Source organism: Conger conger, chromosome 6 (genome assembly GCF_963514075.1).
Source record: "Conger conger chromosome 6, fConCon1.1, whole genome shotgun sequence".
NCBI classification, from domain to species: domain Eukaryota; kingdom Metazoa; phylum Chordata; class Actinopteri; order Anguilliformes; family Congridae; genus Conger; species Conger conger.
In genome coordinates, this window is record NC_083765.1 from 18,070,638 (window position 1) to 18,214,816 (window position 144,179).

Below are 144,179 nucleotides of genomic sequence, written 5' to 3' on the forward strand. Positions count from 1 at the left end.
GGGGTATTATAAAAATAAAAATAAAAATACAACCCCTTTCTTATAGGTTACTCCAAATGAGGGAAACAGCCCACTCTAGTTAAACTGATTCTTGCCAAGAACAGTTTCTCACTAGTGAATCTTGCCCTATGGAACATTTTGCTTGCTGGCAAATACAGTTCTTCTATAGCACACCTAAGCACTACTGTACTGAACCTGATTTGGTTGATGACTGATGCTTGATGGCAAACCGTAAGAATAAATAATAATTTACTGTAAATATGCCACTTTTAAAGAAAATTATATTTTCACCATTGATAAATTATATCAGTTAATATATATAGAGTGAATTAAAATCTTTTTGCCGTTTATGCAGAAGAGTGTGCTGTTGAGGGAGGACTGAGATCTGAGTTCACAGTTGGGCCATTGCACAAATATTCCAGGCTGAAATATTACAAAGTGGTTTTTAATAAGCAAAAATGACTACACGTGAACACTCTAGGGAAAAATATATATTTAAAAATCAAGTAAATGTTTTGTTTTTGGTGGAAAATAATTATCTGAAAGTAGAACTCTTATAAGATTCACAGTTTGGTCTTCAAATCAATGAAAAGGGTGTTTGGAATACAAAACATTCCTTGAAAATGTACAGGGCATTTTCAGATGCAGTACCTAATATTAACTCTCAAAAGAAAAGCCACTGCAGCTCATTCAATGCCCCCTGCATTATACCACAAAAAAAAAAAAGTTTGATTCCCATTGTAACGCAAGAGATTCTGCCACTTCTAAGATGTCAGCATTGAGAAAAGACACTGCACAAGCTACATCAAAACAAAGCACGAGACCTTTAAACATATTCCAAACACTTAATACGAGATATAACTTTTAAATTACATTAAAAAAATATCTGCTGTACATATGACACAAATATTTACATTTTTCTTTTGTACGATTATGTTTTTCTATACACTGTAAATTAATTGCAAAATATGAAGGTGATTTTATTATTCAGAAAAACCTCCAATGCTTAGTGTTTTCTTTCTGTGCAGACAAACTGCTCTTTTGTTAATATTAAGACTGCAGAAAACTAATTTTAATCAATGAAAGGCAATACATAAAGGGTTTTCTATGTAAAATAACAAAATATGTCTCATACGTACTATTACCTGGTATCTAAACGTTTGATTCCCCCAGAAAATCTTACAAGGTTTTGAGCTGGAGTCGTTTCAGAAAGCTGCCCACACATAAAATGACCAAAACAGTACCAAGAGCAATCGTTTAGTCCTGTCTGGGGATGCAAAGTCTTAGCCTGTATCAAACACACTGGCCTGTAGCTTTTGATTGTGGGGCGCTTGTTCAGATTTTCTCCTTTCAGCTTAAAACAGATCTTAACTTTCAGTTCTTGTAATATCGTTACACCCCATGGCACAGAGCCTTCCACTGAAAAGGTATTGTGACAGTAATGCGCTGGACCTTTGGCCGGGCTGAATGGCTTCGATATGTAAAAGTGAAATACTGGAGGAGTGAAAATGCTAAAGCAAAGCTTGCAGGGCACTACCACAGTGTGTGGTGCTCTGCTCCCCGTGTGAATGAAGGTAAATGCAGAAACGCAGCTCATTTCCAGTGGTGCTGCAGGTGCCAGGCCTTGAGAATCACACAGCCTCCCCCCTGAGCATACAGAACACATGCACATTTTCAACAAACAAAAACACTTCAATCTGTCTGTAGTAAGGCTTATTTAAAGAACAATCTGGAGTGGAAAAGTGGGCAATACAAAGTGTCAGAGAACTAAATTATATCATTTATTCATGGGTCAAATTGGACCTAATTTAATAAAAGACTAAGGAATATCTAACTGAATGCATTTTTCACAGACTGATGAAACTCAGTTTTTCCCAATAAAATACTGCCTGTTCAGTCACTTCAAATTCTGTTCTACTCAACATTAATCTATCAGACAAATCTTGTAGGCCAGCCTCAAACTAACAGTTTTTTAGCCATCCACTTTCCCTACACCACTTCTAAATAATTTCTTCACTTCTCAAACGAAAATCATTTATTTTTTAAACGCATAATTCATTTCACCCTGTCATTTGCACTCAAACAGGAACGATTTCTTACCCAATTTTTGCACCCATAAGAAAGATGCCAACACATTTAAATTAAGTAATCTGGTGCTAAACATATTAAAACTAAGACTTTGCAGGGTTATATAAAAACTGTATCTGTGCTCTGAGGTCTTGCGTAGAAATAAAAACAGCATTTGCATAGTCTCATCAGAGCAGCAGCGTGGCAGTCTTGCCTGATTTCGCAGGGTGGAATCAGACGCCGTCAAACTTGTGTTTTAAATAGTCTTTCATGACCTTGGCGATAGGCAGCTCCTCCAGGAACTTGAGGTTTTGAAGGCCTATACACTGTCGGATCTTTATTCTGCACAAGTCCTGCAATGTCCTTGGTTGTCCTGAAAGATAAACAAAGTCAAATTTAATTACACAATTTAATTTTGTCTATGGTAATGAAAAAAAACCAAAAAAAAACCTCAACCTTTCGGTAAACTGCTCTGGGTGTTTTTGTCAAAGCTGATTAAAGTTGCTAGGCAGGTTTACTGACAACATTCACAAATTTATTTACTCAAAGGCTCTCAAGTCAATTGGGATTAAAGCCATTTCTTGACCAAGACTTCCAATCTATAAAGTGCTAAGGGTTTTTGGGATGAAATGTATCCTAGGTAAGATAACATTTTATCCTTTTCATTTTATTTAGTATTTCTAGATCATTAGGAGCTTGAGACTCCCTGAAACTATTTGATTGGTCCCGCAAAATAAAACTAAGCATTTGATTGGACATACCAAGGAAGAAAGCCAATTCATATATGCAACCATTTCCCTGGGTTGAAGTTACATGAGAACAAAAAACTAAGAATACAGGAACAGGCCACTCAATCCATCCAAGATCATCATTTATCTACAATTGAATGATCTCTCCCTCTAAGACCTAACCAACAGAACCAGTCCACTTTTAAGAACAATACATTGGCTTTTTTGTAATTTACAATTCAAGTCTTCCCATGAAAGAGAATGAGACCTGTATGTGACCAGTAGTAGTGGTACAATTACCTATGCCTTTAATTCTTCACTGGTCATGCTCTATGACCCTGGAATCAACAACTAGTAGAAGCACTACATGTAATGAGGGAAAATCCCACCTCTCAAGGCCTAAAAGCTAAAAAAATCCCCAATTTTCCCAAACGCTGTCTTGCAAGGCCACTCATGAGGCTTTGTCTGCTTTGTTTGCGCTGTCGAGGGGGAACTGAGACTGACCTAGCTGCAGACAGCGGACCTGGCGTCCCCGCTGCCAGAGGGTGACTTTGGGGAAGTGTAAATATGACTGGAAGTCTGAGTCTAACGGGAAAGCCCCCTGACCGGCTCCCAAATAACTCCAGCTGGAGAAACCACAAAACGCACAACCACAACACGCACTTTCACCTGACCGCCTCTGCTCTTTATTTCCACGGATCAAACCCGCCGCCCTCCGCACCAGGTGCGCCGCCCGGCTTCTATAAGGCGACGCCCCGTCACCCAGGCGACGGCCGGGCACGCGGGTACGCGCGCGTGTACTCCGTTTCTTAAACGCAATCGATAACCCGGCGGAAACCGGACCCCGGCAGATTACCCGCGTCTGAAAGGGCGGGTTTTCTCTGCTGCCTTTGATATGCTGATATGAAGGCGCACTGAAAGGGGAGGAATGCGGCATTGTGCGGCCTACATCAGCAGCGCTTCAGGTGATGGGGCCTGCGGCCTCTCCGTGCCCATTGTGGCGTGAGCCATGCTGATCACTGTAATCTTCTACCCATGATCTGCCTGGCAGAGTCGGCCTCACCTTTCTCCTCACCTTACCTCCCAGCACAGATACCTCAGTGACTCAGCCTTTGTCAACTCTCTCACATTTCTGGGGACACCCTGTTCTTTTTGGGATTTTTTTTCTACTTTTTCTTTTGAATGATTGGGGGGAAAAAAAGAATTATACCTTATTCCAAACCCCCGCAGCCTACCTACAGCATCTCTTGAGTACGATTTAAATATATTTAATGATCCTGCATTCAGGGATTTAGGTTAACACTCAAAGGTTTTACTAGAAGCAGGTTAATGCATTAGAGTAGGTCGGTGGTACGTTACCCTGCCTATGGCAAGATGTGGAATGGCCCAAAGTGCTATGCTAATGGCCTATCCACACCAAGACTATAACAATAACCTAACAATAATCCACACTGATGAACGTTCAGTTATCAAGTCTCTCGGCTATATCATCGGCCATTTTCAAAACACACGAAACCCCATCAATTAAACATGCGACGTCTATCTTTTCTACAAGTCCAGAAAAGGAAACTCACTGGTGACTTCCTGCAGGAAGTCCAGGCAGGGCCGGCTGGTGGCGGACATGCTGAGGGACACGGCGACGGGGGTCTGGCCCTCGTAGTTGCGGGTGTTGGTGTCGGCCCCGTAGGCGTAGAGCATCTGAGCGCAGAGAACGTCGTCCCGCAGCGCGGACAGGTGCAGGGGCGTCTGGCCGTCCTCCAGCCGGCCCAGGTTGGTGTCGGCCCCGCGCTGCAGGAACATGCGGCAGTAGGCGTGGTTGCCCTTGATGACGGCGTAGCGCAGCAGGAAGCCGTTCTGGATGTCGATGTTGGCGCAGTGGTCCAGCAGGATGCGCACGCAGCAGGAGCGTTCGCGGATGATGGCCAGCTGCAGCGGCGTGGTGCCCTTGTCGCTGAGCGGGTCCACCTCGGCCTTGAACTCCAGCAGCAGCCGCACGAAGGAGTCGCGCCCGTAGTGCGCCGCCACGTGCAGCGGCGTCCAGCCGTCGTTGCTCTTGGCGTTGATGATGTCGCTGCGGAACTCCGACTCCAGCATGAGGCGGGCGATGCGCGCGCGGCCGTGCATGGCGGCGTAGTGTAGCGCGGTGAAGCCGCCGATTAAGTCCTTCACCGTGGGGTCGGCTGGGGAGCGGACACGAGCGCAATGAGAGGGCGAACAGACGCACAACACGCACCAAAGCGCCTCGGCAGGAGGAGGCAAATGCATTAAAACAATTAGGATCAGTCAAACACCAGAGTGTGAAGCAGGGGCCATAGGTTAAGTCCTGCTATTTGAATTACCTCTCGACACTTCGTAATAATTAGGCCTTTTTGTGTCTTTTCAGGAGTGAAAGGAAGGTATTCACAGCCCAAAACCGCAACACAAAAAGGAGCTGCCATTAATTAAACTCAGTTTAAACAAAGCTTGTTTTTTTTGACCGGTTTACCCCAAAGAGTGTGAATGCCAGTAAACATCCATATAATAAAAAGAAAGCTATATGTTGTAAGGAATTTTACTTCAAAATATTTCATCCTAACCACAAAACAGATTTGAAAGAAACGATAAACAATCGATGAATAACAGAGTTAATAATAAATAACAGCTTCAAGTTGCACACATTTCACCACTTGATGTTTTATCATCAACTACAAAAATGCCCAACTTGACCTTTGAGCTATGTTGTTAGCCAGCTATGACTGAGACAGTGGTTGTTTTTGCGAAACACCAGAAAAGTGGCACTAGTAGTAGAAAGATCATTTTTGCCTGTGTTCGCTAAAATAATTTAAACAACAAAATCTGATAGATCAGATAAATTCAGAGAGAGAGAAAGCCAAACTGTCTTCATTTTACTGTTAATAGATTATGAGAACTCAGAACACTGCCTCAATAAAACTCTTACTTCAAATGTCATTTGTAATTTTAGGGTACTTTTAGGGATTTTCCCGGCTGTACAGCAGAAAATCTAACAATCAACATTCAGGAGAAAAACAGAAAGCGCTGTTTGAATTCTGCATGATTAATTTGTTTGAAACAAATTAAAACTAAAAGGACCTGAAAATATGTTATTTTCCCTTCCTATTTCTGTTCCATAACAGCAATGTTTGGCCAAAGCAGGAAAACACTGGCTGGGCTGGGGTGGGCCTCCAACGAGGTGTGGCCAATGACTGCTTCTTTCAGACAGCAGCTGAGCTCAACAGAGTCAGAGGGCCAGACTCATCAACACAATCACTGCTGTGCAACAAGACCAACCAAACCCTCCATTCCTCAAGTGCACAGCCATCGATCCAGCACCTAGCGTATTACAACTAGTTCAACAGTCTAGTTTAGTTTTTTTACGGCAAACCAATGTACATTATACTGTAACAAAGCCTTTTTGTTCACTTTTAACTGGATATAACACTGTAGGACAGTGTCATGTAATCAAGGTGGACAAATAGGAAATAACCCTGGTGGGCCAAGGACAGAGAAACCCAGGGTTTAATGGGGAGCTACACACTCATACAATCTGGATGCATAGCACCCTCTAACTTCTAGCCTTATGTAGGACACAACAATATCTTGAAAGAGAACTAGGGCTGAGTTCGGGTAAAAGTTAGGGTTGAAGAACTCAGTCCTCACCACAATATGATACGGTTTTTATTCTTGAGGCAATGGTTTGAGATTGCAAGATGCAAGTACACTGCATGATAAAGTAACAACACTGTTATTAAAACTGTACATTTATCTGATACAATTGTTAACTGAAGAAATAATACACTAAAGGTGTGAATTTTATGGAGTTTTAGAGTATTAATTTCCACTTAACAGAAGCCTAAGTTTATACATAATTGAAATCAGGTCAAATGTATTAGGCTATGTACGGCTATCTCATTTACCAGCGTCACACTCATGGGCAGCTTGTTCATTCTTTTCTAGTGGTAATATGCTGCCACCTTTTGGTATTAACTGAACCAAACATCCCACTTCTGAAACAATATTACTCCAAGCAAGAAATATTCAGCTGCAAACTGCAGAAAAATGGGTGCAAATAAGAGGCAGCTTCCCCTAATCCTTAATATACTAATAATAAGACTAGTTGATTAGACTAAGCAGGGTGCTCCAGGGTCCAACAGCTGTGCCGATCTTGCCGTGGCTACACCAGAACCACCAACTTTCCGGGTCCCAGCCACTGGGCCACAGGCTGCTCCCTGTAGCAATGCCATTACAGGTCACTGCAGTCATCAACCTCCACTGCTACCTCTTATATGTCGATTTTACAGCGACAGGAATATGCCTAGTAACGTGTGCCATACGCTCCACCTCCCACCCACGGGCCTCACCTCCGTGCTCCAGGAAGACGCGGACGCATCGCTCCTTCCCTCGGGCTGCAGAGAAGTGCAGCAGGGTCCAGCCGTTGGCGTCGCGGATGTTGGGGGAGTAGCCGCGCTCCAGCATCTTCCGCACGGTGTGGACATCCCCGGCAGCCACGGCGGCCTGGATCTGCAGCTCCTCCTGCAGCTCCGGGTTCCTTCGACAGTGATGGTGCAGCATCCTGTCACATCGCGTTAGACCTCGCTCCTCCAGACCTGTCCACTGCAGGCCAAGCGCCAGGCATTAACCCACATTATAACTGCCATACACTGCCACAGATGAAGTGTACAGGTACGATACCGCCATATCAAAGCTCAACCAGGGGGGAAACGTGTAAAGTACAGTAAAGTATGGACTCTATACTCCATTGGCCCTATGGTCTAAATTTCCTCATTCAACAGACAAGCTCAAGTAGAATATTGTAGGGCATTTTACAGAAGAGTGCCTCTCAGCAGAGTCTGACTGTGTTTACCATGCCAACACAAGGTCAGTGAGGTTTGATGAAGAGACTGTGCTTGCCAATACAGGACTAATGCCCCCAGAGCTATTAAATATGCAACTAGCATTGCATAGACCATGGGTTCTCCACACTCTGTGTTTGGAATTTTTAGAAAGGTGATGTTATGGAAAACAGGCTGGTGTCATTGGTGGTGTGGCACAGTGGGCAATGAATAAAGATCATGGAATACGGTTTGAAAATGAACCAATATGACGCAAGTTACCTGCGAGTCAGCAGCCTGATGTACTACAAAGGTTAACCAGATTTGTTAGACATACGAAGATAACGGCAGCAGGGTCATTTGTTGTTACTGCTGTTTCTTCATTTGATGATTTGTTGTTTTCCTTTGTGCCTTGGGTATATATGGGGAAATGTGGAATGGTTGGAGGAGACCATTGTCGAGTACAGTCTCTTTATCAAACCTCGCTTGACAATAGAGAAGTAGTGGTAGTGGTCAATGAAACATTGTCAAAAAATAAATATACTGTACATCCTAAATAATCACACTTGCTGCAGCTGGTACATAAAATTTACTTTGTTTTAATTACACATATTCGGAAATAATTGATCAATAAATAGTATTACCTTAAATCTTCGACATGCGCTCCACTTCTTAACACACAAGTAACAGTACAAAAGCCAGAATTGAGCATCACTGCCACATACCAGAAATTAATCTGGGGAAAAAGAAGGTTACAAATATATCAGGAAACTTTAAATTCAGTTTAATTATTTTATTTAACGTTGGTCGTTTATTTAACGACCAAAATAGCATTCGGCTTCAACTGCACAAGCAAGCATAATCCTATGTGCCCTTTAAAAGTAAACTCACTGGTGGGAGGAATAATTGTTGACGACCATATTAGTAAATACAGTGAAGTGGTGAATAAACCACCCAAATGCATAGCTAGAATATCTCATCTTTTAGTGACAATTAACCTTCATTTACAGTATGGAAGCACATGGTATTTCAAAATGACACTTGCATTAACTCAAATATGAAGGTTTGAAATATACACTATGATCACTGATGAAATTTGGCCAATTAATTGACTTTTTATTTTTGCAACAAATCAGATTTTACGTGGGCTGATATACGATATAACCTGAACGTGAATGACGTCTCACTGGAGCTTTGTCAACTAGCTAATATTGCATTGTTAGTGAGCTACGTTATGTGCATAAAACACTAGCTAGCTAGCTACAAATTAATCAGGTGTTGTAACCAATTTAGCTAGCTATGTAAATAAGGCGACCCAGCTAGCACAGCTAAGTTAGCTAAATAAGCAAAGGACTAGCCATATAATCCATTAAACACATTTGGGGTACAGCAGTACTAGCTAATAGCTTACAATCATTGAACGTATAACGCTATGTAGCAGGCTACTTAGCTAGCTAGCTGCGCTCCACTGCAAGCCACTGCTCTTGACATATTTGTTATCGCTGCTGCTAGCTAGCCCAGCTATTGACATTATTGATAGCCAACTAGCTAGCAGAGCAACATTAACACACTAGTTAGCAAGCGCATTTACACACAACATTCCACTCACTGCATTCTCCATCGCAGTGGCAACACAGTTCATATAACTAGGGAATACCTGGCTAGCTAACAAATGAAATATTTCAGCAAATCGTCTTAGACTAAGGAGTCGTTCATGTAGCCAACTAGCTAACGTTAGCTAAGAACAATGGAGTGTTACCTTATAGATGTACCCCCGGTCTCACTTCTTCAGACTTCCGTTTAAACTGACCATATTATTTCAATTGTCCATGCATTCAACCAAATTGACATTGTGGTTGTAACCATGACAAGCAATGGAAAAAATGATTATCCACAAAAAATCGTGAAGCTGAATTCTAGCTAGATTGTTAGCTAGCTATCGTTCCACTCAGACCAGTAATGTTAACAGGCTAGCCTGCTAACAAGCAAACTAGCTAATGACTGCAACGCATTTCAGAGTTTGCAAACATTGAAATTGATTGAACTATACCCATGCATGGATGTATCACTTCCGTATAGCATTAGATAATTAAACAAAGTTGCTATTTGTTGATGAAAACTAGCTAAGTTCATTAAAAATGAATTAAATTATGTATACTTTACAAAGCCTTCCCCCAATTCCGAGGGGTTACTGGGAAGGCACAGATCCTGGCCAATCAGCGTTCAAAAAACAGCAGTTTGCTATACCGTTTCACAGTTCTATATCCTGCTGAAAATACACAGCATTGCGACCATCATTGCCACTCACGTGCAGTTTTTCATGGCTTTTCCTCCGAAATTCTTGTATAAATATTCCAGGCTCTTGCCACCGCAGTCTTTTTTCAAGAAAATAAGAATCCCAAATTCTGGAATGCACTGTACACTACTTGTTTCCAAGTCTGAATCTTTGAATATTCGTATAAATCATTATTTGCACTACAGTTCCCAGAATGCAACGCAACACAAATCAGGAAGCTGCTTCCACAAACGTGCTTTTGGAGGAAGAATTTTTGAAGTTTGCATTTAGTAAAACCTGTGTGAAACATAAAGCAAGTGACAGTTCTGAGTATTTCTGATAGAATATCCATTCTTATGACTAGTTGTGGACACGTGACGCTAGCTAGCTAAGTGGTTACTTTTGCTGTTCTATTCAGCTAGCTAGATGTATCTATGTATCGAGATAGATTCTAGCTAGTTGGCTATATCTTCAAATTGTTTCTAGTTATCTACAGTAATCGAATAGCTCGGTTTATTGTGGACAGTCATGAGCAAGGTTGGAGAGGGGTGTGTTTGTGTATTTCTGTTTGTGTGTGTTTTAGTTGTTTGCCTTGGTTAAGTGCCAAGACCACTTTATATGCAGTATTCCATAGAAAACAGAAATGGAGCATATTGTTTCAGTTTTACATGAGGTAGACAGCGGGTTATTGATGGGGACACCCATGAGCTACGGGAGTCCCGAGTTGGCGTCCATCATTTGTTCTGGTATTTGTGAATACAGCTCTGAGAACTCTGGGGGTTGCCATAATGATAAAAGCAGCTGTGTAGGTGACGAAAGAAGTCGTCCCCAGACCCTGTCAACATTCTCATGTTCTGTTATCTTGATGGATGAACACAAGCGGGAAGAGAAGCAAAAGGAAACTATGTGTTTTGCTTTGAGTATTCTGGAAAGAATTAGCTCCAAGCTGCTGTCCCCAAACCACAGAGTGGATTTCAGCGTTTATTACAAGGAGATTTTGAGAATATCATTGGCGGACATAACGTTAGATCTCATGTCAAAACTTGTAAGTTGGACATTCATCAATGAGCCGTTGCATGGTTTGTGAAAAAGTTGTAGTATAAAGGCGCTATGTAAATGCCAGCCATTTACCATTTACAAGGTCTGTCTGAAATAAAAAAAGGAAATCTATCTCCATTGACTCAGCATGTTATTTTTCTATTTTCACAGGTCTCTCTTTTTAGCATCCAGGACACTTTATTATCACACTTGGCTGTGAAGTGTGTATCATCTGTTGTGCTTTTTCAGCTTCTGGAGTCCGTGAGTATGATGTTAATTGTTTATGTTTAGCTGTATGTGAATACATACACACCGCATCAACGTCCAGTTGAAAAATGTGTCCAGATTTATCATTCCGCACATGTACGTTATCTGGGAGATAGCCTAATTCGCATGACACCCTGGCTTTGACCTGCCCTGGTCTTTTTCTTCTACCTTTTACGTATATATTATGTTGGTAACAAATGAAAGGTAACAGAGTTATGAGTGATTATAATATTGAAAGATTATAATATTAGCAGAACATTTTTTGAAATAAAATGTGAAAATGGATGAAATTTTCATCAAAGTTAGCTTATAGTATTGAAACCATCTACAAAAAATTGGTCTTGGATATTTGAGTCATTGCCGAGATATATCACACACAGTTTTGTATCACCAATTACTGGTTTTCCACCCCCCTTTACCTGGGAGCCATGTGTGAAGATGGTCTGGCCAATCAGTAACACTTATTGCTAATCTCCTAGATTAAAAATCCAAGACAAGCGTAATTTCAGTTCCAGAGGTTTCTTCTAAGGCCAAATCAGCATGTTAAATCTCATTAACGTCAGGCAATGCAGTCCAAAAGGGTGTTGAATTGACATGGAGTTACCCAACATGTGCTTGCTTAGCCATGTATGGTGTAAGCATTTTTTTAAAGAAGGCTGTACAAATGTTCATTTCTCTTTAACAGAACACATTCAACGGTGTTTGGCAACAGAAGTGTTTCCAAAACTTTCAGAGGGGATGCCCTTGCAAAGAGATGGACAATTGTTTGTTGTCTCTCACCACTGTCGTGAAAGGAGTGTTGAAAGGACCGTTTGAATGTAAGAGGGGTATGTAAACCGAGTGTTTAATAGTTACTGCATTAGATAAATGTTTAATTGATTCAAAAGCAGACATGAAAGCCATGTTTATATTGAAATTAGGATAGATTTTACATAAATTAATTTGTTTTTCTTTCCACTTCAGAAAAACTGGATGAACTGCTTGTGGCATTTGACCCTGTACTGCCTCACTTGTACACAGGGCTGCTGTCATGTGGGGGGCCAGGATCTGATATGGCTGCATGTCAAGTTGACTCATGTGATTTGGACACCATACATATGACTTTTGTTGATTTGCTTGAAGTGCTCACTGCTGCAAGAGTCAGGCTACACGTATGCCCCATGAGCCTGAGGCTTTTGTACCAGCAGACATCTGTGTGCCTTCAACTAGTTGACTCCCCTGTTCACTATGCTGTGAAAAAGAAAGTGCTTCTGTTGTTGAAAAGAGTCCTGCTTGGGAAAGCTGGAGAGGATCTCTCCATTGGAGAAGTTCAACCCTCTGCACAGGTGGACGCTCATATGACCCCTGACCTGTGGGCACTGGCTGACTCTGTGTTGAGGTCAGCAGGTACTGGCTGGGTTCAGCGTGTCTCTGTCAGTGCCAAGGCCAGCTTTTTTGGCGGCACCGGTGAGTCAGTTCCTGGAGGCCGTGAAGGACCAGATTTTGTGATGCTGAGGGCAGTTAGCCTGCTTTTACTGAAGTCCTTGGAATACAAAGTCCAGCAAGTCAGTACAGAAGGTAATTAACTTAATTAAATGATACTGATATTCTATTTTTAGATGCCTAGGTCTGTGATGTTCAGTATTCAAATTTGAGTAAATTTTATTAATGAACTGTATTGAACAGACTGATCTATGCCAGATTTTGTCATGCCTTTTTCTTGCAGAAGGGGGCGTTCTTTGCAAGGAGAACTGATGGAATATATTTTTTTTCCCCACAGACCTCCAGTATATTAAAGTTACATTTAGATCAAACGTTAGGTGGATAAATAATCAAATTATTTTAACCTTGAACTTTAAAAGTAGGCTAATTACAATCGATATGTGTGAAATGTTTCTATTATCTTTGTGTTCATGGTTCAACTTTGATGTACTGCTTCTATCTCTGTAGACTCGCTTTGTCCTGTGGACATCCAGAGCTATTTGTGTCCTTTGATGATTTTCCTGAGCCAACATCTGACACAAAGCCTCCAGCTCTATCATTCCTGTGCCTGGGTCTCACTGGTGTTTGGAGAGCAAGATGATGACATGATAGAAGCAGCAATGACATTAATGTTGTTGTATCTATACCAGAAGAGGTCAGTGCAGTCTGTTCTAACTGATTCATCATGCATAGCTTTATGTTGGGGATTTGTAGGTGGTACATCCATCTAAAGCTATAGAGCTTTATTCAGTGATTTCCCCCAGAGTAGAGAATTGAATCCTGAACATGGCAGTGCTGATTCTGCATGGTAGTCCTTAGGCAATCTGGTCAATTTTGGCCTGCGTCAGTCTGCAGAAGAAGTGCAGGCCTCTTGTGAAATCGCTATTGCCCATCTGGTGGAGTGGAGAATGAACAGAAGCAGCATCTTGCAGCACGTTCTTTAGAGGACTCGTGTGTTAGTCTTCCCATCTGAATAGTGGGGCTTTGCTGCTTTGGGGTGGGCCTACAAAAATGATTGGGTGTTCCAAATTATAAAGGGGATTATAAGGGTTCAAGAAATTACAAATATTTTTGTTTCAACATTTACTGAGAGAAGTGTATTGATAATTTATGTTATTCTAGGTTTATTAATAAGTGCAGTCAAGTAATTGCTTAGTAAGCATTTGTGTGTAATAATTACTTTTTGAGAAGTTATTGCAATAATGCACATATCAAGCTAAGCTGTATAATAGTAATGACAGCAAGATTAACTGCTTTTCATAGAACCGCTGTAGTTCCTGTTACTGAACAAGTGTCTCTTTGCAGGGCGAATGCTGCTTCAGATGAGGATGCTTGTAGCTCTGGCTACAACCCTCACTGCCTCTTCATCTGCCTGCTGAAAAGTGTGGCATTTGACCACTCTGTGCTCCTAGACTTCTTGATCTCAACTGAAACTAGTTTCCTGGAGTACTTTGTGAAGTATTTAAAGTTCCTGCTGGAAAACTGGGAAGGCTTCCGCAGAAGTTGCCTGTACACCCAGGGGTCTGACCCACTCAGACAGAGGAGGGACAGCTCAGCCCATGGGCAGAAGTCCACTGTGGGATCCAAACTGCCCATTAATCAAATGGATCCTCAGTTTTACCAGTCACCGGCTAGTGGGGCTGCCGAATCCTCGTTTCATCCTTTGGTGGATTACGGGAGCTCGGATGATTCTGAAGCAGAAGAGCCGAGCGTGTCAGATGGCTCATTAGGGAGAGCCCAGGGGATCAGGGAGGGGTCAGGGCTCCAGTGTGCTCCTGCAGGACGACCGGCTCTGTGCTTACCAGACCATGCAGCGGTGCGAGCCAGAGATAACGGCCTGACTCCTGATGGCATGTGTGAAGAAGCAGTCACGTGCCTTGGGGAACTAAGAAAAGTCATAGTCAAGCTGCAGAAACGAAATCTCTTTCCCTACAAGCCTGCCTCGCTTCTAAGACTGCTGATGCAAATCGAAACCAAGAGTGGGTTTGAAGATGGATCACAGTGTTAAAGATGTGTGTGTGTCTGGATGCCATGTGCAGCATGGTGTGTGTTCATGTCAGTGTCAGTGGTATTCTTCCAGGATCAATCTCCCATTAGAGCTGTGGTGGTGGTCACACTGTTCAGGTCGGTTATGTGTGTAAGAAAATCTGATACTGTGTCAAGTGTAACTTTTGTCCCCCTGTTATTTTTCTACCTTTTCAGGACAGCTCAAGAAGGAGTCAGTGTCTGTAGGCTTTTGTTACAGCCTTGCATGTAACCACCTGATTTCACTGATACATGACTAAGTTGAACCAATTTAGTGTCCTGTCCTCTCCATTTGTGAGTGACTTAGTGGTCTAGAACGAGTCCGGAGTCTACCAGTCTGTCAGTCTACCAGTCAACCAGGACTGGAACAGAGTCAGAGTATCAGTCACAACATTTCCCTTGGATTGCACTTTGATTGACAGTGTTTCAATGAAATCCAGGTCAATTTATTTATGCAGTTAATAAGCCAATCTGTTATGCATATGGGTCTAATATTTATCCCACAAACTACCGATAAACCATTTTTGCGAAATAATGTGCATGCAATATTTATCACATGGCTTGTGTCATTAATCATTCTTGTGCTTTGTGACAAGCTGGATCTTATTTGTCCTGCGTTGGGCTGGTTTTGCGATCCGGGGGGTATAGTTGTACACCAGAGTGCCTTATCCCTCTGCAAGGGGATCAGCATTAATCGTTTGAGCTATTCTGGCTGAGGCACAGCCTCCGTCCTCAACCGCAGTTTTAGAAGTGAACCATTGGCAAATTCCCTTATTCTTCCAAGAGAAATATATACTTGCATTTAAAACAAGCCTAATAATGTAAACTTCATGTCATCGTTCTGTTGGAATAATTGTGCAATACCAGCAAGACTACTTAAAAAAATAAAAATAATCAAGACAAGCAAGAAGAATAAAAGTTGTTTGAGCTCTCATAATTTCTCTATACTGCTGTGTATGCTCCACTCTGCTGTTGTGTTGACTTCCCTTGGTTGTCTCCTTGGCATCATGTTTGGGTAGCTACCGTTTGAATCCCTCTATGATTACCTATAATTGCCCCTTTTTTCTGTCAGTAGTACAATGCAAACTCGAATACAAAGCGGACAGATGAAATCCCACAGGCATGTTTCCTCTTAGTTGAAGCATTATGCAGCATTACTCTGCTACTAACACTGATAGCACGAAAGAAAAACAAAAAAAAACATCACAACCTAGCTGGGTGTGACCCTAAAGTATTTCAAACAAAGAGTGCCTGCAGGGCTGAGTTTACCTGTCATTCTGTCCAGTTCCAGTGCCTTCCAGAACACTTATATATACTGCTGCCCTAAACTAGGAAGGCTTATCTCCTGGCTGTCTTCCCTGCAGGTGAAGGTGTCGAGGTAAACCAGTTTTTTGACCCCCTCCCCCCGGGTAGGGCATTTGAGCAGGGAGAGGTTTAGCTGATAGGAGTTTCCTTTGAACCAAAATGAGGGTAGTCGTGTACTGGTTTGAAAGTCCTCTTTTCATCTGACCTGCTTTCCCATGGTGTCGACTGTCTCGGATTCAGTCAAAGGACAAGGAAACATACTCCTACTCAACAGCAGCATTACAAAATCTTTCCCCTGTGGGTGAAAATCCTCATGCTTTTTTCAGCAAGTTTTATTGCCTTTTAGAGGAATAAAATAACCTTTTTGTAAGGAAGAAAAAAGGTGAGTTCATTGTTGTCTGCATGTTATTTGGAGTAAGCTCTTTGACTTGGGTAGTGCTGTGTATGTTTCTGTAAGGAAAAACAGGTCTTCTTGATGGAAACCGGTGATTTTTCTGTTTCTGCTGGCCTACATTCAGTGTTCTGCAGTTGGATGTCTGCATAGGAAAATGGCACTAAAATAGTTGGTTTTCTTGAGGCTGCTACTTATGAAAGTTTAATTAAAATGCTGGTCACAAAGGTTGAATGTCTTTTTCAAACACCATTCTATAAAAATCGAAATAAATAAGAATTAATCGGTCTTTAATAGCTAACTGTTCAAAAGGCTTTTGTTTCCAAGCCTTTGAAGAATGCTTGTGGTTGAGAGCCAGATCCTCATGGATACTAATGCTCTACATAATACCTACAAAGTAAACACTGGCCCTTTTGTGAAATTGACTGATGAAAGCTGACAATCGATGCTAAAACATTCCAATACCAGCACACGTCATTTATAATGATGTGTTCTGGTACTTAAATGTTTTTAGCATTGGTTAACCCCTTAAGTATTGGCTAGTTTCTTGACACAAGCTTGAAAATGACATGAAATAATACAGTTACTATTCTTGAACCCTTTTGACTACTGGCATAATACTGGTCTCTTCTGAAAGGTAATCCTTTGGAGTTTGTTTTCCATGAGTCAGAATTGCACTAAATATTGCTAAAACAAAGTTACAGAGGCTCTAACAGTGAAAGTGGAAGATTTTTCTGGTTTTTAATGGATTCAGATTATTATAGCTGTGGCTCCTGTACTTAGAAACATGGTGGAGCCACAGCCACAACATGGGACAAATCCACTTTCAAATGTGATTACAATATCACCAAAAATGTGCATTCTGCATTGTTTTATCTAAGCTATGTCTTCCAAAGCTTTCCAAAAAGGAGAACAAACTAAATTGTATTATGGGTCTTATGAGGTGGAAAATACTGCATTTTGCTTACTAAACTATACAACACTTTGTATCCTGAAAAACGTGTTTTCACCACATCCATGGTCCGCTTAGATCAATTCTGATGGTTGATGTGAACATTAACTGGAACTCCTTACCTGTATGTACATGATTGAATGCGTTGCACTGCTGCCACACGATTGCCTCTAATAAGGTAAACATTTTCCTAATAAAGTGCTCAGTGAGTATATTTGTTTTAAAACATCAACCTTTTTGCCATAAAACTTAAGAACTGTTTGCCAACGTGCGTATTAAAAATGTTACAGTTTTGTTGCACAAAAAAATATTGAAAACGTAATTTCATTAGCTAAAATGCTTTTCAGTCATCACTTCTATAACATTCCCATAGCGTGTTTCTCTGCAACTGCTGTACCGATACTGGCCAGAGAAGATCCTACGTGGGCTCAACGTGTTCCGGAGAGCCTATACAAAATGTAGCTAATGGTATTCATATGTACAAGTCCTTTCTTGAAGTATGCAATGGTCAAGAGAAGAATTGCAGCAACAAACACCCTCAAACCGCAACACTGTTTATCCCTCCACGTTCTCTGTTAATGCACTGACGTTGATCCCCCCCCCCCCCCCCCCCTTTGTTTTGGTACAAAGTGTCGGTCCGTCAACAGTATATTTTGAAACCCGATTTGAACTATAACTATAAACTATAATCACCGGCAGAGGGTGAGTCCACATGTCAGTGAGCCTTTTTCAACGATAGGAAGGGATTTATAATGGTCTCATAACAATGTTTTAACTCAAAAATCTTACCTATTGTACCTTTAAGGGGTTAAGCAAGCATTCTATGTGGCAAGTGCCACATATCAAAATGCTTTTTCATATATGTTTGACCCATTTGAAAGTCAAATACATTTGTGACCTGGAGGCTTTTCCTTGTTTATGATTTTTTTGTATTATTCTTCACAAGCACAGTTTTGCAAGCTCACCAAGTGCTAACTAACTCCCCAAACTGATTTCATTAAGAAAAAGTCAATGTTTTTTTTCTTGTATGTCAAAGTTAAGGACACGTGTTGATAAATCCGCTTGGAGGGAGGAGAAAGTGAATCATGAAGAGGAAAATAAGAAATTCCCAGATGATATTCCACCCAGTAAACATGTAGTATGTTTGATAATGAATTGCACTATGCCTGAAATGGTGGGGTGATGAGGGGACTGTCTGTCCTCTGGGGTGTGGACAGAGCAAGTCTAGGTTAATTTCTTTCAGCTTTAAAAACAGAACTCCTGAGAAATTGCACATGCCCACATCAGAAGTCTTATAAACACACTTCAGGGTGATACACATTTCCCTCTTCAAAGGCTCTCATTGTAAAATGAATGTGAAAATGGTTTCTTTTGTGGGATTATTTTTCATTTTATGGACACTGCTGGGTGTTCTGATGCAGTGTGCTGGCAAAGATGCAACAGCTGGAAATGTGCTGAGTTTTGGAGTTCATTTTTAGTTTCTCCCTGATCTCTGGCTGTACTGATCAGCAAAGACGTCATCCATGTGGCCACGAGTGTGGAACTAGTTGTTGGACAGATTTGAGTATTCCCTAAAAGTTTTATTTATTAATTTAAAAACTTGAAATGTTTATCTCCATTTTATTCATTTTAATCCAGGATGTATTTAGAGAAGTGCCTAAAATAGTCCCTTGGGAAGATTCAAAATGTATTCACTCCTAAAATGATTAACCTGCTGTTTTATTTTTACATCACAACTGTATAAATAAACGGTGTCCAAACATTTTTTAGGTCATGATTAGGTACCCAGTGAGTAGTGATGAGGCAATTAGAGCATTGTCAGGGATGAATGTATGTGGACTCTTATTTTGTCACGGTTTTGTCTGTTGTGAAGTCTTAGTTTTGAACTGGTGCCTTCTTATGCTTGACTGCTGATCATTGAATGTAAACTTTCTAACTGTTATTGATGTAGTTTAGATGCTACTGGGCTTGTAACAAGAAGATAGCAGTTCAGTTCCTACATGGGATTTAACTGCTAAATTATTGTGCATGGACCTTAACAAAAAGAATATTGTGTAAATACCACCCCATACAAGTCTATTATCAAATTTAATCTAAAATGGCACTGAATAAGGTTGTCTGCCAGGCTGCATTAAAAAGCATCACACAGTTTTTTTGGCCTTATGAGTTCTTGTATTGGGTTCAGGCATTTAATATTTCTAACCATCTCCCCACACACCAAAAAAGGTAGAGGATTGAAAGTTGGCACACCAGATCATCTACAGGAGCATACTTTCTGAATAGTTTCCACGGTATTTGTATGGCTTTTGATCTGAAGAAAAGGGGTGTTTATCAACAAAGAGATTTGTGCTCAGGTGTTACTGTGGCTGATACCCTCTCAAAAGGGATGTGTTAATATCCAACACACTTTTGTGTTGCTTTCAATACATTTTGTGTCAAAGGTACCACTTTTGTGTTAGAAATGAGCAACATATGTGTTCCAGTTTGAGTCTTTACAGAGTCAATACAGTGAGTCAATACAGACTGTTGAAAGTACCACAAAATGTGTTCTCCTTAGCTAGACATGGAATGTGTTTAAAAATTGACATGTATAGCTTTGAACACTGTCTGTTTTGAGACTATACTTTAAAGTGTGAATTTCCGAATATTTATTTTGTTGCCATGTTGAAGGGATTAACTTTCCTGAGTGAGGAGATTTTAATAGTGTTGTATGTTAACACTTGCTTGGAATCCGTCTGTGCGGGTCAGGGTGGAGTGGCTCCACATTTCTGTTGTTGTCTGTTTCGGCAGTTATGTTTTGCCATCATCAATTATAGACAAACCAGTCTTTACCGACTGTCCTTCTAGCAGAGTGAAAATGTTCTCCTTGCTTTGGGGAAAAAAGAGCTGCTGACATAGTTTGTTGTCCAGTTTCTATTCAGGTGTCTGTTGCTAGGCTCTAGGCTTGGTTTTCATTGGACAATAGGATTCAGGCAACGGGCAATTCCTTTTGCCTTCAGTGACATTCTGGAAACGGGCAAAGGGAACCTGGTGAAAAGGGTGAGGTTTTTATGAACTGCTGTTCAAATATTTGTATTGGAAATGAGGAGTGCAAAATATCCGCCAACATACCCCTTCAGAGGTATTGCTGTGTGCCTTAATAACGTACAGTTGCTTAATTTAAAGGAATTATCACATTACTTACAGGCTTGTGGTGTTTTTTTATAGGAATGTATTTCGGCTTGTGTTTACTTTTACTTCCCAATTTTGTCTTGCTGTGAATGTAGTAAATGCTAAAGATAAAAATGGAAGCACTATGGACTAGAAACATTTTCATTGATCTGTTGCTGATGAATGGCAGTGTGGGTTAAAGGTGTGGCAGCCAGACCTGTACAAAGCAGTTTGCTAGTTTGAAACCTGGTTGAAGCTATGCTTTTACCCCTGAATTGCTGGTCAAATAACCTGAATTGCTACCTCAATTATTCATATACACTCACTCAGCACTTTATTACACCTGTATATTAGTACTGTACCCCTACTTATTCATGTGATTATCTAATCAATCAATCATGTGGCCACAGTGTAATGCATAAAATCATGCAGATACAGGTCAGGAGCTTCAGTCAATGTTTACATCAACCCTGAGAACTGAATTGAAAAAAGCGTGGAGTGTGGAATGAATGTTGGTGCCAGACAGGGTGGTTTCAGTATCTCAGAAACTGCTGGTCTCCTGGGATTTTAAGGCACAACAGTCTCTAGAGTTTGCAGAGAATGGTGTGAAAAAAAACAAAAAACATCCAGTGAGCAGTAGTTCTGTGGGCAGAAATGCCTTGTTACTGAGAGAGGTCAGAGGAGAAGGGCCAGACTGGTCAAAGCTGACAGGAAGGTGACATTAATGCAAATAACTACACATTACAACAGTAAAAAGCATCTCTGAGTACACAACGTCAAACCTCTCAGTGGATAGGTTACAGCAGCAGAAGACTTAATACGTCTAAAAAACAAGTCTAATAAATGCCTATTAAAGTGCTCACTGAGTATATAAGTCACCCCGAGGAAAAGTGCTTGCTAAGTATATTGTTGGTTGTAGTAATGGCATTTTCCTGTTTCCATTCCAGTTGTATTAAGATGTTGCAGGTGGTGAGTGAATGGTTCTGGTGGGACCGTATTTGGCTTCCTGTGAACCTGACATGGTCTGACTTAGAGGATAAAGAGGGCCGTGTCTACGCCAAAGTGTCTCATCTATATGTCACTATTCTGTACTCCATGGCATTCCTCATAATGAGATATCTGTTTGAAAGGTAAGTTATTCAGAATAGAATAGAATATTGGTTGAAAAGTCATTTTATAAAATGAACTCTGAAGTAACATTCACACATAGCACACATGATTCAATATTCTCTATTAATTAATTATTATGTCAGTTCAGTTTTAACAGATCAAGCCCTCAATCACAAATACATTAAGGGTTTGACCCTTTTACTGACTACTTTGTTGATCATTTATATTCTCCACCCTTTTAATATGAACCTGGTAAAAAACACCCAACTGAGTAATGTATATCTTATTTGTATTCATACATGTGTCAGCTGGTGTTTATTGTTGGTCCTGAGGCCTTTGTTTTTCTAGGTAAATGCTTCTACAAAATCAAATTGAGTATATTGGAGATCCATTTGTCATTAATGAAGTAAAATGTGCTGCCTGTCTGTTGAAAAACAGATTGCCATTGCCATTTCTTGTTCTCCGTTCACTTCCTAGTACTACACAAACTCAATCTGTAAAATTAGCCAGATTGGTTATTGTGCCAGCATGAATATAAAATTACTTTCCGGGAACAGGAGTTTTGTGTGATTTCAGGTTTACGTTTCTCTTTCTTCCAGACGGATAGCCACACCTATCGCAGTCTCCTGTGGAATTAAGGACAAAGTCCAGCAGAAAGCTTCTCACAGTCCTATTTTAGAGAGATATTTCCGCGATCACTCCCGAAACCCCGCTCAGGTACAGCCTCCTTCCAAATGCTGCAACTGCCAGTATTAACAGCAGAGATGGATGCACATATGCTCACTGTGATAATCTGGATCGGAATGTCGTGACTCAGATTTAAGATTAAGCAATGAAGTCCAGTATTGAGCTAAACTACATGCTTGGGGATAATGTCAGGCCCTGAAATCCATACTTAGTTAGGAAGGATACACACAGGACAGCAGAGATCTCTGTATTTTGGAACTGGAACCATTAGCATTTCTTTGCTGTGTGTGCACAAGTTAAAGGGAGCTGTGTCGATGCTCGCTCCCTGCTATGAGTATCATCATTAATCAGGCTGGGGCTCCTTTGATGGGTTAATAAAGGCCTCTCTTTTTATCACCATGAGATACCACCAATGCCCTCATTTAAGGAGGAATACTCAGTAGCTTAGGCACCATCTGTTTGATTTCTATTTGCAACTCTCTGTCAACATGGACCTTTTGAAAATACTAATCAAATCCAAAATATGTGCAGTTTTGCTTCTCACATCTACTGAGATATTAATGAGGAATTACAAACATTTTCCTCTGATAGATTTTCAGTATTTTGGATTTTTTACATGGTTAGGAAACCATAAATATTATTTTTAATATTTATTTTTGATAAGTGAAAATGGTGTGGTTTTTTCAGGCCGGCACTGTAACCACAAAAGTGTGGATACTTGCATATGTAATCCTGCGATCCTGCGATATTTCCCTTACAGTCAGATATAGACGGGCTGTCAAAGAAATGTAGCTGCACACGCAGGCAAGTGGAACGGTGGTTTCGGAGAAGGCGCAACCAAGACAGACCTGGCTTACAAAGGAAATTCAGAGAGGCCTGGTATGGTGACTTCTTCATATGCTGCCCTTACTCACAGTTCTATTAAGAGCTAGAACCGCTTAAAGATTCAGAATATGTCTGTCTCTGCATTTATTGCTTAAATTTTTTAATTCTTTTACCTGTGAACTCTGTTGGAACCATAAAGCAATGTGACAATTTGGCTCTCTTGTTCTCTGCAGTTGGAGATTTGTCTTCTATCTGTCCGCTTTCATTGGAGGATTAATAGCTCTCTATGATGTGAGTATGCTTTCATGTTTAAGACTTAAAAGTCCTGCTGTGATGTTTTCCCAAGATTTATTGTTCTAGATGTACACAGAGTGCCTCTATAGGCCAACCTGTCAGCAACAAAACAGTTTGTGTACGTTCCTCAAAACATCTTTTAATGTTTACGAAATTAATATGAACTGTTTGGTTTGAACTGACTTCCCCTTTTGTTATGAAGTGATTACTCGCAGTTTTGTAGATTTCATTTTTGATCTTCAGAAGGTTTTCAATTAAGGTGAGGATCTCCCATTTTGCTTTTTGGAAAACCTGACTGAACGCTTATTTTTCCGAAATGTGAGGAAGTAGAGGCTGTGCCGTTGAACTGCCATCCATTAATCATCGCTCCAGCTCTGATTGGCTGGACTCCCACCGTTCCGAGCACCTGAATGTGACAGTGAGGAAACCGCAGTGATGGATGGTCCACTTCTATATTCATAACACCCCCCACTATGGCACCCATTAGTGTGTCACCAGAGAAGACAGCTTTTAAAGACTTTAACGACTGATTTATGTCCCTGGCTGAGAGGTAGAGCAGGGTGAACAGTGTATGATGGAAAAGCGTCAGACTTTCAGGGTGACCAGACGGATCACCACAGTGTGGCAGTGTGCTTTAGGGCATCGCTGTCAGTCATAGCATTTCAGTAGTCTACCTTCACTAAGGCTCTTTGAGAAATTTCAACACAGGAAAAGCATGTGGTTGGTCATATTAAGGATCTTTAAATCTACCAGGTCAGTTTATTTACTTGGGTAGCCCTGGGTATATCTGACTGCGTGCTTACCTTACCTTCTGGGTATTTATCCTTTAAAATATGTTTCTTGCTCCTGATCAGATTTTTATTAAATATTGATCCTCTGATATAATTTCTGACCACTGGTGTCCAAGATTAGCAGCTTTGAGCATTGCTGTATGATTCGCACTAAACAATAACTGAATCACTGCAATATAAATAAACATACTAATACTGTAATGCCCTCCCCCTCCATAATGATTTGGAGAAAAGGGGATGATAGGCGCTGTGGGATCATCCAAAGGCCATAGTTTGTCAGTGCACTACTCAAAGGCTCAGCGAGGTGCTCTCAGGGGTACCAGGCCCAGCCAACATGACTGGATATTGATGTTGTGCAATGCAGAACGCAGATCAGATATAAAGCCAAATACGTGGCTCAGATTTTGGTTGTTTTACCTTGTTTTAAAAGCATACAGCATACAATTCAACAGGTATTATGCGCTAATTTGGTAATGTGGGTCTTATTTGCATGTCTGTAGCTGTAACACATCTGAGCTGGATGCCCTGAACGAGCCTCTAGATGGCTGCCCTGCACTGTGACATGGAAGGATCTGAGCAGGCCCTCTGTGTATCAGATCTAAACCCGAAGTGAGAGGGGCCTGTAATCCTGATGAGCATACCTCCGTGTTCGCTAAGTAGCCATCTATGTCCTGAGCGGCCCTGTCTAGCAAAGGATTTGCGCTCATTTCACCTAATTGGATTTTAGTTGACACAGCTGTGGCCTCTGCAAGCGGAACAGTTCCCCTCTGAATGGGCAGATTGGTGCCAATGGGATGGAGCTCAGAGAAAAATGATTAAATCAATTGTATGATCCAAACTGTATGCTGTCAGTGAAAACTGCTGTTGTGTTGTTCAGTGTTTTTAATGGTGTTCTTATGACTGAACATCTTGGAGTTTGTTTATATGTTGTCTTTGTTCTCTAGAAACCCTGGCTTTATGATACTCGTGAAGTTTGGATTGGCTTTCCTAAACAGGTGTGTATGCCTTCATTTATGAGAGCCATTTTAAGCACCCTCAAGCTGCCTTTCTTCTTTGACTTAAGAGCTTAAGAGCTTTAATTTTATTTCCTGTACATTAGTTCATACTTTTGTTTTATGTAGAATGTTGAAACCAAAGTGAACATTAATATATCACATAACTTTTAATACCCTCTATCGTACTTTGATAAAGGTTTCAGGCAATAGTGCAATTTACAACACCAACTCGATATATAAAACTGGTCATAACCCCCCACTTCAGTTCCAAAATAAACAGTCTTGAAGTCCAAAAAAATCTTTTTCTTTTTACGAGAAGAGGAATTACTTTCTGGAATATATCCTATTTATATCCCTCACTCAGTGCCTGGGCCCAATGAAAAGTCCTGTGATGTCAACCAAATTGGAATGGTTGTTCTAGGATTAGCTATGATTTTAGCTGCATAGAACCATTGCACTATTTTAATAAAAATATCTAGTAAGAGTATGCTCTATCTTGAATTAAGATGTCAGTTTGCACTCAATGATTGGTATGACAACATGTACAATTCCTTTGTTCATAATCTGAAATTATGATGGTTGAAGGTTTTGATTCTGTTTACTTTTTTCAGCAGTCAATGCTCGACTCTCAATATTGGTATTACATCTTGGAGATGAGTTTCTATTGGTCATTACTTTTCAGCGTTGCATTTGACATCAAAAGAAAGGTAAGCATCAATATATAATTGCAAAAGTAAATACACTCAGTGAACACTTTATTAGAATTGTATTAGACTTATTGGTCTTCCTGTTGCCCATCCACTTCAGTTTGATGTGTTGTGCGTTCAGAGATGCTCTTCTGCATACCACTGTTATGACACATCCTATTAGCTTAAACTAGTCTGGCTGCCATTATCTTCTGACCTCTCTCATTAACAAGGCTCACTGGATGTTTTTTTGTTTTTTCACCATTTTCTCAATACTCTAGGGACTGTTGTGCATAAAAATCCGAGGAGATTTCTGTTTCTGAGATACTGAAACACTAGACATCAATCACTAGATCATATGTCTTCCCCATTCTGATGTTTGGTCTGAACAACTCTTGACCATGTCTGCATGCTTTGTTGCATTGATTGGCTGATTATATATTTTCATTAGCCAGCTGGTGTACAGATCTCGATAATAGTGGTAACTGAGTGTATATAATTGTTGTTCATTTTATGTTATGGTATGGATATGCAAAATACCTACTGTAATTAATGCATGGTCCATTATTACAAAATTGCTCTCAGAATTATGGACTTTGTTTAATAGAATGTGTTCTCACAACAGATAAACCTTTCAGAAAATGACATGTTCCCATATACTCTTCATTATAGTATAACGAATATTCATATTATTCAGTGTATTTATCAGTGTCGTTTTGTTTTTGAAATTGTATTATAATAAACCCAAATATCACCATTCTGTCAATTAAATGCTTGCCATCATCCTTCATCTTACTTTCCTTCTAGGACTTTAAAGAGCAAATCATCCACCATTTCGCAACATTGATTCTTCTGGCCTTCTCATGGTGTGCCAACTACATCCGTATTGGAACCCTGGTTATGATAATTCATGATGCCTCAGATGTTTTGCTGGAGGTAATGTTTTCAGCATTATTTTGATTTGATTTTATTAGGATCCCCATTAGCTGTTGCCAAGACGTTAATGGCCCTGAACAATGAATTAATTAAATTGAAGCATTCAATATGTGGGCTCCAAGATCCTTACATAATGTTACTTCCATCCCTGCTGTTCCTAAAATATAGTATACTCATAAACCAATTCAATGTTAATTGGTTACAGTAGCTGATAAACTAGTTCTGACATTTTGATAATGATCTATTGGAATGAAAATGACTGGGATTGCCACATTGTTGGTAATACATATATTGTATTTGTGTGTAAGCTATATACTGTATTTATCAATTTTGTTTTTTATTAATTAAGGCATTATTCTTTCTTTCTCTTGTTTTTCCCCAGTCTGCAAAATTATTTAACTATGCCAAATGGGAGAGGACTTGCAACATCATCTTTATTTTATTCGCTATTGTGTTCATGGTTACTAGGCTGATAATCTTTCCTTTTTGGTAAGATGGTTCACACAATTTCTGTGCTAGTTCACATGCTTGTTTTAGAGCAAGACTTATCAGTGCTGTTTGCTTTTGTGTTTCAAACCTTGGTTAAATATTATACATACTATACATACAGGGTAGTGCACAGTTAATGTCAAATAATGTTCCTGGATAGATAAATGTTCTCTTGGTTTCCCCATTAACTTGTTCTGAAAAGTACTACATACATCATTTTGCCATTTATAATCTTTATCATTTTTGGTTTACATGGGGTATGCATGCTGTAGTGGAAATGGGTGAACTGCAAAATGTATTTATTCTATCTTGCGCAATGTTCCCAAACCATACTGGCAACTGTTGATCAGTACAAAACCATTTCAAATGATATGTAAGGAGATCAAATGATTAGAAAATGTGGTATTGATTGTTGTTTGTTGGTTTTCAGACACATGCATACTACTGTGATATACTGTTAAGTCTTTGTGTTCTTGTGCTGTTTCAGGCTTATTCACTGTGCATGGGTCTACCCGGTTGTCAGCTATCCGCCATTCTTTGGATATTACTTCTTCAATGTAATGTTGCTAGTCCTGCAGCTCCTGCATATATTCTGGGCATGCCTGATACTTAGAATGGTGAAGAAGTTCCTCTTTGGTAATGTAAGTACCACTTCGCATACATGTCTAGAAGATGATTTTATAGATTCACGCTGACATATTTGATCATATGATGATATTTTAATTCTATATTCTAAAGGGTACACTTGCCAAAAAATGTAATTTTAATATTCCTGGTTTAAAGGTACAATAGGTAAGAATTCTGTGTTAAAACGTGTTACAATACATTGTAAATCTCTTTGTGAGATCCTAGAAAGCTCTTCATGGCCAAAAAACCCCCAAAAACATACTAGTAGGCAGAAAGTAAATAATGTACGCATACAGACATCCCACCCTAGCAAAAATGATTTCTGGGGGTGTGACTGAGGGGTTGGGGGTAAGGGGGTGTGACTTAGTCCCTCTCCACACTATGAGACCGGATTGTTTCCCCCTGCAGATTACGCAGCTCTAGGGATTCCCTTGCACTTCACAGTTCATTGATTCCCAACGGTTTCATTTGTGATGGTATCATGCCACTTCCGCCCATGGTGGTGTGGAGATTGCTGATTGGTGGGGGATCTCTGACCTCTCATGGGTATCCGGGAGCTGATGTAAAATTCCAGGAGACTCGCTAAGCTTCCAGGAGAGATGGGATGTCTGCTCATCCTCCACTCACTGCGATTCTCAGCTTATCATTATTCACTCAGTGGTTTTCTGGAATAATGCCAAAGTTTCTGAAAGGAAAACTTACACTGTGTACAGCACTGAATTATTTTCACTGAATTGGAGTGGATTTTACATTTGTCATTTGTCTTAACACTTGACTGGCCATACTCTTGGGGTCTGGATATATTCCAATCAGCATGCTGGGGGTCTTTGATATTGTAGCACTGGGGAGGATGAAGCTCTCTTGTTCTGAACATTTCAAGGACCACTGCCGGTAGAACAGCCCTTGGTTCAGATGACTAGCACGTGCATCAGGGGTATGCTTCTAGTGTAGTTGGCAGAACGGGCAAGTAAAGATCAGTTACAAAAAGGAACAAAGCCCATTAAAAAAAATTATAGTGAAATGTGAGAAAAAAAAAGAAAAAGAAAATCTTACTCATAAACGTATCAAGTAGACTACACAATGAAGCTTCTTGGCATGTCTTAGCCAGTTGTTTATGGCCAACAGAAAATGCTTTCTGGTTGAAAAAGGTTTGTCTAATTATTTTTGTGTCATTTTTACATTTTACATTCTCACTATCTTTGGTTTGCATAACAGTAAGGGGATTGTTGGGTGTGGAATATATATATATAACAATCATTTTATACTGGTCACCAACATTTTGCTTTTAGGACCCTTGACAATTAATCTGATTCTCACATATCTTATTAATCAGTGCATCTTATCATAAGATCTGGCGGGGTAATATGACTATGTGGCCCAATATGACGCTAGCTCTCCCCACTTTGGCGGGATAGGCTAGCACCATTGCATTTCAGGGAAAAGTCTCATCCCTTGGTTCTAGATTTATACAAGTGCCCACTCAGTTAAGTTTGTGCCAAACATGGTCATGCATACAGCTGGACACAAATGCCACACACTGGAGTTGGAATTCTTTAGCTAGTTTTGTGAGAATTTGGCAATCTTTCTGAAATTGAACAGTACAAAAGTTTCAATTCTTCCCCAGAAGTCAGTGGGGTTTTTTTTTTCTTCCTTTTTGCTGGACACAGAGAGAGGCATGCAGTCTATTGTGAGTGTCAGTGATGGAATGCTGTGTCACTGAAGGGGCTTCAAGCCTTTTCACCTCAGGACGCAGTGAGAAAAGTAGGCCTCACCAAAGGATCTCATTCATTCTGGAATACTGTCACAGCTCTGAGACCGTGCGGGGTTCAAAGCTGTACAGAATGCCTCAGCAGGACTCCAATTACTTTGTCATCCTCGTGATTGTTAGCTGTTCCCACTTCCAGTGCTCCCTGTCATTATCTAAACCGGGGGTTCCGAACCCATTCACCAAAAGGGCCCATGTGTGTGGCCCAGAATGCACCATGAGGCCATAGTCTCAAAGCTGGAAAATACATTGTGACTGATTTTGTGAAAGAGAAAAAAAATACAACTTGTTACAGATGTTTGATGGCGTTTTCTCTCTCAGATGTACTAAACAATGTTTTTAGTTCAGACCATGTATTTTATAAGGCTGTTATTTTGCTGTATATTAAAGTGGGTGAAACTCTGTTCTGATTGGACCATAACTGAGGAGCCACTGATCAAAGTAAATATGATGAATTTGGCTTGTAAAATAATGTTCATTTTCTCCACCCTAATCAGCCTCGTCCTTCTTTTTTTCCATGGTCCGTGTGCTGACTGTAGCTGACCCAAGATGAGAGAAGTGACAATGAGGAAGAGGACGCTGAGCACCACACTACAGAGGAGGACGGGGAACATCCCAAAGTTAAAAACGGCTCAAGAGCAGGCACCAGTCACTGATGCTGGTGACCCCAAGTTCCCCTGCCAGTGGTCAAGACTCTAGAGTGAGCCAATACAACTTGCAGGACAATATAAGCAGCCTTTGACCAAATGGAAGTATCCATGTTGCAAAAAGAATAACATGAAACCAGCACATGCACAAAAAATGTTTGATTTATTACTGTTGGACCTGGAAAGGAGCCTAGCCAGAAATTGCTTCCCTCATTAGAACATCAATACTTGGAACAATGTGTGCGCACACACACACACACACACACAAACACGGACATACAGTACATGCACACTCGCTTCAGTAAGAAGTGATTGCACACCACAATGTTAAAGGAGTTCACTGGGTTGAACTCAAGTGTCCCGGTTTGGCTTTTTTGGGAAGCACTGATGATGGCAAGGCATCACACAAAGTCATCTTCCACAGAGCTGTAACAGAGAACAAACGCCTGGGCTGTGGTTCCTCTTCATCATATGGGGCGACATGAGGTAAGAGCAGTCATCTGGCAGTCAGAGGGGTGCCAGTGTGATCCTGCCCTGGGTGTGTCAAAGTGTCCCTGAGCAAGACACCTAACCACCAAAATGCTGTACGAATAGGTGAATGGGATGCATCAATTGTACAGCGGATAAAGGCGCTGTATAAATGCCAGCCATTTACCATCATCACCTCCCATTTGCTTCTCAGTGTCAGGGAAACACACACACACACACACACACACACACACACACACACAAACACATAAAAAGAGAAAGCTGCGCTTCATCCATCTGGCCTAGGTGTCTGCGGCTGTGCCTGCTCACAACATCATCGACTCGTGCTGGCTGGGGCAGAATGTTTATGAGGACATATTAGAGAGGGGCTCTCTAGCTGGATTTGTTGAAAAAAAGAAGAAAAAGAAAAACCTCAAGTTGATAAAAGAACATGCAGCACACCTCCCCCAGGAATAGCTCCTTTAACATGCTCTGCTGAGGAACACTTCAGACCCGCCTGCCCTCTGTTAAACACATTACAGTATTACGCAATGCATTGCTGCCATATGATTGGCTGATGAAATATTTGCATTAACAAGCTGGTGTACAGGTCTACCTAATAAATAGCTCACTGAGTGTACAGTATAATAAGCACACTGGGTAATTACGTTTATTCAGTCCTCTTAATGGATAAAATTAACAACTGTTTCAAGTAAGCAAACTACATTACAGCTGGATGCAGTCCAGGTCACTGTATTTGAGAAACCAGAGTTTGGACATTGACACACATCTAGTTCACTAAGAATAACTAGGCACATATTATGGTTTAGCTAGAATATATGAGTGCAATCACCTTTTTATCAATGCATATCATTCAAAGACACTTGAACTAACTATGCTGGTATGAGATTCTAATCATTCTTTTAATTTTATTGTTTCACTGTGGTACTATGCTGGACAAATTCTTAATCTTGTCGGAAGGCCTTTGCAATGTGAATGTTATCCTGATCCTGTCTGTAGTAGATCTAATCAGCAAATATTCTATGCTGAAATTTTTTTTTAAATATTTGATTCTGTTGCTTTATTTTTCTAAGAGTGAATGAGCTCATGGCTACGTGGACCATCAAGGAGAATCGGTCTGTCTTAAATACAGCGTATTTGAAATGTAAGAACTGAAAATGTGTGCTTTGGAATGGAAGACAATGATAACAATAAATAATTAAGGTGGACAGAAGCCAGTCTCTGCTCAAAAGAAGAATTAGGATAAAAAAAATCAAAGAAGCTTGAAACATTCTTGTAATTTGAATTTATATGTGTATGTGCGTTTTTATTATAATCCTGATTTGTTTAATATATTGTGTCAGATTTTATGGAGTACAATATTTCAGTTATGTAAAGGTGTAATACAGGATGAGCTCAGTTTTCAGTGAACCACACAAGGGAAGTGAAATGAACCCCTGTTTCAGTGGTACAAAAATATGATGGATCTTATGGGGCTCTTCGTTAAATATTTTAACACAGTCCACTGTCGTCTCCTTCCCGATTCTCTTTCAGTGTTCTCTTCTTCACAATATAGTAGTTAGAGGACCTAATAAGCAGAATACTGAAGGTTTGAACTAGGGCCCTGTTTCACAAAGCATGATTATGGAGTTACTTGGATAACTTCTCTGAGGAAACCCCAGAACCCTTCCAAATGTGGAATATGGACTGAAGTAAAAAGAGCTGTTCTGGGTTATCTAACTCAGTGATCCTACTTTGTTAAACACCCCCCACGCAGTATACATGCTACTTGACAACCAGGATTGTTCTTGTATGTGTGCCCATCTGTATAAATCTATCAGACTGTATGTCACTCAATTTTGTTTTGGTTGAAGGTGTGTGATAGGAATATAGTGATGACAATATGTCCTTATGATTGATCCTGAATTATACTCATGTAACACCCTTTTTTGAGAACTGGAGCTGGATGTCTGAAATGTTGAAACAAGGCCTAAGTACTTCTACATGTGTGTTGTCAGTCGAGGATTGCTATGTTGGATGTGGGTCGCTGGAGGGATTGCTGTTAAATCAAGGCTGGGATTTATGTGAAGGTTGTAAAGCAGACTAATGGAGGGTAATGACGGGGAACATGCATCACACCACAGTCACTCAGAGAATCGGCTTTGTTTGTCAGGGCCACACAAACAAACACTGACAGAAATCTTGATGATTATGCTGCTGATTGCACGTACTGTGTTTAGCTGTGTTATGAGCCTTTCTCTTCGACAGAGTAAGGTTTTGTTTTAGGTTGATGTGGGTGCAGGGTTTTGTTTTAGGCTGATGGGGGTGCAAGGTTTTGTTTTATGCTGGTGTGGGTGCAGGGTTTTGTTTTAGATTGATGGGGGTGCAGGGTTTTGTTTTATGCTGGTGTGGCTGCAGGGTTTTGTCTTAAGCTGGTGGGGTGCAGGGTTTTGTTTTATGCTGGTGTGGGAGCAGGGTTTTGTTTTAGACTTGTGTGGGTGTAAGTTTTTGTTTTAACTCAGCACTAAAACCTGATTCTACTTACTAAAGTATTGACTCACAACCACAAGTAGTTACTTAGTTGAATCAGTAATCATGTAATGCTGGCCTAAAACAAAAAACCCTTCACCCTCATCACCCTTTTTGGATAACATTGGATGGCCCTGTCTTGACAGTTAGTTGCTAAAAGTATCAGTATGGTAGACAATTAAGGCATCTGTCAAACTCTAGAGGGTGCAGTTCACCACAATCCCCCCAGAGGTGACTGAGATACTGCAGCAGCCTGCAGTAAATAATTAATTGCAATATTCCATTGTTTTCTCATTGTCATTTCCCCATGCTTTGGAGTCGCATCACATGATTCTAAAGAAATGTTCAAAATACAGTAATAAAACCACACGTTATTGAAATTCTCACTATGCTGCAATACATTCCCCCGTGGAGTATGTGCACAGAGGGCTGAGTACATTGTGTAACAACTAAGAGTCTTTTAACAACTACAATGAGGCTGCTCTTCACAGGATGTATTGTAAATGCTGGGCGCTGCTCCTGACCAACCTGAATAACAGACCTGGGACAAAATCACTATGAAATCTCTATCTGGATTGAAGGTGAAACTTCATCATCTTGTCACAATATGTATATAATAAAACCTTCTTTTTTATGCAGAAATGAGAGCCACCTATTGAAAACTATTATTATTTCTTTCTAAGAACAATTATTTCTTGTTCACATATACAGTACAAGGAAGATAAACTTAACAAAATGTTCAGTCTGTGACATACATTGGCCCAATCCATACAGTTACCCTTCACATATGCAGACTGTCCCTATGGTGACAGGTCGGAGCCTTGGTGGTGACGACATTCATTGATTTAGGGCTAGACAGGCTACAAGGCTACCTTGGGGCAGCCTGTAGCCTAGTGGCTAAGGTACATGACCGGGACCCAGGCAGTCAGGCTCAAATAGCCACAATAACATCCGAGCAGCTGTTGGACCTTTAACCCCACATTGGCCACTACTTACTCTAATCAACTGTAAGTCACTTTGGAAAAAAGTGTCAGCTAAATAACTGTAATGTAATGTAACTGCCACTGTATTAGCTCCTCTTAGCGTCATGCTAGGTGTCTACTAGCTGTAAACTGGGAACGAATCATCTCTCCCAGATTGACATGAGTTATATACTATAGTATTTTATGGCCTCAAGGGTGAGCACAAAGGAGTGCACACACTTCAGCCACGGTGCTCCTTGCATGGGTATGTGTGGCAGGGTGGTGTCACTGGAAATATGAGTGCCAATTCTATTCTGGGGTGAAAAGAGGGGAGAAACCATTCTAAAATGATTCCATGGTGTTTGTTAATAGAAGCGGCCATAGAGAAGCCCGTTGATAGACAGCCATTGTGAAGTATTGATGCTGGTCCTTTCAGAGGAAATCCAGCAAACTTTACTCAGCTGGACATGGGGGCAGCAACACATCTAATGAGGGTGAAGCTTTCGCCGGTGACATTATATTACACAGGGATTACCATTTTTGGCACGTTCTACAGCAAGACACATTTCAGTGAGGTGCAATTAAGTGGAATGGTTAAAAGCTGATCACAATGCACCATTTGCTCGTGGGAAAATCTCATAAGCTCCCTGATTGGCTGAGATTAAACTGGCAGCAGCTTGAGCATTTTGAGGCCCTGGAGAGGAAGACAGGGTCCCCCAGGGATCCGTGCCAAGGTACCAGGGCACCCAGAATGAGAAATCAAAGTGGCAAAAATGGGATTAATCCCTTTCCTGGCCTATCCCATAGACCTCTGTATGTGAGCAGGGACCTGTTTTCAGGCTTATGCTGAGATTTACGTGTTGGAAGTGAGAGCTTAGCTCCCTCGGGGCCACTGGCACCTGGGGCATTTGCCTCAGGCCACCACATCGGACCCCACACCGGCTGGGAGCCTGTTCAGACATAAAATGAATTTAGCATGCTTTAATCTGCTCCGTCACATGACCATTGGGTGGGAAACACAGGGACCCTTTTCATAGCAAAGTGTCTTTTTCTAGCCAGAGCTGTTCATTGCATCTGCACATAGTACACAACAAAGCAACAAGTAATCTGTACTGCATTAATCCTAGAACAAATAGCAGATGTAAGATCTCATTATTTGTACTTAAGTATAGTAGTGGTGGTGGTTCTTGCAGTTAGCAGTTAGCATGGAACCAGTCCCGTGCAATGGTCATGTATCTTAAGTTTTAATTTCTGCAGCGATCAAGAGATATGATTAATGGTTGGAATTTGTATAACGCCCTCATCATGCAAGGCACCAACCTGCTCATCAGGAGCATTTGAGGGTTATATGTCTTCCTCAGGTACACATCGACAACCCTCCGACTGCCAGACGACTGCTCTTACTGCCTGAGCCAATGTCAACCCAGATTATCTGATTAGCTCCGTTAACAGCTCCTTTGCTCATCTTAAATTGAAAGCATTTTATGAAAGTGCAATCACAAGGTTCTTTATTTCCTCCAGCCAATGGAGGGGTAAGTAAAAAATGTTACACAATTACAGATGCATATGAATATATACTGTTTATAAATATGCATACCTTATGATGCCCAGATTTGCAAAGAATAAAGATAGAATGAATAGCAGAATGTTTTAATCATGGTAATTTATATCACACTGTGCCGCCAGTTCAGTCAAGTACAGACATCTACATTTCTAACCAATTATTTTCTTCTTTTGTTTCATAGGAACATCATAAACCCACTGCATGCTGGCTACAATCCACCATAAGATCTGTCTGTTCTAAAGACTGTTCTAATTATTTATCATAATCACAGCTAAGTATTTCTTCTGCATTTCAAGGCATATCCCCCATGAAGATGTAAATATGTTATTTAAACCATACAGAGTGAAACATGAAACAAACCATAACTCTTCTGAGTTTAAATGCCTCATTGTGGGGTACAGACAACAAAATGCCTACTTAATTTGATTTTGTCTGTCTTCAATCGCCCAGTGCAACTGTATCAGGATAGGGTCTCAGTTTAGTCTAACTGCAATTGACTTTGTCCTTAACTTGAGGAATGAGGAATATGTTTCCACAAATTTGTGACTGAAGCTCATAAAAAACTCTGTTGTCTCACTGCTGTTAATTTTTTTATTTTTTTTTAGAAGGCCAATAAACTGGCTGGGATATTGACTACCAGTGTAGATACTTATGTTTTGGTGGAGTTTTGACCAATGGTAAATTACTTAATTTGTTCATATTACGGTGCTGTCTACTTTTGACGCTGGATTATGTTTGCAGAGGAGAGAGGAATTGATTATTTGCTGTCCATCCTGTCTCAAGAGAATCTATAAACCACCCCCATTGTACATTTTGAAGAACAACATGAAAGAAAGCTACTGTACATATAAATGAGGTTTGATCACAACATCTAGAGAATAATTTTATACTTAATTAAAACAGAGATGAAAATGATGCTGCATACAATCAAACTCTCTGTGTATAGTCCTCTGCTGATTGAAAGTGCACATTGTGTCTATTTGCAATTAAGATGAAAACTTTCAACGGACCGTTAGCCGTACACACACACACAAAGAGTGCAAAATGACATACTCCGCTGTAATGCTTAGTAAAAATAAATACAGTAAGTGTAAAACTGTTTCACTGTGTTTCTCTGGATAAATAAGAGATGGCGAATTTTAAGTTTCAAAATGACTATGAATGACTATTTCAAAAGATGGAAAATAACACAAATATCATGGCCCTACAAATGCGCACACACACACACACACACACACAAACTAGTACCTCAGGGGTCAAAAAGCTTACTTTAATTTACATTGAGTCATGTCCTAAACTAGCGATATGAATCGCTTCTGAAGTGTCCAATGATTTTCTTTCATTTGAAATGTACGTCAGAGTAATAGGCCTATTCCGATACTGATCACTGATGACTGCAGGGTATCCATTTGAGCATTTATTTTCTTCTCAGATTAGATATTAACCAGCTACACATGTATAACCTTTTTGTTAAATGTATTCTCGACTATCAAATTCATATTATTTGTCTATGCCCTTATTAAACTTCTGAGAGATGGCCAATTTACAATAAGGGAGTTGATGTTAAAACCTTGGAACAATGAATCCCAGTCCAGCTGAGGTTGCTTGCTAGCTAGCAGAGAAAATGACATGTTTGGAGAAGAGAGCCTACACATTCTACTGTAAATCTATGTGCGCCACCCAGCATTTGTTCTTTGTACTACACCGAAACCACGTGTACGGTTACAACCCACCAAAGAGAGTGAAGGTAGCATGGTCGAATCCTGTTTTACGGATCCCCTTCCCAAACGCGCCGAACCCAATCACCTCGAAGGGGAGGCTGTCTTGAGCCGGGGCAGGCGTGTCTGTTGTTTCAACTTCAGTTTGCCTGCGGTTGAGAGTAATTTCATAAACTTTGAAGAACTTCGCTTCAGCCGGAGTTTCCTCCGCAAGCGCTCCCATCCCATAGGCTGCTAAAAGTTGATGCACCGAGTCTTTATCATGCATGACAACTATGCATTTCATTTTCTACTAATTTCGCTTGTTCTGAGCATCGGACTGAAGGCGATAACAGGTAAGAAAGTAGATAGACCTGCTCAGTTATCACTTAAAGCGCAAGTTCATAGCTGGTGAGATAACTATTAACGTTCACAATGATCTTATGTAGTTTCCTATCTTATAGGCTATGTTTCTCATTGCAATTAGGTGTTTTTTTGTGTAATTAGTTGGCTAGATAGTTGTCTATGAAGTCGTAGGCTTTTTGCGCGTCATTGTATGATATATTTCATATCAGTTAGTAGTTTGAAATGGGCAGTTAGCGAGTAGTCTACCAAGTTAACTTTAAACCCCCGATCCCGGTTGATTTCTTAATGTAACCCATTAACGTAAAGATACATTCTGATTAATGTAGCTTGATCTGTAGCTTGGTATGGTTCGCCTACACAGTTCTGTGTATAGTTAGTGTGAATCTAGCCTAGCTGATCCCAGGGGAATAGACAATGCAATCTACCGGGGAAACAATTGTCAGAGTGGGTTAGCGTTCTATTCATCAGCATATTGACGAAAGTCTGTCATCGGATTGATCCACTTGAAAAGATTATGCTGCCAATATTTAAACATTACAATAGCTTCATTCGTATTGTGATCGAATTAATGATTCCCATGCTTATCGAGTATAAACTAGGTAGACTACACTGATTAAATAATGCCACACAAAGGCATGCACATCTGTTTTAAAACTGCTTTTATGTTTTGTTTTAATAGCGGATTCTGGGGATGAGACGGATGTGGTTGTCCCCTTTCAGTTAACCGGGGATGAGGAGGTCCACCTGTTGCACGTACTCCGACGCAGCGGGCGCAGACGAGGGCAGCGCTCCTTGACGCATCCAGAAAGACACCACTCTGAGAAAAATGAGGATAACTTGGTTCTCATGTTGCCTGCCTTCGGCATGGAACTATATTTACAACTCGAAAGGGACGCAGGATTTCTTTCTCCAGATTTTATCATCGAAGAGAAGGACGATAAAAGGACCACGCAACAGACGCATATTCCTATTAACAAACTTTGCTTTTACACCGGACGGGTTTTCAACCACAGCAACTCTTTTGCATCGCTGAGCACTTGCGGTGGTCTGGTAATTATTTAATTTGACTTATTTTCCCATAATAAACTTAGCATAAAAAAATGAGTTTGAGTGGCATGGAAAATAAAACCATTAATTTAAGTTAATGTGTTTGAAAACCTGTTGAACAGCATAATGTCTTGCAGATTGTTAGTCGTAGGCAGATGCACTACTAGATAGAGGAATGATGTTCCCTTGTCAAAGGTTTCAACAGTTGTTTCATGCTTTATGCCATGCACAGGCACACACACAACTTGCCAGTGGCAAACTTTTATCACGGAAAGTCTTGAAGAACAACTTCTCTCAGTAAGAGGGAAGCTCAGCAGTGCTGTGCCTCTCTGTTATGGCTTGAGGCCCAGTTTGTATATGTGGGTATCTCTAGCAGAACTGAATGTTTCCATTATCCATGTCCAATAGTGCTTGTGTGTGCTGGTGGGTGGGAGCACCGCACTGAACATGGTTAGGGCTGCCTGTTGCCAAGATTACTCTAATTGGGGGGGGGGGGGGGGGGCGTGGTCAGTTACCCACAGCCATATATTCAACTGCCTGAAAAGGATGACTAGTAGTCAAGCAGATGATTGACTAGGGTAGCTTTGAGCCCCCCACCAATACATTCTGTCACCTTGCCTGGTATATTTTCATTTACTCAATACATTGCACCAAACTGTGTAATGGCAGTTTCTGAAATTACTGCATATTGTGAATTTAAAAGGAGTGTATTTTTCGGTCCTGACAGAACATTTGAGATAAAATAATCATTTATAAATTAATCTAACTGAACTTTTATTTGTGTTTTATCTTATTGAGTAAAAACATTGCAGTTTTTTAGGGTCTGTGCAGGTTATACTTTTTATTGAGAACATGTGGTTACAATTGGCAGAAATTGGAGCCTATAGCCATTTGTGGAGGCAAATTTGGTACCTCTAGGACGTCAACCTATTACAGCACTTTGAAAGCAGATTTTTTTTTTAAAAGAAGGCCCAATGTCTTTCTGCAATGGCTCGGGAATACTTTGACTATGTTGAATTGCATTGAACTGCAGAGCAGGCTGTTACCAGTGGAGGAGAATTTAAGTCACTTTCTCTGTTTCGTTAAATCAAAGATTCTCTCAGCTCAGAGTAAAAAAATGTATTCCGGTCGAACTTAAGACAACAAAACCTGTGTATAGACATGCAGGTCATACAGTGGCACTTACAGTGGACTTTTATTTGTGTTGTTAAATGGCTCGGTTGTTCTTGGCCGGGGTTCAGTTAAAACAGAGTTGCTGAATCTCCGCCTAGTGGAGGTACTCGGTCTCATTTCATCAGTGTCAGTGGGGAGTTTCTAAGCAGAGGGCAGGCGACAGATTCAAAGTGCATCGTTTGCTGGACGCTCTAACTACAACAGGGCATTGACTGTGGAATAGACAAGTGCGGACATGTGGGGTAGAAGTGGTTTGCAGATCCCTCGGCATTGCTCTCCTTACAGTGGATGTGGATGACAGGAGAGTTGTACTCAGTGGCAGATCTGACTGATTTAGCAAGGCCAGGGTGTTTTCAGAATCTGCTACCTCTGTATGGAAGCTTGTAGGTTACTTCTGTTCTGTAGGTAAGCTGTTCCACCGGAGAATGGAGCTGAGTTTTTTGCCTACCTACCTTTTGACTCGAAGTCACACTTGGACACATCCATTCAAAGAAACTGCATTGGAATGGAACCAGGATCAAACGCCCTGTTTCGGTGCACAGTGGAAGATCTTTGTGGTCCTTTCTCAGTCCTCCTGCTGGAATCTGTGGCTGTTTCTGTCTGTGCCGTGCATCATTCCCTCATATCTCCAGTTTATCCTCCGATATTCCTCTCCTCAGCCTTTGTTTGGCCCCCTCTGGGGAAAATGGATGGTTTTAGCTGATCGGCGTTCGCACTGCATGTTGAGCCGAGGTGTTTACAGATACAAGCTCTCTGTAGCTTAGAGGCTATTGAGGATCCAGCGGAACCCTTTGCCTGGCGTGATGATTGCCACATAGCGATAAACGCTGAGCTGTATAAATAGGTTTTTACATGTTATGAGTTGAATGCATTGTTGTACAGTATATGTATGCTATAACTCTGAGCTTGGCACCTCTGGTCATGTAGTTATCGACTTCTCTGGCAGAACTCTGTTTTGGCTGGGCATTCCACATGGTATTCAGTTAAGCCTCTTTACTGAGATGGCTTTGTGTCTTATCTTGCTGTGTATGTGTGTGTGCGTGCGTGTCTGCATGCCTGCGTGCATGTGTGTGTGTGAGTGTGAGTGTGTATTGAGAATGTATTGAATTTCAGTAGCAGGCTATGATTGAGATTTTCCAATAAAGTTGATTTTACGAACATAATTCAGTTTTCTGCTCTTGTATATCATTATTTTTGCTTGAGCATACCAATTTAATCCTCCCCAGTTTTTGTTCATGATAAATATACAGTACTCCTGAGCAGATGGCAGTTTTTGTAGTCGTAGTAGTAGAAGCTGCAGAAGATTGGCACTGTGAGTTCAAACTGGAATGCTGTAGATGTTGAGGAAAACATTGTTTATCAGTCTGAAACTGTAGCAGCGCCTGACTTCAGTGTTCCTTTAGTGCACTGTTAAAATGTGATCTTTACAGTATAATAACGCGGGGCAGCGTGCGGTATGTAAAACAAACCAGCTGTGACTGCAGCTCCCAGCGCTCGGCGCAGAGTGGAGACGGTGTGTCTTTACGTGCTTGGATAAAGGAAATCGCCGTGCAGTCCACAGCGCTGTGAATTCTGTCAGCAGGCCTGCCGATTCCCTCAGCCGCGGGGCTCAACACTGAAATGTAAATACAGGGCTTGCATCTCCTCCCTACAGTACATCTGTTTTATGAACGCGTATACCTTTCTGGCCTCCTTCGGAGGATTGGCTGCAAGTTGGCAGGCTCGCAAACATGGTGACAGAAGGAGTCTTGCTTCTGTTGCTGGCGTTTGGGCCCTTGGCGCATTGCTCCTCAGAAGTATTGTCCCCCAGGTTGAGTGGTTTCTGCCCTTGAATCCAATAATTGCTCATTTTATTTGAGTGAGGATTCCTATGTTAAAGAGATATCATAAAGGCCACAACATATTTATGTCACTCTTGAGAGAACTGGATGAATAGACATTGGATTGCTTGCAGGAGATTATGAAGAATAGCCAACCTGTTCTCAAGGACGCAGGGCTCAATCGAACTTTGGGGACACACACCAAATGTTGAATTTCTGGAGGATTTAGGGCATGAGCAGTACCATACTGTACGTAATTCAATGAAGTGCTGACGATGATGCCTGATGAGACATTTTACAGTGTTTAAATGAATAGATTCTGCTGCATCTGAAATCATTCAGTTACTGCACACTTAAATCTGTAAATTATTATTTGCATTTTATTTATTTTTATTTATTTGGACTTTTAGAAGCATGTAATACATTTGTTTAGGCAACTACCTTACAGTCAAAGTGTCCAACCCTCTTTATGAACTGGTTGAATACTGTCATGTTCTAGAAAAGACTTTGTACAGTAGCCCTAGGTTTTGTTGTTGGTAGTTTGCAGTTGCTGATGTGTTGTCTTGTGTCTTTGCTCAGACCGGACTGGTCCAGATTGGAGATGACAGCATGTTTATCGAACCTGTGAACGTCGCTCAGGAAACTTTCTCTGGCGTGGAGCACAAGGTCGTTCGGCGGAAACGATCCCCCAAGCCCAGCTCTTCTGCCGCAGAAACGCATCCCAAGTACTGTGAAATCATACAAGGTGAGAAAGTAACAAGAGCCTTCTTTCTATCAAACAAAGTCATGCTTCCCACTGACAGCACTCATGCTTGCATTTTAAATGTGCCTTTCCTGTGTCCTTCCCCACTATAAGTGCTATCTTCAGTGGCCTGCATTTTCCAGCTAAAACACAATGCAAGGCAGCCATGGTGCTTGTCACCGAAGTCTGCTAAAGGTGCCATTATAAATGTGTATAGGCTTGGTGGTAGACTTAAAGTACTGTTTGCTATTGTTCTGTTCCTGCCCAGGAATGGAGCAGGGTAGGCCTACTTCATAAATAGTCAGTATCATTGCAACATTTCATATCTTCACTGTTGAGTTAGCTCAAGTTCTAAGGAGCATTTTCCTTTTTTAATGAGCATCTCAGTCAATGATCACTTGTTGGAACCTGTTAATGCTCAGTTTGGATGCTGAGTGGATAGAAAAATGTCCTCTCCCCTTCTGTCTTACATTAATCACATTTTTGTGAATTTTCTAACCCTGGGGCACAAAATTTCCAGATTTTTCAACCAAGAGGAATTCATTTTTCCAGGGTAGGCCTGATCTTTTGAGAGGGGGCCAGGGGGTTTGGCTGAGAGAGGGCTCTGGCTGGGAAAAGGAGGTGCCTTGGACTGGTGATGCAAGTGTGGATTTATAGTTTTACACCAGAATAAATCTAAAGTTAATATCTGAAAGCAATTACCAGCTGATTTTATTTGTATAAAATATGGACAGTATCTTGACATTGTTATGTTAAGTATTGAAGTGAGAGCAGGTGACTGGTGAAACATTTTTGAGCATAATACATCTGAGATTTAGGAAGATTATCCTGAAGATGTTATTTTGTGATGATATTGGAAAACCCCATGAACTAAAATATAGTTCATAGAATTTTATTGTATTTCAGTTGTGGATCTGTTTATTATGTTTGTTTCTTTTATATAATTGCTCTAAGATAAATGTTTTGACCACTGTACCTTATTGTATTGTATTATTATTTAATATTTATTTAACAATTTCCAGTGACACGCTGACTACAGCAGAGGAGCCCGGGAAAGTTCACTCAGTTTACTGAAGTTGTCATGAGTGACAGGGCCTCAAGCCAGCGAAATGTCTGTTGCTTTCCTGCTTAATTGACATTGACCTTATTCGATTTCTGCCAAAGCCCTTTTCTGGAGAATGCTCCAGTTTTTAATTTGTTAGGCTTGCTTTTTGTAAGTCAAAATATAACCGTCAGTTTCCTTTTCTGGGTTTTTCATACTAGGCATAATAGGACGATTTATTCTTTTAGTACCCATGGTATGACGAGCAAGCACAAGTTGTCATTCTGGCAGGGTGCTAATCTTTTATAAAGTAGAAGTTTCTTATGGCATCTCTTTTGCCGCTCATGACAAAGATCAGAGAACGAGGACTGCAGCCTTAATGTTTATTAATCTTCCTCATTAAACCAGATCCACTATTCTGTAGCAGTAGGTTGAAGACAATTAAATTGTTGTTCTTATTATAATGTCATTTCTGTCCTATGCATGAGGGTTGTGATGAATAAGTGTAATCTGGAATATGCGCACAGTTGAATATTACATAACTCCTTTGAAGGAAAGACCACCAGCACATTTGACAAGCTCTATAAATAAATTCTTTCCATATGTTCATATCTGGGCCCTAGCATGGACTCAAGCAGTAATTGAAACCTCCTCTTTATACGGAACCAGACCTGGTAACATTTCTTGAAAGAATCCTTTATGAAGAGAGTGGGACCAGGGGTGTGTTTGCACCCGTGTTTGGGGGCTGTGATCCTGACACTTCAGCCCGGGACAATAAAAAGGGCTCCAGGTGCTTTAGCCATTCTGCTCTCCCCGGCACCTGGCGTCGGAGGGCAGGCGGAGGGCCCGGCGTGAGGTGCCAGATTTAGGAAATTCTTTCCCCAGCGTTCACGTCTGCGCAGGGGCTGGAGCCCAGAACCACAGCCCAGCCAGAACCCCCTTCTTTGGCGGGCTGCTGAAAAGCCTCAATAAGGGGAGAGCGTTTGACGTTTCCCCCAAAACCGCAGCTTCCCCCACGGGGACGCGATACCGACCGAGACAGACCTTATATCCATTAAATCCCATGTCCTGAATATTTCGCAGAGTTCACTGTCCCACCTACCCTACCACCCCTCAAGCCTGCCCCCCCTTCCTTGTGGCGCCCGCCCACCCCAGACACGCACTATTTCTGCTTGAAAGGCCTTGGTACAGCTGCTCAGTCTGCATGCATTAAATTGTATCGATTACAAAAAAAGTGCATTAAACAAAGGGATGGATGTGGGCAGTGTGGTTGTGCTAAGCACAACATCCTATCATGGTAGGTTTTAGGGTGTTCCATGTGAAAAAAGTCCCTGAAGGTGTTTCAGAAGAAGTGAATAAGGGAAAATGAGTCACCAGTCATTAGGCAATGATCACTGGTCTATGGCATCATCAGGATGTGTGCTTGGGTTAAGTGTTATCCAAAATGTGCATTTTCACCTTGCTTGTTGGCTAAATAAAAAAAAACAACTGTCTTAATATTGAAAATAGCTTTAGAGCTACCTCGATGACCCAGGGTTGCAGACGTCCGGATGTCATGAAAAACTTATAAACGGCCACAAAGCAGACTGAAAAGGTATGAAATCAGTCCAGCAGGTCTCTGTGCTTTTGCAGAGAGCGTCAGTTGGTGGAAGGGTGGGGAAGGGGAAATGAGGGTCCGGTGTCTGCCCGGCCTGTAACTTAAGCATACAGTATTTTCATATGCTTGCGGAGGAATCACATCCAAGTATTGTTGTTAATAATTATCCCACACTTGTAAGGAATGATGAGGGCTTTTCTTCAAGCCAGACGCTCTGATTAAAACTCAGTTTAACTGTGGTCAGCCTCAAAATGAGAGGGAATTTGAAAAATGTTGGAACCTTCTTAACTATAACAAAACTGCTTCCAGTTTCTGACTGCTCATATGTTTCAGAGTTATACTGCACAGACCTTCTGCATTTTTGTTATATCTTTGTATTTTTTTTGAGCTTGGCGCACAAACCTCCCTTTCAGCCCTAAGGCCAATGGAAGGTGGGGCCCTCTGTGGAATGAATGTATATTTCTCTAAAGGCAAAATATTATTTGCTAAGGGTCTCAAAGCTTCTCTCTAGAGACATCCTTGACCACTGAATTGGTGGATGTAGGATACAATATTTCAACCACTAATTGCTGCAAAGAAACTACTGAAAAACCCCATACATTTAGAATTCAGAATTTCATATTTCAGGATTTGTTTTGCTTATTGCTTATTTTGCTTCATTATACTGGAAACTTTGTTCAATTTTAAGTTCAGCTGAGTTGGCAAATGCATTTCAAATGAGCCCTCTGGCACGACTGTGCAGAACGGCTTTATAAAAATGATGTACATTGTGCGTGCCCTATGAGTTGTAACATTCTCTGCACGGTGCTTGGAGGGGAGGGGCTGGTGGTGAATTCTGTCAGGTAGGGCAGTCCAACACAACCGTTTTGGGAGAGGAAACAGGATTTGGGGTACTTTGGTATAATTGTCATTTCCTTGGGTTTGGAGGATGCCCTGTTGTTTTCTGTTGTGCATGCGTCTCCATTGCATCTCAGTTTTTCTGATTCAAATCTAAGTTAAATGTTATTTTTGTAGAGTTTTATATACAGAGACACTGTCAGATCGTGTAAAAAATAAAAATCCCTAATGGGAAAGAATCTCCATAGGTGGTATGAGTAGTTAAAGCAGGCTAAATGGTAACAGATAACAGTCCTGATCTACCCTTCCAACACATTTTTAAATACAGAACTGACCAAAAAAGTGAGTTTTAGCTTGCCATTGAAAACAGACAGTGTGTCTGAAGCCTGAATAAAAATAAGCAGTCCTTAGAAAAGACATTCATCTAACTTGGAAGCACAACAGGGCTGTCGTGGCTATAGTTATAGCTAGCTGTATATAACTTTGTCACAGAAGAATTTGTATGAAATGTTGGTTTGAAAGATTCATGTAGGATGCTGTCAACCTTCCTGGCCTTGAAGTTCAACAAAAATGATTGATTGTGACTTTTCAATAAAACCTGGTGTTTGCGTAATTATGCCAGTTGTTGGTCTACAGAATGAGTCATCATTTATGTTTAATGAGACCTGATATGACAGTCTTTTTGGCGAATAGATAAGAAGCACCCCTGCATGAACCGGATTTGCCACTTAGGATTGAAAAATATGAATGGGTTGGGTCTATCCTTTGTAACACTTAGGCCTGAATTGACAGTAATAACTATAATAAGCTCTGTAAATTGGCAGTTTGAAGAGGGAGAGCCCTGCATCAATGCCCACACAGCATGGATGAATCCACCTGTCCCCACCCTCCTCCCTCTTTAGTGGGCCGCCCTGCTCCAGGACAGTGGCGTTTGGAGCAGAGAGAGTGGTGTGTTTTCAGTGGATGCTAATGAGCTGGAGGAGTCTTCGGGCCGTCGTGCAGGGGATCTATAAACACTCCTTCCCACCGCCAGAGCGGAATTGCCTTCCCAGAGTCATTACACGAAAGCCCCCTAATAGGGAGCAATTACTTCGGAGTGGGACTAGTTTAAACTCCTAATAAAACAGTGCAGCATATTGTGTAAAGCAACATGCTAACAAAAGCTGCTGAGATATCAAATAATTGTACCCCATGATACCAGTGCATTCATGTTAAAACTAAAAAGTAGTCGCAGAATACTGTTGCAGTGCACCCCATTCCTCTTCTAAGAAAACATGGGCTGGCTATGGCAGGGGGAGTATATTGTCTCTATAGCCGATACTTTACACAGACCACCATGCACACTGTTATACAAACATGCTTTATGGTATGGGGAGCTGCTCCCAAACCATATGTCTTGCCTACAGAGCAGTCTGGAAGAGTGTCTGTCCCTGTACTTTCTTCCAGGGAGAAAAGCAATCAAGTTAAAATGTTTTGCTGTGGTTTTTTTACTTACTTTTTTCTTTTTTGATGCCCCACATGGGGCCTTTGGGACTTTAAATGACTTGGCCCAGCTCTGAAATCAGAAACTCAGAAGGTACGAAAAGTGCCTAAAAAGGTACAAATGCTCGCCACCGGGGCAGTACCTATAGGTATAGGTATAGGTATAGGTACATACAATTGTACCCCTGGCCAGCAACATATAATTAATTTATACCTTTTTTTCTTGGAAAATATACTCATTTGTGCCCAAAGGGAACACTGTTTGAACTTTCACATTTTGGGAAATTTGACTTGGGAAAAGTCGCTTTATCTCTGAGTGTGTGGCACTGTCTCTCCTGGTCATAGAGAGGTCGATCAGGGAAGGAAGGATGCTTTCAGCTGCTCCTGACTCCTGCCTCAACATGTCCGCTTACGCTTCCGCGGCTCCACACAAGGTCACTGAAGCATACTGTTTCAGGGCCTCACACTGTAAAGGGTGTGTAGATTAACTGGGCTGATCTTCACTTGGTGTACATTTGCAGAGTGCAGTTGACCATCCATGTAATTTGAGAACTTAGGTTTTAAGCATAGTCTGTCATCAAAGATCATTTCCAAACCTTGCTCTCTCAGTCTGGTCAGACAATCTCCCTAATTGATATCCTTTTTCTTTCTACCTCAGCTGTCTCAGAATGTTTGCTGGACATTGCCCGTATGTTCTGGAAAATGAGCCTATTGCTGTTTGCTAACCCTTCTGGACATGGAATACACTACAGTATACTATAAATAGGCCGATGTGGGTTTTAAAAAATAATTCTGAAAACAATTCAGCAATTTATTAATAAATGACAATATTTGTATGTTTATTATTTTTCCATAACTGACGTTTCAGTAGACTATTAGTGTATTCCATTTCCATGTGGAATTCCTTCTCTTCAAACCCATTATACAATTCTACAATTCTATTACCGTGCTTTGTGTGGCTTTTTTAACTTGCCCTGACATGTCAGATGCTTCAGGTCAAGGTGCTAGCACTTTGTGATCTCAGAGTGTGATACTTTGTTTCCTTTTTGGTATAAACTGTGCTTCCTGGCCTCAAGTGTTGTGTTGTGTCCCTGATGGGTGGAGGGGTAAGGGTGGTGGGGATGACCAGGGCTTTGTTTCATCTGAAAGTGACAGAGCCATATCTCATCCCTCCCCTCCGTGGCAAACGCGGCGGGTCCTTTGATGTGAGCGGTGATTGGTTTGGCGTGGCGGTGTGACTGGCGGAAGAGCAGGGGTCGGGATCCCGTGGCTCTGGGACGGTAGTATAGACATGTCCTCTGAGCTCCAGGGCCACCGCAGCTGTCTGTGACATTGCTGTCTCTTTGGGGCTCTCCTGAGAACAAAGGGCTTCCTCTGCTGTGTTTACACTCCCCAGCAAACAAACTACTACCTCGCTCCAGATGCTGCTAGTGCTTCCAGCGCTATGCTCACTGATGTGGTGGTGCTTGGGTTCCTTTGACGCTCGTGCGCTACTTTATAAAACGAAACAAAATAAACATTTTCCGCATTTACCCTGCCCGCTGTTCATGGGCACAAGTTGACATCATAGTTTGCTCACAATGATTCCAGGAAAATCCTGGAAAATGTAGAGCCACAAAAGAGATTGAGTCCTAAAATACTGATGAATGGTCTTCTAAAAGCAACACTGGTTCCAGTGATGGGACATTCTGCCCAGCAGGTATGAAGAGTATGGTTACTGGTAATATCAGCCTGAAGAATGAGGAGCATAGTCACTATAGTGCTGACTTAGACATTTGTCCTAATCGTTGCCTTGCTAAATATATCTTGTTGTTTTTTTTAATTAATAAATACATTATGGTGATTTTGGAGTCTCATTTCTCACATATAAAATTGTATCCGCGAAACACTTGTGTTATGCTAATAAAATTTTAGGACAAATTTGAATTTAATCCAGTAAAAAGATCTATGCTTTAAGTCTCTATTAAGCATGTCTTGTTTTTCAGCGTTTCTAAGAACAGTGCTCTAGTAATCAGAAAATATTCTTAAATTATCATTTCAGTCCATTCCAGCCTGAGGTCATCGGAACATATGAAATTATTGCATTGTGTTTTATTATTTTGATTTTGATCTTGAAACTGAATACGTGTAGCAGACTGGGTTTGATTCTTTTGTTTTTGTGTGCTGGCAGATTGGCATCATTGTTTTTTCCCCCTGAAATCCAAGCTGTTCTTTCAAATGGAAGACATTAAGAGGCCCTCTTGGCCCATGGTAGTTAAGCAACAGAGCACAGGCTCCTGCCATGTCCTTCTAACATTGCATTGTTTAGGACTCAGTGAATGTAAAATGGGTTGTGGGCTGAACATTTGGAGTCATCACAGACTGGTATTTATTTAATATGTCAACAGGAACCGATATTCTCATGTTGTTTGTGAATTTTAGCATAACCAGATATTGGGGCTGAACACAACTGACCGGTAAGCTGTCTCTTGCAGACATTCACTGTGGCGGCCCTCAGACGCTGACATTTAAGAGTGTGGCTGTTGTTCATTTATTTACCTGCCTGTCCGTCTGTCCGTCCTCCTGTGTACCATGTTGCAGGAAAGAAGAAGGAGAAAAGGCCCAAAGCAGCAGAGGAGGGGAGGGGCAGGAGGAACGCCATCCGTCTGAGCGGGGAGTACACGGTGGAGACGGTGGTAGTGGCAGATTCAGACATGGTGCAGTACCACGGTGCAGAGGCAGCACAGAGGTTCATCCTCACGGTCATGAACATGGTGAGAGATGTTGTTTGACACCTGCGCATTGCTGTAGGCACAATTTGATTATTTCACATTTTTCTATTGTAGATATACACTCACTGAGCGCTTATTAGGAACACCTGTACACCTACTTATTCATGCAATTATCTGATCAGTCAATCATGTGGCATGCAAAACAATTTTATCTAAGTGACTTTGATCGTGGAATGATTATTGGTGCCAGACAGGGTGGTTTGAGTATCTCAGGAACTGCTGATCTCCTGGGATTTTTACACACAACAGAAACTGGAGTTTGCAGAGAATGGTGCAAAAAACAGCAAACATCCAGTGAGCAGCCATTCTGTGGAAAAAATGGCTTGTTAATGAGAGAGGTCAGAGGAGAAGGGCCAGACTGGTCAAAGCTGCCAGGAAGTTGACAGTAACGCAAATAACCACATATTAAAACATAGGCTACAGCAGCAGAAGGTCTAAAAAATAAGTCTAATATATACCTAATAAAGCACTGAGTGTACAGTATATAGATACAAGTCCATCTCTGCTATACCAAACTATTTCACTGTCATGGTCAGGCCCCATGTACACTGCTCTTTCATTACATTACATTATTGACATTTGGCAGACGATCTTATCCAGAGCAACGTACAGTTGATTAGACTAAGCAGGAGACAATCCTCCCCTGGAGCAATGCAGGGTTAAGGGCCGTGCTCAAGGGCCCAACGGCTGTGCGGATCTTTCATGGCCACGAACATGGTTAAATAATAGCTTAACAGACACACACACTCACACAGATAATTTACCGCTTGGAAAGTTCTAAAAATGTACAGGGTAATTCATAAATTGGTGGGACTACCAGTTAAGGGCTCCCCAGTGGCTTTTTATGCCTGTGGCCATAGATGCTGAAATAGGCCTGGTGAGAATAGCTCCAGAGTCTCTCTTACAGTGTCCATGCTGTGCAGATCCTCCCTCTTAAGATGACCCCCAAACCTTGAAGCCATAAAAGCATCTCCCAAGAGTCGAAGGCTTTCTGTTCCTTTCTGTGCATGACTCTTAGCATGGGCAGAAGCAGTGTTTCAGAGTGGACTAGGTTTAGTGTAATGTTTCCAAAAATGTGGGTCGATGTGGGCACCCTGGGGTCCAAGCTCGAGGCTCAGCGAGGGTTGAGGAATGGATTCGGTGCTGCATGAGAGTTCATCCCGCATGGGCTCTGCAGACACTGGCAGTGCTGATGAGCTTGACTGGAGGTTTATGTGGCATACCCAGAGCCTGGCTATAGCGGGGCAGCCCTTTCCCAGGCGTGTCTGCCTGGCGGGGGGGGGTTATGCATTACAGATGAAGTGTGAAACGTTAACTGCTTTGTGCAAAGGGGTCGGAGGTCACGTTAAATCACACTTCGCTGGACAACAATCCTGTGTTGCTCTTGGCCAGCCACGGCATCTCAAGGGGCTGGCGGGGCTCTGTAATGGTGCTGCGAATCTTCACACCCCGAACCTCCTCATTACCTCTCTCCAAACCTGCCAGCCCATTAACAGCGCCTTTAGCCAGGAGTCATTAAAAAGGCAGCGATGTGGAGTCCAACACGCGGCTGAGGAGTGCTGGAGTGGTCTGGTGGAGCACGATGCTGGCAGGCGGCCTCCGGCGAGAGATCTACACGGCTACGCTCTGGAAGGGCCAGCTGGAAAAGATGTCAAAACTCATGACCATGCAGCGCACCATAGGTTGCTGTCTTTTTTCTTCAGTCCCATTCAGGGATTGTTTTGTGTTGTAACAACAGGAGGAGGGGCTGGAGGTGAAAGTTTGCCAGTTTGCTTCTGTGAGTCCTCTGAATTAAATGTAGGCGTAGCTTTCTAGTCTCTAAAGAGGACAATTTTTGACATCATGGCCAAACAGATGGTTGGACCTCCCCAGAAGGGGCATACCATGCATTTTCAATGATGGATGCTTTACCCTTAACCTCTGTTTTCTGTTGCCATTGTTGTTCTACATGGTGGTTTGTAAGACCTTGGCTCCAGCTTGTAATGCTACAGTCCCAGTACAACAATGCTTTTAACTGCCAAGCTAGATTACTTACTTTATATAGATACAGAGGAAAGCAGATTGTAGTGAATAAAGGATTCATGGATTTCATGTGTAGGGTATTTTATTTCAGGATCTCAAAGCCATTTACAATGAAGGGAGGGGGCCTTCCTCCTGTCACTACCTGGGCGATGGTACTGCATTGTGTTTCATTTGCAGGAAACAAAACGGAGGCAGTAATCGTTTGAACGGCAGACTTTGGTACAGAAAGTGGATTATGATGTCTGTGTTTGGACAAAATATGTGATACAAAGTGATTTGTTGCGACTTGCCTTATATTGAAACGAATGCTCTTCCTTATAATTCAGCTTTCTGTTTGAATCACCTCTCATAAGGCATGTAAATCCTTGCAGCTGCGGTGAGAGCTTATGATCATTAAGATGCTTCAGAAGCTGTGTTATCTGCCCATTTTTCAGTTGCTTTCATCTTCCACTGACATTGCCCTTCCCCTCTTTGGGTTTTGTCTCTGGACTACACCAATATGAGCGTGTGTGTGTGTGTGTGTGTGTGTGGGGGGGGGGGGGGGGGTAGCTTTACTCCAGAGTCTCTCACCACCATTCTTCCTTTCAACAGGTGTACAACATGTTTCACCACAGGAGCCTGGGTGTCAGACTCAACATCCGTGTGACCAAGCTGGTCCTGCTCCACAACCGCCCTGTGAGTCTGACATTTAACCCTCCTTGGCTTACCTCAACCTTTGCACTCCGTTTGGACATAGTGGAAGGGAAAACCCTTCCGGCTAACTTCATGTTGACTTTCTCACCCTCAGGGGTTGTTGTGTTCATGGTTTCTGACACGACGATGTTGCCCATGTACATTTGCAATTTATTTCTAATCAGAAGTCTAAATTAAATATATAATTTCAGAAAAAAGAAAAATATTTATTTGGTCCTGCAAAGCCAAGGGTAGGGAACCTAACCCTGGGGTGCCACAGATGTTTCTGTTTTTTTCTGCATATGAGCGTCTAACTGCAAAATTCAATGAATTATTAGGCTGAATATTCAGAGCCAGACTCATCAATCAAACTGTAAGGGAATATCCATAGCCTACCCCTGTGCACAAACGAGCCCTCATGAGACTAATTTATGGATGCTTGGCACTGTATACTTTCTTGAATTTGCTAAGATACCTTTTAATTGCACTGGTACATTTTTGAGACAAGAAAAGTTCTTCCTCTTTATTGCTGCTGTCTGCACTCATACAGGTCCCTGGAGATCCAATCTAAATCGCAGTGTAGCTTCCTTTTCTTTTCAGATAGGGCTCTGCTGATAAGTCTAATAACATGGCTGAAAACATCACTGCACAAAAGGGCACATCAGCCCTTATCTCCCGCAACAAGGCTTTGACAATGCTGCTTTGTGAAAGGATTATTGAATGAAGTTCAAAACCTGTCTCCAATACAACTTCACCACCTCGACAGATTTTAACCTCTCGAACGTCATTCCGAAGTGACAGGCTCCGAGCTGTGATTCTGTCCATCTCCTCCCGTTGGGCTTGCCACGGAGCAGCCCTTACTCTCGTAAAACCTTGTGCCCCCCAGGAGACGCTGAAGGTGGGCCACCATGGGGAGCGGTCTCTGGAGAGCTTCTGCCACTGGCAGCACGACGAGTATAGGGCCCGCTACCTGGGCAACAACCACGTCCCCGGAGGACGAGATGACCTGCCTCCTGTGGACGTGGCCGTGTTCGTCACCAGGTGCTGCAATTTCCACCTCCCTCACCTCTCTAGCAGTGCCTCAGCTGGGGCCTCTGCACATTAAGGCTCTTTTTTAACTCATAAATTCATTACATAAATTGGATGTCTTCTAGGTTTAGCACTGCTGGACCTTAATAAGAGTCCCTTTTATTGCCCTGTCAGCGAGAAAGGTTTGTATCAAATTTACCTTCCCCCCAGTCCCACCCTCCCCCACCCCCCTGATCTCTCTGAAGGATTATTGCTGGCATAAAATGTTGCATTCCTAATTCTGGATTAGGTATTATTACCTGATATAATTTTCCGGGGGGGGAAAAAAGAATCCTTTTGTTTAAGTGAATTTTCATGTAGTCTGTCAGATGCTATCCCCCTTCCCAGGTCTGAGGAGAGCCGAGGGGGGAGGCCACTTAGACAGAGGGGGCTTTTGTTCAGACGTTAAATATGATCTCTTTCCACCTATAAGGCCTCCTCTATGGAAATATATTGTGCAGGATCAGCGTCTGTCTGAAAATGTTAATGCCAAGATCATTCGCGGCGACAAGAGTGTATCATGTACAAATTAAATGGCGGCAAGATGGACAGCCGCCTCTTTCTCCTTTGTTTAGGCAGTTCTTCTGTAATGCATAGTCTGTTGTATTGCATCACGTGGAAAGATAATCTTTGTGTCACATGAATTAAAGTGGGTGTACATGGAACTACCAACCTGTTAACAGCGTCTTATGCGATTAGAGGTCATTAAATGGGTTTGATTTACACTGAACTTTGGCTAGACCCTGGGTATCCATTTTGTGCTTTCTAAATTGCAGCAGCTTTACAGGAGACATTGATACTTAAATGTTATCTTAACATGATGATTTTTAGTCATTTCTCCTCTAATTTCTGTTTTCATTTCCACATCTGACCTGAAGTACAGGACGAAAGCCTTCAAGTGTCTTAAGGCAAATTTTTGGCAGGGCACATGCGTGTGCGGGGCTGTCGCTGCATGTAGAATCTATGTGATGAGATCACGGTAGTTGGAACAGGAGTGTGCTTGGCTTTGTGCACTGCACTGGCAGTGTTGCTTTCTGGCCCTGAAATGGATGCCGTCTCGTGACGGTGGCGAGGCAGATTATATATGGGCCTTTTCACATCTGTTGCGAGACGTCAGTGTTAACGAGAGTCAGTGCTACACCCTGCACCTCAATCCTCATCTCAGTGCCTGAGCTGCCTCCACCACCCAGCTGTCAAATCCACTTTATTCTCAGAGGCAATTTTAGCAAATCACAATTGCACATCTGAAGTTATTTTTGAACCGTTGAGACGTGCTAGTGTAGAGGCAGAGCTGCAGAAGTATTTAACTCTTACACATGGGCCCAGGAATGCACAGAACACATGCTGACATGACTAATGCATTTAATTGTGTGTAGAAATGAAATTGCTCTGGTTTAAAAACAAACTAATAGATCCATACTCACCCATACTATTCTGTACCAAATTGGCTTGACTTTATTACTTTCACAGACCAGATGTTGTTGGTTGTGGTTGTGGCCTGCTTACAGTCTTCAAAGATTCTCAAAATCAATCATACAATGCCATCTCCATACCAACAGGCTCTTTTGGAAGTGTTACATGAAGAAAGCCATTACTGAGAGCAATACACAAGGCCATGTACACTGTCAGAATGTTTGCATCAAAAGTGAGGTGCATACATGGGAAAGATACTCATCAAATTTGGTGGTGGAACATTGATGCTTTGATTTTGCTGCCAGTGGTCCAGGAGCTCTTGTTAAAATTGCATTTCAGCCAAAAACTGGATTGCCTTGGCCAGGAGGCTGGGTCTTGTCCATAAGTGGACCTTCCAATGATACCATTAAATCATGAATAATGGATCATATTTTGGGAAAATAATGGATCAAGTGTTGGGAAAATATCTCATACTCTCCAGTGGTTTTATCTGTTTTCTATAATTTGTATTTGTTGCTGATAATTCTGGACTGGACGCAGACTATGATGTTTTCAGTATTTAAGTGTAAGGATGTTCCATATAACAATAGTCTACTAAAATATTGTAATTTTGGTCAATTTGATATGGCAGTAATTCCACGATCTTTCACTCAGGTTTGGTTCTGCATAATGACAGGGTTGGTGATGGCCTCTGAAGGCTTTGTCCCGTGCCAGTTGGAATTACAGGGGGAAGTTGGGCAGACAGACTGAGCCTAGTGCCGTTTGTGGTGACTCAGGCATAAGCTGGCCATGGCCAACCAGACTCCAGGACCTTTCCCATTCTTAGTCCACTGCATTGCCTTAGACTTGCTAATTGCTGGTTCAAAGGAGGTCCCTTTGCAAAACCATGTTGACCTTCAGGACGTGTAATTAGCAGTGTTTTGGTAACCAGGGCACTAAAAAGACCAGGGGATCTAAAGGGGCCCCGGAAGGCCGAAATGTTCCTTGTGTATCCTGGTCAAAATTCTCATCCCTCTGAGAAAGCAAACAGCACATAGTGTAAGATCTCCTTATTGGTTTAAACTCTTTCTCTGGGTGGTCAGATTCTAAAACCCCAGCAAACACTGGAGAGTTTAGTCCTGGTTTTAATGAATGTGTGCCAAGATGAGGACACTCTCCTGTGTAAATGTATGTTGTAGAATGTACCGTGTTCTTGGATACACACTAGTATTTCATTTTCTGTGAAGCAGCATTCATTTCGGGTCTTTGAAACATTAAATCAAAGAAAAGATAACTACACAAATCTACAAAAACAAATGGGGTTCCAGCTAGGGTTCAAATTTTTGAAATGTTTATGGAGCCATTCAATCTTCCCACTTAGCATGTAGTTCTTAACTTCATCAAAATTTTTACATTAGCATTTTTTTGTTACTGTCTGTACCCACTGAGGGGGTCATTTTGTGCAGATATACTCAAATATATCCATCAAAATTCCTGACATTGCGCTGAGAGGGATGAATTATCAAGACCCTCACCATAGCAGATATTATTATAATTATTTAAACTTAATTATTAGCTTGGCTGCCCTACATCTTCTTTTTTCTGTTTTATACACCTTGGAATTCCCTGATATAGTTCAGGAAAGGTTCCTCATCCCGGAAAGGTGTACCTACCTACCTCAGAATCAAACCTGCATTCTCCTTGCGTTCTCCTTGCGTGTCCTCACTTCTTGTCCAAAGTCACAGTGGTGTTCAGTGGAGCAGTCTGGTCTTTTCTGGCATTCTATACTGTACATTCTCAGAATGGTTTCACTTCATATCCAGATGTTTGGATGCAGCGTTTTACACCTGGGAGTGTGGGCTGGCTGTACATTAAGGACGACGCCATGTGTGTTTTGACTGTAGCCGTCTCACTGAGTTGCAGCCTTCCTCCTTTGATGTACTGTGCGGGAGTTACTCACAGTAGTGGCGCTCATTAGGTTTGTGTACACAAGAAGGTCAATCACTACGGCCTCCCACATTTTGCCGTTAGGCTAGGTTTACAGAGGGAGTAGAGCCTCTTTTTAATGCTAACAGAGCAAGCCCACCTGAGAGCCTGTGTTCTATTTATTCTTTTTAAAAGTGGGTCTTGCAAATAGACAGATTAGACATAACATGGTCTGAGTACCTTTCAGAACAGAACAGTAATTGTTGTGACACAAACAGGAAAATGATACAATGTAGGAACAGATGTGATCTCTTGATAGCTTTGATGCCTGTTATGCCCATCCCTTGGGTCAGAAGTGATATTTTTCTAATTTAATTACGGTGGGACCTCAATGTCATTGAAAACACAGCAGGATTTCCAATGCCCTGGTAGACTCTTTATTATCTTGGCTGCATTAGTACATTCAGTTTGTACCAGTGGGTATATGAGTCACATAATAGTGGATGCAATTCCATTAGGGGAATATGCATGTACATATAACAAAGTACAGTATTTATTTGCATATGTGTGTACAGTAGACTGCTTCCCATTGATCTTATACAGCATTTTCCCATGCATTCCTATGACATGTAATTATTTCTGCATCTGTAATTCTTGCATGTTTTTCTCATTCCAGGACGGATTTCTGTGTGCATAAAGATGAGCCGTGTGATACTGTAGGTGAGTGACAATCCTAATTATGGCCACGTTGCTTTTGCAGAATATGGATTCACAACAAGATTCATGTTTTTTGCAAACACGTACACATGTGAAATGCAAAGCACCTCTAATTAGTGTAACAGCAGTTGTAAACCAAAATAAGAGAGCTGTAATGACTATGATTAAATTGTCAAAGAGCTTTTTGGACAGAATGCTCGAAGTGACAAATGAGTTTGTTTCAGACAGATATGGTATCTCTGGCAACAAAGTCGTTATGTGTTCCATCCAAAAACTATTTGTATATCCTCATGGTTTTGTTATTCGACAGCCAAAATGCAAACCATTCTGAATATATGGCAGTGTGGCAGGCAGAGCACTTTAAAAAACAGCAACCACTCCTGGCTTTTTGGCCGCAGGTTTAATTCCACTTCAGACTGCGATAACGTTGTATGCAGAAAGTATGTATCTTCAGTTGTGAAGGCCTGAAGGCCACAGATACTGCCTAATGTTTCCCTGGAGGAGAAGCCCAGCCTTGAGTCTCTCCTGGGTCTTCTTTGTAGTTGAGACCTGTACCATCTGAGGGGACATTGCTGCTCGGCCCTGACTCACAAAAGACATTTAGCACATCAGTTAAACTGTGACCACAGAACTGTTATACTTGACAGGACCAAGTGGCATTTGGGGAGGGGGGGGGGGGGGTGTTGCTTGGCTGAGTCTTGTAAAAAGGAACAGTGGGGACATAGTCATTAGCCATCACTACACAGAATACAACCACACATCTCCTTTTCTATCTGAATCACCTGCCACAGTGTTCGGACGTAACTGTGTACAGTCCTGAATTCTGAGAAGTAAAGGTATGAAAAGAGTATAAAAAGGTACAAATGCTTGTTGCTGGGGCGGTACCCAATGCAATTTTACCTCTAGCCCGGAATATATAATCAATTTCAACTTTCTTTGGTTGGAAATCATACCCAAATAGAACATTACGGTACTTTCCGGGTGCATTTGAGAAATGTGGCCTGAACTGTCACCTTGCTAAGAATTTATTGAGCTGGGAAATGCTAATGCATGGAAACTCATGGCCAATGCCGGCTATAATCATTATTAGCTGCTTTAGCACAGGGGTGACTTGCACAGCTCCTTTTTGGAATCTTAACCTTTTATAGACCTCCTTAATATATACATAAGTAATGTGGATGAAATACTGTACATTGTTCAAAAGTGCACTAGCAGTCTTCTGGTTACATAAATGCTCCACCAGTGTTGGGATCAGATCAGGCATGTGGAATTGTCATCTCTATAAATGCACCTGTTCACAGATTTGCAAAGGTTTGCGTGCTTAGGATATAAATGGTAAATGGTTGGCATTTATATAGTGCCTTTATCCAAAGCGCTGTACAATTGATGCTTCTCATTCACCCATTCATACACACACTCACACACCAGTAGCAATTGGCAGCCATGCAAGGCACTGACCAGCTCGTCAGGAGCATTTGGGGGTTAGGTGTCTTGCTCAGGGACACTTCGACACAGCCCGGACGGGGGATCGAACCGGCAACCCTCCGACTGCCAGACGACTGCTCTTACTGCCTGAGCCATGTCGCCCCTGCCTCGGCCTTGTCCTGCACTATTGGGTGGTCACACACATCCTCACTGTTATGCCACTTCTCTCACTGATTTCTCTATCAGTCACTGTGGTCCATGTCATTGTTTGAAACTTACAATTATTTGTGGTAGCCTAATAATCACATTTCCTTATATTTTACCATAATACAAATTATGATATTTTACCACTGGGCAGGGTTGGCAATCACAGTGTATTTTGTTTTATTGTTCTATATTTCACTTCTTTCACCTTTGCCATGTTAAATGCTCTAAGAATAGCACTATGACTCACTTCATTCTTTGGCAGGCTGTGTCCCAGTGACTACAATAAAGGTAGAGCAGCTCCACACTTTGGCTTGCATGAGAGTCAACAGTGTTATCTCATTCCCTTTCAAAAATACCTTCTCTTATGTAATTGGTTGTGGAGAGCCATGCTTCCTCGCTCTATTATTTGAGGAAGAAAGCGTGTCCTTTTTTGGTACTGGCACTTAAGTTCTGAGCAGTAATAATACAAAACCAGGAACCAAGTAGAAATCCCTGTGGATTCAAGCGAGTGACAGTGTTTGTGTCTACTGTGCTAGCAGTTGGAAAGCGGCTACCACCAGCAGTGTCATCCCAGATTAACTGTGACTGCAGACCTGACCAGGATTCTGCAGAGAACATACATATGAGGCATTAAAATGTGTATTCAATAGATTTCTATATAATTCTCTATGGTTTCCCGATGCTATGAATTAGAGTTATCCATGTCTTGGTTTAGCAATCCAGCAGATTTGATGGGTTGATGAGCTGTTGATCAGTTTACTTTTGCCTCTACTTGTTTCTGTTTCTTTCCTTAAAGCAGGCATTTATGTTCTGATTTTAGGTCTACGAATGAGGTTAGTTCCTTAGAATGCTTTCCATTTTCTGTTATGTAATGTTGAAATGCAGCCATTTCTAATCTTGATTTATGGATTTGGTAGCCTAAGGGTTGGCTTCAATTTTGAAAGCCAAAGCACATTTATCTTCTTTTTATTTTTGTTACATGACCATTTAGTTCTGTAATCAGGCTCCACAAGTGTGTTTTTTTGCAGAAAGTTAAATAAGATAAAAGATAAATAACTTGCTTTCTGCAGTTATGTGTGCAGAAGTAAATATATCTTAACCCGTGTAAGGTAAGCATACCGCTGTATGTATGTATATGTGCAGTACTACCTTTTGAACTCATTCAACTAAAACACACACAGTGATCATCTGAGTGCAGTTTGCACTCCAGGAAGGGTGGAATGGAATCTTTGCTGGTCCAGGAAAGGAGCAGACAGTCAGGGCCAAGAGTAAATGCAGCCTTTCTTTACTCTACATACAATGTATGGGGGACCCGTTGAAAGGGGTTTGATTGCAAAGTGATAAGTGCACCTTAGGGGTATTTGTGTCTTCTGGTGAGGAAGTTGGCTTCCTGTCTTTTGAAGTTCTCCCATTCTTTTTGGAGTGACGTATGCCTTGCCTACAGCTATCAGTTAAACGGTGTGTCTGATTTTAACATGATAAAGAGTTCACAAAACCAGACAAGTAGTCAGTGGCCTGAACGGGTGCCCCCCCCCCCCCCTCTATTCATGATAGCAAATATGTGGGCTCTTAAAATTGAGTAGCTATTATGAGGACCTATTATTATTTTTATCAGAATATTTCTTATTCATTTCAGAGGCACCAAACTTGATGATATGACTATCCAAGAGCCTCTCACTCCACTCCCAGTTTTTGTAGATAAGCCACAGACCAAAAGGTACACAGTGATCCTTTAATTCTGAATGCACTTACTTGGCTTGTTGAGATAATGTTTTCCATTGCCATGTTTATAGTTATAAATGTTTCTTATTTGCATAATTTTTATGTAGCAAAATGAGAAACATGGATGGGTTGAATGATCTGAGCTCACTATGACTATTCTACATTATACAACATTATTATACAACAGTCGTCTTTATGGATATTGGAAATGACCGTTGGCACACGCACACCCAGATCTGCTTCGAGGGTAATGTTGTTAAATCCTTTTGTTTTAAGTAGTAAAATCATGAAGGAAAAAGCTGAAGGAGGAGTGACCCCATGTCTGGTGTATTCAGAGCTGGTGGCTTTCTCTCATTCCCTCATTCTCTCTTATTCTTTCAGGTTTCCTTCCTTTCCTTCCATTTGATGTTCAGTTGAGTGGAATAGGTGTGTTATGTTATAAAGTTTAAGTACTCTTCCCATTGGAACTCCCCAAGTGGCTTCTGCAGTAGACAGTGGACCTCACAGCACCAGTAACCCTTTAACACTCCTGGCCATTCGCTTTCCATGGGCCGATGCTTTGTCTTGTGGTAACCCCTGTTTTTGTTTATGTTTACAGTGGAGTGATGTGGCTCCATAGCCTGTCAGTACTGTGTTCCCCTTGTGCCAGTCTGTAGAAGAGATGCTAATCAGATTGTGAAAATAGGTCTGCTTTCTGAGGCTCGAAAGCAACATGCAAGTCAGCAGAATAATACCTTTGTCTCTGTTGATGGCTGCTTGGAGTCTGGCTGGAAGTGAACCTTTTTGGCATTGTACTATGTAGTGTCTAGATTGATGGTGCACGATAGTCATGTCTCTTCTTATTTTCTTCAAGCAGAATCTGATACACCAGTTCTTCCCCCAAGGGTGTTAACCGTCAGTCTTGCTGCTACTTTTAGTGTCGGTTATCTGCCGTTTTGGTTGCAAGTGGTTACATGTGTATTTTATTCACCGGTTTCTGTCTCCCCACCTTGTAGAGCCAGTGTTTTTTTGGGGCTTTTTGCAACACTGCAGAGAAGGATGCTAAGGTCAGCTTACGGTATGATGGACTCTGTGTGTGTGTGTAAATGTTTGAGGCTGGTGATACTCTGTGCTGTCTGCTCTTGTTCTCCTGCACTCTGTAAGACCTCCCAATAAGGCGAGCTGGCATGCACACTGGGAGTGAAGCCCCGCATTCAGCACTTTCCCCCGGAGGCAGGGCCCAGGCTCACGTGTCCCCATAATCCTCCAGATTTGCCTGGGAACGCGAGGCATTTTGTCACACGAGGCAGTGCCCTAAAGGCCAGGCAGTCAGGTGGAGAGGGTAGAGGCTCGTAGCGGGCGGACAATGGGCACCTCTTTTTTTATCAGCAGTGTCTCAGGTCAGATGGCTTCTGCTGGTGCCTGGAACATTATCGCCTGGCACATACCTGTGATGTAATGGGACTTGTGACAATCTGCACTCAAAGCAGACAGGCCCGGCAGCTGCGGGCGTCGTGCTCAAACGCACCCCCCTGTAAAAGGAACATCTGAGCTGTGTGCCCCCACCATAACGCCTTACCGTGCACTGAGCGTGACCCACTTCTGCCCGCTGTAATTACCGTTCGGACAGAAAGTCAGATGTTCCATTGTTAAGTCTGCTTGGATCCCTTTCATGTACGATCATGTACGCAGCAGAAAGGTCTGGTGTATTTTAGCGTTTTTTTTAATTTTTATTTTCATTCAATCTTTTTCCTTGACTCAAATGTTTATGGGCCTCTTGAAAGAAAACGAGCCTGCCTAACTGCTGCTGCTTTTGTTTAGTTTATTCTTGTGTTTGTTTTCTTATTGCTTCTTATCAAAGCAGGAGGGCCCCGCTGTTGGCTGGGTTCACTGGCTGGGTGTTGGTGGTGGGGGAGGCAAGTTATATCCTGATGGTGGCGTTCTGTTTCCTGTGCTCGGTTTGCATGCACACAAACAGAGAAGAAGAGCGCAGAGGAGAGTAGCTCTGTCTTGCATGACCTAACTGCTTTCACAAGGGGCGTGTCATTGGGCAGGGTGAGCGTTTGGGAATCAGCTGATTCACTCTTTGCTCCTCGCGGGGTGGAGGTCAGGGCTGAACAATGCGGGGGGAGCCAAATCCGCCGAGTGGCCCCGTTTGTGCTGCGCTGGGCTGTTACATTCACGGCCCTCGCCACGCGGGGATTCCACAGCTCAATGAAGGCCCCCTTCATGTCCTAACGGCTAATTAACTCAAAATAAATAATTATAAAAATATTGCTTGTGCTTGGGGGAGCGCTGTGTGTTTAGATCTCTGATGGAGCTTTTCCTTTCTTTTGAGTCTGTCTGGATGGGTGTCTGGGCCGGCCTTTGACTGGGAAGCCCCAGCAAGCGCTGAGTCAGATCTGAGCTCCGATAATGTGGCGCGGTGAATTTGTTTCTTTGTCCCTGGCTTAAGCGTCACAAGTCTGGCTTCAAAGTATCTCTGGATCTGCAAATATCCATGCAATGCATTACCTCATAGGAACGCCGTTTGAGTCCAGCGCCCGCGTCTGTGCTGTGTTTCCCAGCGTTCATAGGTGTTGCTGGAGGGCCGCGGGCACGGTGCAGGAGGCCTTCTCCACACTGATCACGGAGCCGGATTCGTCTAAGGCTGATGATTGATAGGCATTTTTATATGAATAATTGCTGCTTTTGGATAGGTATGCGTGCTTGTAAAAAGGCAGGTGGGTGGAAATGAGGAAGTCCTCACGGTGAAAACACAGAGCAGCATCTGTTTTCTTCGGAGCCAGCCATTCTTTCATTTGGTCAGAGAAATCGACTGGATGGGAAACTGCATTTTTTCAGCTGTCAATTAGAAGTAGGTTGATGGATGGGTGAAGCCGCACTATTTAATTGTACTGCTTATCAAAACGTCCCTCAAAGTAACCTTGAATTTTGTAAGATTGGTGAAGCAAAGTTTGGGGGAAAGATAAAAAATTGCATATCTGAGCTAGGATTTTTTTTTCTGTGGTTTGAGAAGAGTTTCTTAGAACCGTAAGGGCTTTTCACTGTTAAGAAGATATACTGCACCTCTTCATGGTCTCTAGTGATGATATCCATTCAAAATCAGGGATGTGTGTGTGTGCTTTTTTTGTGTCAGAATGAGTCTTGGGGTGTAGCCCACAGGTCAGGGAATGGGCATAGCGTGGCAGGAGATTCAAGCCCGGGCCTAATGCTCTGGCCCTGACAATCATTAAATGCAGGTTGTGCAGATGTTTACAGTGGCTTGTTATGTTTGCGGTTATGCAGAATCAAATAAACTGGTCAATATGGACACAATTTGTTCTCTCCATTACACAGGCATTGCCAGTCTTGAATCTGACGGCTCGTCGACAGCTTTAAATAAAGCAAGCCTATGCTCATCCCCAACCCTTGCTGCTCATTACTATGCAATGCTTCATTAGGTGTTAACAAACGCCTATAACCTTGGGTCAATGAATCATTTTTGAATAAATATAAATGCACCGAGAATGATCTTGCGGTTTTGCAGACGGAACAGCTTTGCTCAGTGCATGCTGAAAGGCATGTTATGCAACAGTGGAAATGGCAACCTTAAATCTTTTTCCCTGTTTTTCTTCTGGAAGGATACGGTTTCAGTCACAGCAGCATAACTCCAGCTGTGAGTGCTCACTAGTCAAAGTTGGCATAGTGCTGTTTCTGTTTCTTTGCTTGGATGCTTTCATCACCGTCCTCCGGTGAAAATTTTTGCTAACCTCATGACGGACCATTTCTAAATGTGGAAAATTGAGCCAAAATGTTAGTGTACCAGTTCAACGGCATAAGTTAAACTTGTGTGCGTCCAGGTTGTTTGATAAATTGGTGAGATAAAATTCTGAGAATTCATTTGGAGGTCTACTTGATGGTTGATATATTTCTATACGAAGGAATCAGTTACTGGAGGGCTACTGGATGGCTCATCCAGTTAAGATACTAATCTAGTTTGTGGTTGGGCTCCAATGTCTGTTATTGAGTCCAGACCATGGCAGTGCCAACTGAGGCTGTTGTTCCCGCTGGGCGATGCACAGTTGGGTTTGCCATCGGCCATGGATGGGAAGGTTTCAGTTGACTGGGATGACAGCGTCTCTTTCTGCATCCGTGACCCCCACTGGTGCCCATAGGTCAGTCATGGTGCACCTGAAATGTCCTCCTTTGACTCAGGCCTGTACAAGCCCAACTTGAGAACTGTAGTGTGATAAGAAGAGGTGGCTGACATGACATGCTTTGAAGGATAACACATGCTTGCGTGCACAATCCCAAGTTGATAGTGGAAGTTGTGGCAATGTGCCCTGATATAATAAATAAGTAAATATTGTTGGCCATAACAAACGATAGAAAAAGCACAAAAGAAAAAGAAGGTATTTTATGGCTGCCAACCACTATGGCATAATACTCTTTCATGTCATGTGTTTCTTTCCTGGACTTTGGAGTAGATCATGTGACCCCCTGGGTTTTTAGTCTGGAACAGGTTGTGGCCTTCACATTAAGTCAGTGATTCAGCACAGGGAACAGCCAGTGCAGATTTGTTCTCACTCATGTGCTTCTGACATTCTTAAGAGCATGTGGGTAGTAGCCTGTGTTAAGCATTTTCTCAGTCTTATGCAACTGAAGCAGCAGGACTACTCAACATCTTTTTGGGCCAAGTATCTGTTACTGAATCATCTCATTCTGTAATCCTTTTCATTTACAGTAGCTTCCCACCCCACTTCCAAGACTGTCAGGGGCTTCGCTAGAAAGCTTGCTGGATTCAAGCCCATCAGGGCTGAAGTCAAGCTGGCCTTTACCATGTGTTCTGGTAGTTTATACTATTTTAAATAATAATTAACGTTTTTTCTGTTAAATTCTACTATGTTTGTATACATGTGTTTGAGGAACTCTTGGGGATGCAGACATCAGTGATAATCAACATAAGTGTTATCAAATGTGGGCTGATGGTTTTTTTAAAACCAGATTTATTAGGAATAATATTTTTATTTGGGTAGCAAACTATGTATATATATATATATATTTTTTTTTTTGAGCCTTGCAGATTTCTGACTCTTTCTGGGCCCAGCACCGTTCAGTCTTCCCAAGCTATGTTGTGCTCTCATAGCTATAACACTGTTTATCAGTCCCTCAGCCGGATTTTATCAGCAAGCCTTCAAATGAATAACTGACCCATCTCTTAATTCAGTGAAGTGCCTTCTATATTTTGTACAAGACATTGTTCTGTGCTTTTTTGATTCCATCTGAGTTGACTTTTGTTGTCTTGTCAGTGCTTTCATTTATTCTGGTCTGACTCCAAGCGGGACTCCAAACCTTATTTCCCTGGGTTCGCTGGATGTCCTCCAGTGACAGACGAAAAGCAGGAGCGCGAGTGGGACACACTGCAAGGCAGTGCGTAGTAAAGCAACGTGTTTGGTGAGGTCATTGCAACTGACGTGGCTTTTTGGAGGATTGATTACCTTTTCAACATACGACGGCATGAAGCACTCCAGTCCCACATTCAAACAATCCTGAAAGCTTTAGAAAATCTCTGCAAGCTCATGTATCCCTGCGTAAATTTGTTCACAGGTTTGAAGGGAACACCGGGGGGTATGGTTTTTTCTGTAATCATGCAGGCCAACTGTATTTTGTCTGCTCAGTGGGTGGAGTTTTTATTGTTTGCCCTGCTCACTGACACATACCAGCAGGCCTGGTTTATTGTGGCAATAATGTTGAGATTCCTTACATTTAATTTGTGCACTGTCTCTCTCAAGCTATAATAACATCATTGTGCATGCTCACTGGAGCTCATAATATCTAGGTGCATGTGTTTTTGTGTGTGAACCTTCTTGCATTCTATAACATGTCTTTGAATAAGGATATTCATTTAGCCGTAGCAGACAGTGCAAACGTCTTGTCCGGTATATGGGAGAGGACATTTTTAAATTTTCTAAACATGTAACATGTGCATTTAAACATACAGAATAATATGTTTGCAGACTATTCATAGCCAATGGTGACTGGGAATCTAATGGGCCGACGCATAATTGGCCATAACATCACCCATGAAGGGATTGCTTCAGTGGGAAGGATATTCACCGCCTCAGTGCGCAAGAGTGACTCCTCTGGTCAGTTGGAATACAGCCAAGTAAGATATGCAGGAATGTGGCACTGTGGCTGTGCATCACAGCTGGTGGACTTCAGAGTTAAAAGAAGCTAAATTTGAGTGCTTGTGTTCAGAAGACACATGCTAGTCTGCATCTTCCTCCCTTGCCTGAGGATGTGATGGGGATGGCCTGGGCTTACAGTGCTGTTTTGTGTGTTCTAAATCCGGAAATGAAAAAAACACTTACAGCGCACATCGCATAAAATAATAGTTATAGAATCTATGAGTCTACACGCACCCATAGTAAGGAAAATCATATGGATCATTTGCTCTCAAGAGTACAAAAATATGAACCTCCAAAAGATGTGTAGAGAACATTGGAAAATAAGTTCTTTCACTGCAAAGCGGCAAACATAAGGTGTTTTGGGAGGCATTTGAATGGGCTGACCTGAGCAGCAAACAGCTGTAACAAATGCAGACGTTTCAGTGCTGCCATTTATAAACACTGATCTGCCACAGGTTTCTACTGCAGTCTTACAGCAATAATCGCTTGTCTTCATCAGACATTGCTTCCTGGAACTGCTGATTAGGTGAAACTAAAAGGCTATTTTTGCTGTTCTGGCCTAACCTCAACATTGCTCTCAGATTACAGTCCCATGTGTGCTCTGCCATGTTGTGTTACATGTACATGTTCATCAAAAGCAGATTTTGACTCTGTACATCGAAAAATCCAAAGCTGACTGTGTTAGAAGTGGTTTGTCCAAATTGGGAGAAAAGGTAAAAATGTTTTTTGTTTTTCTCACCATTCTCTGCAAACTCTAGAGACGGTTGTGCATGGAAATCAGCAGATCAGCAGCATCTGAAATACTCAAACCACCCTGTCTAACACCAACAATCATCCCACAGTCGAAGTCACATTTCTTCCCCATTCTGACATTTGGTCTGAACAACAGCTGAACCTCTAGTTGCTGCCAAATGATTGGCTAATGAAATATTTATATTAACAAGCTGGTGTACTGGCCTACCTAATAAAGTGCTCAGTGAGTGAAGTTTCAGCTCCATGGGGCTGCAGGTGTGAAGGCTGCCTCACCCCCTCACTTGCTGTATTCATTCTCAGGAATTGCGTATTTGGGCGGGACCTGCAGCTCCAAGAGGAAGTGCGTGCTGGCGGAAGACAACGGACTCAACTTGGCCTTCACCATCGCCCATGAACTTGGCCACAAGTAAGCATGTCCATCGAGCAGAACAGCCCCCTGTAGTTGCATTAGCAAACATCCAGTACTTACTATCATCATCTTCACCCCGGATTAGTATTTCTGGTAATTATCTTGTTAAAAGCTTGTGTGCAGTCAGTACTTTTAGTCCCTTTCCACATCTGACAGGAGTACATTGTGAGAGCTCATTTAATTAATTATAACTGAATATTTATGTTCCTTTTGTAGAAAGGAACTGCATGTATGTATCAGAGCATCTGTTAACTCTTTCAGTCTCAAGTGTCTCCACCCAAATTCCAAGGGGTTTGGCTTTGGTTAAGAAAATTCCGAAAATTGAGGACATTGATTAGGGTTTTAATGGGGGCTCAAAACAATAGTATAGCAGCCGTTTTCATTAAAACGGTCAAGAGTACCATTTTACGGTAGTTATGCTTGAGAGCCATATAGCACTCTTGGTGCTGAAAGGGCTAAACAGTAGTAAGTGCTCCTCATTGGTGGTTGAAATTAGTTTGCTCCTCTTTTGTAAAATTAGTAATTCTGCATTGAAACATACTTTATAGAATACAAACCATTACTGTTGTTAGAAAAAGAAACACTCAAGCTAGAAAAACAATGCTTTGACCCTGATGCCGGTCTTCACAAGGCACACACTTTCCTTGGGCTTTTCTCTGTTCCTATCCAGAACGGGATTTGTGATGGTATTTATGAGTTTCCACATCACTTAAGTATAGTCTAAAGCGTCTGTCAATCTCACTGCCTCGGGCCATGGCTGTTACAGCACAGAGAGACGGATATGAGACTCCTGCAAAATGTATCCATTTGCCAGTTTGTGAGGAATCTCCTATTCTCCTTGAAGGTTTGAATGTGAGCCTCAAGCTATAAATGCCGGGTGACAGATGTTAGGGACACAGTGTGTGGCAGAGGAAATATTTCTCTTCCCACCCCTCCAAACTCCTTGCCAACTCCACTGGCAGCTTGCAACTCTGGATCATATATTATTTGCCAACTAAGGGAAGGCTAGAGCTTATATCTTTGAATGAAGCTTCTTTTTTATGTCTAATCCATTTTTCATTCCCCATTTTCCACTTTCCCTCGGTTCGGAAAGCCCCATCATACTCAAAGACCCTATTGAATGCTGCTCTGCCAACTGCCACTTATTTTAAACTGACCTGCACCGGTCAACTGCACAGTGTGGATGATTGGGCTGGATGAGTAAGCCAACAGCCTCAGATAAAAGCTTTTGACAGCCTTGGCGATGCTTACGGATGTGTGCTATTTATTACCAAGAATAGTCCATCTGCACTTATTAACAGTGCAACATATGACAATTAGATTGAATGAATGGTTTACTGCATGTTTGTATTTTATGACTTTCTGCTTGAAGCACTCTGTACAAGCCTGTGCCTTTTAGTAATGCACATATTCTATACAGGAAGTGTTCTGTGTAATTGAATGATCACTTTATGTCATGTCTGTCATGAGTCATATTGCTCATTAGTTATTTTCAGTTGGGGTTAATCTTCCCCACATGCATTTCAACAGCCTTCTAAGTTTGTCCACGTATTTAACACTTTAAAACATGACTGTGTCTAAAGTCATTTAAAAGAGGTGTCTGCTGTGATTACAGTAGGAGACATATTTAAATGGTTACATATAGCCCATGACCGGAAAATTATGGAAGACTAAGACCAAAATTATTTGGAAATATTGTCAAATATATACCATCTATGCTCAGGGGCTGAGGCCTTGCCAATGCCAGTCAGGTTATCACAGACTGTATTCAGTATTCGTTCAATATTGACATCCAGGACAAATTTTAATGGTCAGACTGGGCCAGATTTAATGACAGGGTTTAATGTGCTGGCACAAAGCTAACCATAATGCTACCTTTACTACGGATATCAATATAAACTCTGTGCCACACAAATTACATACTGCACTGTAAAAGCCCTCATTGTACTGACTCTGTAAAACACTTTATTAAACAGGAAATATTATGTTTAAGCACCCCATTTTACAGTTAATTTAAAAGCAGTAATTTTGCACTTAAGAATTTACTGTACTTGTGTTTTTTCCATACCACCAAGCTTTATTTTCCTTCATCAAGTGAAATGTATTGACAGTGCAGGCTTGTGATTGATGCTGTAATGAGGCAGGGAAGATGTGGCAGCAAACATAAGAGGCCTGTCGCCGATGTGTCCATCAGTTATGGGAAAGGGAGGCCTCCTGACCGCCATGGGATCACCAGCGTGGATGATTCAATCAAACTCACTGTCCTATTTCCAATTTTTACAAGAGGTGGACTTCAGTGCCACATGGAGCCCTGGTAGAATTCACCTCTGAGGTGTTCATGGGCAGGCTGTAAGGTCTTCCAGTTGACCACCATCCAGGCACAGATGAACATACTTTCATCAGCCATGGGTCACAGTGAATGCTCTAGGCCTCTTTAAGCTCCTTCTGGCATCAGAAGTTGAGAAACAATAAGTTAATTTGAGATCAGTTACAAAATTAATATTTGTAGTGATGCAAATTCAAAGGAAAGTGTTAAAAAAGGGCTGATATGAACCATTCAAAGTTAAATTTAATTATTAATGGAACAAGTCAAATATACCATCAGCGGTGTTCTTTCACGGCATCATTTTTAATTACAGATTCTCCCAAATGCGCAGAGGCCTGTCAGAACACAAGTGGGGCATGGAGATTTTTTTGCTTTCAGCAATAATTCTTGTTTTTATTTCCTGGATGAAATCCCAAAATGCTGAAAAATGCCTTGAGGTCCATTATTCATCATTAGCGGTGTGGCTTTGAATACACGCTGTAGATACAGCCCCATTTACTACACATTGACTACAGACATCAGCTTGACCTTATACAGTATACAGAAAAGATGTTGTAGATAGATAGATATACGCACAAATCAGGCTGTATCCAAAATATTATGGCTTCATGTGATTTGTGTTGTGGTAGAGGACCAGTCAGTGGCAGTGCCCTAGTGCCACAGTTTGACCCAGTAGTAACTAACTGTTGCTAAAACCTCAAGATTCCCTCTCCCACCCCTGCCCACCCACCAAGAAGATTCAGGTGTCACAGGAAGTCACCATTCCCTGTTTTTTTTTTTAGCATATCCTCTGACCCTAATGCCTGCTTACTTTGCTAAATGCTAAGCAAAATAATATTTGTATGCCTAGCTCCAGTCACCTAAATAAGACTCCACAAAGACTTTTAATCTGTTGCCTTATTTGTGTGCACTGCAATCAATGTAATTTTGCATCTTACATCACTCTTTTGCATCTTACATCACTCTTTTCCATCTCTTAAAACCCAGAATGAGAACTTGAGGTTGGTTCTCCACTTTTTTGTCGTTTTTAACTGCTACAAGTTCAAACTAGCTTGCTTTTATTTTTCGAATGTAGGCCTTGGCTTTTAAAGACGTGCATTATAACTGTCCACAGCAGAATGCTCTCCTCTCCCTGCGGTGGCGTTTAAGCCGTTTTACACATGCTGCCCAGACTGTGTGTGGAGACGTCCAGCGCAGCCTGGCCCGCCGGCTTGGATCGGCCAGCGACGGCTTGGACGGAAACGGTTCCAGCAGCCCCGTGTCGCAGAGTGGGAAAAAGGGCCTCACGTCTGCTTCTCTCCCCAGCATGGGCATGAGCCACGACGACGACCACTCCACCTGCACCGGACACTCGCACATCATGTCCGGAGAGTGGGTGAAGGGCCGCAACCCCAGCGACCTGTCCTGGTCCTCCTGCAGCCGAGACGACTTGGAGAACTTCCTCAGGTCAGACCGCTATCCAACAGCTGCTCCCCTCAGTTCCCTCCCTCTGCACTGTGGCCAAGGTTAACGGGTCCAGCACAGCTCCGCTTTTAGCGTGTGTGAGATTGAGACCTGGGACATCATTTTGGATGCATCGACATTTACTCAGGTGTACGAATATGAAAAAAAAAATGAAAAAAAGAAAAAGGAATATAATTTCACTTACAGTACACCCGCATGGTTCCAGCATGAGAATTGTCATTGTTCCAAACTATTATGCAATACTGCTGCCTGTTAAGTGCTGGCTCAGAACATTCCAGAACGTATGACTGTTCATGAGTGAAGAAATGCTGAATTGGCATGAAGCCCTTCTCTGTATGATATAGGAAGCTCTTGGACAGAACGGTGAAACGTGTCTGAACAGCTGTGCGGAGACATGGCCGTGTCACACAGCCGAGTGGTGCGGTCAGAGTCCACTGCAGAATTATATAACTCTTTTACACGAGCGGAACATAAACCTCATACATACACATGCAGGGATAGTTAATCCTGTGGATTGTGGTCTGGTAATATCCGTGTCTAAGTACAGACATGTCAGTGGTTTCTAGTTTCTTCCTTCATATGGCTCCTACAGCAGTGCTTTATAGAAAGCCGTTTTTATAGGATGCATGATGTTTACTATGTGTGGTCTGAAAAATTCATGTAGGGAAAATAGGCTCAAAATTACTGCATGACAATGTAAGTGCATGAACGTGTCACTTATTTAAATGACAGTGTGTTATTTCATTATGTATGTATTTATGTATGTATGTTATTTACCATTCCCATCTCAGACAAAAAATAAATTATTGCCCCTGGTGAATTTAATTAAGCTGGTGTCCTGAATGCCTGTTAAAACACAATGTACTGTATTCATCACTTGGCCATTGGCTGCTGCATATTAACTATTACAGTCAATTTCCATGCATCGTTAAACTTCCATGATTGACTTTATAGTGTATGTATGAAAATACACTTGTTTTGCTCTTTCCTTCCAACAAGGGTAGCTCATGTTACATTACATTTTTCCCTTTGTATCTTATGTATAAAATATACATCCTCAGTACCTGTGAACCCTACCTAAGAATATAGCAGAACAGTTTGCAACCTTCTTTTGATATAATGAGTTAAAGAAGGTGCTTCTCATCATTTTCTGGTGAATGCAAGTTAATGCGACTTATTTTTACAAAACATTGTCCCCTACCTGTGTGAGACATTGTGGAAATTAAAATGGAAAGTACTGTCACTGAAACAAACAGGGGGTGTTGCTCTAGCTTTAGCCGAGGGTTCACGGTAGGTAGGTTGCGATGGCTTTTTTTTTTTTTCCTGTGGGAAAAATGCCTCTGTGTAGCGTGCTCTGGTTTGTTGTTTGTTTTGGGTGGATCGGGTGACCATGGTTGTAGTGCTCTCCATGTCAAGCCGCTTATAATTTTATTTATTTATTAATCAGATCGAAATCCAGCGCGTGCCTCTTGCACACGGACCCCCGCAGCTACTACACGGTCCGTCTTCCCTCCAAGCTGCCTGGCATGCACTACAGCGCGGACGAACAGTGCCAGATCCTGTTTGGCACCAACGCGACCTTCTGCAGTAATATGGAGGTACGGTTCAACCTCATTCTCTTGTGTTGCTTTTTTAGGATTAGGATTAGGCCTGGAGCTAGCACTACTGCTGTAGGCCTAGGAGACAGGCTTTTGGTATATTTGGCCTGAGCTCATTGGTACCTCTATCAAGGACTCATGCAGACCCCTATGGTTTAACAGCTGGGATAACATCATTTTACATAATTTTTCATCATTATTGCACAGAGGGTCCAGGACTGTTTGGCCGAAATGGCATTGCAGTGTCCAACAAGCATGAAGATACATACTTATTGAGTTATTTGCAGTTTAGCAATGGTCACTTGAATGTTTCTTTCTTCCTGGTGCTTGGCTCTGAAATGCCGTATAACCATTTTTGCTTGTGCACAATCATCTTCAACCGCTTTTGTGTGTTTTTGAAGTTGCCATGGTAACCTCATAAAAAGACATACCGATGCAAATCACCGGGGCTGACACTCAAGGTCAGGCAGTAAAGACATCAGTTTATGTCTTAGCTCTCATGTTTCTGGCTGGAAAGGAAAGTAGGCCTGCCCTGAACATACCTTCCATAGAGATTGGCAATTTAATAACTTAAAAATAAACTATATATGAAAACTGTAAAAAAATATATATATAATGTCTGCTTCTGCTGTCACTATGCAACTTATTTCTGTGTAGTCACCCCTTTTGGTGTCAGTACAGAACAAATCAAATGTAAGATGATACAAAAGTAATACGGTGTTGGGTTTACTGAATCGAAAAAAAAAACAGTATATCTTATCCTACAAAATAGAAAAGCAGGCAAACAGTAATTGAAAATGCTTTATTTAAGTAACAACAAAGAAAAAGGCGAGAACTGCAGTAAGAACAGGAACACCGCTGGTCACTTTTCCGTACCTAGTTTTGTCCCACCTTTTCAAAGTGAAAGCTCTCATTGATGTTTGCTGGGAATTATATACAGCTGGGCTGGGCTGATAGTGTGCAGCCGTGAGGCTCGTCTCTCAGTCACTGCTGAGTGTTTATATCTTATGTGGGAACAAATGGCACCTCTTCTCCTCCATTCTCTGTGAAACATTTCGAGGACTGTCAGTTTGATTTTCTCCATGCCTGCAGGCAGACCCCTTCGTTATCACTTGACAGCTGATCAAGGAACATTTTTCCCATGTCCGTATCGCAACCCCACTCAGCTGTCGAAACCGACACCAGATCAGCACTAATTCTTCTTAAACACACGCCTACGACAGTCACAGTGAAAACAGGACACTGTAAAAGGAAATGTTATTTTGTAACATTGGCACTTAAAACGTGTTTATTAATTTAGAGACTTTTCTTAAATGTTTATCATTTTTGTTATTATTAAGCAATTCAACATTTAGAAGTCACTATTTTGGTAGGATTACTGTCACATTGGTTGCTGATTTCTGGCCTGCCAGCAACCCATCATTAGCCTCACAGTCAAACACAAGGACCCTCTCAAAATGTGTGTGCTATGTGTGTTCAACATGGAAACTTAATGCAGTAATCATGGGTATAGTACATGGATTATCTCAGTACAGTGAGTCTGGATCATACCAGCAAGTGCTATACCTACTGCTGTCAGTCTGTAGTCTGTATAGTGTCCAAATAACATTGTACTGTATAGTGCAGAAAGAACTGACAAAGAGAAGCTGAACATTTCTGAAACAACTGAAAGGTCTGGACCCAAAGAAGAAGAAGGTTTGTGTTTCTCATAAAACTGGCCTGAGGATGGATTAGTTGATGACAGACAACAGAAGGGGGCCAATAAAGTAGTCAGATTATGACATGTTAATGACAACTTTACTACCCAGAAACTTTGACTTTAACATTGGAAAATCTAACCCTAACTGTAACCCTAAAGAAGAAACTATGAATATGTAAACGTCTTCCCAGGTGAAGGGAACACTAACTCTTCATGTTTTTTTTAATGTAATCCTACACAATCCTAATAGAGTAGCACCCATTCCCGAATTTGAAAATATAAAACTGTAAAAATCCAAATAATCCCAAACCGACATGATTTGTGTGACAGTAAGTAAATGGAATTTGGTGCATTTTGGCACTTCATGAGAGCCATCCTGAGAGACAGCTGAACTATGAGCTGTCAGTTTGGGGAGTGATGATATGAACTGTTGCCTGCAGACAGGAAGAGGGAAATGTTGTTTTCCTAAAGTCATGGAAACAGAGATTTGGCCCCTGAAAACAACATGCATCTATTATTGGTAAATGAGTGTGAACTAAAAAAAAATCCTCTCTTTCACCCACTCAACAGAGCGAACACTTCCACACGTTGCCTCGTCAGTGAAACCCAGCATTTCAGAACATATGCGCTTAATTTCACTTTGGAGACAACATGGCCTCTTTCCCACTGAGCAGAAGCTGTTTGGGTGACAATTGTTTTGTTCTCTCCTGCTCTTTCACTCAGTCGAAAGAGGTTATACCATTTTTGTCATGTCACTAAATATACCATGTCTACCTGGAATTATTGCTCTTTAAAAATCTAAAATAATATTCAATAGATTTGGAAAACCTTAGAATTGCTACGTAAAAAGGCTTCAGTTACTCACTGCACTTAATTTGCTATTCCATATCTGTCAATAAACAGTGACAGTTTTGTTGTAAATGTACAGTTTTCAAATGACAAACTCCGCCACATACTCACTTTTACTTTTGTCTGCATGCTGCTGAGTGAAGTGCCTCTGTTTTGGATGAAAGGTTTGAGATGTTGTAGTTGTTTTTCCTCCTGATCCGTGACTGGGTAAATACCAGGTAAATCTTGTATTGCTGACAGCTTTATGTTGCTGGATAAAGACGTGGTCAGGGAGGCAGTTCCCATTGAATGTTGCATTCTCAGCCATCTGTGAATGCAGTCCCTCAAGCAGTAAAAGTGCCATATGTCCTGTTGGGCCAATAAAAGCGTATGGTTATTGAAAGATTACCTTCCCACCCTCTCACCCGCTGCCAAACCCCCACATTGAAGTGGCAGATCTGCTGGCTATCCTCAGGTTCACTGGTGTATAGGATTGAGGCAGAAATGTGTTTCACTCCCAGAAACTAGGACTCGTTAGTCCCTTTTCCCTTTCTGAGATCAAGACAAAAAGTATCCAACATGAGGCGAGTGGAAGTACTCAGATGGACACTGGATACCGACATCACTATTCAAGATCTGTTTGTGATGATGGCACAAATAATTCCGACTCTTTAAGAGTTACACTATCTGGGTGGTGTCCTGTGCGATACTGCTGCTCCACTCCTCTTTGACAAGCACGCAGGTCATCTACTGGTTTCGGGGGGTCCAAAGCCAAGAAAGAGGAGAATGGGGAGAGCTCATGAGTGAGAATGGGGAGAGCTCATGAGTGAGAATCAGGAGAGCTCATGAGTGAGAATCAGGAGAGCTCATGAGTGAGAATGGGGAGAGCTCATGAGTGAGAATGGGGAAAGCTCATGAGTGAGAATGGGGAGAGCTCATGAGTGAGAATGGGGAGAGCTCATGAGTGAGAATCAGGAGAGCTCATGAGTGAGAATGGGGAGAGCTCATGAGTGAGAATGGGGAAAGCTCATGAGTGAGAATGGGGAAAGCTCATGAGTGAGAATGGGGAGAGCTCATGAGTGAGAATGGGGAGAGCTCATGAGTGAGAATCAGGAGAGCTCATGAGTGAGAATGGGGAGAGCTCATGAGTGAGAATGGGGAAAGCTCATGAGTGAGAATGGGGAGAGCTCATGAGTGAGAATGGGGAGAGCTCATGAGTGAGAATGGGGAGAGCTCATGAGTGAGAATGGGGAAAGCTCATGAGTGAGAATGGGGAGAGCTCATGAGTGAGAATGGGAAGAGCTCATGAGTGAGAATCAGGAGAGCCCATGAGTGAGAATGGGGAGAGCTCATGAGTGAGAATGGGGAGAGCTCATTAGTGAGTCATGGCTTCTGTCTTTCAGCATCTGATGTGTGCTGGACTGTGGTGTCTGGTGGGGGGGGACACCTCCTGCAAAACCAAACTGGACCCTCCTCTGGATGGGACAGAGTGTGGCGCTGACAAGGTAGGTCCTGTCTGAGCAATGAGCTTGCTTTCGTACAAACAAGTGAGGGATTAACAGCTCACTACAGCTCAATTCATTATGAGGGCCCGTGATTAACAGCTCACTAGCTCAATTCATTATGAGGGGGCGTGATTGACAACTCATGGTAGCTCAGTTCATTATGAGGTTCAATGGTTGACTGCTGATTGTCGCTCAGTTCAATATGATGTCATCATAATGATACACTTTAGAAATGTAATTAAATGTAAATTTTAATTTAATTAAAGGTAATTGATTATATCAGTGAATTTATAGGATTGTTATTAAAATGTATTCTGAGGAAAAAATGAAGAAAACCAAGCTTAATTCATTCTCATCAGTTGAAGAGAGCATAAAATGGAAGATAATTACTTGATGTGATTTATTCTTCAGACCAATAGTCTCAGTTGGCATCTATGCAGATTGACAGGTCAACCAAACAGGTTATGTACCTGAAGGTAGCATCAGCAATATGTAGTTTCAAGTTCTTCATATTTCACAATGCATGGATTCTCTTTGTTATTATCATTGATGTGAAAAGTGAGCATTGAATGTAAATGAGTCACACTCGATAAAAAAAGGAAAAACACCTCATCCTTTATAACTGCTGGGCCTATCTACAGTCTTAAGAGCAAGTTTCCAAAGCGCTGGCATAATGAAAGGAGCAGCGGTAATTGCTTTTGTGTAGTAAAACACACATTTGTATGCCTTTCCCTGGTAATATTGACAGGCGCAGTCATTAATTATACTTGTGGAACCAGTTTAAGGCGAGCAGGGTAGTGATAAGTGCCTGTGCACCCGCAGTGTGCTGCTGCACTTTCTGTAATTCTGTTTCTTTTATGACTCAAGGACAACCTTCCCTAGCTTGCTTCATATTCACACTTCTCCCCATGTATCCCCTAATATCTTTCAGTTTGTCTGCAGCCGTCACACACTGGCTGCATAATAATTTGCTGCATTACTTACAGTCTTGTTTTTGTTTTTGAGACCACAAGGGGAGAGTAGCATTTGTTTGTCAAATATAGACAGATTATTATTGTGCTGTGTCTTCTTATGCTGCATGTTCTGGAAAGCCAACACAGAAAAAGGTTCTGATGAGATCCCACTGATAGCTTGTTTGAATATTATAAATGTATAAAAGTATTTATAGCTTCACTTGCACTTGCAAAGTTACAAATATTAAACAGTTCCGACCAATTGGTGAAAAGTTTGTAACCTCTGAGGTCCTACTGTATTGTCATTTTTGATCCATGGAACTATATAATGTACAGTGTTATTGCACTATGAATGTGTGTTTCTGCACATAGTCTGTACACTGAGAGCAGTGGCTGGCTGGGCCTGTGGGCATGCATGCGTGTGTGCATGTCATTCCCATGTGTGTGTGTGTGTGTGTGTATGCCATTCCTGTGTGTGTGTGTGTGTGTGTGTGTGTGTGTGTGTATGTGTGTGCTAGATGTCAGTTCTGTGTGTGTGTGTGTGTGTGTGTGTGCTAGATGTCAGGGCTGTGTTTGTGTGTGTGTGTGTGCTAGATGTCAGTTCTGGGTGTGTGTGTGTGTGTGTGTGTGCTAGATGTCAGGGCTGTGTGTGTGTGTGTGTGTGTGTGTGTGTGTGCTAGATGTCAGTTCTGGGTGTGTGTGTGTGTGCGCGCTAGATGTCAGGGTTGTGTGTGTGTGTTGCAGTGGTGCCGGGCGGGGGACTGCGTCAGTAAGACACCCATACCCCAGCACGTGGACGGGGACTGGAGCACCTGGGGCCAGTGGAGCGTGTGCAGTCGCACCTGCGGGACAGGTGCTAAGTTCCGGCAGAGGAAGTGCGATAATCCCCCGTGAGTCAGACGGCTTCCTCCCCATCCTCATCCTCATCATTACCATCATCATACATCACTAAACCTGTCTGCCTTTCTCTGCTTTCCCTGCTCACTGAAGATCTGATTCCATCAGTCAGCACAGTAAAAAGAATCCCGCTCAATGAAGGGAACACTGATCTTGCGAGACAGTGAAGACATAGACTTTAGATTCCTGAATTATGTCCACCATATTAACCACAATCACATTTCTGGATATTACCATATGGATTTCATCTATATGATTTACCAAACCTGTAAACCTGTCAGTGGAACATGCTGTTTTTGTTTTTATTTTGGGGACAGAGAGCAGTCTTTACAGTGCGGCGATGGCCACGGGCTCTGACTGAGGGGAAAAAGCGATAAACCTGGGGCTGGGTGCGGGGGGGGGGGGGGGGCAGCGTGAGTGGGTGCGGCCAGAAATGACTTTTGGCGAGAGTGCTTGTGTAATAATTTCAAGATGGACAGAAATTGGGAATGTATGCCAGCACAGGAGAGGAGCCATATAGCAACAGTAGTCCAAGAAGTCTGAATAAGTTTTCATGCTCTGCTTTTGAAGATGAAGACATATTTATTGGGGCTCCGGTATGAATGCTGCGTTGTTAGTGTTGTGCACTCCTGTACCCCAGGCCCAGCTCATACACTCAATCCTGCTGGCTGCAGCTGACACATATTGGCGAGGGTGCTAATGCTGCTACCTGCCTGCCTGCCTGCCTCCCTGGGTGTCTGTCCCAGCTGTTCTCAATCCAGAGGGGGGTCATTTCCAGCCTGATTCTCTTATGAAGGCCTGGCTCCACCTGTAACGGGAGAATGGCCTCGGCAGATGGCCGGGTCCTGAGGGCCTCTGGCACAAAGCGGCAGGGTGGGCTTTACTGCGCGGGGGGTTTACGCCATGCCTCTCCCCGCTGTCTGTGCGCAGCCCCGGGCCCGGAGGGAGGCACTGTCAGAAGGCCAGCGTGGAGCACCGGGCCTGCGAGGGGCCCCCCTGTGCCAAGGGCTCCCCCACCTTCAGGGACCAGCAGTGCCAGTCACACGACCGGCAGGCCAGCAAGAAGAAGACCAACCTGTGGACAGCCGTCATCAGTGACGGTGAGCGCAACGTCACAACGCATCACAGCCCCCTCGCAGAGTGCCAGTAGTCTTGTCTGTACGTTGATTTCCTGCATTGCGTAATTTAATATCCTCTCCGTGCCGCTAACATCTGCTGCCCGTCCTTGCCAGGAAAGAGATTTCTCTTTGGCAAAGTGGGAGCACCTGCAGCTTTTATTGCAATTCTAGAAAGTTCTGTGGCTGTCAGTCAGAGCTGCGCATCAGTCCTCTGTCACAGGAAAATCTGGCGCTCTCTGGGCAGTCACTGCCCTCCCTGTACTATTTTCACCTTATTCAGGGGAGACACTTCAGGGGAAATTGCTTTAAAATCTGTGAAGATTTTAATGGGATGAGTGTGTTGTTTGTTGCTCTGCCTTAACCAAAGCTATCTGTAGACCTGAGAATATTCACATTCTCGGTTGGCTGGGTTGGCAATGAAGTGGTTAAACGCCTTTCTTTCCTTTATTTTTCATATGCACTTTCCGGAATATCGGCCCAGATATGTGTCATATTTTTATTTCCTTTGAGACCTGCTTATGTCAGATTTGACATTGACTTTGATAGATCTGCACAGAAACTAGCAAGAGCATTATGTTTATGAAAATGGAGTGAAAATGTTCATTTCCAAGAACGTGTGGTCCAGTGCTTTTTATAAATACCCATAACCTCTAATCAACGTCCCATTTAATTAGTTGCCATTGGGTAAAATTATTACAGCTGCTTGCCAAATGTATGTTTTTTTTAACTTTCATAACAGGATGTGGATGTGTGTTTATGTGAGAGCAGTGAAATACACCCTATTTCCCCACCTAGCAAAAGCAGTACTGTAGCGAGTGCATGGTTGACTTTTAACTGACAGGAAGTCAGCAAAATTTCAACCATAGTTTAGCACCTCAACTTAACCAGACATGGCATGTTTGAGGATCCGGTGTACCTCAGACATTCACATTTATGTCAAAAAAATAGTTTATTGTGAATTCACACAAGCAAGAGTAATCTATTCAAATCCTGCCTGCTCTGAAGTGAAGCGTAAAGTTCCACATTTAGAAATGTGGTTCTCAAACTTGGGATAAACTTGGTAATGAATGATTTTATCTAATGCTTTGTTTACCCATTAGGGCAGGTATAGTGTTTATACATTTCTTTTTCAGATTGCCTTTGAAGTTCCAGTGCAGCTCATTCCTCCATGTGAAAACCCAAACAATGTTAAACACCACTGATTACATTTAAATGCATTAATGAGTGAAAATGTGTAGCCTATTTTAAAATAATTTGCATGCAATCACCACATAATAGTGTGGTAGCCAACTGCTCACCCCATTCAGTTTAATTAGGTTCTGCTGTGGATTTTATGAGTGTGAGGTGGAAAGGGAAACTGAACATTGGGAGAGTGGTCAGCAGCTAAGGAATAGTTAGCATCTCCAATTTAGGACACTGCCCGATATTGACATGTGCTCAATAATTAAGATGGAAAACTACAAATAGATTTTGCACGCACCAGTTGTTTTACACAGATCTTTTTTTTGTTCTCAGGCTGGATGCCTGGTCCTCTCATTCTCCAAATGTCAGAAAAATATTATAGCAATATTTGAGATGGCAGCTGATGAGAAGAAACTCATAGAGAGCGTGGGACAAATTACCCTTCCTGCAATTGCTTTTTTGTGTGAAATGCAGCTTTGACTGGATTCTTTACAATAAGCCTCTTTCTGTAAAACTCTTTTTCATGTTCTTCAAAATTCCCATCACTCCTCTTTCTAAGGGCTCATTCGTGAATGAAGCCAGTCACAGAAGTGCACATAACGTGCAGTTGTGTGGCGCCAATGAGACCAAGCACTAAGATGCTCCTCATCTTTCATCTTTTTCTTCTGTAATTCACAGGAAGACTTTCTTTGTCATCCGTGACAGATTGAACAGTCTCGGGCATTTACAGATCATCTTCGTAACTCGTCAAGGACGTCATTCAGTGGACGCCTCTGGTGTTCTTCAACATCTTTCTGGAAAGTTAACACCCTGAACGGGGAGAGAAGGAGCATTTGATATCAGAAACACAGATGCAGGCTGCCTTGCGTTACTGTGTTGGGCACTGTGGCTTAGCGTCAGAGCAAATACCGAATGAAAGTACTCAGTGTGACATGAATAATGAATGAATGGTGATTGTTTATGTAGTTATTTTTGTTTTCCCCCAGAAAAGCCGTGCGCCCTGTTTTGCGCCCCCATGGGGCGGGACGTGCCCATCTTCGTGTCCGAGCGTGTCCTGGATGGCACGCCCTGCGGCCCGTACGACGCGGACCTCTGTGTGAACGGGAAGTGTCAGGTAAAGTCCGTCGCTCCGGCTCTCACCCTCTCACACTCAGCTCCGCAGAGGCAGAGAGGGGCCTCTCTCAGCACTACCGTGGCTCAGTCTTAATTCCTCTGTAACAGCAGTATTTCTGCTTCTCTGTCACACGGTACTCTCTAAGTAGGCCTGGCTCTCGGGTAGGTGGGGCCAGGGGAGGGGAACTGCTGCTTCTTTGTTAAAGATTGCAGATGCAATTGTCCAAAGAGGTGGGGGTCATTGCAGAGCACAAGGGTGAGGTCAAACCTCCTGCTGCTCTCACTAGATTTATTTATAGTGACTCTTTGCCTTCCCTTTAGATAGCATGGGTAATTTATATTTTCTCAGCCTTTAATGTTTTTCATGTGCATTTTTGCATTGTGTTATGTGACTCACATTTTTTGGCGGCACCGGCCAGCCAGGCACTAATGATGCTAACTAAGGGGCTTACTTCTTGGGAGGTTGGAAAGGACTACTTAATAACAGCCTGAGGACAGCTCCAGTGAAGTTTATTTTTTACAGGGCAGATCCCATCTGCTGGGGACTCCACGACTTTGTGTTTTTTAATAGATTTTTTTTGTCAAGGAGTCACCAAGCACACCTCAAGCACGTTATTTTTTTAAACCTTTTTGTTCCCGAGGAAGGCGTTTGTGGCATTAGAAGTTTGATTTGTTCAGACGGTGGCCCACAAGGCCAACTCCCAAATGGGTCTTTGCTGGCGAGACCTTGTTTTCATAGCGTTCCTAACTTTCCATACAGGAGGCTTAGCATAATATTTAGGTCTCCCTGCTCTCTCACTCCCTTTTTTACTCCCCCTCTGTCTTTCTCTCCTCTCTCACTTTCCCTTTCTCTGTCATTTCAGGTGAAAAGTATCGGGTTTTTGGGAGTGAATTTATTTAGCTTTAATTGAAGACTCTAATGATGTGGCCGGCCCAGCTGGGTTACAAAAGCACAGACCGAAGCTTGCTCATTTGCTTCCAATTTAACTGTCAGCCCCCGCGCCCAGGGGCTGACCTAATCTCATCTGTTCTACATACAGTACAGATTATGATGAATATGGAAGTATTTATCACATAAGGGCTCCAGCCAGTGATGAAAGGCAGGGGATAGGGGGACCCGCTGGAGGATAGGGTACTCCTATCGGCCCAACGCGCTATCAGTGTTTATATTCCAAATCAATAGACAGGTTTCTGCAATATACAAGTTATATCTTACAAATCAATTCACCTTGATAGTTCTAAAATCCATACTGTACTGCACAGCATGTCTGTCTTGTATTCATGAAAAAAAAAGGAAAAAACTTGTGGACAGGAAGAGATATGACGCCGGCATAAATGGCACAACACAGGGTCTTGGCAATCGCATGACAATGACTGACAAATCCATCAACAAGTAAATCAAAGTCAGTTGGTGTTGGACTCTATATTGCAACTCCACTTGCTCCAGATGGCAGCTGCTCCCTCTATAAACTATGGGTTTCTCTTTACTTGTGTATGTTGTAATTATTAAGCATATGACTCAAATTAGCACTGTAAGCCCTCGTCCATGGGTTGGAAAAAGAAGCCACTGAGCTGGTCTAAAGTGCCTAGTCAGGAACTACAGGAAATACTGTGCAGCATGCTAGTATTGGGACATTGACAATTTTTTGTTGTTTTGGCTCTATGCCCCACAGCATTGGATTTGAAATAAAACAATGAAGATGCAATAAAGTGCAGACTGTCAGTTGTGATTTGAGGGCTTTTACATCCACATTGGGTGATCTATGTATGAATTACAGCCCTTTTATTTGTGAGCTCAAACAGGAGCAAACAAGCTGGTAGACCATGGAAGAGCTCTGTAGAGAATGGCCAAAGAATGCTTTCAATTGTGAAGAAAACCCCATTTTCAACTCCTGAATAGATCAAGAATACACTCCGCAATATAGGCATGGATGTGTCAAAGACTATCTCAAAGAGAAGATTATACAGTACCAGTATAACCAGGTATAACTTTTCTAATTTTGGAGCAAAATGTTATGGAAAGATGAGAGTATTAACCTCTACCAAAGTGATGGAAAGAGGAGAGTGTTGAGAAAGAAGGAAGTTGTTTTAGGGCCTGGGCTTGTGTGGCTGCCACTGGAACTGGCTCACTTAACTGATGATGTGACTGCTGATGGCCCCACAGGATGAATTCTGAAGTGTACAGCAGGATCATATCTTTTCAGATTCAACCAAATGCCTCAAAACTCATTGGACATTGCTTCAGTAAAACAATTACTCCAAACACACTGATAAAGCAACCAGAGTGTTTCACCAGAAGACCAGACTGGAGGCCAAAAGCCACAGAAACAAACTGGAAATGAAGATGGCTCCAGTACAAACCTTGCAGAGCATCACCAGGGAAGATACCTACCATCTGGTGATGTCTATGGGTTGCAGACTTCCGACAGTTATCGAATGCAAAGGATTTGCAGTCAAGTACTAAATATGATGATTGGGTTTCAGTTTATGCTGTTACTTTTGGTCCTCTAAAATGGGGGAAGCAAATGTATATCTGTGCCATAAAGCTTTAAAATGTGTGTGAAGAACCATGGGTGCTCCATGGGACAGTTGGCCTGAAGAAATGATAGGTTTTTGTGAGATACTGTACAAAGATGCAGGTTTTTGGAAACAGGACAATTGGCAGAATTTTCTTTCATTTCAGAGAAAAGTTTTGTTCTCCAGGAAGAGGTGTGAGAATAGGACGTGTGAAACAGAAGGAAGTCTGTGTGCATGTGTGAGTGTGTGTGTGTGTGTGTGTGTGTGTGCGTGTGTGTGTGTGTGCGTGTGTGTGTGTGTGTGTGTGCGTGAGCTTGCTCGTGCTTGTGTGTGTCTGTGTGAGTGAGCACTGGGACTGTTGTTCGGCTCTACAGATGAAATCACTTCCAGACACCCACAGGTGGAAGGGCTGTTTCTGATTACAGTTTCAGCCCCCTCCCCCTCCCCTCTCCCACTCAGCCTACCCCCCTTAGACCGATCGGCTTAATGTTTTGGCAAATTATCACATGTGAAGCACCCTTCCAAAGGTCACTCGGTATGCCACGGCTCTACCTTCGTCAGGCCTGGGTTTGGGTTGCTGACATTTGCAGCGGTGTGCCGGGCTGGCGTTGGGTGTGCTCTGGCCGCCTGACAGCAGAACAAACGCAGGATCAGCGGGGCTTTACCGTAGGAAAAACAGGCCCTGGCGACCACCCCACGCTGCACGCGTCACAGCACCGCCGAGACCGCCGTTACCATGGCGCCGTCTCAAAGAGCATCCGGAGCGGGCCGCCGCGTGGTCTGGGCCGCCGCGTGGTCTGGGCCCACGCAGCAGACGCAGCGCGCCCCGTTCTCACCTCCACATCACCTGGGACACTTCAGTGGAAAGAGTTTTCAGAGTACTGGGGACATGAGGTCCAGACTGAAGTCTGTCACGTGTTTATGTCTCAGGTCAGTTTGTCAGCGCAGATGTTTAGAGTGTAGAGTCATTTGCAGAAGTGATCTCTTTTAAGGAAGGGCCAAGCTTAAACCCTGTTATTATGACAAGGCCTATCCTGGGATTTCTGGGTGAAATGAAAGGGAGGGGCCGTCTTCAGGAGGTAGCGTCCGTGGGAGGGGCGGGGGAAATGAGGGCGGGGCTCGACCGCACTGCAGTGCCAGTCAGCTTGCACCAAACTGTAACTCCGCAACAAGTTCACAAAATGTCTTCCCACTCTGCTTCCTCACTGTGGTATACCTTTGCTTTCCGTGTGACGGCCTGAGCGTTTGATCAGATATCCCGCTTTGAAACCTGCAGACCAGCAGGGCCATCACTGCTTGCTCCAGTCGAAGGACTGGTTCTGTTTTCTCCACAAAAGTCGAGTCTGTGTCACTTCAAGACAAACAGAAGTACTGCAGTATTTGGTACCTTGCTATAGTCTGAACATCAATTGTTCATTTTCCTCTCTTGTGGTTGATATTAAAGGGACATTGCACAGTGACTTCAACCATCATACCTTAACCGACTAAACTCAATAACCTCTTATAACACAAAAGTGCTATCTTTTGCTACTGCTTCTTCTGCATTGCATTTTGAAAATGAGACTGCAAATTGAAACAGTTGAAGTATAAAACGTCATTTCGGATATTGCTTCCTACTCCACCTCCAGAAGTAGTTTACAAGGCATTCAAATCTGTACAGGTTTCAGCATTTGCCATTATACTTCTAGCAGATTGCCTTCTGGTGTATTACTCAGGCACTAAAGGAGGTGGGAGAAAAGTGTTTCACACCAGTCCGTGGTTGAACGGCATCTGTTTGCTGGCTCGGTGATGCATCATATGTTTTCCATTTTGAACTTCAGTCCCAACCTGTTTCTCACTGGCCCCAATGTCTGCGTTCTGAGCACAAACAGAGGTGGATCAGAATGATTCAATATAAACATAAAATATAAAATCATACATTGTGTATGCCAATCACCCTTCCAATTGCAATGAAGCCTTCAGAAATGTTCTTTTTGTAAGCAGCACTGATCAGAGTACAGTAGCTGGACGACTAATGTGGTTGCTAGTGAAAGTAAAATTGTGTGTATGTGCGTGTACTGTGTGGCACGATGTGAAATTTAAAATAAATGATGGATCATTGTAACCTTGCTGAAAATGTAAATACAATTGTTTTTTAAATCTCAGTGATAAATCTTGGTTTGTAAGCTATGTGGAGAACCTTTCTCAGTCCAGCCATTTAGTCGTGTGGTTCATATTTTGTTTCCCTCATTTGTTTTTCTTGGGTTGGAGCTTATCTCACAGGACTTACAGAAGCGTGCATATAATTCATAATAATTTATAATTGTTTATTAGAGCACACATAGGTGGGCTGCTAAAGAAGCGTGCATATAATTCATAATGATTTATAATTGTTTATTAGAGCACACATAGGTGGGCAGCTAAAGATATTCAAACGGATAAATAAAAAAAAAAGCCTTAAGTTTGATGAAGTTTAAATTGCTCAAAACACATTTGAACTTCTGTGTATAAGCTTCAACATTATTGATTTTGAGGATTTATATTTTATATTATCTGTTTAAAGAAAGTGTGAACTTTCTGTTTGTGTCTGGGCCAGGGCTCAAAGTTTGCCTGACATTTGTAAATATTTACTGCACCTGAGTATTGCAGCATGTGTACAGAAAGCTTGCTTGCTAAATCAGTTTCTTTATGTGAGGAAAAAAATGAAGGTAAGCAACTTTGCATTGTCTGTGTGCTTGTCATGGCAGAAAATTGGCTGCGATGGCGTCATTGGCTCCTCTGCCAAAGAGGACCGCTGTGGCGTGTGCAACGGTGATGGCAAGTCATGCAAGATAGTTAAAGGAGACTTCAATCACACCAAAGGAATGGGTGAGTCACTGTAACACGAAGGGGGGTGGAGGGGGGCGCTCAGGCCCAAATGAGAAGGCTTGCTTCCCGATTTAGGCTCACCCATGCTGATTCCTATCAAAGGCCTTTTGAAACCCTCAGAGCCTTTTCCCTGCCCAAAAGGCTCTGGGAAAACAACACGACATAGAGCACACAGCTCAATTCTGACTACATGCAGAAACGCAGTCCTTCTCCGCTTTAGCATTCCAATGTGGAAGCAACAGATAATTTGCCCTCTAAATGTTTTGTGTCAAAAATAAAAGTGTCCATGGTGGCCTCCGATGCTGTTTTTGGCCACGGCACCATCTGTTCTGGAGCTGAGCGCAGAACTAAATATTGTCAACGTCCACGTAAGCAGGGATCGAATAAGGGGAGACTGCTGCCGTGATTAAATTGGGGCAACGGTGTGGAAATCACACAGGGCTTTGCAGAAGTGGTCGGGGCTGAAAGAAAATGAATGAAAAAAAAGAGAAAGGGTGTTTGAAAGGTCTGAGGTGGGAATTCTTGCCCCTGCGGTTACAAGGCAGTAAATGGCATTTCTCTCTGGGTGAAAATGACCTCTTTTGACACAGTAATGAATATATTCTGAGCTCTTAAAGGATACTGTTGGGTCAGTCGGTACCGGGTCATTTGAAACACAGCATTATGTTAAACCCCTTGGGATTTAAGTCAATATTTTATCCCAAGAGGCAAAGTTTATGTCCAGAGTATGTTTGGCTTTTTAACAGTGCAAGAACCAGAAACACAATGTGCTGGGTATTAATCAAACTTCCATGCCACGATAATAGCTTTGCAGAAACCCACAATAAGTGTATTCATTGAACAAAGGCCAACCGATATGAAATGTTAGGTCTCAGTGCCCTGTAATCTGCTTAATTCTGTGGAAATTCATTATCTACAAAAGAAAAGTACCCATATCTGCTGTGAAAGATTACTTGGTCCTGGTTCCATCCACTCATAATTCAGTTAGATGTGTAAGTCTGAACACTGTGTCTGTGTGTATGAGTGTGTGTGTCTGTGTGTCTGTGTGTGCGTGTGCGCGCTTGCACGTGTGTGTCTGAATGTGTGTGTGTATCAGTTAAAAGGGCTACAGAAACTGTGGTCTTAATAACCTGCCTGATGGATTCACCCTCATTTTTTGTTCCCCAGTCACCAGTAGCCATTGTAAGAAGGTTTCTACGTGTGTGATGTCAAAGCCCAGGGCTGTTCCCAAGTGTTTTTCGTGTAAGATGCCTGCCTGTTAGTGTGTGCCCCTGCACTTTGCGGAGACTTCAGTGCCAGTAGTTAAGTGTTGCGGGCCTTGCTGGGTCCTCCTGGGAAAAACAGCCTTGTAAGAAGATTCATGGAGTAGTGATGTCTGCATGAGGCTAATTGTGGTGTTTTGACAAAGAGAGAAAAGTAATTTGGTTGGTTCACAGGTGATTTATAATACGTAGACTCCACCCATTTTGCCATTAATGGAAGCCTCACGTTCCCATCATTGCCATGGTGTGTTATTGAAATGATCCTGCTGTGTAAGCCTGAAGGCTCTGTTTAATGGCCAGTGCATTGTTAGGGAGATATAGGGAGAGGTCACAGACTCAGTGCAAATCAGCATTTCATGAACTGATTGGAAGGTTTTCCCACCACACTACACTCTGGGATTTGCTGAAATTCGGATTTGAAAAAGTTCCATATTTAATTGCTTGAACCTTTTTCACGATGTCTGAAAACACATATGAAGCATACACATGCATCCATAGATTTAGTTTGATCTACATTTCCCCAGGAGAACCCAGTCAAGGCAATTTTGTGTCTCCCCAAACTTTCAGATTTTGTATAGCCTTGCTTGGGGCAAATGGATTGCGCAGCAGTTTAGAAATGACAACTAGAGTCTTGCAGATTTCCTCTCTCAGATATCCACTGACTGCCTGCATCTTGATAATGTGGATTGTTTGAAATTGGCTTTTTAAATATTTGAAATATGTACTGTACTTATAATATTGAGGCAGTGAATATGCTTTTTCTTTAAAACAGTACAAAGTGTACTGTTCTCACATGCTTGAGAGGTCCATGTGGAATGATGTAACCTATGAAGGACTATCTAATTACAGGAGCCACAAGCATACTAACAAAGTAGGGGAGACATAAGTAGCCTGGTAGTCATGGTGATGGGTGCTTCTTAACCATGGTTTTTCGATGTGGTTTCATTTGTTGTTGTTTTTTCAATGGTAACAGCATGGTAGTGGTTAGGACTGAAACATTGGTGAGTACAAAGCAGGCTGTTTGGAGTGCTGGGCAATAAAGAGAAACAAAGTAGCTCTTGGATGATTATATATGTTAAAGGCTTGTATACTGGTAGTACTGTATACATGATACACATCCAATAGATGGGTTTCTTACTGCTATTTTTCTGGTGTATAACAGTACAGATGGTTTTCTTTATCCATCAGTTGTCTGTTTCTCTGAACCTGTACAGACTAATTTTTTCTCTCTCACTCCCTCCGTCTCTCTTTCATTAAGTCTCTTTGTGTTTCAGACTTATAAACTGTACAAATATGTAGAGGGGAACTTTACAAGTCTGGCACAGAAACAAAGTTTGCTGGGAAATCTAGTAAATTTCCAGTCTTTCAAGGTGCTCAGTTATCTAAACATCATAAGGCAGTTGTTAAAAGAGCTGCTAATTTCACAAAACAAGCTACTTTTCAATAATGATTACTCTAGATGTACAAATCCGATCATATCTGCAAATATATTTACTGAATTGAAATACCGGGTCATGGTTGCTTGAGATAATGGCAACTAACTGAGCTGCTTTGTGTCATCATTACTGCCCAAGCACTGGATGGCACTGTGCCTGGAACTGGGGTCGGGGGGCAGGGGGTTGTACTCAGATCTCATCTTACTCCAAGACTCCAGTCCTGTTGCGACTCATCTGAGAAGTGTACCTGTATTCAGGTACATCATGTTAACTGTTGTTGAGAATATTTTGTGATATTCTCACAGGGTTTGTGACCTGCCTTCACCCAGCAGAGACCCTGCCTTTGACCCGGGCTCAGAGCTGACACCACACACCAGCAACATGGGCTCTCATTGCTGTGTGAAAGCACTGACAAATTAATGCTCTGAATGACCGGTGTGACACAGGTGGTGTGTATGCAACCTGACTTAGGATCGGTGTTGTGTGGAATAGTCACCGGAAGAATGTATTCATTCTCCTCTGCTTGGCAGCCTTTGACAGAGCCCAGGGTCTGGCAGCTGATGTCAACTGCCAAGAAATTAATGATGAATCTGGCCCTGGGAAAGCACAACAAGGCACTCGCAACATAGCCTCATCCAAGTCAGCAATACTAATGATTAAACAATTAGGATATGTGGAGTTCAAAGCATAGGAGATCAGTTCTGGTCACGCCCTTCTTCTCTCCAGTCCTGCCTGCCCTTCGCCGACTGGGCCCGTTGCATTAAAGATCAACGTGTGTCTGTGCTACCCACCCACAAAATATGTTTGGTTCTGTATTGACACAGGTTACATCGAGGCTGCTATCATCCCAGCTGGTGCCCGGAGAATTAAGGTGGTGGAGGACAAGCCATCGCACAGCTTTCTGGGTAATTTCATGTTTTCCCCTCTTAAATATGTCTGGTGGTGGTCATTATCTCCACAGGCTATGAGTCAGATATTTTCTGGTATGATATTTGCTCTTACTACACTTTGATAAGTGAGGTTGTACCTCCTCAGATGTTGCATTCACCTGGCTGGCTATGCCTACAGAGGATCAGCTTTTTTGAAAGAAATTGGGAAGGCCCTGGGCTCTGGTGTGTGATGTTAATATCTACCTGACGCCTGGAAGCACATTTATGGGCTTATTACAGATTTCAGTTTCTTTGCCAAGGAACCTTCAAAGTGATTTCCAGGTGTCTGCAGAGTGTTGTTGAGCCTTGAACTTCTGTACCGTGTACTGTAACAGGTTCTTAATCAAAATGCATATTGGTGCATGCTACAATTCAAATAAGTTGCAAATGTGGTAAGATGTTAATGCGTTTCATATTCAAGATGTAGCAAACTAGGAGGTGGCAAACTGTCTCATAAACTTTATTTGAAAGGTAGTTTTGCAGTTTTGTGTTATGATACTGATTGAATGTTGCAATTATGAATTAGGAATGAGTAATATTATGAATTTAGACATTGTGGGAATTTTGGAAATTAATCTTTTCAAAGATGTTTCACTGATTGTTGGTAATGAATTGAAACTTTTTCAGGCGAATTCAAGTGGTACCAATACCACAATTGATATTACCATGATGATATATACATATTTAATTTTGTTCACTATCATGACATTATGTATGTTGTGTGATCAAAGTGCTTTGACAAATTTTACAAATGTATAATTTGAGCTGAGGACAATGGCATTGCAAATTCTGACCCTTATACTGAGTCAGCTCCATTGAAAGGCCCTTATTATTTTTGATGCATTGTTATGCACTAAATTCTGTATAAATATAGAGTACACTGATTATTTTGGCTGCAATTAAATAAGTAGTTCTTTTCAGAACGTATAGTATAAAGTGAAATAGTATATGAAAGTATACATGCTTCAGAAAGTTGGAGGGAATCAAATCAAATGAAACTTAATCGGACTCAGTTTTCTTTTTCAGAATTTCTGTTCAGAGATTAGATAAAGTATCCTTTGATTCAGTGGAGTAAAAAAAAATGTTAGTGTAAATATTTTAGCTTCAATACCATTTTAGCTCCATTCATTTTAGTGCTGTTGCAGATGTAAAGAGATGCTGTCACATTACTATTTACAGATCATTACAAAAACATTTGCCTTAGGAGGTATGGCGCACAACACATTTTAATGTCTCTAATGTGTAAACATCTAGCTGATTCCAGTTGTGGCCTAATAATGAATGGACTAACAGAACTTGGGAACCACATAGTTTCTGGAAGGGACATGAAAGCAAAGCCCTTCCTTTGAGATGAGAACATCTGTTCTTCAAAGCGAACAAAAACACTGCTTCTTTTTGTACTGTATGCCTCTATGCATCTTCTCCATTTTAAATATACAGTAACCAGCTGAATTACATTATTTATCTTTCCCTCCAGTTGGACCATTTGGAAAAAATATAAAAACAGTGATTTACAGTACATGTGATCAGATGTATAATGCACTGCCAGTGCCCTGTAGTTGAAGCCACCATACTTATGATTCTGAGTACACATATTTGTGACCAATAGTTGAATTCACGCTCAGCTTTTCAATGGAAGTTCTCATTGCTTAAATAATAAAGTACAAGATATCAACATTTGAAGGTCCAGTAGCTCTCCTGAGTGGTGCTTCCAGGAAAAATAAAACTTGTTGCACTGGCACACTCCACAGTCCAGAATCAAATCCAGACCATGGTGGTGCTGTCTGACCTGGTCACCACAGGAGGGAGGGGCTCAGTAGACAGGACAGCAAATGATTGATTGGTCACTGCAATCTTCCTTCACCTGCTGGGCCACTCCCAGCACAGCTAGGCTCAGCTGGTGTGTTGCAGATTGAATGGATAACTGTGTGTGCTTGTGCAGACTGTGCTTTATCACACTGACAGAGAAGGCATATACAAAATACAGAAAAGGAGAGCATGGGAAAATATGGCTTTCCAAAATTAATTCTTGTGAATTACATTGTGGCAAGTGTTAGAAATGAGCTCTGGCTATAAACATGCATATGACATATGGCAACACTTTGCAAATACCAATGTTATCTAGTCCCTTTGAAATAAATAATAAATAAGCAAACAAATTATTAAATAAAAACAATCATTGCCCTTTGGTAGGTTGTTGCCAATGTAGTGTTTTATTTAGCCTTCTAGTTTATTGTATCCAACATAAGCTTTTCATGATGTCTTCTTGAACCTGAAGCTCAGCATTCATCAGCTTGTCTTTTCCTCTGAGTGTAATGCTGACATGGGTGTAGACACTTTTTTCCAGTCCGCTCTTGATCAGGGATGTGAGATCCACTCTTGATCAGGGAGGTGAGATCCACTCTTGATCAGGGAGGTGAAATCTGCTCTTGATCAGGGAGGTGAGATCCGCTCTTGATCAGGGAGGTGAGATCCACTCTTGATCAGGGAGGTGAGATCGTAGCGCTGCTCTCCCTCTCCACTCCTGCCTCGGCCTGTTTGAAGTGTGCCTTTGGATCCGCCCCCGGGTAGGCAGGGCCGCTTTTGGCAGGTGTGGCACAGGTGGGATTAGAGTCCCCTGTCAAATGCACAGCACTATGAGAATTCACCCCCCACCCTAAAGAAAACACTCTACCCCTCACAATGACCACAGGTTACATACGTTTAGTGCATTAGTTGTCTTCTGGCTCTGCTATGTTGAGCTAAAGGATCATTCACAGCGATTTGCTATGACATTTTATTTGATCCATCCTGCATTGTATTTGTCATGGTGCTTGTGATGGAGCGATGCCTTTATGCTATGTCTGTGCACAGTTTGCCATGTCTGTAATGTCACAGTGTTCTGTATCTGATGCTATCAGCATTTCCAGAACGCCGTCATTTTCCACTCACCCATTTTAATGTTTACAGAGATCTAATGAAGCAGTATTCAATTTCATGCCTAGAAATCCAGCTTGCTTCAATCTGGCTGTTAGGAATCTTAACTTGTACCTCTTACTTCAGTTCAGTTGTTTCAAATGATCTGGAAGAAAGGTTATTCGATGTTTTGTTTGCAGCAACTTTTTCATTTTGCCACAGAAGACATTCGAGAGACATAGCTGCCAGCAGCAGCTATAAGGTTCCTTGCACACATAGACAAAAATTAGACCACAAAAACATTATGGAACAGACAAAATAGACAAATAAGCAAAGGTTTTGTCTACATTGGACTTGCAGTTGGTAAGTTATGGTTAATTTTGTGTTAGCAAAGTACGAAAATACTGTACATAAAACCCACACACTGGTGCATGAAAATGGATGATATCCAAAGAAGAGACTGTAGTAAAAATATTGATTTATTCTCAAGACAAAAATTCTCAAAATGTAATGCAGAAAAACATTCCATCACAGACCTTCACCAGCAAATCAATGAGAATCTAGTCTTGCCAAAAGTGATATGAGTGGTTTAAGCCGCTGTACTCCTGGCACAGCAAGCTCAACTAGGTCCCACTGCAGCAGAGTAGTGGCGACAGTTTGCATTGGCAATAGCCTAGCCTTCAACCTATATGACTGAGTCTGTGCTAGTGCTGTGTCCCTTTACCAAAATGTATAATTCTTATTTTGATATTTGTTTCAGCCCTGAAGGACTCCAGCAAAAGATCCATCAACAGTGACTGGAAGATTGAACTTCCCGGTGAATTCCAGCTAGCTGGTACCACTGTCCGCTATGTGAGAAGAGGACTCTGGGAAAAGATCTCTGCCAAGGGACCCACTAAAACACCCCTGCACCTCCTGGTAAATACATTATCCTTTGCCCTTGCCTCAGAGGAGAGCTTTGCTTTTGTTTTGTTCTTTAAACTGGAGGGTCAGTCCTTAAATTTAGTTCCTTAAACTCTGGAAGCCCTAGCTGTCAACATTAGGAAATTAAATGTATCCAAACACAAATTTAGTTTCACATGAGGTTATATATTTTGACAAGTACTTTCCAGCATAAAGGATTTCATTCTAAGATTTATTTGCAGTATAATATGTGCATTCATTTGCAGGGATTATACTATTATATATTCCAACAAAGGTTATGTGATTATTTTATGAATACTGGACTTTCTATTTTGCAGATACTTTTGAATTGTAGCTAAAACAGAAGTCATACAAATATATTTTCTTTATATTCTGTTGCTGTATTCTAACATTCTTATCAACTGTTCCCTAAGAGCTATTTGGCATACCGTTTTTTAATAGAGCCACATCAGTAAGAGTATATTTAATGGGCTCAGTTAAAGATCTTGCTCATGAATCTGTACACTCTTGGCAATTTCCCCACTTCCTCTGTTCATTAGGAAACACTGATGTATGGTGTGAAATTGCATTTAAGCATTTGACTGTGACTGAAGGCAGACTTGTTGGAACCCTGAATGGTGTGGAGGAATATACAGCTAAAACTAGTGTCTTGTTAGTATTAATATTAAAAAACAATATGTTCTTGTTTATTACTGGACTTCATGATGCAGACAAGATTCAATCAGCAGAGCTCCCTGCAGCTTGCAAGATTACTGAATTATATATGCATTAAAGCCAGATTAGATGCTGGCTATTAAAAGAGAATACAATTAACCTAATTAAGGATTGAATTGAGCTCTTTGGTAGACTCAGGCAAAAACTGCTTCGGATAAAAGACTTCAAACAGCTGAAATGTTTTCATCCTTATGTAACACCAGACTAAATTACCCACAAACCTGTAGGCATCCCAGAGATCTGTGCAAGTCTTCCCTGACCTTGAATTAATGATTTTGGGTTGATTGTCACATTTGAAATGAATAGTCTTCCAAATGGGTCTTCGATTGTAGTGGTTTGTGTCCTTTGACAGACACATGCTCTGAGCAATGGGTCACATTGTGTGGGATGGTATGAAGGTTGGTGGAAAAGATGAGAAAGACACCCAAAGTGGAAGGCAAGTAGTGCCAGAGGTAAAGTACATTCACCTGCTATTACAAACCAGAGGTTGAACTGCAAAGAGCAACTGTCAAAAATACGCCCAGTCTCTACTGTATGTTTCAACTCAAGAAATTGGAGGTTATATTTTTAGACCTCCTGTTGCAGAATCTCTTCAGTTACCTGGAAGTGATTATTGAAAATTAATGTGAATGAATACTTTGGGTACGGCAATACTGGCAAAATTTGGTAACACTGAAGTTCCACTGAAATTCCACATTTCTTGTATTGTTGCTTACAACCTGCCCCCCCGACCATGATGTATATATAACATCAGGTATCAACACAGGAGATCCAAACAATGTTCTTAAAATGTAAAATCTGATTGGATACTGTGTTGCCTACAGGGAACTCACTTCATCTACCTATTCTCCTTCTCCTACCACGTGACTGCTGTGAAACTAAAAACTTTATTAATATGACATTTTAAGTATTAATGATCCACACATTTGAGTCAAAATACACTGTTTCTCAGGCCAACAACCCATACCTATAAGTGGTGTCAGCTGAGCTGTAAGATAATGATCCACGGACACATGGGATGTCTGTGTTTGTAAGTGAGACACCTGCAAGTATAACCACTTCCAAGCTCAAAAAACATCTTGAGCTGTGGTGAAGTTTCATGTGTCACTCATTTTTTATGGACTGCGGATGTTGTTCCTAGATGTGTGACCAGGCTTCAGTTTGATGGATCGTTTGCCTGTCCCTAAGAGTTTGTGTATTTCCCCATACTGTAAGTGCTCCTGTCCACAAGGTTGTACTCCACCTCTTGATATCAATCTTTAAGAATTTAAACCAAGATCTCTGTGGCCATAATCTTTCATGTGACCCATCAATGGATTAAACTGAGATTAAAACAAGAAGAAACAAAAAGCTTTACCTCCTCTGATCAGCTTTTTTCTGTGGTTTGCTTAAGTGGATTCTGGCCATCAGGAAACATCTGTGTTGATTCGGCTGGGCTATTCTCCATTACCCGTGTCCATCCATTTTATGAGATGCTTTCAACACTTTCACTCCGGAAATACCCTGTTTACTGTGCGTCTGTGTCCTGCAGGCCAGACCTGCCTGAGATCACATGACCGCATGTCCGTTTGCACACTCATTTGAGCCTCTCAGGTGGCTACTGTTGCAGAATTCATTTTTAAGCTCCAATGTCAAAAAACAGTCCGATGTCACTGAACAGAGTGGCATAATAGATTTGCATTTGTGACAGTGGAAAGTTCTTTTATAGAAAGCCCACTCCAAAGTCCTGGATGTATTCTGCCCCGTAGTAACTTTATCACAACACTTATGCAGACAGTACATGTATCTGATTCAGCAATAAACTACTGTAAATGTCTCAACTACTGTACCCATCACCTCAACCCAGGTCCTGCTGTTCCATGACCAGACGTATGGCATCCACTACGAGTACACAATCTCCCTGAACCGCTCGCAGGAGAACAACAGCCAGCCCCAGAATGAGCTGCCGCACCTCTACATCTGGACCCACAGCAGCTGGGGGGAGTGCAGTGTCCAGTGCGGTGGAGGTCAGTCCCGGCCGCTCGCTGGCGAGCCACACAAAGGCCTCGCGGCCCCGCAGGTCTCCACGCCGGCTTCCTACACAAAGGCTCTTTGTGGCGTGTCACCCCTTCCCTTTGCATCATGGTGGGCGGGAAGGGTGTGGGGGTTTCAGCACATTTAGACGCTCAGAGGCTACAGTCAATCTCTTGGACAGATGAGAACAATGGGGCTAGGACCCTGTTCAACGTGTGACCTCTGTGCTGCTGGGGTCCAAACCCTTCCTATACACATGCAATGGCCACATTTCCTCTTGTTGGTATAGTGAAATGGGTAATGAAACGTTGATCTGAAATACAGAGGTTCTTTTTTTCTTCCTCAAGTCTGGTTACAGTCTAATTGAATCAGGCTGCTGTTGATTTGGAGTAGGATCTGATGTCTGTGGATGGAGAGCTGGCAGGATGTAGGCTTTTTGTGTAAGAAGTTCCAGGGGTGTGACTTGGCTTGGCGCTGGCTCTTCAAGTTTAACGTGAGGACAGCATCTTTACACTTCCTTCCTTTCTTTGCAGAGGTTTTGTTTGATGGGAGTCGCCTGTGGAATATTTAAGGATGAAATGTTTCAGATACATTTTCTATATCAGTTTTTAATGGCAGAGGGTTCCCATAGAATTTTTTGTTTGGATCTAGAGGAAACTTGTAAGTGTTTAACAGCTGAAATAGATTTAGTTCTCTAGGGTTAGGGTTGTTCACTTTTACGTTTAGTTTACTTCAGAATGCTGCTGTTTACGTCATTTATTCATTCAGGATTCAATTCAGTTTTTCATCTAGTGTAAATAATGACATGTCGTGAGAACAGCAATAACATTAGTTTGTAATAGTTTGATAGTATTGAAAGGATTGGAAAGATTGAAAGTTAAATTGAAAGGCAAAAAAAGCTTGATACGACTGTCACCATGCATCTCAGGTTTGGTTTGTTGGTGCATGCTGCCATTACAACTCAGCTAAACATTAAATTCCCTTCCTAATACATTTTGATTCTCACAAGCACTGAATTCAAATACACTTAGATGGGGTTGACCCCTCATTTGGCATCAGTGTATTCGAATGGAAATAGGAATTGGTTTCAGTCCATTAAACAGCTAACTCTGTTAGAGCAGCAATTTTCCTGCCACACCTTTCATTTGAAGTTTTTCCATTGTAAGTTGGTTTTTGCCACTTTGCTTCTTCAAGATGGCATCCGCGTGGATATAGGTGGCAGGGTGTGGGTGGGCGGTGAGCAGTAGTATCCCAGTTCTGTTTTTTGGGGGGTGGGGGGGGGTGTCCCAAGGTGTGTGTGCCTATGCCACATGTGCCCAATGCCGCTCAGCTGAGCTGCAGGTGGATCCATGGACAGGAAGTAGGACAAACAAAAACATGCAGTGAGCAGCAGTTCTGTGGGCAAAAACATGTTTTAATGGGAGAGGTCAGAGGAAAATGGCCAAACTGATCGATGCAGAAGAGCATCTCTGAACACATTGTGCGTCAAACCTCTTAAATGGATAGGCTACTGCAACAGAAGACCAATAAGTGTAAAAAATAAGTCTAATAAATACTGAATAAAGTGCTCACTGAGTGTATATATGCATGTACGCATGAATAGCATTACATCACCTGAGTTCAACTCAGTAGTGGCTATACATCATGGAATTATTCTGACGTGTTAACAAGTTGTCCTTGCTTTTCTTCCCTCTGCTTGCTGCATGCACATATTCACAAATTACGTTCACATGTTTTGTGCACTTATTTCTTTTTTAAGATCTTGTTCTGGACACTACGTGGTGTGCTGTAAAATGTAATATGAGTCGTTGGTTAAGCTGAAGGCAAGCATATAGTAGTGCCCATATGTAAGTCATCTGGAAAATCACAAATCACCTGAGGTTAGCTAACTACATTGCCTGATTGTTAAACAGCAAATTAATTTGTTGTAAGGGTTTCTGTGGTCAACACAATCAGCTGTTCGATGCCTAGTTATGCTGCTGCGAAGTGGCAGTCACTTTGAAATGCTGCAGTAATTTTGTGGTCAATGTGACCACAAACATTTCTGTAAAGCAGCCAAGAAATACTCTATGCTTAACACATTATGTGTCAGAAGAGACATCAGAAGTGTCTGACAGGGCATCAATGATTGTTCTAGGAAAAGCTTTAACTTAGGAAATCATTTGGCTGGATCTGCCATTGATTTTGTGCTTGATTGGTATGTTAACACAGAATGTTTAGAAACTAATTAGGTCAACTAACTTATTGACTTTACCATAAAAAGGTCATTCCTACATCCAATTAGACATGCTTAATGACTATCAGATAAGCTACTGATAGTAGCTTTTAATTTGAAAAATGGTTGTATGAAATGCTATGGAAAATGAAACCAAGTGCAAAGTTGAATGTATGGAATATAGACCCCCCACAAAACAAACAGAAATATAAAAACACAGCTGGCTCTGAAAATGTAGACCAGCACCAGGTGATTTCAGCCAAAATGACTCTGACCTTCCAAATTAAGTACAGTACAGCACTGCCCCTGAAAAGAAGCAGGTTTTCCACTGACACACGCCTCTTCTTGGTTACTATATTTCATGGCTCCTCTGTGGTAATATACTGGCTTATAATCTAAACGGGTCTATTTCTATTTTGTCCACCAGCACCTGCAGATGAAGAAAGTGGTGGTGTCACGTTTCTCACAACCCCACTCCAACTTCCTCCCACACACAGTACAGTTCATGCCTTTTTGTGCACATGTGCAAGATCTTTTCCAACCATTTGATAATGATTCTGCAGTGGGTGATGTCAAGTCACAAATTCCATGTGTACATTTTCTTTGCCACTATGACCTAATTCAGAAAATACAAAGACTCAGAGACTCCAAATGATCAGGTTACACACCAATGTTTAGCCATTATTGTTTCTAAGGTTGTATTAGTCAATAACTTGCCTTGGTAACAAATAACAAATTGCCTTGGTGTGCACTGTTAAATTCAGAACAAATGAGTTGCTAAATGTGGGAGATTGGAGATTCCATGAATGCATAGAATGGTATTATTGAACACTGCATTTGGCCAAGTTCTCAGTATGAAATTGCTGTTTATGTTCCCTCTTTATATCTTACTCATAAAACTTGGCCTTTCTGCTTTCTCTTATTGCTATGAAGACATTTTAATCTGATTTAAATCACTTGTTCTGCTGTTTAAATGACCATGACTGCATATGATAAACTATGAGCTAATGCTCTAGGCTGGTACATTGGCACAGGTTTTTAGCAAAGGTGAATTTAAGGCCACTGTTAGGCATTTTAAATTAGTGCTGTTTACAGCTAAAATAATTGATGATTTTAAGTTATTATTTCTAATTCATTATGTTTCATTGAATAGTTGTCTCCAAATGACAGAAAACTGTCATGATTTTAGACCAGTGGGTTATGTTCAGGTGTATGTACTTCTGTTATTATTTTCATATTGAACAGTGCCTGCTGTTCAGTGAAGTGTTGAGGACATTTTGAAATGGGGGAAAATAGCGAGCTACTTCAGGCTTTTTCAGGCCGGTGGGATTTAATGTGCCCTCTCCTTGCCAGCACTCCCTTGAAAATCATAACAGCAGGTTGGAACACTGTGGCAGCCCAGTGGAATTGCGTACTGAAATAATCCTCGCTGATGCTGTCATTTGCATGGTGGTAAATGATGAGGAGAATTTTAATGGGCGAAGGAATAGATATAACCAAATGATAGAAACTTTTTAAACAGAAGGTGTGTAAGTGTTGTCCTAACATATGCATAATCATTTGCATTTTGTATGATGGCTTATTAGGGGAAAGAAGCACCATTGTTTCCTGTATGAAGATTGTCAACAGGACCATGACTCTAGTAAACGATAGCCACTGTCGCCTGGAGAATCGACCATTGCCACAAGTCAGACGCTGCAACACCCACCCATGCCAATCAAGGTAAGAGCTTTTGTAACGGCAATACGTGTACATTAATACAATAACATCAGGCACCCCTATATTTGTTTAGCATTTCCTTAAGTGCTGGTGACACTGTAGCTGTTCACGGTGATTAATGAACTATGGGTATTGCATGTGTCCTCATAGAAGTGCATTGCTGTTGTAAATTACATACCTCTCATCTGACACAATCATGAAAGCGTAGAGCAAAGCTCCATGTACCTGCACCAGATATTTCATAACTGCTCTCGTGTAACAAGAGCTACAGTACAATGAAAAATTGCTTCATAAGGCCTATTAACGTGTATGCCGGGTGAACACTGCAGTATGTACAGGAAAAGATTAGAAATTATTCTTAGCTCATGTGTTATCGCAGTGCTGTCTTTTTTCCCTTTTTGTAAGAACATATCCTTGCGGTGAAAAGGAACATTGAGTGGTATTATTCAATAAACTGCTCATCCCTGACTGGACAAGGACCATTTTCCTCTTACTCTCATGCATTTTACATTAGAGAACTGTGTGTTCTGCAATATCGTAGAACTCTCCTTTATATGTAATTAAGGCAGGGGAGTGATCTCATGTGCTTCCATTTTAAAGGAACTGTGGGGGTTGTAAGATGGGTTCAATTTCAGATGAAGGGCCTGGCCTTGGGTACAGTGAAATCCCTGACCCTGCCTTTCACCCAAGTCCCGCATTCAATACAATTTACATTTTGGCAACACCTCCCACCCCCACCGGTCGCCTCCCGCTAAACCCCAATTAATCTCTTTGTAATTATTTCTGGGGTTCATCTGCAATTCATCAGTGCTTTTCAAGTCTCGCGCTTCATGTTTTCACTTAGGGGGTGTGCATCGGGGCCTTTTACTGCTACAGTACATTATTTGGGGCCTTTAAGTGTTCGTCTGTCATCTTCCAGCTGCGCGTGATGAGACTTATGGCTTTGAGAGGAGGTACAGAGAACATAACATCTGAAAGCATTAATGCACTGCAGAGTTTTGAATAGGAATTGAGGGAGTCACGTAGACCAGAATGCATATGTTGCTCTCGTTCTGTGAGCCATCATGTGCATTATTTGTCAGCCCACTTCCAGCATCATAGACATTATAGGAAATTTCCTATGTAGTGCTACTCTACTACACACTGCAGTGATTTTCAGATTTACTTTGAAGATGCTTTGAAGCCATATCAATGAAAATAACTTTCAAGGAGCAACCACTGAATACACCAGAATGATGTCTCCAACCTTTTTGTCTAAATCTTAAAAGAGACTCACTTCCTTCAAGTGATTTGCCATCTGTTTGTGTTGAACTGATTGGGGTTCATTAGAACTTTAATAGATACCCAAGAGACTTTTTACTGATATACCTATTACTCTCGGATTTAAGTGGGTTGAATTCTGCTAAATTTTGTCATGCCTTGAGTTGTTAATATAGTTTTTTTGTTTTTTTACATGGCCCTGCTAATTACATATCTATATCAATATTTAGTTTCCCTTAATACAATTTCAGTCCCAATAGTTGTATCATGACTAATAGTAGTATATGTACTGCTGATAGTGTCATAGTAGTATGTATCTATTTTCTTCTGTCAAATTTTGATAACACTGAAGCAACAGTTTGTGAAGCATTTGGAGTTTGGTAATGAGCTTTTGAGAGGTGGTATGTTGTGACTGTGACTGTGGCTGTCCTGTCTGTGGCAGGTGGGTGACGGCCGAGTGGGGGCCCTGCTCAGTCACCTGTGGGAAAGGACTGCAGCTGCGGGAGGTGCTGTGTGTGTACCAGCTGCAGAACGGCTCCTACATCAACACCCGTGACCTCTACTGCCAGGGGCCCAAGCCTGCCCCCATGCAGGGCTGCGAGGGGCGGCACTGCCTCACTGTGTGGGAGGCTTCTGAGTGGTCCCAGGTCTGATCCCCTTCCACCCTCCATTTTGCACACGGCCCTAACACTGTCCAGCAGCCATGGCCCATAGGAACCAATCAAACGCATTGGCTCTTCATAGATAAACTCCAATCGTAGTGCCTGATAGCTGTACTCATTTTGGTCATGGACCATTACTCATCCATAGCTTCTGCCCAGGACATGACAACAGCCAGATGCTTGCAGTAGACTGACCTAGATAAAGTCCTTCTCTGTCATAATTTTTACAGTATACAGTACAGAAAAAAAACACAATAATACAGAATTTTCAGCAAGCACACTGCGCAAGTGTTAATGGCAATTCCATCTTTCCTCCTGTGGAGGGCAGTGTGACTGTGTATTGAAAGAAATTCTCGATATCTTTCTGTCACTTGCCTTATATCATTATATCTTCTGCCATCTCTATTTCTGTCCCGTTATTTCATTAATTCCATGTAAAGGAATCCTGCTGGAGAGGTGAGCTGTCCCTGTGGGGGGTTTCTTAAATAACCACTCAGTCTCCTCTCTTTCTAGTGCTCCTCAGAGTGCGGGCGGGGGGTCCGCAGACGCACAATCACCTGCACCAACCCTCAGGGCCAATGTGACCCCACATCCCAGCCCACTGAAGAGGAGGCTTGTGAGGACCACTCCAAATGCTACGAGTGGAAGACCGGGGACTGGTCAAAGGTACCTGCCTCTCCACTGCAGTGCACATACACATACTATTCACACACACATATACACACACACCCACCCACACAGTTAGTAAACTACCAGTTCATAAAACATAGGAGCTATCATACATTATATCAGTCTATTAGAGTAACTTACACAGACAAGTGCTCACATGTCAGTTTCCTGCCAGCGCACTGGGCTTTTTAGCTGTCAAAGACATCAATACACTTCAGCACTCACACAGACAGACACACACATACCATTACCCTGCCAGCACACGCAATGTATGGTGTGACTCCAAAACACTATCAGACATATACGCACACAGACGTGCACACGCACATACACACATACACATACACTACCAGGCTTGTACTGCAGCTAATGCTGTAGTGCAGAGCCAATACAACAACAAAAATCTTAAATTTGAATAGGAATTGGTTACAGTGAAAATGATGTCCATATACTTATGGACTGCACCATATACAGTGTAGCCCTCAATTATGAGCACAAATGCACACTTCACTATAACACACTATACACCAAGTGAGTGGTTGTGAACTGGTTGTATGCAACCACGCAAAGATGCAAAGTTAATCAAAAGGATTCTCTCATTTATTCAATCCGTTTAACATACAGGCTTTCTGGCTCGATTGAAACAAACATCAAGAGATCTATTGACATTTGTATTTATAGGCTAATTCCTGGAGATAAATGGAACAAACTGTGCATTAATGACTTTTTTGATAATCAACTCGCCTCAGGACTAGGCTAAAAATGATGGAGCTTAGCTACATGGTTCGCTATAACTGACATGGGCACTTTATCAGCAGTGTAAAAGTGTTCAGATGATATAATGGCCATGGAGACGCCTGGTTATTGTAGGCACTGAGCTGTTTCTATCTTGGCAAACCTCCCTGGCTTAACACACCAGTTGTCATTATGAAATGATCATGGAATATTCTTTCTTTCTTCTTTCTGGGTTTTATAAAAAGAAAACTACAAAGGGATATATTCATATAAAAACAATATCACCTACCCAGATGTTCCTTTCTGCTTGATTTATTCTCTTACAGTCCTATGCTGTTATGAGAGCCAAGATGGAGCTGTTTCTTAAGTCAGCATTTTGATGAATAGCTGATGTGCCAGCTCCGCTCCTTCAGGTAGAAACCTTCTCAGAACTCTCACAGCTGGCTCCCAGTCCCCCCTGCTTGAAGGCCAACATTGCATAAGTGTCTACCCATAAAATGTATAGAATTACCATTTTGCCAGGTAACAGAAATAGCCATTTGTCTCTGTCTCTGTCTCTGAGGGCCGTATATTTTGATTCATGCATTGGATGAATTATAACCCAGTGATAAATGTGTAGTAGTGTGCTTCACAAGTGCACCTGTACTTATAAGCCCAGGGATCCACTGAGATAACGGTTGCTTGGTAGGTTGGATCCCTGGTCTTACAAGTACAGGTGCACTTGTGAAGCACACTATTATAAATGTATCACTGGGTTATAATTCCGGTGGTAGGTTGCTGCATTGACTCCTCACACCAACATGGCTTCCTCTTCTGTTCATGGCATGGTGCTGCTGTGTACTATGCTAGGGGGTATTCATTTACAGAGTAATGACGGGGTATGGTCTCCTTTATGCCTGATATCGGCACTGACTAATCCGATCAGGTCGATGAGCCTTGTGAGCCACTCCTTCAAACTGATTTGTCCTTAAATCACTCATTGTTCGTATGAGTGATTTAGGAGAACTTGGCGCATTCACCAATGTTCCCGTATTTACAATCTTTTCTTAGGTTTAAGCTAAATTTCCGAGTGGTCCCAACCTGCCATATCAATCATTTAAGCAACGCATTCCAATTCCATTTTCATGGAGAGGGCCGCAGTGCATAACGGACAAAGCTTGGTGTTGCAGATCAGAATTGTGAGTGATGCCATTGTACGATCCTGCATCCAGTAATCAGCTGATACCTGCGGAGGGTCTCTGAAGCTGTGCAAGCTTTATCAGCACAAAGGGCCAATCACCTGTGATTGTAGATGCGTGGTCAGCCATTATCAGACGTCTGGAGATTAGTGGCTCCACACTGGGGTCAGGCCATTACTCCTGTTTCAGGCTCTTGTAAAATCAGTGACCATGAATCACATGGGTCCATTTAAAAGAGATGAATAAAAGCAGTGATTTCATTGGCACTGCAATGTTTTTCCTTTTCTAAAACAATTGTGTGTCATGTTGTTTATTCTGGGGTTCCATGGCGATTCAGAATGCATAAAGCCACCTGAAATATGGTTACATATGCCCTTAAGTTAGAAATACACTCTATTTTTTTCACAACACAAAGAGTTCAGCAAAATGCTGTTCTAAGACATAGTGGACAATATTTGTTGTCGACTGTGGTGCACATTTACAGTATATGATTTTTCTTCAGTTGGAGGCCTGCCAGGCTATATCACTGTTTCCTTTTCCTGTAATAAAATGTAATCACGCTGCCCTTGATACAAGCGTCGTTTGGCCCTGCTGTGAGTGTCATGTTCGGTTTTTGAGGGCTGCTAGTTGATATCAGGTTTTACGGATTACCTTCAAGAAACAAATGTCAAACGGGAATGGTCCCCACAGCTGGGGAGAATGGGGGCCGTGAAATCATTTTCACAGCATGGGGCCGTAAAGACAAGGCCTCCCCCAGCTCCCAGGCATACGATGGGATCTTCACGTTTCATCGGAGGACTAGCGGCCACATCTGGTTTAGTCATTTCCAGACGCCGACAGTCTTTTTGAAGGCTGTTCTCTAAAACGGTCTTAAAGCTAAGGTTGTAGCTCCACAGCACTGCAGAGTTACTAAGCCGGATCTAACAGCGGTGATTGAGTGATGCCCTTCTCCCAGAAGAATTTTAACAGCTGTCAGTCCGACACCACAAAATACGTGAAGCACAGTGCCATTTTTGCACTGCCAAAGATGTGCCTCTGACCTCACTGAGGCTCCCTGTGCCCAGTGTCTGCAGTTGATTAAGCCAGCTTTCTTTTCCCTGTAGCCAGGATTGTTGTATTTGTTTACAAGAGCAGAGGAGAACATTATGCGTCATGCACACGTTTAGAAATAGTCAGCAATCTGTTTTTGCATTACTCAACTGGCTCGATTCTCCCCGTTACCATCTTCAGAAGCACGCGCCATCCTTCAGGGGGCCTGGGGTGAGAGTACAAAATTAATAATAATTTATTATTCAGCTGATGCTTTTTATCCAAAGCAACTTACCGTTGATTACACTAAACAGGGGACGATCCTCCCTGGAGCAGGTGTGCGGACCTTATCGTGGCTACACTAGGGCTTGAACCACCAGATACCTTAGCCACTGCACTACAGGTTGTGTAGGTTGGGTGGATTGGGTGAAAGTGTGCGTCAGACCTATGCCGTCCTGCGGTCGGGGAGCCCTGTGCTAATGATTCCTCGGCAGCGAGCTCTGATGAAGGGATTTGAGAAGATTACTGCTCGGGGATTCGTCTTTTAACTAGATTAGCTGTGCCTGCCTCCTGGACTGGGCCTGCAAGCTGCAGATAGACATTACACAAGAAAGAAAGAAAGAAAGAAAGACTGCATTATTCCTCCGCTCCCACCGAGCGCCATCCCCGGCAGTCTGACGCGGATCTCGTTTCATTTTCCCCCGCTCTGCCTTTAAAGTTTGCCTTTGAATGTTTTCTTTTAGCGTGCTTTGTCGAGTTACGTGAGCTGAAAACTGGCGCGCATCATTAAATGGAGATTTGAAATGTTCGAACACATCGTGATTGGATGGGTTGTTTTTGGCATGCGCTTATGAACATTGACGCTGGTGTTTCCCCTCGTGCGCTGACCTGCTGTCCTTTATCTGAGGCAGAGTGAGGGACATGCATTTCTCTACCCTTTTTCAGTGAGGTCAGTTCTCCTGGGGGCTTCGTTGACTGAACCGGCAGCTTTCATGTACGCAGGTGCTCCGATAACGCACAATACTGTCCAAATGTAGCTCTTCTTGATGTTAACATATAAAAGAGATTTAAGGCAGTGTTCACATGACACCACAGCTGACCTTTTCAGGTGATATTTTCCTATTATTATCTCCACACAGAGTGGAAAAAGCTTTGATTGGCATATCCGATATTCTCAAAGAGTTTTCTGCATGCTGGCTGGAACAGCCTCTGCCAGTAGTCATAACTCATTAATAATACATGCAGCTTTGCTGGAGTGCTGGTCGCTCTGAAGAAAATTTCATTTGGTCTGACTCTGAAATATGTATGCATTTGCTGCTGACCTCAAATGGGAATCGCCTGTGGGGTCAACAGAGTTGTGTTGTCCCTTGTTGCCACCCCACTGTCCTCATGTAAAAGTTTTGTATGGTTGTCCTGTTCCAGCACTTCCAGTCTCTGTATCAGTTTCTCCTGGAGTGCCTCAGCTGTGAAACTGTAAAATCCAGGACGTCACTGCTATCTGTTGGTTTATTGTTGTTTAGTTGTGGTTTACGATACTGTACATGTACTGTACCGTACATTGCCCTCAATGCCAGGCCAAGACATTTTTTATTTATTTTTTTACGTTAACATCACCTCTCTTCCCTTCCCTAGTCCCTAGTCCCTAGTCCCTACGCACCATCCCCCAAACCCCAGGCAAGATGCGTTATGAAGCGAATATGTGCTCATAATATCAATGGATGCATTTATTACAATCTATTCAAATCTTATCCAGATAAGCAGGTTCACGTTGAATTATTGCAGTGGTCACTGAGAGAATATTCATATGCTTCCATTCCAACCGGCACCTCAGACGATTGTACCTTTAATAGATGAATCTTAATTGTGTTCCACTGATATTTTTATCATGAGCTTGTCTCTCAGACGGTAAAGTAATTAAATCTTCTCTCTTTTTTTTTTTTTTTTTGCTGTGCTTTATTATGTCCGCATTCACGTGCAATTTGTGAACATGTTACTAGCCTTTGTCTTCAGGATTGTGTTTAAGTCAGCACACTCAATCTTCTCTATCATTACACATGACAGTTGTGTTCATAAATACATGAAAGTGTAGCATCAATCATTTAATTACAACAGAGCGGTGAATGATAGTAATGAGACACTGCCAGTCCCCAGCTGGATTGAAACACTGAGGCTGTAAAATTCAAAGAAATGTCAAGTGAGTAGACGAGGACTGAGATTATAGTTCGCTGCGCTCAAAATGGAAATTGGTACAAGTAATTGCTCGCTCATGAAATGCATGATAAATAAGCCATTAAAACAGAAGGCAGGATAAGACATCATTGCTGCATCAGTGGGGGTATGTAATATCACATTGCTCACCTAACATTAACAAAGTCATTGAGTCTTGAGATCCCCACAGCTGGGGATCTTTCCCCAAAATAGTCCTTTCCCCAAATATTCAGATAACCCGGGGTGTCACGAGGAATCCCACCCCAAAGTTGTTCCAGCAATGTAGTGAAACCCATTTAGCACAGAGTATGTGGGACTAAAACCTGCTGTAATACCTGACTTGTTTTCGACTGTAGCAGATTAATTCAGAGAGAGACAAAGGCCTCCTGAGCAGGAAGCTGGTAGGCACCCAGCCAGTGCCTGTTATAGAGTCTGTGCATATGCTAATGAATGGTTGCAAGCAGGAATGGCTGAGAAGCAGTTGGATCAAAAGGCTTGGTTGGTTGTCAGGAATTATCAGCATCTGAAGCAGCACACTCACCCAGCCTGCGGATGCTGACATGCTGAAATGAAATGATTCATCATCACATGAATCAACAGAAAAAAAAAAAATGTTTTTGTCTCTTCTCAGCTGGCAGAATGATATGTGCTTTCTTCCACTTAGAGGAAGATTGCTGCAGCTCTGTTATGGATCACATGAGCGGTGTTATGGTGCTATGGGCAGATTTCAAGGTCCCTGTTGCAGGGTGGGAAAACGGGGCAGCTGGGTGTAGCCAGGTCTGAAATCCATGTACTAGGGCTGTGAATGAAGGCGAGGACCACACGCTCGGCAGAGCTGCATTGATTTCACCAGTGATTGATGTTGACCTTCTCTAAAGATGACAGTAAAACAAAAGACCAAAGAAAAAGTATTACCACCAGAGCAGCTAATCACTTTTACCTTTTTTCTCCCAGTCTCCCTGACTTCAATTAGCCTTCAGAATGGAAAGAACGTGCATGAAGTGGTGAATGCAGTAGGGTACATACAGAACAGAATGGTGGTAGGACAACAGTAGTTGAAATAGATTTTTTTTTAAATACCAAATTGAAACAAGAAAATGTATCTACAGTACAGTGAACATTTATCCTGAAATTCTACCTTTTAAAAAACAAGATTTTAATGAGGAGACATAATTCATTTGCCGTTTCTAAATGAAATTTTTTAAATCAGCTATATAAATATGATATCCATATTGCTGGCTGGAATTTATTTATATTCACGGTGGATTTCATGCTGGAGTGTAGTGTAGTATGATAGGGAATAGAGAGTCAGTGGAGTGTAGTATGATAGGGAATAGAGAGTCAGTGGAGTGTAGTATGATAGGGAATAGTGAGTCAGTGGAGTGTAGTATGATAGGGAATAGTGAGTCAGTGGAGTGTAGTATGATAGGGAATAGTGAGTCAGTGGAGTGTAGTATGATAGGGAATAGTGAGTCAGTGGAGTATGACAGGGAATAGTGAGTCAGTGGAGTGTAGTGTGACAGGGAATAGTGAGTCAGTGGAGTGCAGTGTGATTGTGAAAGATTATAAATTGCTGCTGCCACTGCCAATGATGAAAAATCTGACAGTTGTATCTTCTCTCAAGGAAACAAAACAAGTTATGTTTCATTTCTAAATAAATATCTAGCTTACACCACAGTAAATTAGATTTAGTTTCATGGCTTGTAAAATTGTTAGGGAATGCTCTCTAAGGTCCCATTCATCCCAGTTAACAAGAAACAAGCCACCTTTTGAGCATTAATGTCACTCAGCCCAGCTCACTCAGTTCGGAGACTTTGTTTTGCTTTGGAAGATTACAGATAGGCGATGGCTGTGTGGGGGCTCAAGAGTCCAAGCCGGCTTACCTTGCACTGTAGGGCATCAATTTTCTGTCAACTAATGGTCTCCGTACAGCTCCGCTCTGCGAAGACTGGGAAGAGACTGGGACTGTGAAACTGCAGGCATTCATGTCTACATTTGGGAAAAAGGACAATAGCGGTGCTCAGAAATGTGACTCATTTTCATTAAATATGTGGAGTAATGTGTTGGAGCCTGTCAACAGTATTGACTTATTATCTTTTTAATTGTTTGTTTTAGTGCTCGTCATCTTGTGGGAAGGGCCTGCAGTCCAGAGTGGTCCAATGCATGCACAGAGTGACAGGACGCCACGGAAGTGACTGCCCAGCAGCGTCTAAACCGCCGGCGTACAGACAGTGCCACCAGGGGGCGTGCAATGAAAAAGTCAATGTCAACACCATCACGTCTCCCAGACTTGGTAAGAGCAATCTATAAATGTGTTCAATGTGCCTTTTCCCTTATGTCTTTTTTTCATAGTTTGTAATCCTATGTTAGTGTGACTATTTAAAAAACTATGCAAAGCAAAGCTTATGTTCTTTTTAAATAGTAATTTAAGGCCAAAACGTTTTGCATTTTAATTGAATTGCCTCCATAAAAGTGTTACCCTGTACACTGCACAACAAAACTCTACATTGTGAGACATATGCAGCTTTGGGGTTTAATTTAAAAGAGAATGGTTAGTTGCTTTCAGTTTTCCTAACATGCATAAGATATGATGTGAAGTTTAATAGTGAAGGTACATACTGTACAGGCTGACCTATATCTGTACTGTTTGACAGCTGCTCTGACGTACAAGTGCATGGGAGACCAGTGGGACGTGTACTGCCAGATCATCAGAGCAGAGAACCTTTGCCAAGACATGAGGTGGTACCAGCGCTGCTGCCAGACATGCAGAGACTTTTATGCAAATAAAATGCTCCGAAACAGTTAATGACACCCGCCGGTTTTTGACCTGTATTTGTTATTGTCACCTTTTTAATATTTTTATTGTTAAGCTATATGTGATTTCAATGAAATGAAATTGGGAAAATCTAAAATGCTACTCACGAAAGTTGAAACTCCAAAGTTCTTGTTTGTTTTCTGATGACTTGAATTAGTTTTTTATCATTTGATTTTTTTTTTTTTCTTTGTTTGCTGTAAGACCAAAGTGAATAACCTCATTGCCTTTAAGTGGCAATCTTATGGTGCCCCTTGGAAGAATTGTGCATAGTATCTTACCTTATTTACATGATTTCATTAAGGTGTTCAGCTGGCCCTGTCTTCCCCAAGCCACTGGCTGGCCAGTAACCAAAAATGGGAGCGTAAGAGACTTACTTTAGTCCCCTGGCCAACGTATTTTGTTTTTTTATTCTTGTTCCTGTAATTGTTGTTAATATTTAAACATGCAAAGAGCTATTGTTAAATAATCCTACAGTCACTCAGACTCCCTGGCAATTGATGACTTTGCAATAGCGTTTTCCAGATTCAGAGAAAGCATTGCCGTGTTCATTCTCTAAAACTTTATTGCCCATGAAATGACTGGAGCAGAGGAGCATGAAGCTTTGGAGCTGTAACAAGGCCTGGTATCACCAGAGGTGTCTAATCGACGTGTAGACATCTCCTCCCCTTCAGCCAGCTCTCCTTTTTCTTGCAGCCCCCAGACGTAGTGTACTTCAGAACCAGGGCCTTTTCTATCCAAAGCCATCTGCTTTTAAGCTCAATTATTCATTCACGGTCAGTGTCAATGATTATCGCTATTTTAACCAGTTGTGTGTAGTAAAACTAGAAAAGGCTTAAGATCCACAGCTAAAGCGCTAGGCAAGAAAGCCCTATTTCTATACCCATTATTAGGACCATTCGATAGAATGATTGTAGAAAGTAGTAGCAGTAAAGTGGCTAGTAATGTAACCATAATTGAATACCTGCCTTTCGAAAACACGTTATTTTGGTGCTAAAGCAATCTGTACATGAGGGAGTTACACTAGTTTCCACTTTCATGACTATAGGTTCATGTAAGCATTGCTACCAGTTCACACCCGATACAGTATCATTTCAGTTTAATAATTACTTCTGTGTAATTGGATACATACTCAGGAGAAAGTTAAGGTAGTTGCAAGTTAACACTACAGCAGTACCACATTTGTATACCATATTATAATGTTATATAATGAGCTATAATGTTTCTGTAAAGCTAGTCAATGCTGATAACACCTCAGAAAGCAATCTCAGAGTTGTTTGGATAAAGAGGTGAAGCAATAACTGTCGTTCCTTTAAAAAAGCAAAAATATCGGAATATCTGCTCTGATTAATGAGGACTATTGCATTTAATGTTTGTTGACTTGCTTTATTCTCAAGCTTTTCTGTACATTTTTTTAAGGAAAATTAGTTTATATCTGATACTATCTGCTGCTGCTGAATCGTGCATACCAGTATTCCTTTAACTTTATTTTGGTCTCTAAGTTTTGCCTTCAGATTGGTTTTACTGTCTTGTGCTGTAAAATATTCTGTTACAAAAAATATTTCAGTTCAGAAGAAAGGAACTCATCTAGTGTTTGAAGACCTCTGGGGCCAATCGCAGAGGCTACATTAAGCAGGAGTCTCTAATGCACCCTGTAAGAGAACTGAAAGAGCAGGTGAAATCTATTCAGAGCTTTCCTCCTTAACAGGGAGTGATTCATCCTTCTAAACAAATAGCAATATTACCATGCCCATGAATATATAATTGTTCATGCACAAATATGAATATTATATAGTAATGTACTTGTTGTTATGCAATGAAATACTAATATTATCTCACCATGGCTGTTTTCAGTATTTGTAGCCATTCTGCACAGATATTTGTGATATCTGCCTTCCAAGGTCGAGGTGCTGGTGTAAGGAAACATTTGACTTTGCCAGTTAGAGACTGGATCTTAGGGGTGTAGGTTCCCTGCAGCAGCAGACATGCATATAAGGTCCGGGTCAGGTACCCTTTACCTGAAGTGACATTTTTAAAATAAGACCATTGAAAAATGTGAACTTGGAATGAACAGGATTGCGCATGAATGGGCGTGACAACGTAATTTCTCTGTGTGTGTGTAGTGTAGGAGCCCCAGCCAGGTGTCCTGGAGCTGGATTGGTGCTAGACAAAATTCACTACTGTGGAATACAGCTGTCAGTCTATGTTAGTATGTCTGTTGTTGTACTTTTGTTGTTGTCCTATTGTTATTATTATGGTTGTTCCATCATTATTATGATTATTTAATACTGAAATTTAGCCTCCAGTGTACTTCATTTTTCTAATGTAATGCCAATATTCTTTAATATTTCTGTACTGTACTGTATGTCTTTAGTTGCACAGAGTTGTTTGGTACATAAACTGCCACTATATATCTTTAAAGGTGCTTTTTTGTCAAATGTACGGTAATTTTCAAAGATACAGATGAAATAAATTAAAAATGTTGTTATACAGGGATATAACCAATATGTGAGTTTGCTTCAGTTCTCAGAATATAGTGTAAAGTTTGTTTTATAATTGACGTATATATCTGTACTGTCTGTACAGTGTGATACTCAAATAATCCTGGTTAAAAACGGAATACAAAAAAACACTTATGAATAAAAACTGTTCATAGAATTTTTTTTTTCAAGCCTACTGTAACTTGATTCTTTATTTTTGACAATATGAAATAAATTTAAGTGAATATTTTACACAATGGAAATTGATTTTCTGTACAGGTATTTTGACAGACACATGAACAGAAATGTATACAGTTTGCACATATAAGGCCTCCTTGAATGTGCCTTTAGAATGGACATTAAAAGAACAACATTAAGGCTAATATTAACATTCAGACCATTACCCACTGCTGCCAGAAGTTAATCTCCATATTTCATTTAGTGTTTTATCATAGATTTATTCAAATATGTAGAATGGTTCATCGACCCAGGAATGACAAATAGCCATCTGGCCTGGCTATCTGCGTGAGAGGCACTGCTGTTCTCGCCATAACGGCACCAATACGAGGTGTGAGGACAGTGGTAAAGGTCACTGCGATTCTCCCGGTGTCTGCAGCCCCCCAACGAGAGGCACTCTGCCCAACCCAACGCCTTACTTCTCCTTCGCTAATGCAATTTCTGACGAGCCGTGCAGGGGATCTCCTGTGATAAATCTCAGCCTGTCAGACTAGTTCCACATTCTTTGCGGTAAATTGACATGTCCACAAGTGTCTGGAAGGGAAAGTTATATTTTTCTTTCAGAGGTCTATTGTAGTAAGTATAGTCATTTGCATGTACTGTAGCTTATATTTTTCAGTACATGGTATAGGTACAATGAACAATATTCATTATGTTTGAGCATGGTTACGTAAGTGTGAACAGTTTATAGATGAGCAGTATATTCAGTGGCCAGATGTGGTTGTTAACAAACGTAGCCTGCTCCTCCAAACAGGGAATCATCTGGCTGCAACTCCATACAGTATATGAAGCATACAGACATGGCAAAGAGTTAAACATTAGTATGGATTTCAGCACTGCAGTGTGTAGAGTTTACAGAGAATGGTGTGCTAAAGAAAAACCATCCAGTGAGCGGCAGTTCAGTGGGCAAAATCACCTTGTTATTGAGAGAGGTCCGGGGAGAATCAACAGACTCGTTCAAGCTCACAGAAAGGCCACATGTTGAAATAACAGATTTTTACAACAGTGGTGTGCAGAATCTACTGTTCCAGAACCAGAATAATGGACACAAAAATGTCTCTCTTAGCCTAAATAATCTAGATTTCTGGGTCTGAATTTGGTACAAACAGCATGAATCCATCCTAAGTGTGTGCGGGAATGTGTGCTACATCAGTTTACCATAAGCGGGGATGCAGGCAATGCCCCCCTTCCCTTCCACATTTCCAGTGCAAGTGATTCAAGCTGTTCTGGAGGGCAAAAGGGTGGCCTACTAGATCGGTGTACACAATAAAGTGGCCACTTTATGGAAATGTATCCATTTGTATATTGCATTTCTACAGTATTTCTGTTAATCTTTCAGCAAGAAAGAAGTTAATGTAGCATCTCTCACCTTGGATGATTCAGGGTAAACTGCAGCTGCAGTTTGCAGGTGAGCTGTCTCTTATTTATCGTGGCTTTCCCCCGTCCTGAAGCCAGGCTTCCTCCAGCGGCCGCAGGGGAGGGCCGCGTGGAACTACATGGGACTCATTACACAACCAGGACCCAGTGACACCTTCTAGGAAATGCTCTCCTGTTGCGTCAGACCCTTTCGGTCTGGAATGCATTTGTCGATGTCGTCCGAGGTAATACAATAACAACCTTTTTTCTCTTCATTTAATTTAGGCCAATCTTCATGTACTGCTCTTGTTAAATGAAATAGCTGCCCAGCAAAACAACTTTTGACAGGCTATTAGACCTTTGAGTAGTTGTTTTGTTAGAGGAAGGCATGTGTATACCAGCTGTGAATAGGCTGCACTGAATATCTCAGAATGAATTATTATCAAGTCTAATTCTCATCTCTGACCTCAATCTTTCTATAAAGCCCACAAGGGTTGTAGAAATTGCAGAGGGCATATTACCCGACTTGAAATAATTCACAGTTAGCCATTAAGTGCTTTAAAGCAAATAAAAGGCTTGAGAACTTGTAGGAATAAACATTTAGCCCATTTTTCTAGATGATACCCTCTCTTAAATTAATCGCATTTATTGAATTCTACACATACAGAATGTAGAACACGTTGTGGACATTCAATATGTTGAATACCTTGAATAGGTTTCATATGATTGTGACATAAGTTTGCCTTCAACAATTTAGTTGAGTCTAGTCTAGCCAGGATGTACATTATTTTTCTTTGAAGAAAGCACTTTTCAAGTGCTACAGTATGTGACTAAGTGTAGATTAGTAAGCAAATTAGTAAGTGTAATTTAATGCAATGTAATGAATCACGTCATATGTATGATGTGTCAGGCTTCTTAAGTCTTAGTCAGGCACTTATTTAAATGCATTGATGGATTCAGAAAGTAAACCCCTGCCTCAATATTTTGTTCCAAACACCTTTGCCATTCTTCAGCCAGGAGGTAGAGCCAATTACTGAAATCAGCTGGCTGGAGTTTATGTGTGAAACTGTGCAGGTTGATTTGAACCACCATTTCATTTTTGCCTATTGAATGTGACGCCATTAATATTGTTCCAGTCAGCAGTCACTGTGCTTGGTGTGCACCCATATTTTACAGGCTATTGGACAATTAAATTTTCATCTAGCCTGAAAATAGGAATTGAGGGAGTATTGTATGCTCCCTCCTGATGTTAGCAGGTTTATGAAGATCAGATAGAGCCTTCTGGAGCTGGTGGAGCTGGCCTGTCTTCTGCAGGCATGAAATGTGAAGAGACATTGAGATCACTGGGGCATGGACTAGAACAAAACTACTGGACTGCTGGCTCTATACCAAAGAGGGTGCACGGTGTGGCAGGATGGGATAGTGCATCAGAAGCTAGGGAACTGGCTTATGTGAAATGTGAAATATGAGTTATATGGTGCTCTATGTACAGTATTGTGACTTGTGAGTGTGCACTACCTATAATATGTTATGCACACTGCACCCCAGCTCAGACATGCACTTCTTTATTCCTTTTCAACTTGTCAGATGTTTTCAGTGTGTTTTTTGAAAGGTGCTGACCTGATTTTTGGAAAGCCATTTTAACTTGCTTCTTCAAAAGAGTGCTTTTCAATTTCTCTCTTAGAGATGGATCTGTTTCATTTCTGCCTGAGAGGATTTGTCTGCTCTTACTTTTAAACCCTTGAACACGGGGCTCCCACATGCCGCTGCAATAGCAATTGAAGTCCAGGAACCCAGCAATGTGTTTTGTGTTAAATATCTGCTGTTGTTCTCAGATTGATGTTGTAAATCTGAAATTTGTCACTGTAGTCATACTATATAAAAACTCTTTGTTAACTGTTACATCTTATGAAGACATGACCCAGAATTTGACATTTTTTTTACCTGCCTTTGTTTTCCTTTGTTGTAGTATTTCTTTGGATTGGAGTGCATGAATAATTCAGTCAAAATGTTGAAATTTAAGTCATCAAATCATTAAAACATGAAGGCAAAATTTAAATGAATTTCAAAGCCTTTGGCATGTGAGAATTTGCTGCTCTCAGTGGATCAAATGGATTAGATGAAAAAAACAACTGTCTGCTAGTTATGGCTGTGGAAATAATGTTTCAAAATCTGATGACAATGAACAATTTACATTTCAAATGCTCTGTCACAATGTTTTGATTACTACCCCAGGCTGGCTAAATCACTGGCCACTCGCTGTGTTTCTGAGTGATTGATGCACCATTACAAAATGACACCAGATAGCTTCACTTTTCACTGCCCTTCCATCAACATGTACCTGTATATTCAGCTGAGCAGTCTGATGATGTGACTAACTGCTGTTATGCAACAGCAGCATTTCCAAATTGAACATCCAAAATCGTGGCTAAACTCATCTTTCATCAACACACGCTCGGATGGCATTCCTCATCAGTTTTTTTGAGGACATCTTCCAACTTTGGCCCAGACCACCATTAGCTGAGCTGTCTAGTGAAAGATACCACAGCCGGAAAATAATCACTAGCTGAATTTAAAGTGCAATATTCACAGAATTTATTAAAAGGCTCCATCAGACAGCTCCGGATAAGGAGGCGGCGCTGAGCAGGATGCATGCTCCTTCCATTACCTGGCCCTCTCTGAGAAATGAGGTAATGCACTGGTTAATCTTCCCTGGCTGAGGTCAGAAAAATGAGCCCATACGTAATCCTAATTGAAATGCTATGTGGCTCTGGAGGGGTACGTACCGTGATCCGTGATCAAGAGGAACCAGGCCAGTTGCATAATTTGTCACATGATCCCAAAGTTATAGTTCGGCGTGTCTTATATCACTGTCAGGCTTTCTTGGTGATACAATCCATTTACACATATGTCGGCCAAGGCCTTTTATGAAAATATACACTCAACAAGCACTTTATTAGGTATTTATTAGACTATTTTCTAGACTTATTAAGTCTTCCCCTGCTCTAGCCTATCCACTTTGGTTTGGCATGTGTATGTTCAGAGATGCTCTTCTGCATACAACTGTTGTGCAAATGCGAGGTTATTTGCATTGCTATCACCTTCCTGTGAGCTTCGACCAGTCTGGCCCTTCTTCTCTGACCTCTCTTATTAACAACACGTTTCTGCCCACAGAACTGCTGCTCACTGGATGTTTTTTGTTTTTCACACCATTCTCTGCAAACTCTAGAGACTGTTGTGCATGAAAATCCCTGATGAAAAGCAGTTTCTGAGATACTCAAACCACACTGTCTGGCACCAACAATCGTTCCATGGTCAAAGTCACTTAGATCACATTTCTTCCCCATTCTGACATTTGGTCTGAAAAACAGCTGAACCTCTTGACCACGTCTGCATGGTTGTATGCATTTAATTGCTGCCACATTATTGGCTGATTGAATATTTGCATTAACAAGCTGGTGTACATGTTCACCTAATAAAGTGCTCACTGAGTGTAGTGTATGATTTCTATTCCAGCAAAATAACAGAAGATGCATTGTGTAGTGCTTTCCATCCTTTGCCTTTCTCTTCAGGACAGACTGAAAAATGACTGTCTAAGTGTTATGTGATTCAATCCCTGACCATTGTGCCGCAAGTCCTGAAGGAGGCCAGTGCTACTTAATAATGAGACATCGATTGGCAGCAGTTAATTACGATCACAAACACAGACCTGACTGAATTGTGGTGTTTCGCAAGGCAGGATGGTAAGCACTCTGTTTTCCTGTCACTTTTCATGTGGCCTGTCAATCGCTGACTGCAAGGAGGCAGCAGGCATCCAAGCATTCTCCAAACCAGGCCTCCAGAGCCACATACAATTAGAGAAGGTGGAGGGAAACAAACAGGTGCAGTGGGGCTTTAGAGTGCTGGCCATGCTGAAAGAAAGTATGGTTTCTGTGGCAACGTGCACTTTCATTTTCAAAATACAGACCCATTCTGAGCTCAGCTAAGAAGTTTGCCCCCCTCCCCCTCTCTCTTTCTATGCAGTTTCCTCTCTAGCAGTGTTGGAATGTTCAGAACATTGTTAAAATGACAGTATAAACAAGCAAAAACCACAGGTATGATTGTATTGCTGCTGTACTGAGTAATGGCCAATCTCACTGCTATTGTGTGTAGAGGTCCCCAGTAGACCATGCTAATATTATGCGTGATTTAAGGAGTGTAGCAGGGACTATTGAGTGTCTCCACCCCCGTGTCACATAAGCAGGGTATACTGAGGTTGTTCCTCTATGCTCTGTACTGGCCAAACGTTGCTCTGCTGTGGACACACAATGACAAAAAGCCTCAACAGTTTTGAGACTGCCTGCCTCAATTATTTACCTCATCAGAGAAATCTTCTCAGACCCCAGCTGTTTTGCTCTAATTCCTTATTAATTTTGTCCCTAATCTCCAGTACTTCCCTCTGCAGTGTGTGTCTCTTGGAAGTGAAGAACTCTTTCCTCTCTCTCATTCATGCATTCACACACACACACACACACACACACACACACACACACACACAACGCCACAGCTGTGCCTTGCTATCTTACCATCTGTTTTTCTATTTTTATTTCTTTTGCCTGATTCAGTGGTGATTTTTCCACCGCTTACACCACAGGAAACAGCACACAGGATATCATCTAAACCCGAAAGGGCAAAGAGGAAACAACCCCTGCCATTTCTGAAAGATTCATGTTCTGCAGAGGGGAGGAGCACCTCAAACGTGACATGGGGTAGAATGAGTTCACTCACAGGTTCATCCCCAGCTCAGCTGAAGTACGGACCCCATGGCCCATGTTTATTGGTGGAAATGAAAACGGTGAGGACTTCACCCTTTTCATACAGGAATTATGCCAGTGCCTAATCCCATGATCTTGCGAAATGCAGAATCAACTCAATCCCAGTTCCCAAGATCATTCCATTTAAATTCCTAGTTGGTAAAATTATGTTATGACAAGAATGTTCAATGTGTTAAATGTCATGTACACTACTTTGGTTGTCATAAAGTCATTAAAACATCAGGGATTATAATAATTTAAGAATGCTCCAAAAATGACAGATTAAGTTAACCAGTAAACTGCACAACACTGCTCATCTTTAATTAAAATGTTTTTTTATAAGATGAGTAACTGAACTGACTAATGTTTTAAGGCCATACTCCTGAGACATTGAAGACATTACCCTAATATTTAGGATGGCTGTGTGAAAAAGTGTTGTCGAGGGCAGTGGAGGGTTCTGAGCTGCTGTGTGCAGAGTGAGATCAGCATGTTCTGATATTAGGGAAGGCTGCCTTGTTGCAGGGGGTTGTCTGTTGGTAGTTCAGCTGGCGTGTGCTGCCCAGACAGGGGGTTTGGGTAAGTCAGGCCCTGCCTGCTGAGAGAGGGATGCTCTGGCTGTTTGAACAGCTGCCGAAGACCTCTGCTACCATGTGGAGGTGTTGAAGGGGTCGGTGGGCATGGCCGCGTGTACCAGCCTCCACAACCAGTCCGACCAGTCGTGGTCGTCATTACGAGACGGGATCTCTTCAACGCTGCCGAATGCTGGCCTGTGGGACGTTTCCAAATTAATTCAGTATTTCCTCCCCTTCCATCAACAGGACCAGGAAAGAGCCTGGAGCCCGCTGTCAGACGTAATCCAGCACTGGGTGGAATGATTAATCTCCTGTCCTGACTGCTTCTGAGAGGACAAGCCATGAAGTGTTCCAGCTCCTACGTCCTGGAGCTGTGGTTGGAGCTGGAGCGGTGGGAGGGGGAAGCTGGAAGAGAACAGCTGCAATCGCCACTAAAGGATCCTACTGCAAGCTGGAGGGAAAGGATCAGATCCTCAGGAGGTAGGAAGTGAGGAAACTAGTTTGTGATTTACACTGTGTTTTTTAGTGGGGATGCAGAAAGAAGAGACAGAGGGGAGGAGTGGTTGGGATGAGCTTACGTTAGCACGAGTGCACAGGGCAGCTCGGGGATTAGGGTGCGGAGGACCTTTTAACAAAGGATCACAGCAGCCTCCGTTCTGAGAGCCTGCTTGTCAGCAGCTATCGAGCAACTGGAAATTACTGTCGATTCATGTCTGCAGGCTCAAAGTCAAGGGGGAGTTGTGATTTATTACAAAAAGAAGGTATTGCAAGTCACTGTGCTGCTCATTATAAAGTAAAACTGCTTTTTTAGATCCATATCTAGGATGCCGTTCTCGATCAAGTCACATTTTTCAGTGTGTTAGCTAGTGTCAGCAAATATTATCTCCAGTCAGGTCCAGAATTATTGGCACCATTGATGAAAATGAAGGAAAAAGGCTGTATATAATGGTAATGGCTTCTCCATTCACCCATTCATACACCGATGGCGATTGGCTGCCATGCAAGACCCCGAACAGCTCGTCAGGAGCATTTGGGGGTTAGGTGTCTTGCTCAGGGACACTTCGACACTGCCCGGGCGGGGGATCGAACCGGCAATCCTCCGACTGCCAGACGACTGCTCTTACAGCCTGAGCCATGTCACCCCTAATTATAAACAACACTCAATAATAATCTATATAATCTTTATGTAAGCATACAGGGAAAACTATGTGCATTTCAGTACATCTATTTCATACATTTATTTTTATGTTTCAATGTATTTTTATTTCCCATAAGCAGGTGTGGGCAATTCACCTGATTTGAACGGTCTGCTTTTTAAGTCGCAGGTGGAATTCATTCAACCCGCGGAGGCTGGGTGCCTGGTCTTCAACCTGCCTCCCTGAAAATCCTTCTACAGAGATGACCCCCTATGCATTAGTCCACTGCAAAGCACTGGGAGTCCCAGTCTATTGCAGAGTGTTCCGCACCCGGGTGATCTTCAGTGGAAATTCCAGAAAGCTACAACGTTGCATTAATTGTGCATTATTTTGTAACTTTATCCTTGAGTATCTGTGTGTAACTGGGGAACTGCTATCCATTCTGGATATTTGTAGTTTGTGTTTGTGCCAGGGGTAGTTGAATAAAGTTTTAAAATTAGGGGTGCCAATTGTGGAACCAGATTTTTGGGTAAATCCTTTATTTGAAAACGAAGACTTTGGTTGACTCCATTGAGTCATTAATAAAGCACACTGCATTGTATATGTTGGAAAATAAAGGGGGGGGGGTTTGTTCATATTTATCAAGGGTGCTAGCAATTCTGGACCTGACTACACAATGCATCATCTAGCTGATTCTTAGCCTGATAATGATAATCCTTTTCCCTTTATTTTGTTTTGGAAAATGCCCATCTGGATGGTGTCTGTCTGTGCCTCTGCTGATGAGCCAGATCTAGATGTCTTTTGCATTTTGTGCAGCTCACAAATGTAGTGATGGGATAGATATTTTTACATGTTTAAAATGCAAGTTGTCATGCTATTTGGAGAATCGGAAGAAATATTTGGCAATATGATGCTAATAAAAGGAACCCTGTATCCAAAAGCCACAATGTCACATCAGTTTTGCATCATATGAACATTAAATTTACATTACTGTACATTAAAGGGGCACTGCATTCCATGTCATTACATTACATTTTATTTAGCAAACGCTTTTATCCAAAGCAACATACAAAAAATGCATATCAAGGTCATTAGATCAATCTGCAGAACTGGTCGGATAAGCCACAATTCACAGAGAATCAGTTGTACAGCCATGAACATTATATTCAGTACACATGGCAAATAGGCCAAGCTAGTAAGGAATTGGCATAGTAACTATGCTACCAAGATACATACAAATGCAAACAAATGCAAACATAGTATACATACAAATACAACTGCAACAGCCTTCAAAAGACTACAAAGTACAAAAGAGGGCAAAAAAATATAGACAGGTGAAATGAGTGGCAATAAATCAGAGTACTCCAGCAGAGTGAAGATACAGTCTGAAGAAAAATTCAAGGACTATCAGTCATCAGTTACAAGATTGGTTTCTGTTTTTTGTTTGTCATGTTGAATAGGAAATGCAGCAGACATATGAGAGCAGTAAGACTTGTTCAGTGACTGTATCAATACCACCTGATTAAATGTGCAAGACGCTGCACCTCCCCAAGCGCTGTGCTGACACTGATAAGAATTCCTCAGATAGCGGAGCGCTTTGATGCTCAGCTGTGTCCCTGCCATTGCACTGATCCCTACCTTTTCTATCACAGCTGGAATCTGTAGCTAAGCACATCGACATCGCTGGTCTGAAAGGACTGTGTCTACCCAGCTGACTCTGAAAGGCAGCCATGACGGGAGGGCCTCTGGAAGCAGACTCACCTCCTGAGGGAGATACCATCTAAGTTTGGGGGAAGGCAAGTTGTATTTGTTTCACTCTCCACTCCAGCGACCTCTCAGCACTTAATTTCAGATTACATTCAGCACTACCCCTCAGTCATTATCTCAGATACTGTTTGTTCTTGTTCCATTCAGAGAACAGGCTGAGAGTGGGACTCTCGAGACAAGATGCGTAACTGATAGCCCTTGAATTACCATGCACAGATATTCCTCCTTCTTGTCTCTGCAGCTGGGCTGAGAACGGCACAGTTGCACCTTTTCAACCCTTTGATGTGTTGGGAGGTGAGGGAGTCGGGGCTTTGCTTGGCATTTCGGTAAGAGCAGGGGGGCGTCGGTGACATTTCAGATGGGGGTAGGCCCTCTTGTTCTAGAAAACATATTCCTGGTTTCTGAAGCGAGCTCTGCTTTTTCATGCTTTACCAGGCCTACTCCTTCTGGAAAAAGTACTTAATCTCAGCCTAATAATGCGTGCATGCTTTCGGTAGATCCCTTTGGCTTTCAGAGGAGGCTGGATGAACAGACCATGTGCACAACATTATTAAAAGTGTGTTCTTCATGCTTAAGGAACATATTAAAGATGTCCCCTCTGAACAAGCAGCACTCCTTATATGCCTCTATTACCACAATACTACATTTAGTGCTCATGCCAGTTAGACTTGTTTTTTTTATTTTTTTTTAAAGTATAGAACAGGCTATTTTATTTATTTATGTATTGTTTAGATCTCTGTAGAAGAAGCCTTGTAAGAATGAACCACATCAAGGTCACCTACTGTATGGCACTATCCTGAGACTCTTGCACCTCTTCCAGGTTCTTTCGCACCTCTACAATACTGATAAATCTATACACACAGTAACATTGCCAGCAACACCACAAAACCACACCCATAGAGGAACATGGCTGAGCTGATACTGACTTTAGCTCTGCAGGTCACTTTGCTGGAAGACCTCCTATTGTCCTTAGTGACAGTCTGTCCAATTAGCACAGGCTTTGAGCATTACGTCACAGTTTCTTTCTTAGCAGCGATCAACACATCTGCACTCCGGGGACAAGCTGAGCTGGAGACTTTATTTCAAAGTGATAGGGAAAACAAGAGGGCAGGGCACCTCAGCGTTCCTTCTCATTGCCACCTGGCAAGTTTATTTTCACCAATCACAATATGATAATTGCAGCGTGCCAATTCCGGACCATAGCTAAGATGGGAATTTGCTGATCTATAACCATCTAAACACCCAGCACAGGAGGCTTAATGTGATGTGCTTCAAGTTTTATTGGTTTTCTCAGAAGGTGTCGCTTAAATAACAAAGAGCCTCTTAAATTAAATTAGATATTTCCTGCCAGTAAGATTTAATCATTCAGATATAACATGTTATGCAAATGAAAATATATGCAATATGTCACCTAAATATTATTTTATTTTATTTTGGTTATGTTTTATATTCTGGAAGAAATCAACAGTATAATCAACAGGAAAATGGAGGAAATTCTGGATTTTGGAATGCAGAAATCAGTCCGTATTTCATCGTCTCACTCCATTTGTGGGAATTTCTGGGAATTTAGATAAAAAAATAAAAGGCACCTACTTGTTCTTTCCTTGGATAAATTGATATAATGACCATAATTTCATACGCAAATAACTAAATAAATTGGGCCAGTAATTTAACTAGAATGGAAATATGCTCAAGCAACACATATAACCTGAATTACCTGAGAAAATATCCAGCTTTATGACTAAATGTTAAATGTAAGCTCAGTAAATCTTCCCATACGAGCTTAGTAAAAAAGTTATGCAATGCAGTGTACGTATCTTAAAGTAAACTTCTTGAGCCTCCAGAGGAGCGATTAAATAAGGTGTTTAAGACAGGCTCAAAGGGAACAGGCTGAAGGTGCTTGCTTAAAACTGGTTTCTGGTCTAATCCCGTGATTTAAAGGCACATAATCTCTCAACTATGTGAAGAAAATCTCAACATCCTGTTTATTCCTCCCTTTCATTCTGTGCCAATTCCTTGCGTCCAACGAGTCTGTAGAGATTGCACAGTTGCCATTTGGATTCATTGAATGTCCCAGATGTACTTCCTGCACCTCACACCCAAAATGGCCCCTAGAAAACCGTCCGTCTGTCCCAGAACTTGCATCTGCTAGAGCTTTCCAAGAGATTTATTATGGCCCCCGCAGGTAATACGAGTGTCTTCACAAGTGCATTCCTTAAAACAATCTGTCACATGACTTCCTTTTTTTAAAAATTTGAGAGAGAGTCTGCAGGACATTCAGGTTCCTTCAAAGTGAAAAGCATTCTGGTATGGAATGGAACTGGAGGCCTTGGTGGTGAATACACTCTCTCCCCCCACCACAAAAACTGAAAGAAGAAATGAAATATGCAGTTAGATTGATGAAGGTCACAGCGGAGAGAAAAAAACATTGGCCGATTGCACCAGTGAAATAGACTCTTGCAGAGTTCCATTTTCCATCTAATTAACTCTTGGACTCCCCTTCAGCTGTCCCTGAATAATGAAAAAATGTTCTCTGGGGACGTTCTATCCACTTTTTCTGAGACAGATCTGATGAAAGAAGAAGGACGTTGATGTTTTTTGTGTGTTCATATTATGCTAAATTGAAATGTAATGTTGTGTATATTATGACTGCCATATGAGGAAAATGATTCATCATAGAGTCCCAAAGCACTTAAAATCTATTCAGCAGAATCAAAGCGATTGCTCTCCAGATGATAAATTATTGTGGCGATAAAGTTGATAGATGAGGTGCACACTCATTAACCAGAAAGTGTGTACCCACAGATTAATTAGATAATTTGACAAGTTCACTTTATAATATGAATACCCAATATTAGGACTGTGAGTGAGTGCTTGGGGTAGAAGGTGAAAACAGAGGTCTACTGTAAATTATTAATTTTCGTGTTCCTCTTGCAGTATATAGTATATGCCTTTCAATATAAACCAATTATGTGTCTGTCCATTAAAATCTTTGTATATTCTAAAATGGCAGAATTATCAGGAAAATATGTACATGTAATGCTACCCAGCAAGAGCTTGGATAGATTGCAATGAATTCACAAGACAGGCAGCACATTTTTCTGCACTGTGAAGTCATGACTTTTTAAAGACTTTTTCATTTATCTTGACCAATCGCATCCATAACTCTGCCATCTAGTGGTAATGTTGAACAATGCAGCATCTACACTGGTATAGGGTTCAAAACCCACACTTGTACTAGGGCCATCATCTTATCATGTTTTAGCATTGCATACAGTGAAACCATATAAAAATATTGTTCACATTGTTATTACTGTGGAATAATCTGCTTTTTGGGTTAGTATGATGAGCATCTATGGGTTGTGTGCATGTGTACAATGAATGGTGTGATTCAGTAATGGTTAAAAATAATTGTTCTTTGAACAATTATTCAAGTACAATTAACCTTGCTATGTTGGCACTAGTCCAGGCTAATAGCAACATGATGGATTGATATTATGTTGCATCTTGTTTAAAATCTATTAGTGATATTTTAACATCCTGCTAGATACTAGATTAGTGGCCATCAGTGCACCTGAAAACCTCTTTTTGCAATGCAGGTAATTGTGTTTGAAAATTGCTAATAAAGCCTAGACAGGTTCATTTGTCTCTGAGTGATTTCATTACTACCTACACAGCATTTTACTCTGTGTACCTTGAATTTTAATCAATGTATTTTCAAAATAAAATAGAATTTATAGAGAATTTGTGTGATTTTGAAGCTTATTAGTTCCAGTGTCAGTGCTGGCATTTCTGGGTGTAATCACTAAGGTTATCAATGGCTTGTAGACTAGAAGATTAGATTACACTATCTGATATGTGAAAGCTCATGCTTTGTGTTGCTGCTGAACCGAAATGCTTAACAAACCATCGAGGAGCGCATTTTAAACTGCTGGCTGAAATTCATTCTGTGCTACATTGTCAATTGTAATGCGAGCTGATTATCCTATTAATCTTTGTAATAATCTTTGTAAAATGGATCTGTAAAAGTGCAGCGACAGCCTCACGGATGGAGATTTTGTATTTTTCATTGACTGTTCCCACGGCATCTGAGAGCCCACATACTTGCACACATTTTCCAAACCGTGTACAGCCAAGCCTCTCACTTCCCACTCTGCAGTTTATGAGTAACAGGAGCAGTTAGCACATTGGCAAGCTCAGTGACTACCACAGGATACTTGTCAAAATAGAGGACACCATTGGGCACTGAAACAAGGATTACCCTGCCGACTGAAGCAGTCCCTCTCTGGGCAATGCTATGGCCAACTGTGCATTCACCTGTGGGAATCCAGGCCACAGAACCATTCAGAAACGTTCAGTCTGGATTCAGTCTGAACTCTGGACCATAGCAAGCATCACTGCGCAAAGTATAAGTACATTAGCCATACATGCTAATCCACACCATGCAATAAATTGCTTATTCCTTAAAATGTCATATGGATACTGAGGAAAGGAAATGACCTCAGTTCAATCACTGCTGTTCTGAAGCACATCACACTACATGGATATGGGGATATGTGTGGTGACCTGGACCTGATAGTGTCGAAACAGGCTTACAGGCCCATGGTAAAAGCTATCAATGGATGACTGAGCTCAGTGATCTGTCATTTCCCCCTCCGGAGACACTACCTGCCCAGAATGAATAGCCCACCTCTTGCGCAGAGGATTTATTTCAACAATAAGAGTCATTCTTTGCAGGTTAATACCCAGCCATATTAAAGGATTTGGCTGCTTTGGTGGGAGTATCTGGCAGTAGCAGACAGCCATGCTTGTTTCTGTTTATCAGAAAAGTGTCTCTGCAAAGGATAATTTTCAGGCTTGTCTAGTGGGTCGGGCCATAGGCAGACACTATCTGGGGGAAACAAACCTTCAAGCAAAAAACTAAAAGCCCTCCCTGAACAGAGGTCAGAGCCAAGGCCAATTGATTGGAATAGGCTCTATTGTGAGGGCTGTAAGTTGAACCTTTTCCAGCAACAGCTAATCCCAACCCAAGCACAGCCTGATTCATGTTCATCGTGACAAAGGGACAATGGTGATGTCGACAACAAAAACTGATTGTGTGCAGAATCAAATGTTGCCCATTGTTCGTGCTTGTCGCTAATGACAAGCCACTCATGAAAACAAGTGCATTCATCTCAATGCACGAGGGTGTACGTGGGTAACAGAACTGGTACACTGTATGCGAAAGCTGTATATGGGGAGGTATTAGCTTAAATGTCAATGAAATTATGTTATCTTGTGGCATGGACTTGGCTATGATCCACATCCAATCCATGTAAAAATGTCATTCTGAGTTCATATCAAAAGTGACATGTTCCCTTATTGGAGGACATTAACAATGCAAACAAGATGCTTTACACGCTGGAAAACCTGCTTAAAGTATTAAATACATCAAAAACTATTCTCACTGTTAAAAATGACATGACTGGTTGGTGGTTTAGCTCATCTTGTTGCAACCACAGCCATTGCATTGATTGAGGTATCTGATAAGAATGCTGAACACTAATGACACTGGCTTTAACATAATCACTAGGTGATTAAAGGCAGCATCTATTAGCAATTTTATGAAACCTTTTTGATTTTAACACAATAGCATCCGCTTGGACAAAATTGCTTCTTAACAGTGTCAGTGCCACAGCAATGCATGTTGAAAGAGTTATTCCTGTATTTAGCATGAGTAGTGTTAGCATGGTGAATGTGTTAGCACCTAAAGATGTTATAACCTCTATTAAACATTACTGAATTTTGGATACATTTCCATTTATTTAATATCACTGCTCAGGATGAATTGCAGCTTCTAATTAAGTAGCCTTTGGTGGAGATACACATGCATGCACACACACACACACACGCACACACACATACAGATGCACACACACACTTGCACTACATTATTATATATTAATGTTGTGCTAACATTAGAAGAGAACACCTAGCAGCCAGACCCCTCCATTCCACAGCCCTGGGCTGGGTTTGAATCCATGGTAAGCGGAAGCTGTCTCCAGGTCTTATATGTATAGCTCAATGTTCTATATGGAATGTGCTCTGCAGTCCAGCTCTTCTGACCAGCCACATTAGATCCATTTCTTCAGACTGCAGCTCAGCTCAGCTCTGAGCCATTAGACCCATCTCTTCAGCTCAGCTCAGCTCCTCTGAGCGGTTAGACCCATCTCTTCAGCTGAGCTCAGCTCCTCTGAGCTGTTAGACCCATCTCTACAGCTCAGCTCCTCTGAGCCGTTAGACCCATCTCTTCAGCTCAGCTCAGCTCCTTTGAGCGGTTAGACCCATCTCTTCAGCTCAGCTCAGCTCCTCTGAGCGGTTAGACCCATCTCTACAGCTCAGCTCCTCTGAGCGGTTAGACCCATCTCTACAGCTCAGCTCCTCTGAGCCATTAGACCCATCTCTTCAGCTCAGCTCAGCTCCTCTGAACCGTTAGACCCATCTCTTCAGTTCAGCTCCTCTGACCACCGGTTAGACCCATCTCTTCAGACTGCAGCTTTGCTCTTGTTCATATACAGTAACGTTGTATGATAATCATGAGGGTAGTTATGTTCCTTGATCACTCCCTACTCCCCAGCTAGACCACTCCGGTCTGCCAGCTCTGGTCGCCTTATGGTTCCCTCTCTACGTGCACCTGGCGGTCGAGCTGCACGTTCACGCCTGTTTTCCGTTCTGGTTCCTCAGTGGTGGAATAACTTGCCTACCACTGTCAGGACAGCAGAATCCCTCCCCCTATTTCGACGCAGACTCAAAACCCACCTTTTCAAACTCTACCTTAGTCCTCCCTCCTGATTTCCCCCGCCCCTCCTTTCTGATGTCTAACCACCACCCCCCCCCAAAAAAAATAAAAAAATAAAGTGCACTTATGATGATGACTATGTTTAGAACAGCATTCCATGAGTGTTTTCCTAGTTCTGGATGTGATGCTTTGACTTATGGTAGAACCTATGCACTTGTAAGTCGCTTTGGATTAAAAGCGTCTGCCAAATGACAAAAATGTAAAATGTAAATGTGTTTCTGCTTGTCTATCTTAGTTCAATGTTCAGTGGCGTAGTTCAGTTGAGAGGTTGTCAGCCAAGTCGGCACTTTTTCACTTGCTGTCTTTTGGGACTATGCTTTCCCTCTCTTCATATGTGGATCCCTGATCTTTGCATTTTAAGTCGTTCTGGATAAGAATATCTGCTAAATTCCAACAGTGTCATGTAATGCCACCTTATTGGGGAGAATAGCAAACAATTTTGTATGCCATACACTTTCACATCTATATTGGTACTTACTGAAGATTCTGGACAGATACTGTATCATGTTCAAAGAGACAAAAGCATTTGCATGCATAAAGATAAAACCTGCTAATGACAACTCTGGCTTTCTAATCACTGCGTCACACCTGTCCAATGGACAGTGTTGTTGAGCCTGTTCAAAATGTACAGTTTTGATGTGCCTCTTCAAAATGCAAAGTGAAATTCACAGATTACATTTCACTGCATATTTATGCTGTGATACCAGTAGCTATGTGGGGCTGAATTACAGCAGTGCTCAGTAGCTATGTGGGGCTGAATTACAGCAGTGCTCAGTAGCTATGTGGGGCTGAATTACAGCAGTGCTCAGTAGCTATGTGGGGCTGAATTACAGTAGTGCTCAGTAGCTATGTGGAGCTGAATTACAGCAGTGCTCAGTAGCTATGTGGGGCTGAATTACAGCAGTGCTCAGTAGCTATGTGGGGCTGAATTACAGCAGTGCTCAGTAGCTATGTGGAGCTGAATTACAGCAGTGCTCAGTAGCTATGTGGAGCTGAATTACAGCAGTGCTCAGTAGCTATGTGGGGCTGAATTACAGCAGTGCTCAGTAGCTATGTGGGGCTGAATTACAGCAGTGCTCAGTAGCTATGTGGGGCTGAATTACAGAAGTGCTCAGTAGCTATGTGGAGCTGAATTACAGCAATGCTCAGAAGCAATGTGGGGCTGAATTACAGCAGTGCAGGAAATATTACATTCATTTTCAGAGCTCTTGATCACAGAGACATAAAGGACTGCCTTCTCGATGGGGGAGGGAGGGAGTGGGGTGTTACTTGAAGGTTCAATTCATTTGATGACGCAGAGCCTCACAGCATAGCCTGGCCCATGGGGTTTGTTAATACGCCCCATCAGCAGCCCGAGAAAACGCCATTAACGCCACTCAGCAGAAGCCGCCGGATACGCAGGTGTAGCAAGCGTCCCCAAGGTGACTGTGAGGAGCGCTGTCATGCTGGCTGCGCGTGCCACTCTGCCCTGAGCAACACCCGGCTCAGCATCGTCCTTCATGCAGGACCCCATAACTCCACACCAATCTGCACAGCGCCTGAGAGCGCTACCGCATTGCGCTGTCATGTGAAAGCCCATCCCCGTTGATGTCACACGCTAACGTGCTCACATGCTGTGTGAGAAAAAAAACAACAACACCTGCCTGTTTCCAGGGTCGCATGCGTGTGCGGTCTGGAGATTTATAAATAATTGATTGAGCTTTATCTTCATCTGCACACCTCAGTGCACTCAATGAGCTCTGTTCCAGGAGCTCTCGGGGAAAAGCGAGACATCTTCGAGGTTTGCTTTGCTGTAGCTGCTATCAGGTGCATGGCCTCTGGCCTCGCGGCTGTTTCCCTAGAGAAGAGACCCGGGTGCCACGCCTGGCTGTAACCCGTTCCACACCAAGGGCCTTGTCTGCCAACACATGTGGGCAGCTTGGCGCCGTGCCTGTGTGGACAAATCACAGCACGCTTCATTATCCAACAAATTGCTACTACTGTTAATATTACTATAAATATTAATGTTCTCTCTTCACCATGTTGTATGAAAAATTAACATCAATACGATTCACATTTTGCATACTTTATATTACACAACTGTAGGCCTGGATGGGTATAATAAAAGCTTCTGCCTTTTTGGAAACACAAATGCCCGAGTAAGTGCTGGAGATGTATCTGTACTGTAGCCATCTATTATGTTCTTATCCAGAGCTAATAATAAAATGATGTGCATGAGTGGTTCTGCTGATGATACAAAGACAAATACTATAGGGCATAGTAGACATGCTTAGAGGACCAATGGGAACTGAGCATGGTCACCTTACTTGATATTCTAATTCAAACTATTCAAGTATTTGAAAAATGTGCCTATACAAACAGACCAGCATATTCTGAATAATAATGTAATTAACTATTGAAAAATGTAACAAATCTCATGAACTAGAACTGTAAATCAGTGGAATAAATACGCATGGCTTGATGGGCAGGTGTTCAGAACAAAACATACCAGGCTATAGATGAAGATGAAAGCTATGTAGGGACTACAACTTCCACATTCCCACAGGAAAATTCTGCGACGTCCACCACGAATGACGTCTAACTTGGTTCAGCCAATCCCGTAATGGCGGGAGCAATAAACGGTCCCGTATAAGAGCAAGACACGTTCTTGGGATCTCTCTTCTGCTTTTTCTGCCTCTTCTGCTTCTTCTCTTCGACGCACCCTTTTTGGCCATTCGCTTCAGCTCATCTGCTCCGAGACTCGGACAGAGGCTGAATGCTGCACAGCGCACTACCAGGCCTACGGACACACCCAGTTACCTCGCGGTAACTACGTGGCCTATAGTGAGTGGAAATTGTTGTACGCGGAACGCTACATCAGTTTACCCCAATAAAGCCCAACAACGAAACAGCAACGAACTTTTACACCTGGAAAAGGACCAGCGGATCAGACGACAACGCGCTGCTAAGACGGGAACACCCCAGCCTGCGCATCTCTCCCGGACACCATTCACAGCACCATCGCCGCTTCTACAAGGACAGCATGTCTTTTGGATCCAGCAATGCGTATGGACTCAGTAAGAAAACAAACATTCAGGCATAGCCAGTGTTTAGTTTAGTCTTAACTGTTTTTGTGAATCTGTGTTTCAATATTTACCATCCAACCATTGTAATGTGTTCGGTTAGCTACATATATATGTACGTGAATTGATTCGCCGTCTTTTGCGCATATATAGAGTAAAACTACGCAAGTAGTCCCTTCTCACAGCTAACTCTAACTCATTACCACACCCAGAACTCTAGCGACACGCGCGCTTGCGCGCGCCACACACACGCACACACACATACCAAACTAAATTTCCTTACTAACTTCCCGTTAGTTTATCTGTTATGTGTTTGTATGTTTGTTTAATAAATATATTTTATTAAACCCCGGTGTCCGTTTTGGAATCGCATAGACATGAGAGCCGAGTTAAAGCAGTCTTTCGAAGAACTTCGAACCTTCAGGTTATCGGTATGTTTAATCATTAGTATTGGTTATTTTAATTATTAATTAAAATACTAAATTTGTGGTTAGATATTCCTGATAATAGTAATTTTATGAGACTGATTACTTCTTGCAGTTATACTGCTACACAACGTTTAACTGGCGCCCCGGTTTCGTAGAGAGTAAAATCCCTGCGTTATTTGGCGGCCCGTGCGAGGACCCTACATAATTTGGAGTCCCGTGCGAGGACCCCTACAGCTACCTTTGATATAAGCGGATTTCATAAACATATGCATAAGTAATTTACTCTAATACAAGAGGAATCTGCAAGAGGAATTTCACAAATGTCTTGGTTTGAAGCAGAATATCAGACATGTTAATAGAACCCAGTTAATAGCTTTTTTTTGGATACCACTACACATGCCTCTCTGCCTTGGGCACTGGCATCAGTCCCTGTCTGAGCAATTTGGAGTCTGAGTGCATTCTGGCTTAGATGTCACCTCTCTCTCTCTCTCTCTCTCTCTCTCTCTCTCTCTCTCTCTCTCTCTCTCTCTCTCTCTCTCTCTCTCTCTCTCTCTCTCTCTCTCTCTCTCTCTCTCTCTCACAGAGGACAGAGGATAGCATACAAGGCAATTGCTGAGCCTGTGGCACGAGCCATCTGTCTCCAAAAGAGCTGTCACTCAACTCCAAAGTCCTCCCATAGTCCCCTCTCAATCACTGCTCATCAGCTAATATGATACACAGAGTACACACATGCCTGGAGTCTAAGCCAGCCACAGGTCATAGATATCATACTGCAATGTACAATGTTTTGGTGTATTGAACCAATTTATTTTCCTGGGTTTAAAAAGATGCCCTCAGAGATGACTTGCTCGATGAAGCATCGGCTGATTTCACTGAATTGAACGACCCTGAAACACAATGGAGCAGCAGCAGTTGCACACAGCACTAACAGTTATTATTTTGACAGTTTAACAGTTTGAGCACTGGAGCGTAGGAGGAAGCAAGTAGACCTACGGGTTTCCACAGGTACACAACAAGGGCTCTGTACTTATCAGGGGTCTTTGCTCCTATCCAAAGAAATATATGCTGAAATGAGTACTGGATTATGACTGCACCTGACTGAGGGAATCCTATGAAAAAGGATAAGGGAGAGGACGGAGTCTTTACACCCTGATGTAGAAAGTGGTTCATAGCAGGGGTGAAAGCTTTATGGTATTTTTATAATAGGCAAGAGATTTGGCTATAGATCTGGTCCAGGATTTAGATCTTGAGATGTCCACACTTGATCAGGAAATCATTCCGTTACAAAGGCTTAACCTGCGTCTGTTAGGACCCATGGATTGCTGTAGTTGGTTGAAGAAGCATGAGCTATTGAAGGAGGCCTCCTTGGTCCTTCATGTAAAAATCCTTCATAAAACCCCTTCCTGAGAACCTGAAGCATAACCAGAATGAGACTAAACTGGAGCTCCTACTTTCCAAATCTATGATCCCACTGTTGAACCAAGAAGAGCAGAAAGCAACGGAAATGAAAATGAAATGAGAAAACGTGTTAGCCCCCACACCTCAGTCAGCACCGTTGTTGTGTTGCGAGCCAGAAAGAGTAGATTACACTTCACTGCATGGGTCCCTGCAGCCACAGCAGGACCTTTAAAATTAATATCTCCCTCTCCATGTATCATACTGCACGTGGTTACAACTGATACTCCAAGGAAAGCAGGAAAAACATTTTGTTGTCGATCGGTTGTAATGTGACACCACACACTGGTGGGGGCTTTATCCTGCACAAGCTTCCCTCACACTGGCAATTTTCCACTGTTTACATTCTGCTAGAGTACAACACGACCGCGCCAAATTATTGAAAGGTTTTTCAGTGCAGCGTTTAAAAAGGGTTTTATGTTGTGACCCCACTTTAACTAATGCACAGGCATGCTCTGGTCAGTCGCACAGTATTGAACAATGCTGCTCAGGGGGGAAGAGGTGGGATAATTAAAGCAGCCTGTCTGGAGAAATTGGATTATAACTCTCACTGAGTTTCGGACAGTGCCAAACGAGGCTCTCTTAGGATGAGGAGGGCAGAACCACATCATCTCCAGCTCCACCACAGCTGATCCAAAGAGCCATTGCTCCATGCTGCATAGCTGAACTCTTGTTCCTCACCTAACTTAGCTCTGCCGAGTGAACTGAAAGTGACAGCCAGATTTCTCGCTCCATCTTCTCCACGCTCCTTTTTTTTTGTTAAGACGTGCTAATAAGCTAATGTGGCATGAAAGGCAATCGGGACTAGCTGGGCCAATACATCCAAAAGATGTACCTCTGACACATCATTAGCATTCAGACAGGACAATCTACGGACTAAATTAATTTCACAGCGTCTGGCAAATGCTAGCTGGAACAACGATAGTTCAGATTTTCTTGCCTTTGACCATGTGCAAGGACTTTTACTAATAAAACTGGCTTGATTTATAAAAAAGAAAGTTATAGCCTGGTAGCAAAGGTTCCACACCACCACACAAAGCCATCCCCTTGTGCAACTGCCCAACTTGCTGCAATAAATGTGAGTGAATCAAATCTAGACTAAGTACAGCTGTAAAAGAAAACAAAGCAATAAAATCAACAATGAATATTCTAGAATCAGAATGCGGGCGACTGATAGTACAACTAAGCTTGAAATGTGAGCAATAGTACATATAGAAGCGGAGGGACCTTGGTTGCCCCTAGCTTATCACGCAGCTGCATTAAGATCATGTCCCACTAATTGATGAGACAATATTGGTTGTAATCAATGGCTAGTAGCCAGATGACATTCCATAGCGGACAGTAGCAGCAGCTGAGTCCAAAGTGGCAAGCAAGCACTCAGTTTGTGAAAACCTGTTGGATACGGTCTAGCAAGGGCCGCCAAAAAGAGACCAGTTAAGTCGACCTACATTAAAGGAACATTTACACCTAGATCGCCAGCTATGTTCGTTAGGCTAAACACCAACAAAGTCAGTTCACTAGGCTAGCCAGCTAGGTCTAACAACATGGAAATGACATGTGACAAGTCTTTTGCACAGTACTATTCATAAAGTGCAGCATCATAAAGGTACTTATCACACATTTATTTTTCCAAATGTTACCATGACTAGGAAATTTTTGCTCCATTTCTTGTGGCTTTTCCTGATGTTTTCTGTGCATCTACCTTCAAATGCAAAGGTAAGAAACTTTTTTTTTTTTTGATTCTCGAAATATCGATTTGATCCTACTGCCAAGCTTTTTCAATTGGTCTCTCTCTCAACACTTAATGTAACAGATGGAATATTTATTCAATTTATCCCAGAAGCATTTATTGGCAACACCTGAATGTAATGACAAAAAGTGTCACTGTTTCCAAGCAGCTTGACCTTTCCTCAACATTACATTACATTACATTATTGGCATTTGGCAGACGCTCTCATCAAGAGCAACGTACAGTTGATTAGACTAAGCAGGAGACAATCCTCCCCTGGAACAGTGCAGGGTTAAGGGCCTTGCTCAAGGGCCCAACGGCTGTGCAGGGATTAGAGCCACCGACCTTGTGGGTCCCAGTCATGTACCTTAACCACTACACTACAGGCCGCCCCTATACTACAGTATACATTCAAATTGAGAGCCGTCAAGGACTGTGCATTTTCAACTCCATCATTAAATGCATGTTATTACATACAATAAATATAGTCACATTCACAGTGAACATGTCAATCAAAGTAGCAAGCGGTACACAATTTACACAGATCTTCAGCTGTTTTTTTTTTCCTGTGGTTTAAACATTTACGTATGCATTCATGTATCTCATTCTCGTTATTTTTGTACTCTTTACATGTACCTGTGTGTTCCTCTATAACCTGAATCCTTCCCTTGGGACTAATTACTGGGAATGGAAAATAACTTTAGGCTTTAGGCTATTGATGCATTAGTGGGTTTCTAGTTTGTTGAGCAACCATAGTACTGTTCACATCCTAAATGAACCCAGCACAGTACCAACTGAAAGATGTGTTTCCACAGGGCTCTCCCTCCTTCCTACCGCATGTCCCCCATGGACAGGCCTGAGGCTACCGGGGCCACTCTGAAGCCAAGGCTGATCGGCTTGTGCTTGTGCATTACATTAATGCCTTTAATGTAATGTTATGTACCGCACAGCACTATTATGACAGAGCACTCTGCCTTTAGGACGATGGTCTGCGGAGGTATCTCCTCCAGTCAAAAGGGAGCACTGATTGGCAATACTAACGGAAGATTTATGGACTCACAAAAAAGCAGTACTATGTTGAAAAATGTAAGGAATGTTACATATTCCATCTGTTATAGTGTTGCAGAATACCTTTGGAATTAAGTTTTTAATTGCCTCTGGTGTGCCTTGTACATTTTGTACTATTTAATGTTTCTGTTTATATTTGTGCACATTTAGACAGATTAAATGATGCACATAAAAGCATATAATACTGTACCTGTTGTATTAAATATTTTACAGTACATTGACATAAGGGATAGTAAATACTGATTTTAAACATCAACCTGTATCTGTACAGAATGAATCATCAACCCTATTCAAGTGCAATCCAAAAACCTGAAGCAAAGGGGTAAGAAGATAAATAACGAAGGACATATTCATTGTATTTACTGTTTATGAAGCACAAGGACACCTTTATTTCCTTAAGAATAATACATCAAGAGAAGTAATTTGCTAATTATTACATGCACTCTAAGCAAATATGCTCAATATTGGCATAGATTTGGAGTATATATCTTGGCTCAACATTGTGTTTGTGTTGACTTAAATCATTTAATCTTCAAGTGTTGTACCACATTTCAGAATCTGTTCTATTCAGTTCCATCTGGTTTCAATGACAACTCCTCCATTCATCTTTTTTAGCCATGCTGCCAATTAACCCTGAGAGGTGTCTGGAGATTTGTGGGCATTATTTCCACACACATCACCTGTGTGAAGAGGGAAAAGAGAAGCTTGTGCCACGCAAGAACCTGGAGAGAGAATAGAGTGCCCTGTCACCATGGCATTTATAATTCATATGAATGAAAGGATAGATTTGGCCATTAAAGAATCATGAATTGAACAAAATATTGGTAAATATTTTATTTCCTCAGGTCTCATGAATGCAATGACTGTCAAGCTCAAGGCTGGGAAATTGCATTCCAAGTTCAACTTCCTAGAGGTGAGCTGCGAAAACAATTGGGGTATAATTGATGTAACGACTATAACCTCTTGTGTGTCCTCATCAAGCCTTAATTATGTGAACAATTAATGGACCTGTTGAAGACAAGAATGAAAGATTAAGACAATTATTTTATTCATATTCTCTATCTGGCAATTATTAGAGGCAAGGAAAAAAGACATTTGCATTATGTAGCTTGTACCTGAACTAAGTTAATCTACGTACCTGAACTAACTCCTTGCTAAAGGGCACAGCTGCAGTTCCCCATCTAGTGTGAGGTGAACCAGAAGCCTCATGATTCATCACATGCAGCTATTCTGAAGAGGTATATGATGAATTCCAGATTTACATGGTGGCAGTATTGGCAATAGAATCCGTTTTTTTGTAGGACAAAAAAATATGTTTTGGTGCGAGAAGTATTATTTATTGTCTTTGCTTCGACAATGTGCAGACTTGGCCAACTTAAAAACCACTTGAAAACGATTATTAAACAAGTGTCAGAGCTCACTGCAAACCAGCAGTGATTGGATGAGACACTCAAATTTGTCTCCTGTGTGCTTTACCGCTTTGGTGCCAACATAACAAGATCTCATCAAATCCAATTTTTGAAAGGCACAAAAGCAGAAATGTTTTAATTTGCTCTGCATCTGATAATATTGAATAGAAAAGAAAAGAACATGAAATAATTAATCTATGATTTTTACATTCTCCCCTACTTCATCTTTTGAATAAACTCACATACTTTGAAGGTGCAATATATGTTTTGCTGGTTTTTCAGCTATCTCCTTACTGTATATCTTATATTGTATGCAATCACCGACTTCAAAAGAATGTATGGCATAGTTTCAATTTTGATCTAATATGAACATAAATTAATAACAAAATTACAGATATTAAAGACCGTCTACATACTATGGATATACGTAATGTTCTCTTTAAGCTACAAGAGGTACTGCCTACCTTTTCCTAATTTAAAACTAGACAATAATACAATGCCATTCCCATGTAAAGTATATAATTTGTAAACATGAGAGCTGGAGGTCGAAAACAGCATTTCTGTTCTGGCACTGCTTTCATTGCCGGATCTGCCACGGCCAAGGTAGCTGAATGAATATTATGTTTTGCCTCCTGCACATTTTAAACCAATTAACGAGTTCTACAAACATGCTTGGCATCTAAGCACATTGAACACGTTTCAATTGCACATGTTAATGGCTAGCTAGCTAACTTGAGAATGATTTATTCTGTAGCATATGAAATTACAGTATAGAAACAGACCATTTAATGCACTAATTGCTAATATAATGTTGATGATCGCGAATATACTAGCTAACCACTAAACATTTGCCAATCAACTGCCAATCAAAATCACAATTTCACTTGCAAGTCTTGCCAACTTGATAGCAAGCCTGGCAAAGCTACTGTGACAAGAACAACAATCAGTTTGTAGCTACAGTACCACCTCAGGAGAAGGTGGCATGCTGGCAATATATACCTTGCAGATAGGTTGATCCTAAATCTTGACAAAAAAAACTGATATACAACTGACATTTAATTCAAACATTCACTTTTCTCAAAGTAAATAGTCCATTTTGCCCAGAAATTAAGGGATGCATGCCTCTGCACATTTATGGAATATCATTTAGATTACAATTTCCTTCCCCCATGCTTTGTATTGTCTATGGTGAAGCATGCAGATACCATCATCATATACGAATGCGCAAAATGGACTACATGCCAGGGAGCATCCTGATGGCCTACCGTACCCGACCATGAACAGAAACGTGAATTCACATGAACCTAATGTAGCAGTGCGCTTTGGTTACAATCAGCCTAATGACTGTCTTGGGGACAGTCATTATGCCAGTTCAAGTCCTGTATTCCAGCGAGGTGCTGTGGGTCCACAGTTTGTGAGAGCACTTGGTTTACTCCTTTTCAAAAATCTCATTACAGAGGGAAGCAGCAGGCTTCTCTTGGTGTCACTGATGATCAATGCCCTCCATACTCAAATGTGTGCAAGTGACTGAACATCTGGGGCACAGCATCTGGCTTTCAAACCAAGGTGCCTCCCAAAATCCAGAATTCTTGAATCCAGCAGACCCGTCCTGTGGTTGGTCAATAGCAGAAAAACACAATAATAGTGGCACTAAAAACAAATGCAACCAAGCAGTAATGCACTGTTCATGTGTTTTCCTTGCCATTTCAATCTGTGATACATTAAATATAACATAAATGCCGGGTTCTTTTACTCCAAAATCAAACTGCTGATCATATTCAGTGTTCAGTGCTGTCTGATTTGTTGTGATGACTGTCATAAGCTGAGACTATTGCAATTTGTCTTTCAGTGCTATCACCTCATGTGGGTGTCCTTGTGAGTCAAGAGAAGAACAAACACAGAAATAGACTCTGTACGGAGGGTCAGAAAGAGTATGTTGCAAGAGTACAATGTTTTGAATTTGCTTCCTAAAATTGGGGTTTAAATCAAGCAGATATATTTTTATAAAATAGCCCCAAAACAGCAGGGGTGCATATAGGCTGAATATTACCTTTTCATCTTATTTATGATTGGCACTTTCAATTGGAAGTACTGGTACTGTATCAAAACAGATATTTCTGCTTATAATTTAAACAAAAACAGGCTCTGGAAACATAGTCTGTGATGTTTAAACTACACTTGTGAAGCTCTTTTATCAGTCATTATATAAACCTTTATTTGACTAGGACGTCAGATTGAGATTA

General features: G+C 41.8%; 4 protein-coding genes across 8 annotated transcripts; 3 read left to right on the forward strand and 1 right to left on the reverse strand.

Annotated features, from left to right (window-relative positions):
* Positions 1-429: 429 nt before the first annotated feature.
* On the reverse strand, positions 430-10,061 carry asb7 (ankyrin repeat and SOCS box containing 7). Of its 4 annotated transcripts, none has more exons than XM_061246597.1 (5): positions 9,933-10,061; positions 8,269-8,360; positions 7,154-7,406; positions 4,370-4,975; positions 430-2,440 (listed from the first exon to the last, which is right to left on the reverse strand). In XM_061246597.1, the coding sequence occupies exons 3-5, from the start codon at positions 7,362-7,364 to the stop codon at positions 2,301-2,303; spliced, it is 957 nt and encodes a 318-aa protein (XP_061102581.1). In that variant the 5' UTR covers positions 7,365-7,406; positions 8,269-8,360; positions 9,933-10,061; the 3' UTR covers positions 430-2,300. The 4 variants fall into 4 exon arrangements, with proteins under 4 accessions (XP_061102581.1, XP_061102583.1, XP_061102579.1 ...); XM_061246599.1 differs by lacking the exon at positions 9,933-10,061 and adding an exon at positions 9,675-9,830; XM_061246595.1 differs by lacking the exon at positions 9,933-10,061 and adding an exon at positions 9,384-9,830.
* Positions 10,038-15,588, forward strand: lins1 (lines homolog 1). Its single transcript, XM_061246594.1, has 6 exons — positions 10,038-10,944; positions 11,109-11,198; positions 11,890-12,031; positions 12,168-12,761; positions 13,134-13,320; positions 13,971-15,588. The coding sequence occupies exons 1-6, from the start codon at positions 10,543-10,545 to the stop codon at positions 14,671-14,673; spliced, it is 2,118 nt and encodes a 705-aa protein (XP_061102578.1). The 5' UTR covers positions 10,038-10,542; the 3' UTR covers positions 14,674-15,588.
* A 4,766-nt stretch (positions 15,589-20,354) lies between these two features.
* On the forward strand, positions 20,355-31,914 carry cers3a (ceramide synthase 3a). The gene is made up of 11 exons (XM_061246198.1): positions 20,355-20,377; positions 21,436-21,618; positions 22,198-22,315; positions 23,046-23,164; positions 23,344-23,401; positions 25,140-25,190; positions 25,802-25,897; positions 26,684-26,812; positions 27,195-27,301; positions 27,789-27,942; positions 30,233-31,914. The coding sequence occupies exons 2-11, from the start codon at positions 21,446-21,448 to the stop codon at positions 30,347-30,349; spliced, it is 1,122 nt and encodes a 373-aa protein (XP_061102182.1). The 5' UTR covers positions 20,355-20,377; positions 21,436-21,445; the 3' UTR covers positions 30,350-31,914.
* A 5,857-nt stretch (positions 31,915-37,771) lies between these two features.
* Positions 37,772-116,264, forward strand: adamts17 (ADAM metallopeptidase with thrombospondin type 1 motif, 17). 2 transcript variants are annotated; one of them, XM_061245947.1, is made up of 24 exons: positions 37,772-37,916; positions 38,606-38,976; positions 42,546-42,711; positions 50,247-50,419; positions 53,051-53,134; positions 54,018-54,172; positions 58,194-58,237; positions 68,791-68,896; positions 72,531-72,671; positions 74,137-74,287; positions 78,218-78,319; positions 80,017-80,162; positions 81,100-81,269; positions 83,456-83,583; positions 88,826-88,946; positions 90,114-90,188; positions 92,469-92,549; positions 96,229-96,386; positions 98,953-99,112; positions 102,921-103,056; positions 104,756-104,960; positions 105,489-105,641; positions 112,910-113,087; positions 113,449-116,264. In XM_061245947.1, exons 1-24 carry the CDS (start codon positions 37,826-37,828, stop codon positions 113,598-113,600), a joined length of 3,447 nt encoding a protein of 1,148 aa, XP_061101931.1. In that variant the 5' UTR covers positions 37,772-37,825; the 3' UTR covers positions 113,601-116,264. The 2 variants fall into 2 exon arrangements, with proteins under 2 accessions (XP_061101931.1, XP_061101932.1); XM_061245948.1 differs by lacking the exon at positions 90,114-90,188.
* The last annotated feature ends 27,915 nt before the right edge of the window (positions 116,265-144,179 follow it).

Excerpts from the sequence above, each read along its gene's own strand:
- cers3a (XM_061246198.1), top strand. The coding sequence starts at position 21,446 with ATGTTGCAGGTGGTGAGTGAATGGTTCTGGTGGGACCGTATTTGGCTT. Across the intron at positions 21,619-22,197 it reads ATGAGATATCTGTTTGAAAG|ACGGATAGCCACACCTATCG; the intron begins GTAAGTTATTCA and ends TCTTTCTTCCAG. Across the intron at positions 27,943-30,232 it reads AGAAGTTCCTCTTTGGTAAT|CTGACCCAAGATGAGAGAAG; the intron begins GTAAGTACCACT and ends TGCTGACTGTAG.
- adamts17 (XM_061245947.1), top strand. The coding sequence starts at position 37,826 with ATGCACCGAGTCTTTATCATGCATGACAACTATGCATTTCATTTTCTA. Across the intron at positions 38,977-42,545 it reads TGAGCACTTGCGGTGGTCTG|ACCGGACTGGTCCAGATTGG; the intron begins GTAATTATTTAA and ends GTCTTTGCTCAG. Across the intron at positions 92,550-96,228 it reads GCCATCGCACAGCTTTCTGG|CCCTGAAGGACTCCAGCAAA; the intron begins GTAATTTCATGT and ends TATTTGTTTCAG.
- lins1 (XM_061246594.1), top strand. The coding sequence starts at position 10,543 with ATGGAGCATATTGTTTCAGTTTTACATGAGGTAGACAGCGGGTTATTG. Across the intron at positions 11,199-11,889 it reads TTTTTCAGCTTCTGGAGTCC|AACACATTCAACGGTGTTTG; the intron begins GTGAGTATGATG and ends TCTCTTTAACAG. Across the intron at positions 12,032-12,167 it reads ACCGTTTGAATGTAAGAGGG|AAAAACTGGATGAACTGCTT; the intron begins GTATGTAAACCG and ends TTTCCACTTCAG.
- asb7 (XM_061246597.1), bottom strand. The coding sequence starts at position 7,364 with ATGCTGCACCATCACTGTCGAAGGAACCCGGAGCTGCAGGAGGAGCTG. Across the intron at positions 4,976-7,153 it reads CGTCTTCCTGGAGCACGGAG|CCGACCCCACGGTGAAGGAC; the intron begins GTGAGGCCCGTG and ends TCCGCTCCCCAG. Across the intron at positions 2,441-4,369 it reads CTTCCTGCAGGAAGTCACCA|GACAACCAAGGACATTGCAG; the intron begins GTGAGTTTCCTT and ends TTTATCTTTCAG.